At 45.6% G+C, this 142,875-nt stretch overlaps 7 protein-coding genes, 1 long non-coding RNA gene, 2 other non-coding genes and 3 pseudogenes across 22 annotated transcripts in view; 10 read left to right on the top strand and 3 right to left on the bottom strand.

Moving 5' to 3' along the window:
- Positions 1-3,477, top strand: part of LOC109772087 (disease resistance protein RPM1) — a 4,859-nt gene extending 1,382 nt beyond the window's left edge. For 2 of the 6 annotated variants that reach the window (XM_020330785.4, XM_020330786.4), the window contains exons 2-3: positions 115-2,974; positions 3,089-3,477. In XM_020330785.4, the coding sequence (XP_020186374.1) occupies positions 184-2,937 (2,754 nt within the window). In that variant the 5' untranslated portion in view covers positions 115-183 and the 3' untranslated portion in view covers positions 2,938-2,974; positions 3,089-3,477. The remainder of the gene's footprint in view (positions 1-114; positions 2,975-3,088) is intronic. The other 4 variants (XM_020330787.4, XM_073505790.1, XM_073505791.1 and 1 more) reach the window with 3 other exon arrangements.
- A 4,934-nt stretch (positions 3,478-8,411) lies between these two features.
- LOC109772084 (uncharacterized) lies at positions 8,412-11,935 on the top strand. Of its 2 annotated transcripts, none has more exons than XR_002235032.4 (4): positions 8,412-8,536; positions 9,481-9,677; positions 9,798-10,064; positions 11,051-11,243. It is a non-coding gene; the product is annotated as an uncharacterized lncRNA (long non-coding RNA). The 2 variants fall into 2 exon arrangements; XR_002235031.3 differs by lacking the exon at positions 8,412-8,536 and adding an exon at positions 11,580-11,935 and having other exon boundaries at positions 8,550-9,677; positions 11,051-11,483.
- A 4,719-nt stretch (positions 11,936-16,654) lies between these two features.
- On the top strand, positions 16,655-19,409 carry LOC109772081 (disease resistance protein RPM1). Its single transcript, XM_045230651.2, has one exon. The coding sequence runs from the start codon at positions 16,875-16,877 to the stop codon at positions 19,374-19,376; it is 2,502 nt and encodes an 833-aa protein (XP_045086586.1). The 5' UTR covers positions 16,655-16,874; the 3' UTR covers positions 19,377-19,409.
- Positions 19,410-24,378: 4,969 nt separating this feature from the next.
- LOC109772082 (uncharacterized) lies at positions 24,379-29,580 on the top strand. 5 transcript variants are annotated; one of them, XM_073503217.1, is made up of 8 exons: positions 24,379-24,646; positions 25,305-25,570; positions 26,012-26,347; positions 26,518-26,805; positions 27,214-27,307; positions 27,575-28,269; positions 28,382-28,839; positions 28,966-29,580. In XM_073503217.1, exons 4-6 carry the CDS (start codon positions 26,639-26,641, stop codon positions 28,004-28,006), a joined length of 693 nt encoding a protein of 230 aa, XP_073359318.1. In that variant the 5' UTR covers positions 24,379-24,646; positions 25,305-25,570; positions 26,012-26,347; positions 26,518-26,638; the 3' UTR covers positions 28,007-28,269; positions 28,382-28,839; positions 28,966-29,580. The 5 variants fall into 5 exon arrangements, with proteins under 5 accessions (XP_073359318.1, XP_073359319.1, XP_073359317.1 ...); XM_073503218.1 differs by having other exon boundaries at positions 26,045-26,347; XM_073503216.1 differs by having other exon boundaries at positions 25,305-26,347.
- An 8,023-nt stretch (positions 29,581-37,603) lies between these two features.
- On the top strand, positions 37,604-40,579 carry LOC109772080 (disease resistance protein RPM1-like). Its single transcript, XM_073503791.1, has 2 exons — positions 37,604-39,851; positions 39,915-40,579. Exons 1-2 carry the CDS (start codon positions 37,832-37,834, stop codon positions 40,577-40,579), a joined length of 2,685 nt encoding a protein of 894 aa, XP_073359892.1. The 5' UTR covers positions 37,604-37,831.
- Positions 40,580-62,834: 22,255 nt separating this feature from the next.
- On the top strand, positions 62,835-67,567 carry LOC109772078 (disease resistance protein RPM1). 3 transcript variants are annotated; one of them, XM_020330772.3, is made up of 5 exons: positions 62,835-63,127; positions 63,232-63,377; positions 63,697-63,808; positions 64,197-67,039; positions 67,165-67,567. In XM_020330772.3, the coding sequence occupies exon 4, from the start codon at positions 64,275-64,277 to the stop codon at positions 67,023-67,025; it is 2,751 nt and encodes a 916-aa protein (XP_020186361.1). In that variant the 5' UTR covers positions 62,835-63,127; positions 63,232-63,377; positions 63,697-63,808; positions 64,197-64,274; the 3' UTR covers positions 67,026-67,039; positions 67,165-67,567. The 3 variants fall into 3 exon arrangements, with proteins under 3 accessions (XP_020186361.1, XP_020186363.1, XP_073358933.1); XM_020330774.3 differs by lacking the exon at positions 63,697-63,808; XM_073502832.1 differs by lacking the exon at positions 63,697-63,808 and having other exon boundaries at positions 62,835-63,377.
- Positions 67,568-82,648: 15,081 nt separating this feature from the next.
- Positions 82,649-85,858, top strand: LOC109772079 (disease resistance protein RPM1-like; annotated as a pseudogene).
- Positions 85,859-93,441: 7,583 nt separating this feature from the next.
- Positions 93,442-93,580, bottom strand: LOC120970107 (small nucleolar RNA Z247). Its single transcript, XR_005764853.1, has one exon. It is a non-coding gene; the product is annotated as a small nucleolar RNA Z247 (small nucleolar RNA).
- Positions 93,581-103,069: 9,489 nt separating this feature from the next.
- On the top strand, positions 103,070-105,823 carry LOC109772104 (disease resistance protein RPM1-like; annotated as a pseudogene).
- Positions 105,824-106,930: 1,107 nt separating this feature from the next.
- Positions 106,931-108,855, bottom strand: LOC109772103 (uncharacterized). The gene is made up of 3 exons (XM_020330803.3): positions 108,524-108,855; positions 107,616-108,177; positions 106,931-107,352 (listed from the first exon to the last, which is right to left on the bottom strand). Exons 1-3 carry the CDS (start codon positions 108,853-108,855, stop codon positions 107,068-107,070), a joined length of 1,179 nt encoding a protein of 392 aa, XP_020186392.3. The 3' UTR covers positions 106,931-107,067.
- Positions 108,856-117,483: 8,628 nt separating this feature from the next.
- Positions 117,484-117,924, bottom strand: LOC109772102 (prefoldin subunit 2-like). Its single transcript, XM_020330801.3, has one exon. It carries the CDS (start codon positions 117,922-117,924, stop codon positions 117,484-117,486), a length of 441 nt encoding a protein of 146 aa, XP_020186390.1.
- Positions 117,925-123,053: 5,129 nt separating this feature from the next.
- Positions 123,054-125,775, top strand: LOC109772101 (disease resistance protein RPM1-like; annotated as a pseudogene).
- A 1,476-nt stretch (positions 125,776-127,251) lies between these two features.
- Positions 127,252-127,390, top strand: LOC120970122 (small nucleolar RNA Z247). The gene has a single exon (XR_005764868.1). It is a non-coding gene; the product is annotated as a small nucleolar RNA Z247 (small nucleolar RNA).
- The last annotated feature ends 15,485 nt before the right edge of the window (positions 127,391-142,875 follow it).

The raw sequence follows: 142,875 nt of genomic DNA on the forward strand, positions 1-142,875 counted from the left end.
GAACTTTGTACTTTACCATTGTGGTTGGAGAGTTTTCAAGTCTTTCGGTAGGTGCTTACTGCTAGCTGAGTGGACTAACAGTTTAACTAATACATCACTTATTCCATTTTCCAGTGCTCATTCTGACAATATTGAGAAGAGGCCACCATCAAACAGTGAGACATTAGCAATTCTCAGAAAGTAATGGCGGAGATTGTGATTCTTCTAGCCATTAAAAAGATCGGAATCGCCTTGGCAAGTAGAGCGGCAGACCATGTCAGCGTGCACTTTGCAAAGTACAAGACACAACTATTGGAGCTACAGGGCAGTATGGGTCGTGTTGCAAGGGAGCTTCGCATAATGCATGATGTTCTATGTCACATGGACATTCGAAACTGCAACAGTCAAGTATATGACGGCTGGTTGGAGGAGGTACGGAAAGTAGCACATGTGATGGAGGACATGGTGGATGAGTACTTGTATCTAGTAGGACAGAAACATGATACAGGGTCTTGCTTTTACCTCAAAAAGGGGTTCAGAAAACAAAGTTCTCTGCTTTCTATGAACCAGATAGCTGTCAAGGTGAAAGAAATAGAGAAAGACCTTACTCACCTGTCAGAGACAAAAACCCGTTGGGTTCCCATGATAAACAACGGGGATAGTGGCAGCACTAATTACATCGTCAAGAGGTCCCAAGATCTAGCAAAAATTTCACGTTCCCTTGACGAAGAAGATCTAGTGGGGGTTGATAAAAACAGAGAAAAACTTGAGCAGTGGTTGGCAGGCGATGATTTTGGACACTCTGTAATAGCCCTGCTTGGAATGGGAGGTCTTGGTAAAACTGCTTTAGCTGCAAATGTGTACAAGAAGGCAAGGGAGAAATTTCAGTGCCACGCCTGGATCTCCGTCTCCCAAACTTATTCTAGAGAAGATGTCTTGAAGAATATAAGCAAGGAACTTTTCAAAGATAATGTCAGTGTTCTATCTAAAACTCCAGCTATGGACATCACATGCCTTGAAGAGACAATGAAGAGTTTTCTGGAGCAACAAAAGTATTTGATCATATTGGATGATGTTTGGACTCCAGAAACATTTGATGACTTGTCTAGGGTGCTTACTAATAATGATAAAGGTAGTAGAATTATAATGACAACAAGGGAAGGCCATGTTGCTGCACTTGCCTCTCCAGGACACATCTTAACACTAGCACCTTTACCAGAAGATAAGGCATGTGATCTCTTTTGTAAAAAAGCCTTTCCAAGAGATACTGATCATGAATGTCCTGTGGAGTTGAAGCCTTTGTCCGAACAAATAGTTAACAAATGCAAAGGCTTGCCCCTTGTTATTGTATTAGTTGGTAGCCTTTTGTGTGTGCGCGAGAAAACAGTGGAAGAATGGAGAAGAATTAATGATCAATTGAGTTGGGAGCTAAATAACAATTCAAGGTTTGATCACATAAGGAATGTTTTGCATCTGAGCTTCATCTACCTTCCAACACACTTGAAAAGTTGTTTCCTGTACTGCAGCTTATTTCCAGAAGACTATCTTCTCAAAAGGAAACAACTTGTACGGTTATGGATAGCAGAGGGGTTCATCGAGGGAAGGGGTGATAGCACATTAGAAGAAGTGGCAGAAGGCTATCTGAAGGAGTTGATTGATAGAAACATGCTGCAACTTGTTGAAAGGAATAATTTTGGTAGGATGAAAAGATTCAGAATGCATGACATCTTACGTGAATTGGCAGTTGACTTGTGCCAGAAGAACTGTTTTGGTGTTATATACGAGGATAAGTGTGGGGGTTCTCTACAGATGGATGGACGTCGATTGGTAATGCATAGAGTGAAGAAGGATATTCACCAGTCATTTTCTAGCATGCACCACCTTCGAACTGTCATTATACTGGATGGCTGCATGCCATCATTCACTCTACTTCCTCTGCTATGTAAGAAATCAAGATATATGGCAGTGCTAGAATTAAGTGGTCTACCTATCGAGAAGCTTCCAGATGCTATTGGTGATCTTTTTAATCTCCGCCATTTGTGTTTACGTGATACAAAAGTGAAGGTGCTCCCGAAGTCTGTTGAGAAGCTTTCAAATTTGTTGACACTGGACCTTCATGGATCTGACATACATGAGTTGCCTAGTGGGATCGGGAAACTGAAGAAGCTTAGGCACTTATTTGCTGAGAAAACAATTGACCCAGATTGGAGAGAGATTCAATGTTGCAGTGGTATGTGTATCCCCAAAGGTCTTGGAAATCTAACAAACCTACAGACATTACAAGCATTGGAAGCACAAGATGAGTCTGTTAGACATTTATGGGAGCTGACACAAGTGAGAAGTTTGAGGTTATGGAATGTGAAAGGAAACTACTGTGGCCGCATCGGTGAGTCTCTAGTTCGGATGCGCTATTTGTCCTGCCTAGATGTGAATGCAAGTGCTGAGAACGAGGTTCTCTTGTTGAATGTCTACCTGCCAAGCCTGCAAAAGCTGTATTTGAGAGGACGACTAGCGGAAGGGGCTTTCGACGAGTCTCCTCTCTTCCAAGCTGTTGGGGGGCAGAACTTGCATGTATTGAATCTATCTTTATCACAATTGAGAGAAGACCCCCTGCCATCCCTTTCTCGGTTGTCAAATTTGACGCGTCTACAATTCACTAGAGCCTACAACGGAGAGCAGCTGACATTTCGCACAGGGTGGTTTCCCAAGCTAAAGATTCTCGTTCTAAGAGACATGCCTAATCTGAATCGGCTAGAGATACATAAAGGTGCCATGGCGAGCCTGGAAAGATTAGTCTTAGCCAACCTCAGCGGTATGATGGAGGTCCCACCTGGCATTGAGTTTCTCATGCCCCTCCAGCGTCTGGTCTTCCAGGAAATCACCAATGACTTCTTGACATTGTTGCGCGAGTGTTCTGCAATTCAAGGGGCCCATGCGGTGTATTCTCTCCGATATTGAAATGCCCAGACTGGTTTGGAAATGTGTGTGTACATAAGTAAGCAGTAGCTTCTAATTTGCCAACTAGTACCAGTGTACCACTACTTTCTTTCTCCCTTGCCTCTTATTATCTTCTACAATGTGTTGATGTGATCTGATGTTGGTTATGTAGGTCACCGGCGGAAACGAAGATGCTTCGCTATGGAGTTCATTATTGTAGATCAAGGAAAAAGGAGTATCCGATTCCAGTGTTAGTGTACGCTCGTGCTGCTGCTGATTGTGCATACTTTCCGGGTTTCCTCTGCTTTTATTCAAGACGCACCATTTGTTGCTTGTTCCACCTCCGCCACTGTTCGTGCCATGGTGTGCTTTCCCTTGTCAAGTGTGACAATCTTTCGTATTGGTTTGTTCTGGTTGTGGCTAAAGGCGAGTGCTGTTTTCATATTCAGACTAATTTTCACATTACTTGTTTGAACTGTATACTGCTATTTCGTGTGCATTCTTGTTCTGAGCATATTCCAGCTGTGTCTGTTAAATAAAAGACTTAGTTTGCGATTCTTAGTTATTGCTCGGGCATTCATTTTTATTGTCACTATGGTTGTTGCATGTCTGTTTTATTGCTAGCCTTGTTGTGTCCCGTTTTATATCTCTTATTTTGGACATCTGTGAATGTTGTTTCTTTCTTGGATTACGTTCCTTGTTTTCTTGAGAAATATGCAGTGAAAATGTTTTGGAAAGCACGCGGCATGTTTATACATGTCCTTAAGATTTTCCTTTTTAAAATCGTGAACACACGGAGGAGGCGATGGGTGAGCTGATGTAATCAAATTACTTTCTACTCCTAGATGATATGGGGGGTTGCAGTTCAAGCTGTACCAAACCATGTTATGCTTCACAGACAATGCATTCAGCAGCCCGATTTATGTAAGATTGGTTTCTTTAAACTGTCCCTTGGTGCTTATTGTTTCGTTAGATCGCAGGACATGCATGTATCATTAGATCTCAAGCGCTAGCTGGTTAATGATCTCATCACAAAACATACTGTATTTAGTTAGCAACAGTATGCCGCTTTGCTCTTGTTCCTAGTTGTGTACGTCCTGATATTGTTTACCTCTTTGCATATTCCTCAAGCTCCCAGTCAAGAACCAGCAATTAGCATTGTTTTATGTACTGATTAAAGAAAAATCTCTGTTCCCATAGATTTATCTAGAGCTATAAGCTACTCCCTCCGTCGCATAATATAAGAACGTTCTTATATTGTGGGACGGAGGGAGTACTTAATAATGACACTGACCTGCAGAATATCTAGATTCAGACAGAAAAACTGAATCCCATTACAAAATTTCAGATTGGTTTCAGATAGAACCAACCCTAAAATAGTTGTTTCTGAAGATTTACCTACAATTTTAATGTAATTAAGGACACTGACCTGCAAAATATATAGATCCAGAGAGCAAAGCTGAACCCATATAAAATTCTGCTGGGGCCTGTTGTAGCAACCACACTATTATCACCCCTTTGTTGGGGCAACCACCGGTAAGTGGTTTTTCTGTACATTTATTGTTTAGTTCAAAGCATAGTTTTAAATAGCGCGCTAAACATCTTAGCGGCGGACCTCTTTCAAATGCTATAGCGTGCTATAGCGGAGCTATAGCGCGCTATTTAAAATGTTTGCTCATTTGTTTGGACCAAAGTCTCTTAGCGCAAGACCTTTTGTAAACGCTATAGCGTGCTATAGCGGGCTATTTAAAACTATGGTTCAAAGTTAGCTCAAGTACGAAAATTCTGAACAAAAATAGACAAGTTGTATCTTCACTATGGCCACACAGAAGGATATATACTGGAGTTGCAATAGAAGCTGACTCGAAATACTTTCTGACAATATTTGTAATGGTTCTGTTTGGGTCGACTGGAACTGCGCGGACACCAGAGTCGAGAGATACAGCAAGATAAAAAAAAATTCAGCCACAAGAAGGACATCATTGACTTGATCTTGCCTGTTTAGCCAACCCTATCCAATGGAATGTGTGCACCCAATTATTTCAGGCGTTGCTTTCACGAGAAGGATGTGGATGGAGAATTGCCAATTCTGTGGATGGAAGTTGGACCCGATGAGTGGATCCGTATCTTCCTAGAGATTTGTGGAGATAAGCCTCTCTTTGGCTCCATCAGAACTACGTGGCCACCCGAGAAACAGCAATTTCCAAGTAGTTTCATCAGAACTGCGAGGTTTAGGGTCGGAGGGAAAATATTGAAACCCTTCTGTTATTCCTCTCAGGTTGCCAGCAATCATATATATCCTGGGTCAGCACCAATGAGCTTTCCAGTCCAAATTCTCAAGTAAACAATCTGCTTGTGTTGTGGCAAATCAACAGTGAGTTTCAGTCCCTCGAAATTAACTGAATTTGGCTCAGACAAGTGTGAGTACATACTAAACTGAAATTTTCACCATAATTGTTAGTTATTGCAGGTGTTTGGCAGCTAGAATTATTGAAAAGAGGCGGAGAACTGAGAGCTGTCGATCCTTAGTAATAGACGAAAAGAGTTCATGTGGATAGAGATGGACAGGTATTTGTGCTGGTAAATATAGCTGTTCCTTCGGATTGATTGATGTGCAAAGAAACGTCCAATGGTGACACATGGCATGAGCACTTCACTTGGTCGCACGTGGGCTGTTGTAGGCTTTAATCTATTACTATGTACGTTTTTTGACACTAGTGTAGTGACAAAAAATATCTTACATTATGAGACGGAAGGAGTATCGTATCGCCGCAGTACGAACTGCCAGCACAAAGACATATGCCATCACAGTGACTCCAATGCATGGGGTCCATGAAACGTTGTTGGATGTGCACACAGTCACAGTGGTATCAAATAATGCAGCTGTGGGAAAATAATTGAGCCTCAGCCACCACGAGAAGACTTGACTTGGAGCTTCAACAGGACTAGCTTGCATTCTCTACTCTCACCAAGCCATGACTCTGTTAGGAGCTAGGGTTCTGCCAGTTTTAGGGCGGAGATTGTAGGGGAAAGATGGAGGAAGACGAGGTCGAGGGCGCGGCGGCCGGCGGCTGGGCGCCGTCCTTGCGTGGTGGAGAAGAGGCGGCGGCGGCGCAAGAGGCGGCTAGGGTTAGGTCTCCCGGCTCCCTAAGGGAAGCCGAGCAAATACTGATTGTTTCTTGCTTGATTAGATTGATACATCTCCTCTCCTTATATAGAGAGGTTTACTTGACTCCTAAGCAAACGACCCTAATAACGATAAGATAATTGGGCTAAGCGCCTAATAACGATAAGATAACTTGGGCCACAGCCCACTGGGCTAAGCCCCTAATATGCCGGTCATAACACTTCTCCCCGCCTGCACAAACAGCTCGTCCTCGAGCTGTAAGACGGGGAATGACTTGCTGAACTCCTCGAGGTGATCAACCAGCGTCAAACACCTCCGCGACAGCTGGGGCGGCCAGGTCACCGAGCCCCGCGGCGACGGCGTCCTGCTTAATGTAGTCTGCAGCCTCCAGGTAGAAGAGTCGGGGGCAGACGTGGCCGGGCATGTAGGTCTCATCGCAGTTGAAGCACAACCCTCGGCGGCGACGCTCGAGTAGCTCGGCTGAGGTGGGCCGGCGGAACGGGCGCCCCGCGGTCGCGGCAAGGGGTGCCGCGGAAGCCTGAGCAGGCCGACCCTGCGCGGGAACATCCGGCCAGGGTGGCGGCCCAGCAGCCCGGTACGGTGATGTCTGCTGGATGGCCACCGCGCGGCGCTCGAACGCGCGGGCGTAGTACATGGCCGTCTGGAGGTCCTGGGGTCCCTACAGCTCGACGTCCACACGGATATGATCTGGCAGACCGCCGATGAAGAGTTCGGCCCGCTGGTGAGCCATCACGCCGGACGCGTGGCACGCCAGGGCCTCAAAGCGGTCGGTGTAGTCCTGCACCGTAGAGCTAAAGGGAAGGAGGCCCAACTCCGCCAGCCGGCTCCCACGTATCGGCAGTCCGAATCGAAGGAGGCAGAACTCGCGAAAACGCTCCCATGGGGGCATGCCGCCCTTGTCCTGCTCGAGGGCGTAGTACCACGTCTGTGCCGCGCCGCGGAGGTGATAAGGGACGAGCCAGGTGCGGTCCGACGCGAGCGTCCGTTGCCCCCGGAAGAACTGCTCGCACTGGTTGAGCCAGTTGAGGGGGTCATCGGCACCGTCGTAGGTGGCGAAGGCGAGCTTGGCGAAGCGCGGCAGTGTCTGAGCATGACCGCCGTGAGTGTACGGCTCGGCGGTACGGAGCAGCGAAGAGGATGGCGTTGGTCCGGTGTGCACAGGTGGTCCGCAGGAAAGCTGTGGCCCGTCGAAGCCAGCGTGGAAACCCGCGGAGCCGGAGGGCCCGTCGTACGACAGGGAGGCCGCCGGCTGGTCTGCGGCCATGGTGTAGACTAGCGGTGGTGACGTCCCGGCCAACCAGGCCAGAAGCTGGGACGGCGAGGGCGGGAACCGCACTTGCTGAATCGGCACGCCCGCCAGTGCGGTTGTAGTCAGCCCGGTGCTGGGCGGCGGAGGCGCCGGCAGCGGCAGCTGCTGCTGCCTGGAAACGGCGGAGGCGGCGGGCGCGGCGATGGCCGCGGCCGGCCATTGTGGCCACATAGGGGCGGTGGCGGGGGCTGGCTGTAGCTGCAGCGAGGGCTGCAGCGGCCCGACCAACGTCGTTGTGGCCCCGGGGTGCGGTGGCTGCTAGGGCGGTGGCGGCGAGGACCCGGGTGGCGTGGGTGACGCGGCGAGGGCCGGCGCCGGCCACTGCGGCCATTGGGGCGCGGCGGCAGGCGGCGACTGAAGCGGCCAGTGGTGGTGTAGAGGCCCGGTCGGCGCCGCGGGTGCCGAATACCACGGCAGGGCGGCTGGCCCGGTCGCAGCGGCCGGCGGCCCGTAGGGGCCGGCTAGGTAAATCCGTATCCCCTGGACGGCGGTGACAAGATTGTTGAGGACCCCGGTGATCTCCGCCGGGGAGTAGACAGCGGCCGGTGGTGCGGTGGAGGGCGCCGTCATCTGGGTGGTGGCGGCGCCGGAGGATGCGACCAGCAGCGCGGACAGGGAGGGCAGCGGCGCGGTGGAGAAGGCCAGCGGCGCGGTGGTGACGGTCGGCAGCGGAAGCGACGGGATGGGCGGCGGCGAAGACATGATCGGAACTGAGCTACCTGATACCAAGGTGTTAGGAGTTAGGGTTCTGCCGGTTCTAGGGCGGAGATTGTAGGGAAAAGATGGAAGAAGACGAGGTCGAGGGCGCGGCGGCCGGCGGCTGGGCGCCGTCCTTGCGTGGTGGAGAAGCTCCTGGCTCCCTAAGGGAAGCCGAGCAAATACTGATTGCTTCTTGCTTGATTAGATTGATATAACTCCTCTCCTTATATAGAGAGGTTTACTTGACTCCTAAGCAAACGACCCTAATAACGATAAGATAATTGGGCTAAGCCCCTAATAACGATAAGATAACTTGGGCCACAGCCCACTGGGCTAAGCCCCTAATATGCCGGTCATAACAGACTCTGCTTTGGTGATTTCAGATCCTGAAGCAAGAGCACAAGGAGGAGGCCACCAGCACCACAGGTCCGGATCAGGCCAGATCTACATCGATTACAGGCCAGGTGTGTTGCCCTTGATTCGTTTTTGTTCCTAGGTAGCTAGGCCAGATCTACATGTGATTTTGTAGCCTAGGGAGTGGATGCAGCAGCCGCAGCAGCAGCAGCAGAAGCCTCCACAAGCTGCTGCTTCAATTTCGTGACATAGTCCGGTCATCGCTTCCTCCTTGGATTTCCCTGTGGGCCATGTGAAAAGTTTCGGAAATTTATGTCCACACCAGTCTCCCATTTGCCCCAAAAACAGAGATTAATGTGGTTTCATAGATTTGAGAAACTAGAAGGAATTGAGGCCTTCCAAGCATCCCATTTGGCCTTCTCCATGCTGGAAAGCCAAGGAAGGTTCGAGAGATGAGATCAGACTACGTGGTTAGGCGCGATGAGAAACAAAGAGAGGTTCAGCAAGGTGATGCATCTCAGAGAAAGAAGTACAAGAGCAGTATGTATCTCGGTTTGTTCCTTGGAGCTTGAAGGAGATTACACAAAAAGAAAATCATAGGACGTACTTATATCATTAAATCTCAAGTGCTAATGCTTTTACCAGAAAACATGTTCAGATATAAACAGTGTCGTCAATTAGCACCATCTGTAGTGATTTGCCCATTATTAACAGCAGCAGGCCTGACATATATAATGGTGTTGACTGGGCCGACAATGACCAGCTTGAACAACCAATCAGCCATTGTCATCTTGAGTTGCTCAATTTGTATGTATAGCTTCACCTGTTGTTAACAGGTCTCCATCAGTTTTTCCACATCAACCACGTCTGCCGGCACCAACTATCATGAGTGATGACAGATATTACTATACATATAAAACAGGATGGTAACATTTTGTACTAAAGATGCTTCCCGCCTCGGTGCTATAAAGCGGGGCGAAAGCCTTTTTCGGTAAAGATGCTTCCCGCTGCCTTCCTTGAGATGCTCACTTGTCTTTTTTGTCCCAAAGTTCAGATTAATAAATCTCAGGAGTTGGTAAGAGCAATTATTGGTTTGGTAAGAGAAGCAAGAGCGATGCTAACCAGCCAGAAGGTGTGTACGCAAGTCTAAAGGGCATGAGGATTGCAAGAGCTTCTGCCGGTTCTTGTTGGCTTCAACAACGAGACTAGTGTTCCCCAAATCTGGCCGGATCTTCATCGATTACAAGCCAGGTGCGTTGTGCTTAATTTGGTTCTGTCCCTTGTTCTCTTGTCAACATCCCTAGTTGTACTACTCGAACTATCACCCTAACTAGGTAGATGCAAAATAATTAGTTTTGCTTGCCATTACAGACCACTAGGTGGTTGTTCTTTGGTTCTGTCCAAAAAGGAATAACAAGGACATCTCCAGCAACTTGTCATCAACAACAAGTTAGTACACTCTCGGTCATACCTGGGCTCCAGGAGAGTCCAGGATCTGTACGATTAAGCTTCAATTACCACAAGACCAGCCGAGCACCAGGTCTCTTTGTTTTTCTGCGAGGATCTGGGAAACTATTCTGATGGTACCAGACTCAGACCTGCATAAGGAGATCAGCAAGACCGATTGGATCTAGGCAGGTGCGTCGTCCTTCCCTAAGTTTTTGGCTATCTTGCTGTATATTTTCAAGTTTGCAAGCCTATTATACTTTGTGAGTCATGTGTTGGGATTTCTTCCAGCACCATATGCACAGTAAAATTTTATCCTGAAATAAGACGAGTGTGTCTTAATTTGTGACGATGCCAAGGTCTCGTGAGCTAGCCGATTTTAGTTGCCATTCATTGTTTCCTCGGATTAACAAAATATCAGGAACTAGTCTATGCTCTCGTTACAGGCGATATACTTAGCATGTGATGGGCATATGCTCTTGCATTGCAGATTCACTAGTGTGTCAATTTCTAGCTTCCTGAAGTCCAAACATTGTTGTTATCTGAAGATTTCCTAAAGTGAACATGACAGCTTCTTTTAATTAAGGCAGTGTTTGTTATGGTATAATATATTGTTTTCTCCTAATGACGTGTATGACATTATAGCTTTGCTTTCCTTCTTATTAATATTCTTGATTCAGTACATCTTTCTTGCAGCTTAATTAATAACTTTAGCTATTTGTTTCTCCATACATCGAGAGATACTATTAGATAGATGTTGAGAAAACTACGGAAATAAGATACCTGGAACTGTTACATTAGCCGATTTTCATGTTGGCGAGCTGGCAGGTATGCTAGCTTGGCGCCTCGTTGCCTTACTTGGTTAAAATTTCAATATCTGGGGAACTTTAACTTGAGATGTCCCTACAAAAGCAGAGCATGCACGTTCAGTTATTTGGTTCAGTTCCACTCGTTCTTGTCAGTTAATGAACTTAAGTTTGCAGCAGTTGACTATAGCATAGTCCCGAGTGTTTAATTTTTTGTTTTGTTTTGATCAATTATGTGGGTTAGACTTAGATAGGTTAACATAAATGAAATATGAGTTTAGGAGGATTACTTTTGAAATGTTTTGCTTATTTTCACTTTTCTAGCGGAATACTGTTAAGTTTAATTAATACATTCGTTACTTCATTTTGCAGACGGGGTCGTATTTCTATTTTCAGTTATCTACTCCACTAATATTCCTGAGACGAGCCAGTTTTGTTTTCAGACTTGTATTCGCCTGAGCTAGCTGTGAACTATGTACGATTTCACACATTTTAGCTGTGGCTGTTAAACAGAAGAATTATTTTGTGATTCATTTACTTTCCAAAGAATTGGCTTGCGATGCATTAATGCCTAGCTATTCAATTTCATCGTCATATGACTACTGTCTTCAGTCGTTGCTTTTGTATCTCAGTTGAAGTGATATTGCTCAGCGCAGTGTCTGTGTTCCGTTTTATATGTAATTATGTTCCATGTGAGCGTGCGGCCTATGTCTGCCTCTCTACTGGCTGCCGTCGAGAGGGAGAAGGCCCGCCCCTGACATTGTCCTCTGACATGCCTGTTATTCGCAGCTTCCATCGGCCAAATGTAGGTGCACATCTAAGCTAGCTGTACAGTATGCCAAGGCAGTAATAAGTACACATCTTGTATTTTAGCTTCTTCCTGTTTCTGGTCTATTCCCAGATTCGTGTAAGAAAAAGAAGCCTCTACGGCAAAAAGATGAAGAACTGAAGTGCATGATCAAGATGAAGACTGAGCATGAGAAAAGTGCATTTCCCCTCTTTACAACTAACTGCAGAGAGGCTTTTTGCAAACTTCTCCGCGTGATGAATCTTCATCTAGTGAGTTCATTTTGGTGTAGGGATTGGCATGCAGCAGTGGATGGAAATTCTTGATGCAGGATTCCCCTTGGAAAGCTTATTAGTATGTTTCCCATACCAGTACCATACAATGCTACCCTGTAAATACTTGCTATACCTCTGTGCAGGTGTTGAAGGTGCACAGGCAGTTGAGTGGAAATGTTGGCAGCCCATTTTGTAGTACGTTGCCTCTGCATTTTCTCAAAACATCTACAGTATGCTTGCTTGTTTACTGTATTTCTATATGTGGGTGGATGTATGCCTCTTCATATATACTTCAACTGTTCCAGTCATTAGCAGAGGAAGCATTCTTTTTTTTGCGAAAAAGCAGGAAGCATTCTGCAAAGTAAAATAAAACGGGAGCACATCTGAAATACGGAAAAGGGAAAGGTTATATCCAGCTCTATGACGCCAGAACATTTTTTTTAGAAAAGGAGGAATACCCCCGGCCTGTGCATCTGGACGATGCATACGGCCAATTTGTTAATTATTAACACAAGACCTTACAAAGTCGTACAACAGTAAGACCAAAGCCACCATCTTCGCAACCTCTGTCGCTACTCCTATCTAACTGATGAAGGGGCGCTGATGGTCTGGGCCTAATACCAAACAGACCTCGCAGCCAAACCTAACATCTAAGACCTGAGGTCCCAACCAGGACGCCTGCCGGGTATGGGCACCCACCAGTCCGGCGTGCTCCTCAACCAGGACGCCTGCCGGGTATGAGGCCGCCACAGCCACCTGCCACATATCCATCTTCAGAGCTGTACTGTTGCATCGGCCTTGCCCGGTCTCGCTGCCGCCAACGCCACCACGACGCCAGACAGCGTCGACCTCCTGCGCGTGTCCGTCACCACACATCTGTCGCCAAGCCTCCGCTGCTCCATGCCACCAAGAGCCGTCGCCAAGAATATATAGAAAGAAACACCGCTCCACCGAAAGGGAGGCAGCACATCCCCACCCCTCGCAGACCCTTCCATCTGATCCCAATGTCCTTGGCGTCGCCTCCAGGAAGGTTACGGTGCACGGGGCGCGGCCGACGCCCGATCCGCATCGGATCTTGGGCTTTCACCCGGACATGGGTCGGAGTGGAGAGATGGTGCCCTCAGCAGCGCCCCCAAGGAGGAAAGCGGCGCCAAAAAGCGGCGTTGCCGCTGCCGGCCAGCTAAGGCGGCCAAGGTTTCCCCCGGACACCGATCTGCTCCACCAGAACACACCGGAGGTGGATCCGGCAAGATCCAAACCAAACCGGGGACTGGGAAGGGATGCATGGAAGGGAAGGGGGCAATACCTCCAGATCTGGCACGCCTGCGGCTCGCCGTCCTCATGGCCGAACCCTCAGGCACGCTGCACGCCACGCCAGCAGGGGCCGCCGCCCTGGATCCGATGGCCTCCGTGAAGAAGAAGCGCCGAAGACCCCGCCGCCACCTTCCCCGGCGCCCGCGCGGGCTTTCCCGGCGATCGTCTCCGGTGGCGGCGAGGGGGGTGGGGGAGATGGGGGGAGGCGGCGGGGGAAAACCCTAGACTCCCCTGAGTCGCCCTAGGGGCAACGCGAGGGACCATGACGCCAGAACATAGCTGATGCAGAACACTGGTCGCTCACCTGCCTTGCTTCCTCTCTGTCTCTAATTTTACCACTCTGGCATGCGGATGTATTGGTAGTGTTTGGTTATGCAGGTCACCAGCTGGACGGAAGGGAGATGCTTCATTATTTGGAAAATGCCCACAGATTCGATTCCTTAATACACCTGAAGATGCGTATCCAGTGCTATCATACATTCACGCCACATCTGATCTACTCCCTCCGTTCCGAAATAGATGACCCAACTTTGTACTAACTTTGTACTAAAGTTAGTATAAAATTGAGTCATCTATTTCGGAACGGAGGGAGTACTATATACCCACTGGGTCTCCTCTGCTTTATTAAGACGCGCAGCTGGACCGTTTGCTGCTAGTTCGACCTCCACGAATGGCGCTTCACTTATCCTGCTTCTACTGGCTGTGTTTAGCACTGCTGCTACTGTTCCTGTGTTCAAGTGTGATCATGTTGCCTACTGATTATTTCCGGTTGTGGCTTTTAAAATAAGATGGCAGTTATTGTAAGACTGGCACTCTGTCGTCTTTTCATATTAACTAACGTGTCTAAACTATGTACTGCTATTCTTATGTGCTTGTTTCAGCTATGGCTGTTAAATAAAAGACTTGGTTTATGATTTGTAATCTCAAACATTGACTTTCTTTTCAAGGAACTGGTTTGTGATCTGTAACGTGTGGCATTTTAATTACTTTTTGAAGAATCGCCTTGCCATTCATAATGTTTAGGTATTCATTTTCAATGACAGATGGTCAGTGCCTTTAGTTGTTTCAGTTGTAACTGGCCTGCCTTGTCGCTCATTCCATGCTGGATTGCATTACTTACTTTCTTGATCAATGCATTCATGCACTGATAATGTTTGGGATTCCTGCCGTTGGCTACAACATGCAAGTATGTATCCACAAATTCCAGCAACACATAGAGGATACGATGGATGAGCTCAAGTAAGTGCTTCTTGGTGCTTCTGAATACTAGAATTAATCTTATTTGTTCAACATGATCTTCTGGTTCAGTGTGATTTGATTCCTACAACATGATCTGGGTGAGCTCCTCAGCGGAGGGTTTGCCTATGTGTGATTTGGTAGCGATCCTCATCGGGTCCTTGGCCCAAAGTTCATGAGGAAGTTCCAGCTGCCAGGTCTCAACTTTGTGATGTGTTTCGATGGCGTTGGCAGCACACCGGTGTCTGCAGTGTGGTCTCAGCTGACCAGGTACTTCGACAGTCCACCTCCTTAGGCTGCGCCTGCGGGATGTTGTTTCCTCAAGGCTGTGTCTTCCGAGGGGCCAGGTTCGATTTGGCTCTGTTTAGCTAACCTCTTTTCTGCTTTGGTTTTCCACTTTGCTCTTCTTTCAAGTCGGCCATTGTTCTTGCCATGTTTCTCGGTTTTCTCACCCTTGTCAGGCAGTATAGATAAGAAGACATTTGCATGATTCCTGTTGGGGTTGGCAACTTGTGATATTGCTTATAAGTTCCTACTTCCTAGTCTAGTACGGAGTATTTAATAGTGATTGCCGACCCTGAGCAATGAACCAAATTCAGCACCTCGAGTTGCTCATTTTGTATCGCCATCAGGTTGTCCATATCAACCATGTCGTCCAAGAGTGCGCCAGCACCAGCTATTATGATCAATATTTGAAAATATACAGGACGGCAGCATCTGATGTACGAAAGATGCCTCACTCTGCCTTTGCTTAATCCGCACATCAAAGGCTACACCATAATTTTAATAGCTTAGATTAACTTAAACAAATCGTCAGGGTTGGTAAAAGAACTAAGTACAACGATATGTTGTTAACCAGCCAAAAGTGTGTATGGGGATTCCTCGTTTTCTCAGAAATAGACGAGGATGCCAAGGCCCTTGTTGGCTGGTTCTTGTTGGCTTCAATAACTAGCGTTCCCCACTCAATCAAGCCAAGCAATTGCACTGTTTTGTTGAGTCCAGATTCTCCGCCGCAACAAGGAGGTCACCACGGCCAGGGATCCAAATCTGTCCGGATCGATATATATTCATATATTGATTACAAGCCAGGTGTGTTTCCCTTAGTTTTTGTTCCTGATTCTCTTGTTATTATCCTACTAGGGGTTACTACAATTACCCTATCTTGGTCGATGCAAAATTAAGCAGTTTTCGTTGCAATTACAAGCCAGGTACGTGGTTATTCTTTGGTTTATGGGCAAAAGGAACAAGGAGGGCAACTTTGGTTTGAAGATCAAAGCCAACTACTAGTCATAAACAAAGTGCTAGCACTGTCAATCATACCCATGACTCCATGAGAGTTTAGAATCTCCAAGATGTCTTTTTTCTGCCAAGGATCCATGAGTCAATGCGGATGATTTCAGGTTTACAAATCCACAAGGATATCACCAAGGTCAATCGAATGTAAGCCATTACAAGACAGGTGCATCGTCCTCCCCTGGTTTTCTGGCTATATTAGGTTGTACTCGCGATAGTGGCCAGTTATCATTGGGCCATTTATTTTTCTTTTATTTAACAGACAGATGATACTTTTCATTTAATAAATGGTTGTGTGCATCATATGATGCAGAGGCCGGGGGTTTTCCTCCTTTTCCTGGACAATCTTCCTCGGTGCAAACAGTTACCACTCTTGTTGTATCTTCTGATGTTGGCAAGCACAGTATACTTTCTGAGCAATGCCTTGCGATTTCTTAGAGCATCAGAAGCACCGTAAAGGTTCTTCTGGACAAAGGTCTGCTGAGCTGGCAGGCATGTTTAGGTTTTAGTTGCCATCCATTTATTTCCTGGGATTAAATACAATATCCGGAATCAATCTACAACGTTGTTGTTGATAATTCTTCTTAGTCGCGATATACAATATCAACATTTTGGGCATTTTAACTTGAGATTCCCGTGTGGAAGCTGAGCATGCATTGGCAATTGTTAGGTCAAGTGTCACTTGTTTTTGTTCTACGGGAGCATCTCAAGTTATACAGTTGACTATATCCATTCTAGGTGTTTAAAATGCATATGGACTTGCCTGTCGTAGCTGCTGTTTTTTCGGATTATGTGGGTTGGAGCAAGATAGGTTTAACTGTACAAAATAAGACTTTAAAAGGATTAATTTGAAAGGTTTCAATTTTACATCGTGGCTGGAGATTTTAAATTGTTTCTGCAAGTGTGTGCTATTAACAGAATGTGCTGAAAGTCCATTTAATACATCTATTAATTCATTTTGCAGTGGTAATCATACCGAGGAAAATGTACAGCCAGGCCACCGCCAAACAATTAAATATTAATTAGCAATTATTAGAAAGTAATGGCAGAGATTGTGATTATTCTGGCCATTAAAAAGATAGGAAAGGCCTTGGCAAATGGAGTAGCAGATCCAGCCAGTACCCAGTTAGTGAAGTACAAGACACAACTAATAGAGTTACAGAGCAGCATGGGTCGCATTGGGAGGGAGCTTCGTGTAATGCATGGCGTTCTTTGTGAAATGGACATTTGAAACCGCAATGATCAAGTATATAAGGGCTGGTTGGAGGAGGTTCGGAAGGTTGCACATGTAATGGAGGACATGGTAGATGAGTACCTATATCTACTTGGTCAGGACCGTGATATAGGGTGTTGCTTTTACGTGAAGAAAGGGTTAAGAAAACCAAGATCTCTGCTTTCTCTGAACCGGATAGCTTTCAAGGTGAAACAAATAGAGAAAGACCTCACACACCAGTCAGAGACTAAAAACCGTTGGCTTCCCATGATAAACACCGGGGATCCTAGCAGCTCGAATTACATTGTAAAGAGGTCCCAAGATCTAGCGAACACTTCACGATCCCTTGATGAAGAAGATCTAGTCGGGATGGATAAAAGCCGAGAACAACTTGAGCAATTGTTGGCAGGTGATGATTTGGAGCGCGTTGTGATAGCCCTGCTTGGAATGGGAGGACTTGGCAAAACAACTTTGGCTGCAAATGTATATAGGAAGGAGAGACAAAAGTTCCAATGTCACGCCTGGGTCTCCATATCCCAAACTTATTTTACAGAAGATATCTTAAGGAACATAATCAAAGAACTTTTCAAACATGAAGTTGGTGTTCCATCTAACATTGCGACAATGGACATCACATGCCTTGAAGAGACACTGAAGACATTTCTAAAGCAACAAAAGTATTTGATCATATTGGATGATGTTTGGAATCCACAGGCATTTGATGGCTTGTCTAGAGCCCTTATTCATAATGATAAAGGCAGTAGAGTAATAATCACAACAAGGCAAGGGGATGTTGCTGCACTTGCCTCTCGAGGACATATCTTAACACTAGAAGCTTTACCAGAAGAGAAGGCACGTGATCTCTTTTGTAGGAAAGCCTTTCCAAGAGATACAAATTATGAATGTCCTGCCGAGTTGAAGTCTTTGTCAGCAGAAATTGTTTCCAAGTGCAAAGGCTTACCTCTTGTTATTGTTTTAGTCGGCAGCCTCTTGCGTGTGCGTGAGAAAACTGTCGAAGAATGGAGAAGAATAAATGACCAATTGAGTTGGGAGCTAATTAATAATTCGAGGCTTGATCACATAAGGAATATTTTACACCTGAGCTTCATCTACCTTCCAACACACTTGAAAAGTTGCTTCTTGTACTGCAGCTTATTTCCAGAAGACTATCTTTTTAAGAGGAAACATCTTGTACGGTTATGGACAGCAGAGATGTTCATCGAGGAGAGGGGTGAAAGCACATTAGAAGAAGTAGCAGAAGGCTGTCTGAAGGACTTGATTGATAGAAACCTGCTACAACTTGTTAAAAGGAACAGTTTTGGTAGGATGAAGGCATTCAGAATGCACGACATCTTACGTGAATTGGCGGTTGAATTGTGCCATAAGAACTGTTTTGGTGTCACATACAAGGATGATTGTGGGGTGTCTCTTGAGACGGATGGACGTCGATTGGTACTGCATAGACCAAAGAAGGATATTCAGCTGCCTTTTTCCAGTATACACCGACTTCGTACGATCATTACTCTGAATGCATGCATGGTATCATTCACTCTACTACATATGCTATGTAAGAAGTCGAGATATATGACGGTGCTGGAATTAAGTGGTCTGCCCATCGAGAAGATTCCAGATGATATTGGACATCTTTTTAATCTCCGCCATTTAGGTTTGCGTAATTCAAAAGTGAAGATGCTTCCAAAATCCATCGAGAAGCTCTCAAATTTGTTGACACTAGACCTTCATGGATCAGACATACGTGAGTTGCCTAGTTGGATTACCAAACTGAAGAAGCTCCGACACTTATTTGTTGAGAAAAAATTTCAGCCATATAGAGAGATTCAAAGTAACAATGGTGTGCGTATCCCCAATGGTCTTGGAAATCTAACAAACTTACAGACACTACAAGCATTGGAAGCGCAAGCTACATCTGTTAGACAGTTAGGGGAGCTAACACAACTAAGAAGCTTGAGGTTATGGAATGTCAAGGAAATTGACTGTAGATGCATTAGTGATTCTCTAGTTCAGATGCGACATTTGTCCAACCTATATGTGAGTGCAAGTGATGACAACGAGATTCTGTTGCTGAATTTACGCCTGCCAAGCCTGCAAAAGTTATCTTTGATAGGACGGCTAGTGAGAAGAACATTGCACAAGTCTCCTCTCTTCCAAGCTGTCGAAGGGCAAAACTTGTATTCATTGGCTCTATCTTGGTCACAACTGACAGAAGACCCCCTTTCATACTTATCTCCATTGTCCAATTTGACATATCTACAGTTCACCAGAGCATACACTGGAGAGAAGTTGACATTTCTCACTGGATGGTTTCCCAAGCTAAAGTTTCTCCATCTAAGAGACATGCCTAATTTGAATAGGCTAGAGATAGAACAAGGTACCATGGTGAGCCTGGAAAGATTAGCACTAGTCAACCTCGAGAGCATGATGGAGGTTCCACTTGGCATCAAGTTCCTCATGCCCCTCCAATATGTAGGCTTCCACGAAATCACCGGTTACTTCTTGATGTTGCTCCAGCAATGTTCTGCGATTCGAGGGACGCAATGGGGGTATAGTCTCCGACGTTGACCTACCACAATCTGGTGGGCAATATGTACATACGTAAGGTATAGCAACTCACCTCCCAACTAGTACCATCTTTTCGTCGTCCCTAATCTGACCACTTTAACATGTTGATATGATGTTGGTTATGCAGGTCATGGCCGGGCCAGGGGTGGCCTGGTTTGCCCCGCTGCCGTGTCCGGACAGCAACCGCGACTGTGCCGGAGGCGCGGACCTCTCGCACGACGGCGGAGGAGGTGGTTCCCTCCCGCTCGGCCTTGGTGTTGCTGCTCCTGTCGCTTGGCCCTTCTCTCCGGTCTTCTTGGCCTCGTGTTGGTGCTCGTAGTGAGACAGCTTGGGTGGCAGCGCATCCGCGATGGCGCATGGTGTTGGGCGGTGGTTTGGCTGGTCGGCTCCGGTTGGGCGGTGGGGTTGGTGTACGGGAGAAATCCTTGCGGTTCGGCCGGCACCGATGCGGTGACACCGACAGGTGCCACCATTCCTTCTTGGAGGGTGTCGGTGGTAGCCATCCTCCACTTCCCTCTGCGTACCCGGGGAAACCCTAGGACTCGCCCGGGTGGCAGCGTCGTCGGCGTCGCATTCCTTCTTGAAGGTGCCGCTTGGTACGCGGCAGATCGGAGCCTCGGGCGGTGGTGGTTTGTCTCCGGAGGGCGCAGCGGTGGCGGTTCATCCATGCTTTGTCGAGCTGCCGTTGTTGGCATTTCTTTCTTCTTTTCTTTTGGGCTTGATGTGCTGCTCGCCCCAGCAATGCTATGTGTATGGTGTTCGTTTCTTTGGAATACAAAGCGGGGGGAAACCCTTTTTCTGTAAGCATGGGTTGTGTGAACACCTCAAGAATAAAATTTGTTAGTGATTCATAATGCTCAGGTATTGGTTTGTGCTCACCTAAAAAAGCAAAAATGATTTGTGATTCATTACTGCTGAGGTATTCATTCTCTCTCATAACTGATGTATTCAATCTCATTGTCATACGGTTAGTGTCTTCAGTTGTTGCTGTTGTAACTCAGCTGAAGCGGTACGATGAGCGCATTGTTCCATTTTACATGTGCTGTTTCTTTTCCGGGTCACTTTTCTTGCGAGCAACATGCACATTTGGTCCTATTTGTGCCTGGCTGTGGTCCGCGTGAGTGTGAGATCAGATTCACTGGACAGGGATCATGGGGACAATGAGTCACTGACTCCAAAATGCACTTTAAGAAACCGGTTTGTGCTCTCAGTCTGTCATAAGGAGCAGTATATACATAGTAATCGTGACTGCGTTGCTGCTTATCTTGCGGGTTTCCTATCAGTTAGCGGGCAAGGTCGATCGAGACGTGGATGTGTCTGTTTCCTGGCCATAGCAATGCCGTCTTGCGGGTTTCCTTCCTATGAATTAGCTCAACGGATGACAGATAGGTTGCGAACACCAATCCAATTGGCACAACCCAAGAGAGCAGAGCAGCAAATTAAGCAGCCAACGCAACACAACCGGGTGGGTAATTTGGGTGATAATCCCTTCCTTTACTTGGTCCGGTGAAATTCTACCATACCTTACCTTGTAGAGGGGAGGGCGGAGGGGCTGGATGTAGATGGAGCAGTCAAGCAGGTCCAAGTGGATTCGCATGCTCGATCATCCCCACCGCGTCGCCATCCCCGCCGACCTTCCACACCTTCCCCGCCACTGCCGCAGGTGGCAGCCAGTCTACGGGCCTTGGGCCGCGCCGTCGTCAGGGGCAGGGCTGCCGTTGCGCTTCCTCTTCCTCGTCAGCGTCGGCGAATGAAAATGGAGTAACCGTATTTGTTTTGTTTCGATTTTCTTGGGGGGTCTCCTGTCCCGTTCTACAGCAGCGATGGGGGGCCCTCGTTTGGCTTTGACTTGTCACCACCGTGTCACTAACTCGTGCAGTCCAGGGCCACATGTCAGTGGGCCATCAAACAATGCTATTCCGATTGTCCTCGTGAAAACCCTCTGTCCTAAGCCAGCCAGACCGCCTGCCACCTCTACCAAGGCCCCTATGGTCTTCTCTCTAAGGGCCTCTTTGATTCATAGGATTGTAAAAACACAGGAATATTGAAACCGTAGGACTGAAATGGCAATGTCCATTGGATCCCTATAAGATTTGAGTTTGTTTGATTATGTCACGGAAGAAACAAAGGATCTCTTCGAAGAGGTTGGAGTGGATGTTATAATTCCCGTGAAATGTAGCACACGTGAATCCTTAGGAAAAAATCCTACAGTATTCAATCCTACGAATCAATTGACCAACGCAGGAAAAATACCTAAGGATTCTAATCCTTCAAAGATCCTATGCAAATCCTTTGAATCAAAGAGACCCTAAACCTCCCCTCTACCCCGACACCGGCTACCCATCCCGAGCTCGTCAAGCTTAGACTTGGTCCCGCGGGCATCCCCGTCTCTACTCGTTCATGGCAAGGTTTCACTGGGGATGCTGTGGCGCTCCCGTTTTCGCTCATAGCTCTGTTTCTTCTTCTTCAACGATAATCAATCGACGTCGGTTATGTTTTTCAATCGGCTTACAGATAGCAAATGCCTCAAATTTATCTTTGCGACTGCCCATGGACCCATTCCAGAAACAAGAATAGAGAGAACGTGCAACGTTAAATCGTTGATTACGACCGCCTCAATAGTCGAGGTTGATTTTGCGATAAAATTTGTTTACTTGCACCATCCGACAAGCAACCGAATCATTTCCCGAAAGTTTGAGCCGATTGAAATTTTCTACCGAATATATATCGCCCACAATTGTTGAAATAAACTCACATAAGATCTAGTAGGAGGGTGCCGAAAAAACAAGCAAAAACGCACACAAAAAATATTTTCAAAAGGATTTCACCGAAATATGTCCGAGTGGGTGTAGTTTTAACAATTTTGAGGAAAATGACTTGAATGTATGTAGCCTTCTTTGATTATTAGAAGAGGCTCCTGTGCAAAGTCTCATCGACCAGATGCATCCCCGCAAGTAAAATTTCAGAACTGAACAACCGGATAGGCCATAAATAAAGGAGGACCTGCGGCAATAATTGACTTAGGCATAACTATGCAAATCAACCAGAACACACAAATGGCAACCAAAGGATGTAAACAATTCTCACCAGCATCAAGCCTCAGATATTTAAGTAAAAGCGCTGCAATGTAACACCATTGGCATCAGAACACAGCAAGCATGAAACCAAGGTACAGAGGTCCGTGATTGCCAACCAAAGAGCAATCAATTCATGGTTGCAACAGAATGGTAGTCGTACCAACTTCGACAATTGGCTAATCATGTGCTAGCAGGAATAAGAGACGGGCGCAGATATCCCAAAACTGAAAACAAACCTCAAAGGTGTCTTGCATGTTCAGGAACAGGACATCGACAACTTCCTGGGAAATTTGTGTGGCATGCACCCATTGTGGTGACTTCAACACTTTTTTTTGGGCGAGGGTTGACTTCATTACTTCGCAGAATGTCTTACAAATTCTAAAACATGTTCACAAACTAAATAATTTTTTTTTGAATTTAAAAAAGGAAAAATGCGGGACAGGGAGTCTCATGGGAAAGTCTACTTGGGCCGGCCCAATGTCTGCGTGGCGGCCACATGGTGTGTGTTCTCGAACCATTCTAAAAACCGAAGAGTACCCTAAAAAAAACCGAAGAGTGGGTCTAGTGGAAAAGTCTACTTACCCAATATCTGCGTTTAGCGACCACAACCACAACCACAGGGTGCGTGCTTGGTCGATAAACATTGACCTAAGAGCATAATAGGATTTTTTTTTCTTACTTCAGCGTGGCCATGAGACCATATGGATTGACCTCACCATAATGTAGAAGAGCTCGTAAAGATTAACAAACGCAGAAAACTTGGTTTCAGAGAGCTTATACAGGTAATCACGTTTTGTTTCCGCTCCTCATTCCTCGGGCTCCCTCTTCTTCCTTCACAAATCAACTAACGTTGAGACTTGGGTCGTGTTTTATTTTTTGGGCAGGCACGAAGCACAAACAAAAATTTAATAGCTTCTTTTTCAAATTTATGAATATGTCCTGAAATTCCAAACATTTTCGAATCCAAGAACAATTTTCAAATTTTTGATTTGTTTTTTGAAGTTCTGAGCATTGTTCTCAAATTTGTGAATATTTTATTACAATTGCAACATTTTAAAATTCATGATATTTTTTGAAATTGTAAATATTTTCAACATATGGAAATTTAAAAAATTGGAACATTTTTCATATTTAGGGAATTTTTATGAAATATAAGAACTTTTTCATCAAGATATTTTTTACAAAATTGTAATCATATTTTGAAAATTTTGAACTTTTTGAGAAATACCGAACAGTTTTTTGAAATCGGATACATTTTGCAAAAATGAAAAAGAAACAAAAGAAAAGAACATGGGAAACGTTAATACAAAATCATGCCAAGCACAACATCAGCCGGCACAGAAGGCTTCGGTGATCCCAGTTGCAACACTAGCAGCAGCCAGCGGGCTTGCATCACCCTCAAGCAAAACCAGGCTTGTAGCACGACAACTGCAACGCAACAACGGCTCGTCGAGGACTTCATAACACCCCCGCACTTTGCGACAAAAGGCGTTAACAAGGGGGGGGGACTCTTTCTCACGATTAACTTGGGGAAGGGGGCTCATGCCATCTAGTTGGGCAACAACACTTGGGGAAGAAGCATCCATCAACAAGCAATTCGTGGGCGACGAAGGTTAGAAAGAGGAAGACAACAACCTCGAGCGATGGGAACCGAGGGAGGGCAAGACAATGACATACATGGATGAGAAGAGATACCTAGAGATAAGGCCGAATGAGTGGGCTAGTCTCACATTAACATGGACATTCATGCTTCTTGCGTACGACGCATCATAAGTGACCGATCGGGTGAGGGAGAATGATTCCCTATATAAAACTAATGTATTTATTTATATCAATCAAACACAATAAAATATTTAAAACCATGGTTCACAACGAAAAACCAAATTGTGGGGCCAACAAAGTGATGCCGCTGTGAAACTACTAGTACTGTTCCCGGGAACTCCAACTGGACCGGAAGAACTTAAAAAAAAAACTGGGCCGGAGAGGGGAGAGACGGAGCGAGGGGCAAGCAGACGACCTCGCCGCTGGCGAGGGTTAGGGGCAGGAGAATGCTTCTTCTCCGGCCAAGTCCCCCACCCCGTCCCACCGGTACAGCGACTGGACCGCCCTGCCCGGCCAAGCCCCCCCTCGCTCTCCGCGCCCGCCGCGAAGTGGAAGTGGATTCCCACGGCGCGACCCGGCGGCGACGACGAGGTAAGCCAGCCAGCCACCCAAGCATGATTTATTCTCCGGCCGTATCCATGGGCTCCAGCTTAATTACTAAATCTGATCGAGAATTTGCAGTTAGTAAATCTGAACTGAATCTCTGAAGCTTGATCTGTTCTCTGAACCCATGAGCTCAACCTTAAATAAACATCCTCGGTCGTCAGCCAAGGGAAGCTACTTCAGCTTGATTTGATCTTATGCTGCTTCCACTGACAAAACGAGATTTGCGTGATTGCTGCTGCTCAGAGGCTCCTGACATATATGATTGACCGCCGCCCTTCATTAGTCGTGTGCCTACCTTTCACAGATTAACTGCATCTTGTTACTAGTATTAGTGCTGGTAGCTACCTGTGACACATTTGGAATCCCTGAATGAATACATGTTTTTCTGCCGTTCCTTGTCAATAACTGACCTCTGACAGAGAAAAATTTCAACACGAGTAGACCCCTGTATCCCTCCCTTTTATTTTCTTTGATGGACCTGAAAGTGTTCATCATTTTTCATTTTTGAGTTTTCCGTTTGGTTAGGCAACTCATGTTGCGCTCATAGATAGATCTTTGACTAATTATAACCAATAGCCTGGAAATAGTTTCTCATTATTGGTTGCATAATAGGAAGCCTGATGTTGAGCCTGAACCTGCACAGATATGGCAGGGTTTGACGCCCCATCATCACCGATACAAATGACGCGGCTCCATTTGCTGAAGAAAGAGCTTGGATTATGGCTGTTGCTTGCCTCAAGCTGCTCTAGGCAACTGGAACCATGCCGCTGCCGAGCAGCCGGAGATCATCTCATTGACGTCACCCTTGACCCTTGTGTGTAGTAGATTGGCGCCAATGATCGTCACCCTATCGGTGCCACCGACCTGCGACAACGCTTGACCGCCGTGGTCCTCTAATGAAAATCAGAGGTAGTTGCTCGTGTGCTTGTTTTTCTGTTCTTCTATTAATTAGTGTATACATCAGACTGATGATAGTTTAATTTAGAGATGCATTCATGTCATTCCGGAAATTAAGTGCGTAAAAAGATTTAAACCCTTCCCAATTATTGCTCTCGAGTTGCTAGCAATCGTATCGGGGGTCAGTTAGCTTTCAAGTCAAGATTCTGAAGCAAGACTTCCTTGCCAAGAAAAATGATTCTGAAGCAAGCCAGCATTGTGTTTATATTATGGCAAATCGACGCTGAATTTCGGTGTCTCAAAATTAATCAAATTTGGGTCTCAGATTTCCACCATTTCTTATCAAAGTAATTTGCTTTTGGATTCTGTATGTATATAGCTTAGTTTATTGCTCATCAATACTTTTCTGAATATATCCTTATCCTATATACCTAAGAGACTCATCCCCACTAGAGAGTGGCGTTTTGGTGGCCGAGCTGCCTGCAGGCTGGAATCTGGCGCCGTACAGTACAACGCTGCGATGTGTGCACGCCTTTTTGGTCAGAGGTATACGGTAGCTGCTAATCTGAAATACATCCGTGCCGTGGGCTGCTGTGCCAGTGTTGTACGTGGGCCTCGGGTGCGCGCTGGATACGCAAGCACGTCATGTGCTTGCTGGGCTGACTTAAAAGTAGCACACGTTGGTAGTTGGTGGCAGGTAAGGGCTGGTGCGACATTAATCCTGGGCCCATCTGAGCGGCGTTTCGCCATGGATGGCCTCGAGTTCTTCTTCTAGGAAGCAGAATCATGGTAAGATCCAATCTCGCATCTGCCATTTCTCGAGCCGTTGCTTACCCCGAAAAGGGAATCTTTCTTTTGATTTTGGTGCTCTTCTCCTTGATTTCTCCCGGTCCCTTCTTGAGTTCTTCTTCCTGATGTTGGTTGTATCTGAGTAGATGAGAACTGTGTATGTGCTGCAGATTGGTTCCCAAGGCTCATGCGGGTGATATTTTGGGTGGCGGATTTGATGTTGTGGAGTCTTTGGTTGCTTCCATCCATGAAGGTCGCGGGCGCTCCTCTGATGTGATTTCTTCTGAGCCGATGCGTGTGGAGGCAAATGTTGGCTCATACCACAACGGTGGGAGTGAGGTCGTTGGTGACTCGAACGATATGGCGGCACAGAATACGTCCACTGCATCTATGGGAGACGAGGGAGATGCAGAAGGTGTCGTCGTCAACAAATCAAAAGCATCCTGTTGGACTCGACGGTAAGAAACACACACACATTTTTGTCAATCCTTTGCTGTTAGGCCAGAGGTTGTACCTTCCTGTAATCACCTTTGCTGTAAGTTCAGATATTGAATATTCCCGTAAGAACAATTGCTTGTAAGTTCAGAGATTGAATCTTCCTGTAAGTTCAGAGACTGTACCTTGCTGTAAGAAAAAACGCATGTACAGAGTTCATCCCATGTAGAAACAAATCTTTTTTTACCTCTTATAGCATTCTTGCTAGCTTGGAACCATAATTTTTACAATCAGGTGTCATGAAGCTAGATCATATTTATTGATTCTGTATCAAAAAAGATCAACATTATTTTCTCATAAAACCCCTTGTTTATATCAGTCTTGACAAGTAGAGAGTATATTTTAACACCGTTTTGTGTGGGGAAATGCAGTGTTAGGATTGGCAACGCACCAGAAGAGAGGGATGCCAACCCAAGCAGAGTCCCTGCCCTAGAGGCATCGATGCGAGCTTATGCAGACAACAAGGTTGTCACTGTTGTTAACCCGGCGCTCGGAACTAGCTTTGACATAGTTGAAAAAGCATATGAGTTTTACAACCTATACTCCTGGGAGACTGGGTTTGGCGTTAGGTATGCCAAAAGCAGGCTGAACGTCCATCGGGAAAAATGCATGCATGAGTTTGTGTGCGCGTGTGCGGCAAGGATGATTCATTAATTCAAAAAAGATAAATGTTTCCCGTTCCTACTACTTTTTCATTTTGTATGCTCTCATATCTTATGAGAAACTATGCAGGGCAAGCCATTGCAATCGAACAGCCGCTCGACGAGATGTGGATTCCCCGCATTGATGCAGGTTCTTAGATGGGATGATAAAGGATGGTACATATGTGAACACAAAGCAGAGGACAACCATGCAGTCTCAGTTAACTGTATGGAGAAGCTGCACTGGAAATCGCACCGACACATAGATAGATACACCAGAGACTTGGTGAAACAGCTGAGAGAGAACAATATAAGCCTGAGCAAGGTTTACAGTGTGGTTGGCAGTTTTTTTGGATATGTGAAGGAGGTGCCATTCACAAAGAGATCTCTCAAAACTCTTTGTGGAAAACTTAACAGAGAGCAGTCGAAAAACGATGCTACAAAAACAATAGAGGTGTTCAACGCAATGCGGGCTGAAGATCCTGAGTTCAAATACAGTCTGCAGGTTGATAGTGATGGTTGAGTCAAGACTTTGACGTGGACAATAGGGAGAAGCATCGAGCATTTTAAGTGTTTTGGCAATGCTGTCACGTTTGATACGACATGCAAAACTAATCTATACGACATGCAGTTTGGCCTCTTCGTTGGTGTCAACAATCACTTCCAAAGCATTATTTTTGGAGGTGTGCTAATGAGCGATGAGAAAATTGACACACACTTTCAAGTGGTTATTCACATAATTCTTTCAGATGATAGGAGCGCCACAACCACGCACAATCCTCATAGGTATTTTGAAAAAAAATGTTCTCATCTATTTATGAGTGTTGATCTTCCTTTTAAGCTTGCTGTGAAAATGTTTTCCTCCTAGAATGTACTGACAGAAAAATGTTGTTTTCAGACCAAGCTCGTGCAATGGAGGTTGCCATAGAAGATGCCATGCCACATACAACACATCGGTGGTGCAAATGGCATGTGTTGAAGAAAGCAAAAGAGTGCCTTGGGCCACTGCTAGGCAAAGGTAGTGAGTTCAAACAGGAGTTCAACAAGATGGTGCATCACATGGTTAGCGAGAAAGAATTTGAGGATGGTTTGGCATGTATGGTTCAGAAGCACGGTCTACAAAATAATGTATTTCTTACACAAATATATGAGACTCGGATGAAATGGGCTAAGCCTTACTTCATGGATGTTTTTTGTGCCAAGATGACCAGCACGCAACGGAGTGAAAGTGCAAACCATTTGCTGAAAGGATATGTGCCACCAGGATCCCTGATGCACCTTTTCGTCAGGCAATATGAGAAGATGCAATTTGACAGAGATTCGGAGGAGAGCTATCAAGAGAAGAGAACCAAACTGGTAAGGTTAAGAACTTATTGTGTGTTGTACTTTGACGAGCAACTTATATTGACATGAATCAAGTCCTGTTGTTGACGAAAAATCAAAAGGTAAAAACACATCATAATGATATGTCTCCACATGCAGGGTGGTGTTGTGCTCGCTCAGAACCTACCTATTGAGATACATGCATAAAAATTTTACACGAGGGCCATGTTTGAAAATTTTGGTGAGGTGCTATATATATGAATGTGGGTCATATGTTCTGATCGAAGTTGTGCCTCGTCGTTGGGCACTTGCAAAGTCAAAAGGGATGAATCTAAAAATGAAAGTGAAGCTTACACTGTCGATTGGGCACTTGTAGAAGCGCTTGCCCAGGTTGGGTCCATCTATGTTGGTCTCCACCTGAACCTCGCCGCAGTCCGGGCACATGATGAGCGGCAAGTGTTGACGCCTTTCCGTGGAATGAACTGAGGATGAAGACGAAGCCATCTCGATCTTGTTTGAGCTGGGTGCGGCTGCGATGGAGAGCCATCTCTCCTATAAATAGCCGACGAGACGAAGGCAACGGCAGGATCCTCAGCGTTCGACCCAAACGGCTACATGCACATGAGTCTGATATGATGCTGTACTGCACATGTTGACGAAGTCAAAGTCCCGTGCCATGTACATGAGTCTGATATGATGCTGTGCTGCACTGCTGTACCTGCTCGTGTAGGTGTGCCCGCAAGGTTTATTTAATAAAGCAGATACAGTGCGGCAGCAGACTCTCCTACGAATACGGTAAAAATACGGTAGTGTCTTAATGGCTTGGCACCGATCGCAACGAGCAGGGACGGGGCTGATTCCGGCCTGCAGGTAGCTCGGCCACCAAATGCCATTTTTGACCCCATTACCATATTTATCTTGACATGCAGCCTGCCCACGTCAGCATTTTTCTCCAATTAACACACCAAAGCACGTCTGTCTCTCCCTTTTTTGAGAATCCACGTCCTTCTCTCTTCTCTCCCTGAAAGAAATAAAAGAGAATAATTTCTTTTCCTGGCACTGACCGAAGAATTAGTACTACTGAAACTCTCTGTATCCCCGTTGTTAAGGATTAATTAAATCCTAATAATCAATGCTTAGGTCGGTTGTTTAGCTTAGCAACCGCCAGTTACCGACTATGTAATTACCGCCTCTGTAGATGGGTATAAATACCCTATTCTTCAGTCAATGCAATCACTGTTCAATCATTTGTTCCCCTCTCTCGTTTTACTTTTACACCCGTCTCTTCATTACTCCAATCTCATCCCTTCCCCTTCTCTCGACCCTTCGCTCCATCTCTTTTAAAACGAAGTTCCTCCTGTTTTCTTAGCTCACCCGCCATGGAGTTTGTCCTCACCGCACGGCGCCTCCATCCCCGCTGTCCGCCGCCATTCAGGATCCAAGCAGCGGTCCCTGGAGAGAAGGTTGTTATATCATCATCGGCCCGTTAGGATCACCGCCACCACACAAGGCGGTCCCCATTGTCTGCCTCATTCAGATGGGTTCAAGATCCACTCACGAGCTTAACCACTACTGCATACAGTGACAGACAAATCTTTCTGCCAGCGCCTTTGCCTACTCAACGTACTTTCCGCAGGTCATACCTCTCTCTCTCTCCTCTCTTGATCTGTTAATAGTTTTTTATGCTGGAAATTATTGATGGTAATTTCATTACCTTGGAATATTATATGCAGGCAAAATCCCCTCTCAATTTGTCAACAGTTTATTTGTGTGTGATGTCTTCCATGTATGTGCCGCAAATTATTGATGGGAATTTCATTAACTTGGAACATTATGTGCAGGTAAATAGTAGTTAGGGCCTGGAAGGTTAATTACTCCATCCATGGATGTAGTTTGGCGTCTACAAACCATGATGTCATCCTTTTCCATATATTTTCCATGGTTGTGCAGACTTGTTGTCTTCTTCAAAGCCGTATGATTTTTATTTGTTCAATCACGCCCCGTCGATTGGTTTAGTTGCTATTGACCAATTGGTTTCCCTCTTGATCTTCTTCCCTTGCAGCAAAATCCCTTCTTCTTCATTCTCTTCATTACTTTGCAAAAGAAAATGAATAAATTTCCTTCTCCTTTCTGTCCTTGCCCTGTGTATATAAGCTCCTTTTTCTCTCCTGTTCAGTATACATATATCTTCATCTGCCTCCTCCACTTTCGTCCCTGCCTTCCGTGACACGACAGCCTCACCTCCCGATAAGCTTGCTGAAGTTGGCCCAGCCACACATGAGGTGCAGGTGCAGCAATCACGTAATGTCAACATTGGAGCCGGAGCTGTGCATGCTTGCGCTGTGAGTTATTCATGCACATCCAGGTATGTGCCTCGGCCTTGCTGCTGCTGCTTGATGTGATTCCTGCATAGGCAGTGTTGATGATGCCCATGGTGATTGCCATTTGTTCCATACACCTTTTCTGACTGCTTTCTCCCATATGTTTGGCGTGCTTGGTTATGGCGGTGCGATTCCACATTAAAAAAGCCTTAATCATCACGAGGTAGAGCATAGGGTGAATGAATACATGCATTGTTGTGTTCTGCTGCAGGAAGTTGCTCATTGATATAGATTAGAGGTTCACGTTCCAGCTAAGGTCAACTGCATCTGAATTTGGTGTGGTATTCAAGCTGTCAAGCTAGGATTGAGGCTGCATGTAGAAGGGTCATCAACAAGATTACGTCAATTATGTTGATTATAGGTGAGTTTGTACATCATCTTAGTGGCAATGGTTCTTCTCTAATAAAAAAACTAGCTGGCGATATCACCTTATCCTGCCTGTGCTGCTACTGCTGTTTGTACGTATTTTGTCACTATTTTGTACTCCCTACGTCCCAAAATAACTGTCTCAACTTTAGTACAACACTTATTTTGAGACAAAGCGAGTAGGAAGCAATTTATGCGACTTGATTTTTCCTTTGTATTAGCAGACTTATGTTGCAGGCCTGGATCTGGTGGGGTTCATCAAATCATTTTGTTGATAGTTCAGAACGCAAGAGAAGTTTATTTGTTTAGTACGAAAAATACTTTTGAATTAAGCGCATGTTCGGCTATGTCTGTGTGAGTGCCATCACACCTATGATGTGATTAGCCAGGTTTGTCTATTGCCTAAGGAGAAAAAACTACAGTGATTGTCCTACCGTGGAACTGGTGTACTACAAGAAAAAAGACCAATGCGGGAGAGAAGCAAAACTCTGCCGAGGAGGTCTGCAGGTTCATAAATAAACATCTGGTAGAGTTTGCAAGCCTGCGACCACTTCCTGCTCCACAGGTCAAACAACAATGCAAAACTCACATGCCAGTGTAAGTGGTAGGGCATAGGTTTAGTCTTTCACTCATAATAAATTATGGCATATCCGCATATATGTCTTTTTATGAGATTATCATGCTTTGTCACTCATGTAATGTTGCTACTACTACTACTGCCTGCGTTTCCACATTGTGATAACAAGACAACACTTTTCATGAGACTGCGAGCGAGTTGTGTTTCCACATTAATTCAAACTACTTTACGTACTGCTATTCGTGTGTGCTTATTGTAAGACTGACTGAGTCGTGTTTCCATTTTCAGACCTTTTTCCTTTTCTTTGCATTACCTGTGTACTTTTATTCGTGTGTGCTGGCTGAGAACCAAGTACGATTTCACATATTTCAGCCGTGGCTCGTAAATAAAAGCCTTTGTTAGCGATTCTTAATGTTCACGTATTCGTTTACTTTTCCAAAAATAAAAAATTGCTTGTGATTCATTACTGCCCAGGTATCCATTCTCACTGCCGTATGGTTACTGTCAGTAAACCCTTGATGCTATGGTCTGAATGCTACACCGCGTGCCATGAAAAGAAAGGATTGTGATGATGTTACAGCAAGCTTCAAGTTCTTGGGATTGTCATGTAGCACCGACTGGAAATTCTTGATGCAGGATGTTTACCATACGACGCTACCTCTGCATATAGGCTGTTGATCTGCCAACTAGTGCTGCTTTTGTCAATTTGTTGTTCTAGCTCTAGCTCTACAATTTGTTGTTTTAGTTATCGGCAGGAAGCATTCTGCAAGCGTACATCTTGATTGTGTTCTTTAGCACCCTGGTGAGGGGGAGCAGATTCTTAACTTGCTTGAGCCAAAGTCAGGGGGCTAACTTGCCACTCCTATCCACCATCCATTCTACTGTAGATCCAAAGGCTTGAAATTTTTTCCCATGCAAATTTACACAAGCACTGCATACAAGTGTGTACTGTCCATGAACTAGCTTAAGAATTCAATGTAAAAGATGGAGACATTCCAAATTCGCAGTGAAATCAATTCGTGAACTGGCGGGTTGACTCCGAAAATACAAAGGTGAACATGAACAATAACTTAAAAAACAAAACATGATTAAAGATGGCATGTAGCAGCGATCGGAAATTCGTGATGCAGAATGGATTCCCCTTCGGAAGCTTATTAGCATGTTACCGTACCATTCGATGCTGCCCTGCAAGTACTTGCTCTGGTGGTCTCGGTGTCAAAAACTTGAGACTTCAGGCGTTGGCTCTCAGGGTTCGCTGGGAATGGTTGAGAAGTACTGATATGGACAGACCATGGCAAGGCTTGGCGCTCATGGTTGACATCGACGCTAGATTGGTCTTTGACAGCTTGGTCGACATTCAGGTGGGCAAGGGTGATAGAGTTCTATTTAGAGGGATCGATGGTTCCACGGTTTCTCGGTTGAAGTCATCGCCCTTTTGATCTTCGCGTTGGTGCACTCGCACCATCAATCGGAGAATTGTGCAGTAGGCCATTGTTGATGAGCGCTGGATTGAGGATGTCGAGGCCACTACCCCCTTCACGTCGCAGATACAGCTCATGCATCTTAGGCATGCCATAGTTACAGTCCAACATGATCACACTGCTCCGGATGGGCTCACTTGGCCTTGTGCGGCCTCGGAGGTTTACTCTTCTCGATCGACACACTCTCGCCTCTGGCTGGGCTTGACTCTCTTTCTGCAGGCTCCGGCGATCCGGAGAAGTTGGGCTCTGTTGAAATGCAAGATCTTCTACTGGTTTGCTACGCACTACACAGGTTGTGGACCTCGGATCGTCGCGCTCGCCACGGCCTTCAAGACAAACCATCGGCTTGCTTCACGTGCCTTAAAGACGAGGACAATATTGATCATATACTTGCGCATGCTCAAGAGACTTGGCATTGTTGCCTAGACATGCTACACCTCCCTATTCAAAGGCCAGCTAGGATGGAAAACCTTCTTGGAGTGGTGGCTCCTACATTGTCAGCGGTTCAGAAAGGACGACAGGAGGGGCTTTGACTCGTTCGTTATCTGCCCGGCTTGGTCCTTATGGAAGCAACCCAACGTTTGCGTCTTCAATCCAGTGGAGCGACAAAGTGGGCCACGGCCCAAAATTACGCCAGCTCACTTTTGCCCCGATCGATCCATGCACTGGTAATAAATGGGCCCATCCACCATTTATAGACCGGGCACCTACATTGTCAGCAAAAAGTATTTGGATTTGAAAGAAAATAAAGAAGAAAGAAAAAGGAAAAAAGGAAAAAGCGATTAAAAACAAAAAAAACCGTCCGGAAGCTTCCCAAAACCGGCTGGTAATCTTCTGGAAGCTTCACACAAATCTTGAGCGAAGGGAGGCGTGGCTATGTGCTGCTTATTATGACGCCCTAGCCATGGGTCGCCTGCAGTGAGCCCGAATTTATGGGTGACATTTTCAAAAAATGTTCGTACAATTTACAAAAATGTTTGCATAGTTCAAAAGAACATCGAGCGCAGCCACGCGTGTCCAACGAAGCCGAGGGATGCAGCCGAGAGATGCATCAGTTATGGGGACACATAGCTGTCGCGAGCGGATGGAGCTTGTCGCTCGTCTTAGTTGGGCTGGCCTATTTAAAGAATATCGACGGGGAAGTGGTGTGCGTTGGTTTGTGAATAATATATTATCGGGCGCAAAAGGTGCGAAATAGGAGTTGCGTGGTTCTAGTATTCCACATATGGGGTCTGATGCGATCGTAGATTTTAGGAGCGATCTCCTAGATACGCATCTCCTATTTTATGTTTTCAAAAATCAACGGTTTACCGGTCAACTGTTTGACCAATGAACTAAATGCGCCTGGCGAGGGGACTGCACCGCTAGCGGTTAACGGGGTGACCCAGTGTTGTAGCTTAGTATGTGCCAGTCTCCTAGCTGGTGCATAAGGAGCTCCCTCTTGGATCCTCATGCCAAAAAACCACATGTCCTCCGAGAAGAATGATGATTTTTTATATTTTTATCATCCAAGAAGAATGACGATCTCCCGTGGCCCTCGCAGGTCTACGAAAACTGCAGTTCGGTACATCTTACAGATTGTGGCGGTGAAATTCCTATTTGCCGCTCGTTGCGGCAAGTAGTCGGGAAAAACACACAGGGGCAGATCGCCAAGCATTCGGATGGTCCAGCCCTGTTCAAACGTTTGAGCGATTCCAGTTTTGGGAATCTTCTAGGTGGTTCCCAGCTGGTTTTTCTGGTTTTGGGAACCTTCTAGGAGGTTCATGAACTGGTTTTTCTATTTTCCCTTTTTCCTTTTTTGTTTCTTTTCTTTTTCTTTTTTTCTTTTTGGTTTTAATTTTTTTTCCGTTTTCTTTGCTCTTCCGTTTTTCTTTTTCAAGTTTCTTTTGTTTTTGAAAATTTGAAATATTTATTCGGATATTTATAACGTGTTCCAGTTTACAAATTTGCTGCCAATATCAAAAAATGTTCTCCCATTCAAATTTTATTCACAATTTCAGAAAATGTTTGTGTTTCAGAATGCCTTTCAGGAATTTGAAAAAATGTTCTCGTTTTCAAATTTTGTTCACAGTTTCAAAAAATATTCATGTTTCAAAAAGTCTTATATAGGAGGTCCCTTGTGGCAAATGCCTGATATAGGAGGTCCCTTGTGGCGGCACATTGATCTGGAACTCGATCCATCAACCCGTTTCAACTACAGGCAGCATGTTCACTGCGCACTGTCAACCATTTGCATCAGAGCTGCCGGCCCAAAGAAAGCCTCGACAATCTTCGTTATACTCACCAGCACCATAGGGGGCACGCCAGGCTGTCTATATCAACCATGCCGGCCAGGCGTGCCGGCACCAACTGCCATGATTATAACTATATAGTATAAAAGGTTATAGGACGGCAGCATCTCTGATACTAAAGATGCTACCGGCTGCCTTGCTTAATCCGCACACTGATAGCCACGCCATATTTTCAAAGCTCAGATTAAACAAATCTTAAGGGTACTAACCAGCCATAAGGTGTGTATGTATGTCTAAAGAACATGAGGATTCCTCGTTTTCTCGGACACACATGAGGATCACAAGAGTTTTGGCTGCTGGTGGCTTGAACAAGAGTTCCATTAGAGTGTTTTGATGAGTTCAGATTCTGAAGCGCAGAAGGAGGAGGTCACCACAGGTCGAAATCTGGCCGGATCTACATCGATTACGAGCCAGGTCTGTTGCCCTTCAATTTTTTAACCTAATTGTTTTTGTGAGTACCCTAGGTTGTACTACTCTAGCTAGGTCGATGCAAAAATAAGTAGTTTACCTTCCAATTACAAGCCAGGTACGTGGTGGTTCTTCGGTTTAATGGATAAAAGGAACAAGGAAGACACCTCAGGTTGAAGGTCAAATCGAGCTATTTGTCATCGACACCACGCTAGCACACTCAGTCATACCCATTGCTCCACGTGAGTACAGGATTTTCACGATAAAGCTTCAATGACCACAACACCAACCAAGCCATGAGGTCTCTTTTTTTTGCGGGGATCAATGATGCCATTCGGATGGTTTCAGATTCAGAAATGCACAACGATGTCACCAAGATCGATTGAATCTTAGCCATTCCGATGCAGGTGTGTCATCCTTCCCTACTGGCTATCTCAGTTTGTACTCCCTCCGTGTCATAAATACATGTCTTTTTGGATACTGACATAGTGTTCAAGATTAACCTTTGACCACTAACTTTTACAATAGTGTAAGTTGAATGATTTTCTTTTTGGCTTCTCTCAGTTTTTTTCTTCAGAATTGCTATTTTTCATTTGAATGATTGCTATATATTACACAAGGAAATTATTATATTATGAACATGCTTTCGAGACAAATCTGATATTGGCCAACCGCGAAGAAGGTAAACGCCTTTGGAACATGCTTTTTAAGAAAATTATTGTATTGAACATGGCTTTGACATGGTTTACAAGTTCTCAATCAAAATTTTGAAACAATATTTATAGTCTTAAGTTCTACAGCTTGACATAAGACGTATCCAAAACCACATGTATTTTTGATAAGGAGAGAGTACTTAAAACAATCTCCCTCGGTGATAACAAGAGTTACTTCTGATCTATCTTTTGAAGTTCTCAAGCCTAGTATACATTTTTTGCATAATGCATTGTGATTTCTCCCTGCACGATAAGCACAATAAAGATTAGTTCAAGAGAACCAACGAGCTTCTTTTTTTGTGAAGTGGCAAGGACTCACGTGCTTCTTAATGTGCGGCGTTCCCTCTTTGTCTTGGTTAAAATGTGATCATGTGAGCCATTTTAACATGAGGCGTCCCTATATGGAAGCGGAGTATGATGGTTAGTTATTTGATCAGATGTCATTCTCTTGTCAATTATCAACATTAATTGCCGCAATTAACTATAAAACAGTGCAAAGTTTTAAAAGTTCTCATGGACTGTCTGTCATGACTCGTAAATAGCGTTTTGTTTGATTATGTGGGAAGGTTAAGAGTACAAAATAAGAGTTATAGGGGTATTACTTTGAAAGGTTTTTCTTTTATTTCACTTTTCCACTGTGGTTGCAGAGTGTAAATGCGTTTTGTCAAGTGCTTGTTACTAGCAGAATGCACTAATAGTTTGATTGATACATCACCTACTTCATTTTGCAGTGGTCATTTTGATAATCAGGAAAATATACAAGTAGAACATCACCAAACAGTGAGACAGTAGCAAATCTCAGAAGGCAATGGCGGAAATTGTGATTCTTCTAACCATTAAAAAGATTGGAAGTGCCTTGGCAAGTGGAGCGGCTGACCAGGCAAGCGCTCAATTTGCAAAGTACGGGACACGACTAATAGAGCTACAGGGCAGCATGGGTCGGGTAGCGAGGGAGCTACGTGTAATTCATGATGTTCTCTGTCAAATGGACATTAGAAACCAGAACAATCAAGTGTACGAGGGCTGGTTGGAGGAGGTACGGAAGGTAGCACATGTGATGGAGGACATGGTGGACGAATACTTGTATCTAGTTGGTGGAAAACATGATATAGGGTGTTGCTTTTACATGAAAAAAGGGTTCAGAAAACCAAGATCTCTGCTTTCTTTGAAACGGATAGCTTTCAAGGTGAAGGAAATAGAGAAAGACCTTACACACTTGTCAGAGACAAAAAAACGTTGGGTTTGCATGATAAACAATGAGGATACTAGCAGCTCAAGTTACATTGTCAAGAGGTCCCAAGATCTAGCAAACATTTCACGTTCTCTCGATGAAGAAGATCTAGTGGGGGTGGATAAGAACAGAGAAAAACTCGAGCAGTGGTTGGCAGATGGTGATTTGGAACACTCCGTGATAGCACTGCTTGGAATGGGAGGGCTTGGTAAAACAGCTTTAGCTGCAAATGTGTATAGGAAAGAGAGAGCGAAATTCCAGTGCCATGCTTGGGTATCCATCTCGCAAACCTATTCTAGAGAAGATGTCTTCAGGCATATAATCAAGGAGCTTTTCAAAGACAAAGTCAGTGCTCTATTTAATGCTGCAGCGATGGACATCACATCCCTTGAAGAGACACTGAAGGGATATCTAGAGCAAAAGAAGTATCTGATCATATTGGATGATGTTTGGACTCCAGAAGCATTTGATGACTTGTGTAGGGTGCTTATTCATAATGATAAGGGTAGTAAACTGATAATCACAACGAGAGAAGGCAATGTTGCTGCACTTGCCTCTCGAGGACATGTCTTAACACTAGAAGCTTTACCAGAAGACAAAGCATGGGATCTCTTTTGTAAGAAAGCCTTTCCCAGAGATATAAATCATGAGTGTCCTGCACAGTTGAATCCTTTGTGTGGAGAAATAGTTAGCAAGTGCAAAGGCTTGCCTCTTGTTATTGTGTTAGTTGGTGGCCTTTTGCGTGAGAAAACTATTGAAGAATGGAGAAGAATAAATGTACAATTGAGTTGGGAGTTAATAAATAATTCAAGGTTTGATCACATAAGGAATGTTTTGCATCTGAGCTACATATACCTTCCAACACAGTTGAAAAGTTGTTTCCTGTACTGCAGCTTGTTCCCAGAAGACTATATTTTCAAAAGGAAACAACTTGTAAGGTTATGGACAGCAGAGGGGTTTAGTGAGGAGAGGGGTGAAAGCACATTAGAAGAAGTTGCAGAGGGCTATCTGAAGGAGTTGATTGATAGAAACCTGCTACAACTTTTTAAAAGGAACTCATTTGGTAGGATGAAGAAATTCAGAATGCATGATATCTTACGTGAATTGGCACTTGATTTGTGCCAGAAGGACTGTTTTGGTGTTACATATGAGGATAAATATGGTGAGTCTCTTCAGATGGATGGACGTCGATTGGTGTTGCACAAACTACAGAGGGATATTCAGCAGCCAATTTCTAGTATACACCGATTTCGAACTGTCATTACACTGGACGATAGCATGCCATCATTTACTCTACTACCTCTGCTGTGTAATAAGTCAAGATATATGGCAGTGCTAGAATTAAGTGGTCTACCCATAAAGAAGATTCCAGATGCTATTGGAGATCTTTTTAATCTCCGCCATTTGGGCTTGCGTAATTCAGAAGTGAAGATGCTCCCGAAGACTGTTGAGAAGCTTTCTAATTTGTTGACACTTGACCTTCATGGATGTGACATACAGGAGTTGCCTAGTGGGATTGTGAAACTGAAGAAGCTTAGGCATTTATTTGTTGAGAATTTCTTTTATGTTGATAGGAGAGAGATTCAGTGTTGCACTGGTATGCGTATCCCTAATGGTCTTGGAAATCTAACACATCTGCAAACACTACAAGCATTGGAAGCACAGGATGAGTCTATTAGACATTTAGGGGAACTGAGGCAACTGAGAAGCTTAAGGTTGTGGAATGTGAAGGGAATTTACTGTGGAAGAATCAGTGAATCTCTAATTCGGATGCAGTATTTGTCGTACCTTGATGTGAATGCATGTGATGAGAACGAGGTTCTATTGTTGAATGTTCTCAACCCGGATCTGCAAAAGCTATGTTTGACTGGACGATTAGCAGAAGGGGCGTTAGACGAATCTCCCATCTTCCAAGCTTTTGGGGGGCAGAACTTGTGTTCATTGGCGCTATCATGGTCACACCTCAGAGAAGACCCCCTTCCATCCCTTTCTCGGTTGTCAAACTTGACGCGTCTACAATTCACCAGAGCATACAACGGACAACAGTTGGCATTTCTTACGGGGTGGTTTCCCAAGCTAAAGATTCTCTCGCTAAGAGACCTGACTAATCTGAGTCGGCTAGAGATACAGCAAGGTGCCACGGCGAGCCTAGAAAAATTAGCACTAGTCAATCTCAATAGCATGACGGAGGTCCCACCTGGCATTGAGTTCCTCACGCCTCTCCGGTTTTTAGGCTTCCTTGAAATCACTGGTGATTTCTTGATGCTGTTGCGCCAATGTTCTGCAATTCAAGGGACGCAGTGGCAGTATTCTCTCCGAGACTGACCTGTCACATTGGTCTAGAAATTTGTTCGCAGTAAGCTATAGCCACTCAGCTGCCAACTAGTGCCACTAAATTTCCCCCCGACTCTAATGTTGCTACTACGTGTTGATCCGATGCTGGTTATGTAGGTCACAGACGGAAGGAAGATGCTTCATTATATTGGTGCGCTTGCAGATTCAATGGTTATAAGGCGTCAATGCATCTCAAAATGCATCCAGTGGTGGCATACGCTTCGTGTTGCAGCTGATATTGGTCACCGCTAGCTGGAAGAACCATGCTTCATTGTCTGGACTCCATGCAGATCATTGATGTACTACATATCGCCAGGTTTCCTCTGCTTTCTCAAGCACCGTTTGCTGCTACTTCCACCTCCACCTCCACCATGGTGTTTGATGTGCATGATCATCCATGCTTACTCCTACTACTGTTTGTGCGCATTTGCTTATCAAGTGTGATAATGTTGCCTATTGATTAACTCTGGCTGTGGCTTTTAAATAGCACGGAACTTACTGTGTGCTTGTTGCGAACTACAGTATGTGCTACTGTTCGTGTGTATGCTTGTTGTGAACAAAATATACTATATCGCCTATTTCAGTTGTGCCTATCTATTTTCTAGCTTGCCTTGCTCATACATTGATTGATACACATATGTGACCAAAATGAGCTCATGTAACAAGCTGTCAGTTTACCAGGGTCGATGATCTCAAGTAACCATCTCTGACCAAAATACCTTTCTAGATGATATATGGAGAGATGCTAGCATTCGAGCTTAAATGAGTTTTTATTCAGAGAAATCATGTGGTTGGGCAAGATAAATGTACGATGAGAAAGAAAGCAAGATCCAGCAGTGCGATGCATCTAAGAGAAAGAAGTACAAGAGCAGTATGACACACACAAAATCACACGAGGACATGCCATTGAATCTCAAGCGCTAGCTAGCTCTCGAAACAAGCTTTCGTCCCGCTTTATATATAAAGCAACACACCAAAGTACATGGCCGAACGATACAACAAGCGTATAACTGGCCTAGCACCTCGACGAGGCCCAATCGAAGACGCCCGAGCTTCACGACAATGCCCCCAAGAGGGTGACGGTGCGAAGCATTGCCACTATCAAGCTTGAACAGACAAACAAGGGTTTTCACCCGGAGCCCTGGTACAAGGACGAAACCCACGACGACGTCTTCAAGAAGAAAGCGGCACCCACGGGTGTTGCAGTCGATGGCACCAAAGCGCAAATCTTTCGCTCGGAAACTCGTTTGCACCGCCAAGAGACGCCCCTACAGCCAAGTCACACCAGATCTAGACATCGTCACTTCCAAAGGAAGAAGACAGGCCAGGACCTACCACCACTACACCCATCGTCGCCCACACAACAAAGAGGTGAAGTCACCACTACCACCATGGAGCGTACGGGAAAGCCACCCATGTAGCCCACCTCCTGGGGCCGCTACCTCGGCATCCACGTCCCAAGCCACAGCCACCCATCCTCATCTCACCACACCAGCTATGGTAGGTAGAGTGGAAGACCTCCTTCCACTCCTAGCCTGGCATCAGCCCTCGAGGTTGGGTCAACACTTCCACCATAGGAAGCCTCCGCACCTGTGTCCCCAGCCAGTCCTGGTGGACCGGGGGAGACAAACCCTAGAGGCTCCCGGCGGCCGCCGTCGAACAAGGCTTCTCCCTAGTACACTGACCTAGGCCAAGCCCGTAGCCATCGGCGCCGATCTGACCGATGGTACAACAGCGTCAAGGGCGACAAACACGGACCGACGCCACCAGCGAGTAGCCGGGATAAGGGCCTAGCATGCAGGCTTCACCTGTGCGGACTAGGTCAGCCCCCATCACCAGCACGCTGACGGCTGTGATCCACCACCACGCGCACCGCCATGCTGCGAGAACGGCCGATGGGCCCGCCATCTCCTGCCTGGAGCCCCCTAACTGTTGGGAATCGTAGCATAATTTCAAAATTTTCCTACGTTCACCAAGATGCATCTATGAAGTATACTAGCAACGAGGGGAAAGGAGTGCATCTACATACCCTTGTAGATCGCAAGCGGAAGCGTTCCAATGAACGTGGATGACGGAGTCGTACTCGTCGTGATTCAAATCACCGATGACCGAGTGCCGAACGGACGGCACCTCCGCGTTCAACACACGTACGGTGCAGCAACGTCTCCTCCTTCTTGATCCAGCAAGGGGGAAGGAGAGGTTGATGGAGATCCAGCAACACGACGGCGTGGTGGTGGATGTAGCGGGATGCCGGCAGGGCTTCGCCGAGCTTCTACGAGAGAGAGAGAGGTGTAGCAGGGGAGGAGGGAGGCGCCCAAGGCTGTAGTTGCTGCCCTCCCTCCCCCCCTTTATATAGGCCCCCTGGGGGGGCGCCGGCCCTGGAGATGGGATCCCAAGGGGGGGCGGCGGCCAAAGGGGGGAAGGGGGTGGCTTCCCCCCCCCCCACCCCTAGGGTTTCCAACCCTAGGCGTAGGGGGAGGCCCAAGGGGGGCGCCCCAGCCCACTAAGGGCTGGTTCCCTTCCACTTTCAGCCCATGGGGACCTCCGGGATAGGTGGCCCCACCCGGTGGACCCCCGGGACCCTTCCGGTGGTCCCGGTACAATACCGGTAACCCTCGAAACATTCCCGGTGGCCGAAACTGGACTTCCCATATATAATTCTTCACCTCCGGACCATTCCGGAACTCCTCGTGACGTCCGGGATCTCATCCGGGACTCCGAACAACTTTCGGGTTTCCGCATACATATATCTCTACAACCCTAGCGTCACCGAACCTTAAGTGTGTAGACCCTACGGGTTCGGGAGACATGCAGACATGACCGAGACGCCTCTCCGGTCAATAACCAACAGCGGGATCTGGATACCCATGTTGGCTCCCACATGTTCCACGATGATCTCATCGGATGAACCACGATGTGGAGGATTCAATCAATCCCTTATGCAATTCCCTTTGTCAATCGGTATGTTACTTGCCCGAGATTCGATCGTCGGTATCCCAATACCTTGTTCAATCTCGTCACCGGCAAGTCTCTTTACTCGTACCGCAATGCATGATCCCGCGACTAACGCCTTAGTCACATTGAGCTCATTATGATGATGCATTACCGAGTGGGCCCAGAGATACCTCTCCGTCACACGGAGTGACAAATCCCAGTCTCGATCCGTGCCAACCCAACAGACACTTTCGGAGATACCCGTAGTGCACCTTTATAGTCACCCAGTTACGTTGTGACGTTTGGCACACCCAAAGCACTCCTACGATATCCGGGAGTTGCACGATCTCATGGTCTAAGGAAAAGATACTTGACATTGGAAAAGCTCTAGCAAACGAAACTACACGATCTTTATGCTATGCTTAGGATTGGGTCTTGTCCATCACATCATTCACCTAATGATGTGATCCCGTTATCAATGACATCCAATGTCCATTGTCAGGAAACCATGACTATCTATTGATCAACGAGCTAGTCAACTAGAGGCTTACTAGGGACACGTTGTGGTCTATATATTCACACATGTATTACGATTTCCGGACAATACAATTATAGCATGAACAATAGACAATTACCATGAACAAAGAAATATAATAATAACCATTTATTATTGCCTCTAGGGCATATTTCCAACAGTCTCCCACTTGCACTAGAGTCAATAATCTAGTTACATTGTGATGAATCGAACACCCATTGCGTCCTGGTGTTGATCATGTTTTGCTCTAGGGAGAGGTTTAGTCAACGGATCTGCTACATTCAGGTCCGTATGTACTTTACAAATATCTATGTCTCCATTTTGAACACTTTCACGAATGGAGTTGAAGCGACGCTTGATATGCCTGGTCTTCCTGTGAAACCTGGGCTCCTTTGCAAGGGCAATAGCTCCAGTGTTGTCACAGAAGAGAGTCATCGGGCCCGACGCATTGGGAATCACCCCTAGGTCGATGATAAACTCCTTCATCCAGAGTGCTTCCTGTGCTGCCTCCGAGGCTGCCATGTACTCCGCTTCACAAGTAGATCCCACCACGACGCTTTGCTTACAACTGCACCAGCTTACTGCTCCTCCATTCAAAATATACACGTATCCGGTTTGTGACTTCGAGTCATCCAGATCTGTGTCGAAGCTAGCGTCGACGTAACCCTTTACGACGAGCTCTTCGTCACCTCCATAAATGAGAAACATATCCTTAGTCCTTTTTAGGTACTTCAGGATATTCTTGACCGCTGTCCAGTGTTCCATGCCGGGATTACTTTGGTACCTTCCTACCAAACTTACGGCAAGGTTTACATCAGGTCTGGTACACAGCATGGCATACATAATAGACCCTATGGCCGAGGCATAGGGGATGACACTCATCTTTTCTCTATCTTCTGCCGTGGTCGGGCATTGAGCCGTGCTCAATTGCACACCTTGCAATACAGGCAAGAACCCCTTCTTGGACTGATCCATATTGAACTTCTTCAATATCTTGTCAAGGTATGTACTCTGTGAAAGACCAATGAGGCGTCTTGATCTATCTCTATAGATCTTGATGCCTAATATATAAGCAGCTTCTCCAAGGTCCTTCATTGAAAAACACTTATTCAAATAGGCCTTTATACTTTCCAAGAATTCTATATCATTTCCCATCAACAATATGTCATCCACATATAATAAGAGAAATGCTACAGAGCTCCCACTCACTTTCTTGTAAACACAGGCTTCTCCATAAGTCTGTGTAAACCCAAACGCTTTGATCATCTCATCAAAGCGAATGTTCCAACTCCGAGATGCTTGCACCAGCCCATAGATTGAGCGCTGGAGCTTGCATACTTTGTTAGCATTCTTAGGATCGACAAACCCTTTTGGCTGCATCATATACAACTCTTCCTTAAGGAAACCGTTAAGGAATGCCGTTTTGACGTCCATCTGCCATATCTCATAATCATAGTATGCGGCAATTGCTAACATGATTCGGACGGACTTCAGCTTCGCTACGGGTGAGAAAGTCTCATTGTAGTCAACCCCTTGAACTTGTCGATAACCCTTAGCGACAAGTCGAGCTTTGTAGATGGTCACATTACCATCCGCGTCCGTCTTTTTCTTAAAGATCCATTTGTTTTCTATGGCTCGCCGATCATCGGGCAAGTCAGTCAAAGTCCATACATCGTTTTCATACATGGATCCTATCTCGGATTTCATGGCTTCTAGCCATTTGTCGAAATCCGGGCCCGCCATCGCTTCTTCATAGTTCGAAGGTTCACCGTTGTCTAACAACATGATTTCTAGGACAGGGTTGCCGTACCACTCTAGTGCGGAACGTGTCCTTGTGGACCTACGAGGTTCAGTAGTAACTTGATCCGAAGCTTCATGATCATCATCATTAACTTCCTCTCCAGTCGGTGTAGGCACCACAGGAACATCTTCCCGCGTAGTGCTACTTTCCGGTTCGGAAGGGGTGACTATCACCTCATCAAGTTCCACTTTCCTCCCACTCAATTCTTTCGAGAGAAACTCCTTCTCCAGAAAGGACCCGTTCTTGGCAACGAAGATCTTTCCTTCGGATCTGAGGTAGAAAGTATACCCAATAGTTTCCTTAGGGTATCCTATGAAGACGCATTTCTCCGACTTGGGTTAGAGCTTTTCAGGTTGAAGTTTCTTGACATAAGCATCGCATCCCCAAACTTTTAGAAACGACAGCTTAGGTTTCTTCCCAAACCATAATTCATACGGTGTCGTCTCAACGGATTTCGACGGAGCCCTATTTAAAGTGAATGCGGCAGTCTCTAAAGCATAGCCCCAAAATGAGAGCGGTAAATCGGTAAGAGACATCATAGATCGCACCATATCCAATAGAGTGCGATTACGACGTTCGGACACACCGTTTCTCTGAGGTGTTCCAGGCGGCGTGAGTTGTGAAACTATTCCACATTTCCTTAAGTGTGCACCAAACTCGTGACTTAAATATTCTCCACCACGGTCTGATCGTAAGAATTTTATTTTCCTGTCACGTTGGTTCTCAACCTCACTCTGAAATTCCTTGAAATTTTCAAAGGTTTCAGACTTGTGTTTCATTAGGTAGACATACCCATATCTACTTAAGTCATCAGTGAGAGTGAGAACATAACGATATCCTCCGCGAGCCTCAACACTCATTGGACCGCACACATCGGTATGTATGATTTCCAATAAGTTGGTCGCTCGCTCCATTGTTCCGGAGAACGGAGTCTTGGTCATCTTACCCATGAGGCATTGTTCGCACGTGTCAAATGATTCGTAATCAAGAGACTCCAAAAGTCCATCTGCATGGAGCTTCTTCATACGCTTGACACCAATGTGACCAAGGCGGCAGTGCCACAAGTATGTGGGACTATCGTTATCAACTTTACATCTTTTGGTATTCACACTATGAATATGTGTAACATCACGTTCGAGATTCATCAAGAATAAACCATTGACCATCGGGGCATGACCATAAAACATATCTCTCAAATAAATAGAACAACCATTATTCTCAGATTTAAATGAGTAGCCATCTCGAATTAAACGAGATCCAGATACAATGTTCATGCTCAAAGCTGGCACTAAATAACAATTATTGAGGTTTAAAACTAATCCCGTAGGTAGATGCAGAGGTAGCGTGCCGACAGCGATCACATCGACCTTGGAACCATTCCCGACGCGCATCGTCACCTCGTCCTTCGCCAGTCTCCGTTTATTCCGTAGTTCCTGTTTTGAGTTACAAATATGAGCAACCGCACCGGTATCAAATACCCAGGAGCTACTACGAGTACTGGTAAGGTACACATCAATTACATGTATATCACATATACCTTTGGTGTTGCCGGCCTTCTTGTCCGCTAAGTATTTGGGGCAGTTCCGCTTCCAGTGACCACTTCCCTTGCAATAAAAGCACTCAGTTTCAGGCTTGGGTCCATTCTTCGACTTTTTCCCAGTAACTGGCTTACCGGGCGCGGCAACTCCCTTGCCGTCCTTCTTGAAGTTCTTCTTACCCTTGCCCTTTTTGAACTTAGTGGTTTTATTCAACATCAACACTTGATGTTCTTTTCTGATCTCCACCTCCGCTGACCTCCGCTGATTTCAGCATTGAATATACCTCAGGGATGGTCCTTTCCATCCCCTGCATATTGAAGTTCATCACAAAGCTCTTGTAGCTTGGTGGAAGCGACTGGAGGATTCTGTCAATGACCGCGTCATCCGGGAGATTAACTCCCAGCTGAGTCAAGCGGTTGTGCAAACCAGCCATTCTGAGTATGTGCTCACTAACAGAACTGTTCTCCTCCATCTTACAGCTGAAGAACTTGTCGGAGACATCATATCTCTCGACCCGGGCATGAGCTTGGAAAACCATTTTCAGCTCCTCGAACATCTCATATGCTCCATGTTTCTCAAAACGCTTTTGGAGACCCGGTTCTAAGCTGTAAAGCATGCCGCACTGAACGAGGGAGTAATCATCAGCACGTGTTTGCCAAGCGTTCATAACGTCTTGGTTCTCTGGGATTGGTGCTTCACCTAGCGGTGCTTCTAAGACATAATCTTTCTTGGCTACTATGAGGATGAGCCTCAGGTTCCGGACCCAGTCCGTATAGTTGCTGCCATCATCTTTCAGCTTGGTTTTCTCTAGGAACGCGTTGAAATTGAGGACAACGTTGACCATTTGATCTACAAGACATAGTGTAAAGATTTTAGACTAAGTTCATGATAATTAAGTTCATCTAATCAAATTATTTAATGAACTCCCACTCAGATAGACATCCCTCTAGTCATCTAAGTGAAAACATGATCCGAGTTTAACTAGGCCGTGTCCGATCATCACGTGAGACGGACTAGTCAAGATCGGTGAACATCTCCATGTTGATCGTATCTTCTATACGACTCATGCTCGACCTTTCGGTCCTCCGTGTTCCGAGGCCATGTCTGTACATGCTAGGCTCGTCAAGTCAACCTAAGTGTATTGCGTGTGTTCCGAGGCCATGTCTGTACATGCTAGGCTCGTGAACACCCGTTGTATTCGAACATTAGAATCTATCACACCCGATCATCACGTGGTGCTTCGAGACAACGGACCTTCGCAACGGTGCACAGTTAGGGTGAACACTTTCTTGAAATTATTATAAGGGATCATCTTACTTACTACCGTCGTTCTAAGCAAATAAGATGCAAAAACATGATAAACATCACATGCAATCAAATAGTGACATGATATGGCCAATATCATTTTGCTCCTTTGATCTCCATCTTCGGGGCACCATGATCATCTTCGTCACCGGCATGACACCATGATCTCCATCATCATGATCTCCATCATTGTGTCTTCATGAAGTCGTCACGCCAACGATTACTTCTACTTCTATGGCTAACGCGTTTAGCAACAAAGTAAGGTAATTTACATGGCGTTATTCAATGACACGCAGGTCATGCAAAATAATAAAGACAACTCCTATGGCTCCTGCCAGTTGTCATACTCATCGACATTCAAGTCATGATTCCTATTACAAGAATATGATCAATCTCATACATCACATATATCATTCATCACATCTTCTGGCCATATCACATCACATAGCACTTGCTGCAAAAACAAGTTAGACGTCCTCTAATTGTTGTTGCAAATTTTTACGTGGTTTGTAGGTTTCTATCAAGAACGTTTCTTACCTACGTATGACCACAACGTGATTTGCCAATTTCTATTTACCCTTCATAAGGACCCTTTTCATCGAATCCGTTCCGACTAAAGTAGGAGAGACAGACACCCGCTAGCCACCTTATGCAACTAGTGCATGTTAGTCGGTGGAACCAGTCTCACGTAGGCGTACGTGTAAGGTCGGTCCGGGCCGCTTCATCCTACAATGCCGCCGAAACAAGATAAGACTAGTAGCGGCAAGAAGAATTGGCAAACTCAACGCCCACAACTGCTTTGTGTTCTACTCGTGCATAGTAACTACGCATAGGCCTGGCTCATGATGCCACTGTTGGGAGTCGTAGCATAATTTTAAAATTTTCCTACGTTCACCAAGATGCATCTATGAAGTATACTAGCAACGAGGGGAAAGGAGTGCATCTACATACCCTTGTAGATCGCGAGCGGAAGCGTTCCAATGAACGTGGATGACGGAGTCGTACTCGTCGTGATTCAAATCACCGATGACCGAGTGCCGAACGGACGGCACCTCCGCGTTCAACACACGTACGGTGCAGCAACGTCTCCTCCTTCTTGATCCAGCAAGGGGGAAGGAGAGGTTGATGGAGATCCAGCAGCACGACGGCGTGGTGGTGGATGTAGCGGGATGCCGGCAGGGCTTCGCCGAGCTTCTACGAGAGAGAGAGAGAGGTGTAGCAGGGGAGGAGGGAGGCGCCCAAGGCTGTAGTTGCTGCCCTCCCTCCCCTCCTTTATATAGGCCCCCTGGGGGGGGCGCCGGCCTTGGAGATGGGATCCCAAGGGGGGGGGGCGGCGGCCAAAGGGGGGAAGGGGGTGGCTTCCCCCACAAGCCAAGGGGGGGCGCCCCCCACCCCTAGGGTTTCCAACCCTAGGCGCAGGGGGAGGCCCAAGGGGGGCGCCCCAGCCCACTAAGGGCTGGTTCCCTTCCACTTTCAGCCCATGGGGCCCTCCGGGATAGGTGGCCCCACCCGGTGGACCCCCGGGACCCTTCCGGTGGTCCCGGTACAATACCGGTAACCCCCGAAACTTTCCCGGTGGCCGAAACTGGACTTCCCATATATAATTCTTCACCTCCGGACCATTCCGGAACTCCTCGTGACGTCCGGGATCTCATCCGAGACTCCGAACAACTTTCGGGTTTCCGCATACATATATCTCTACAACCCTAGCGTCACCGAACCTTAAGTGTGTAGACCCTACGGGTTCGGGAGACATGCAGACATGACCGAGACGCCTCTCCGGTCAATAACCAACAGCGGGATCTGGATACCCATGTTGGCTCCCACATGTTCCACGATGATCTCATCGGATGAACCACGATGTGGAGGATTCAATCAATCCCGTATGCAATTCCCTTTGTCAATCGGTATGTTACTTGCCCGAGATTCGATCGTCGGTATCCCAATACCTTGTTCAATCTCGTCACCGGCAAGTCTCTTTACTCGTACCGCAATGCATGATCCCGCGACTAACGCCTTAGTCACATTGAGCTCATTATGATGATGCATTACCGAGTGGGCCCAGAGATACCTCTCCGTCACACGGAGTGACAAATCCCAGTCTCGATCCGTGCCAACCCAACAGACACTTTCGGAGATACCCGTAGTGCACCTTTATAGTCACCCAGTTACGTTGTGACGTTTGGCACACCCAAAGCACTCCTACGATATCCGGGAGTTGCACGATCTCATGGTCTAAGGAAAAGATACTTGACATTGGAAAAGCTCTAGCAAACGAAACTACACGATCTTTATGCTATGCTTAGGATTGGGTCTTGTCCATCACATCATTCACCTAATGATGTGATCCCGTTATCAATGACATCCAATGTCCATAGTCAGGAAACCATGACTATCTATTGATCAACGAGCTAGTCAACTAGAGGCTTACTAGGGACACATTGTGGTCTATGTATTCACACATGTATTACGATTTCCGGACAATACAATTATAGCATGAACAATAGACAATTACCATGAACAAAGAAATATAATAATAACCATTTATTATTGCCTCTAGGGCATATTTCCAACACTAACACCATCATCCCGGAGCAAGGGCAACACCATGACTACGTCGCCAGCTCCCGCGCGATCGTGCAACCGACCACAACACCGGTGCACCGCCGGGGCGCCATCCATCACCACCACATCACCCTGCGCCCCCACGCCCTGGCCAGATCCGCCTAGAACACCCGCCACACCTCACAGAGCAGTTAGGCCGCCAGACACACCACCACCACCCAACAAAGTCGCCGGCCGCCCGAAAGCCATCACCCGCTGCCACCGACCGGATCTGGGCAGGGGCTCCCAGATCCGCTGCCAGCACAAATCCCCGCCCCTAGGAACGTAGCCGCCACGCCATAAGAAGGAGCTGGCTTGGGTGCCATGGGAGGGGAGCTGCTCCGACGAGACCACCAGGACACCGGTGAGGCGCCAGGCTTGGGGAAGACACGACATCCCTCACCGCCGACGAAGGAGGGAGCGCCCCGCGACGCCCCGACTCCAGCGCGGGGGAAGGAGCCTCCCTGCCGCCGCCTACGCCATGACCTTTGGCCGGCGACGACACCAGTGGTGGCGAGGGGAGAGATGCCGGGGTGGGGGTGGGGTGGGGGTGGGGGGGGGGCGAGTAGTGGCGGCGCTAGAGTTGCCTCCCGAGGTCGCCCACGGGAGCGACTCAGGAGTGACGAGCTCAACAATGGAAGGTGGCCAAGCGCTAGCTAGCTGATGATTTCATTTGAAAGCATATTTAATTAGCAACATTACGCGCGTGTGTGTGTGTGTGTGTATGCCGGTGGTTACGTGTCAGTCAATGAACGTCTTGTCCTTCTTTGCATCCTAGTGGCTGGGGCGCGCCTCCTGTGGGTTCCTGTGCGCACTTGCCTTGGTTGTGCAGTTGTGCATGTGCATATGCAGGCCAGACTACTGATAACAGAAACTTAGGAGAAAAGTGTTCATTCAAGAGACATATCAAGGTACTAAGTGCATATTATAAGATAGGTTAGAATCTTACAAGGTGGATGATAGAGCACAACATTGAATTGAAATCAAAGGCTACCATGCTCCAAAAGATAAACAATCTTCAAAGGAGAAGTAGAGTTCATCGGACCATCACAACATAGGATTATGAAGCCTTAGAGATTAGCTAAATATGATGTAGATAGTTCATATATAGAGATAGCAGGTGCTGCCGACGACGTTTTTTCTAGAGACGATGAACGGTGAGGGAGAGGAGGCGCCCTTCCTTGAATATCATCTTCTCTTAACTTTAAGTTTGCAATGAACTTAATATATACTTCAAGACCAGCAAAACTTGTGGATTCTCGAAAAAAAATCTGACCATAGTATTCGAACCTGTAGAAGTAGAAGGAACTAAATCAGCACCATATTTATTTGAACCGATTCAAGAACAATCAGACCTATGCAGATAAGGGATGTAGGTGTGTTGCATGCATTAGGAACAAAATATTCAAGAAGCACCACCGAGTTGCTAGTAAAAGGGGGTAGAGCAAAAGTGAATAGACCAAAAGTTTCGGTGGGCTGGGAATTAAAGACCACACTTTGCAGGCCATTGCACTGAGGGTTCGGTGGGAATGGCTTCGGAGAACTGATCTTACTCGCCCATGGCAGGGCATACCCATGGCCGAGGACAGCGAGGCCAAGCTGATCTTCAATAGCCTCATATCACACTAGGGCATGGCGAGAGGGTCATGCTCTGGAAGGATAGATGGATTCATGGGTTCGCTGTTGGAGAGATAGCACCCTTGATCCTGGAGATGGTTAGCACGCGAGAGCGTAATGTCAGGACGGTGCGGCAGGCGTCGATTGACAACGCGTGGTCGACGGACGTGCAGGTGGCCCACTTGTGCCTTGTCATAGCAACGGTACCGTGGGATGAACAACAGCCGAATCAGTTCAGTTGGCCGGTAGACATGTATGGTGGCTACACGGCTAAGTCGACCTACCAAAGGTTGCGCTTGGGCCTTGTGCGTTCGCCGAGTGCACATGCCATTTGGAGGAGTTGGGCCCCTCTTACGATGCAAGATTTTTGCTTGGCTATCGGTACAATATCGGTTGTGGACTTCTGACAGGCGTGCCCGTCATGGGCTTCAGGACGAGCCATCCCCATGCTTCGCATGCTTGCAGGATCAGGACAATATGGACCATATACTTATGCAATGCGTGTATGCTAGAGAGGTCTGGCACCGTTGCTTCGTCGCCTACCTAGATTACCACTTTCGCCGAATGGTGGCTTCAGCAGAGAGGGAGGTTTAGTGGCAGAACACGCCGAGGTTTTGATTCATTTGTGCTTGGGACGGCTTGGGCGTTGTTGAAGCAGAGAAATGCAAGGTGTTCAACAGAGTTCATGATCAACGGACGCCGGTACAATTGGTGACGCAAATTCTCTTGGAGATTAAGGTAGGAGGTTTAGATCCATTCATGAGACGGTGACCATTGTACTTGGGCTGGTGTAGGTGTTCGTGGCTGCCAAGTAGGATGTACGCATCCCCACTTGACTTCTTATTAATCAACTTTCTACCTTATACACTTCAAAAATATAGTACGTCACTGTCTGTTCTCCGGCACCGACAGGACACGGAGGCAGGCCCCCGGTAACAAGCAGACGGCTCCACCGCCGCCGACGAAGATTTGGATCGGAGGGAGAATGCCGCGTCTCGCCTCCGGCCACGCTCAACCCCGCCCTCCCCCCCTGTGCGGCAACAGGGCGTCCTTGCCCGGCCAATTCTCCCCTCCCAGCTTGACTGCGTTACAACTTGTTAACTCTCTCAGCATGATGTTCCAGTGGGGATGGGAGTGGCAGGCTAAGCCTTATCTCAGAGATAGCTTTTTGGTCAAATTCCCTTCCGTGAATAAAATCGATGAAATAAAGGCGTACAATTTCTTTGGTCTGACTGGAACAACAGCTAATATCAAAGTAGATAGATGGACCAACTCTTCAACTGCAGCTTTCAAACTGTATGTTTGCTGGGTCAGAATAACAGGGGTTCCCGAGACGCTGGAGCACTATCAAGGTTTTTGTGAAGCTGGTTCTCTCATTGGTTCAGTTTTGGAACTGGACATGGAGCTCTATAGGCAATGTGGAGTTCTCAGGGCTAAGATTGGAGTTATGGATCCTAGGAAAATACCCTCTAGCGCTCCCCTGAATGAAAGTGGTTTTATCTTCAACATATACTTTGAACTGGAAGACATAGTGGAGGAGGGTGGTCCTATGGAGGGCGGTATCTTGGTTAGCTATCCTAGTGGTCCTAATTCATCTCATAACGCTACATAGAAAAGACCGAGAGAGCAAAGTAACAGTGAGGAGGTGGGATGCAGCAAATCTCCCAAACATGGTACTGGGGCTGGAAAGTCGGATAAAGGAAACACTTCAGTTTCATCAGAGGTTGTGATTCCGAGTCAATACGAACTTGATAAGAACATGGTTGCGGAAAATGAGGTGAGGCAAAAGTTACTTGACAAAAAGCGGGATGCTGAAAGAGTTCTCTCTGGTGTGGAACAGGTTAATGCTGAGTTTGCTAATAGCGCTGCTATGTTGGAGGATTTCACAGAAGTGCCTGACAGCCAAAAGGAAGAAGAGTTTGATTGCACTCAAGACCCAGATGACTTTGCTAGGAGGCTTGGGATTAGCACTCAAAAAGTTAAAGAAATCAATGCCAATGTTGAGAGTGAGATGATTGCAGAGGAAAATGAGAATCTGCTACTAGCACAAGATAAGGAAAATAGGAGCCCTTCTCTCATTAGCTCCACTCAGGCCGTGACCGCTCCCGGGAGAGAAGTGAATCAGAACCCCTTGCAAGACCTGTGTGGTGCCGATGCAGTCAAAAAGCAGAAAATGAGGGAGGCTGAAGCCAGAGTTCAGAAAGCAAAAGACAAGGCGGCGCTTGATGAAGCTGCTAGGAGAAGGAGTGACAGGCATAAGAATAAAGATGAGGGGCAGACTATGGACAAGGCTACTGAGATGGCAAAGAAGAAAAATCTGGAAATGGCACCAGGTAATAATACGCCTACTGTTTTAAATACAATGCCTAGTTTCATTTCTCACATCACGCGATGTATTGGTGTTAGTCTAGGTAAAACTCCTGAGGAAATAGATGGTACTATTTCTATGATCAAGAGTTTAGAGAAAAGTAGAAGTGACTTATTCTTTGCTAATAAGAGAAAAGAAAATGCTAGAAATGTAGATTTAGAATCAAAACTAGAGAGTTTTGATCCAGATGATATTAGAAATTTATTATCCGACTCAGATTCTGATGCTGAGGAGGATGAGGAGCTTAGAGATGAATTAGTGTTGTTATCTTCGCTGTATAAATCAAGAAATAGAAAGACTGGCACTAGGGGATTCAGTGTTAAGCCTAAGGTTAGATGTGATGCAACAAATGTTACACAAAATTGATCGTTTTTTATGGCGGGCCTATTTTGGAATGCAAGAGGGCTGGGTGAACCTGAAAAGAGAAGATTTCTGAGGGAATCTATCTCGGAGCATAGTTTAGAGTTTATATGTGTGCAAGAAACAAAAAAGAAGGACTTTGATGACTCTTGGTTGGCTGGAGTGAGTGGTAGATTTACTTATATTTGGCTATGGCAACCCTCTGAAGGTGCTTCTGGAGGGCTGCTTATGGGGGTTCGGGAGGATCTGTTTGAGGTAGACGTCTGTATTGCAAGTACATACATGACCAGAATGGTTATTATGGATAAAATATCAGGATTCAAGTGGAATCTGATCAATGTCTATGGAGCTGCTCATGTGAGGAATAAGGAGGAGTTCCTGGTGGAGCTAGTTCAAGCTCTGGGGTACAATAAATTGCCCTGTGTTTTTGGGGGCGATTTTAACTTAATTAGGAGAATTAAGCGAGAGAAACAAAATTAAAAAACTTCCTAAATGGTCTTCTTATTTTAATTCTATTATTGAACATTGGGGCTTAAAAGAATTAGATTTGTCGGGGAGGAGCTATACTTGGTCGAATAATCAGGAGGATCCACTTTTTGCTAAGTTGGACAGAATTTTAGTTAGCTCTCTTTGGGAGCAGCAATTTCCTTTAGTAACTGTCAGAACCTTGGTGAGAGGGGTTTCTGACCATGCAGCGCTTCTGTTACATACAGGGATTAAGCCTACTATTAATCGCAAGCCTTTTAAATTTGAGCTATGTTGGCTGTCTAGAGAAGAGCTCCCTGTTATTGTTAATAAAGTCTGGAGTTCCACTGTTCGTAGAGGTAGTAGTCTTGATTGGTGGCAGGATTTCATGCGTAATTTAAGAAGAACCCTCAAAGGGTGGAACCTTAATGTAGAGGGTAGATATAGGAGAGAGAGAGAGATGAGATTGCCAATAAGCTTGACTTTTTGGATAAGAAAAGCGAGCTCTCTGGAGTTTCAGAAGCTGACTATGTTCTGAGAAATCAGTTACAGAATGATTTGAATAAGATCCTTAGAGAAGAGGAGATTAAGTGGTACCAGAGGTCTAAAGAAAAAGACATTAAGGAGGGTGATGGCAACACGAAATACTTCATGATTAAAGCTAGCGGTAGGAAGCGTAGGAGTAAAATTTTCAGATTCATCCAAGATGAGGGAATCATCCAAGGGGATGAGCAGCTCCTTAAATATGCGACCGATTTTTATAAGAAGCTCTTTGGGCCTGTTGAATTACTTCCCGTCTCCTTAAACATTCCTCTAACTGATGTGCTTTCCGATGAGGACAAAAGTAAGTTGGCTGGTAAATTTACTTTGGATGAGATAAAAACAGCAGTTTTTTCTATGAGGCATAATAGAGCAGCCGGCCCCGATGGTATGCCTATTGAATTCTTCCAAACCTTTTGGCACCTCATTTGCAATGATTTGCTGAGTCTCTATCAAGATTTCTATGATGATATGATTGATATTTCTAGGCTAAACTATGGGGTAGTTACATTGCTAGCTAAGGGGCAAGGGGCGGATAGGATTCAGATGTATAGACCTATATGCATGCTCAATGTCCCGTTTAAAATCTTTACCAAATTCTTAAACAATGGAGCTATGGTTACTACTCACAAGACGATTTCTAAGGTACAATCTGCGTTTATCAAAGGGCGTTATATTTTAGATAATGTCGCTGTTCTCCATGAGACGCTTCACTCACTACATAAGTCTAAATGCGCTGCTGTTATTTTTAAGGTTGATTTTGAGAAAGCTTATGATAAAATTAATTGGGACTTTATGCTTAGTACGCTGAAAATGAAAGGGTTTCCTGATAAATTTATTCATTGGACGAAAGCGGTTATTCAAAATGGTAAAGTAGCTATTACTTTAAATGACTTGATTGGCCCCTATTTTGTTACAAGGAAAGGACTGAGGCAGGGGGACCCATTCTCCCCCCTGTTGTTTAACCTTGCTGCTGATGTTCTTGCTACCCTGGTTCAAAGGGCGCAAGAACAAGGGTTTATTAAAGGAGTTCTGCCTAGATTGTACAAGGGTGGTCTTACTGTCTTACAATACGCTGATGATACGATTTTTGCTTTGAAGATGACTTAGAAGGGGCTAGAAACCTTAAAGTCATTCTATGCGTGTTTGAGCACTTGACGGGTTTGAAAATCAATTTCTTAAAAAGTGACATCCATTGCTTTGGTGCCGCTTTGTTGAAACAAGAAGAATATGCTCAGATTTTCACTTGTGCGGTGGGGGACTTCCCCTTTACTTATTTAGGCCTTCCTTTACATTTTAAAAAGTTGCATAATGCGCATTGGAAACCAGCTGAAGAAAAAATTGAGAAGAAGGCAGCAACCTAGCAAGGGGGTTTGCTTTCAATGGGTGATGGGATTACCCTCGCTGAGACTTGTATGAGTAATGTCCCTAGCCATTTGCTTTCTTTTTTTAAACTACCTAAAGGTGTAGGCAAGAGAATGGACTTTGTCCGTGCTCGTATGGTTTGGCAAGAGAGGGATGGAGTGAGAAAGTATCACTTAGTCAAGTGGGTGGACGTTTGCCAACCTAGAGACCAGGGGGGTCTGGGGATTACTAATTTGGAGATTAAAAACATCAGCCTCTTATGTAAGTGGTTATGGAGATTAGAGAATGAGGAAGGGGATTGGCAGGAAATGATTAGAGCCAAATATTTGAGTAGGAAAACTTTGGTTCAATGTGAAGCATCTCGAGGTAATTCCCATTTTTGGAATGGGTTGTTGAGTATAAAGGATATCTTCTATTCTTGCTGTCAAAGGGTGGTGGGTGATGGTTGTAAGACGAGATTTTGGGAGGACACATGGCTGGGGAGAAAGCCACTTTGTCAACTTTTCCACCGCTTGTATAATTTAACTTTCTGTCAACATGTTAGTGTTGCTAAAGTCTTTAACCAGGATTTTGATTGTATTAGATTTAGGAGATGTCTTTATGGAGAAACTCTTACAATGTGGAATGAATTGCTTGATATGTGTAGTCAGGCTACTTTGTCGGAGGAGCCTGACAAAGTTAAATGGCTTTTAACTAAATCTGGATCCTTCTCGGTTAAGTCGCTTTATCATTACCTTATAGCTAGAGTTGTTTTTTTTTCCTTTTAAACTTCTTTGGAGGTTGAGAATACCTCTAAAAGTAAAAGCGTTTATATGGTTAGTGATCAAAGGGAGGATCCTAACCAAGGATAACTTATCTAGACGAGGGTGGAAAGGACCAAATTTCTGCGAGTTTTGCGGTGTCCCTGAGAGCATTGATCATCTATTCTTTTCGTGTTCTTTTGCTAGGTTTTTATGGAATGTGATATGTGGTACACTAGGTAACCCGAAATTACCTTTATCTTTCTTTGATCTTTGTCAAAACTGGATACCATCCTATTCTGGAAAGGATAGGGATGTTGTTTCTATTGGTGCTGCTGCTTTGATATGGACAATTTGGAAAACAAGGAACAAATCCTGTTTTCAACGTGTTTTCCTTTCAAATCCTATCAATGTAATATTTACCCTGTGTTCTTTGTTGGATTCATGGATGATTCTACAGAGAAAAGGAGTGCAAAAAATGCTTAGGGAGGTTTCCAAGAGGTTATCTCGGGTAGCAAATGAAGTCTACAGAAGGGCATATGGGTGGAATCCTTCTGCTCAAAGACTGAGTTTTGTGTCTACCTGAAGTGGGGCGGCTCTGTAGTATGTTCTGATTTTAGATCTGCCTATTGTTTTGGCTGATGTGCATTTTGTAAGAAGATGTTTAAAAGTCTACTCTCTCTCCGGCAATGGGTGAATTGGCATCCTATAGATATGGTTATATGTCTAGGATGTAGGTTGCTTATTAATTGATGAGGTGTTGCATCAGGTCTGATGAAAAAAGTGGTGTGGTGGTTGTATCCAGACTCCTATTTTCTTAATGAAAATGGGGGCCATGTGGCCCCTTTTATCGAAAAAAAAGAATTTTGATGAGGACGTGTATATACTAATGACGTAGTACCTGATAGTCGCTGCACACTATAACGGTTGCTCGAAGCAAATCATAATTAAAATTGACGATCGTGAACGGTTAAAACGGCCACGACCATACACGCCACGCTCTGCCAAAAATTACCGTCCCAATGAGCAGAAGACGTGTAGTCATATCGCTGCATGTGACATGCTGAACGGCTCAGTGGCGCTCTACATTTATCACCAACCAGGTCGGGTGCATCTCTTTTCTTAATAGCAGCCTGACATGTCAATCCGGATGTAAACAGGCGAGATAGATTCTCATCTATGATAAACAGTGCGAGCAGCTCCCTGTTTGCTTTATCTCCGGCGGCTTAATGAAATCTTAGACCTGCTAATACAACTAGTCGTACAGAGCCTGGTCCAGATCTCGAGGAGATGTTTTCTGAATGGACGCTGGTGATAACCGGGTGCCTAGACACACGGGTGTCAAAAATCCACTCTCTGAATGCTACGCTTTGTGGCATGAAAAGAAAGGGATTTGATGATCTCAACTAAGCTTCAAGCTTCAAGCAGCGATTGGACCTTCTTAATGCAGTTATCATACATAGTTCAATTATTGTTTCAGTTATTGGTAGGACGCATTCTGTAAGCATAGATCTTGAATTTGTGTTTTTAGCACCCACGTAAGGGGGCGCGGATTCTGAACTTGCTGGTGCCAAAGTCAGGGGCGCCGACTTAGCCACTCCTGGGGACAACCCACATAGGCTGGCTGCATCACTCTGCCACGGCCCATGAAAACAAAGTTGTTTGGATTGGAGGCCGGCTTGCCCAGCTCAAATGCAGTCTGAAAGATGAGAGCAGACCGAGAAAGAAAGCAAGATTCACCAATGCAATGCATCTCAGAGAAACAAGTACAAGAACAGTGAGTATGCAAGGGCTCTCCACCGTTTGCTGCTACCTCCACTACAATGCTTCACTTCTGCTACTATGTTCGTGTCATTGTGTGCTTATCATGTTTGATAATCAGACGACACTTATCATGACACTGACTGCGAGCGATTTGTGTTTCCACATTCAAACTACTCTATGTATTTATTTTTTTAAAAGGAGGATAACCCCCGGCCTCTCTGCATCAGAGTGACGCATGCAGCCATTTTATTAATCATAAGTTGTCCAACAAAGTACAACTACTCTACATATGTACTGCTATTTGTGTGTGATTCAATAATGCAGCGTCTAGGGACGAGTGGTTTGTCTATGCTCTGTGGTGGTGTGGATGCCCTGCTTCTTCTCTGTTGCTGCCGTCTCCTGGTTTGGTCTGGAGGTACCGGAGTTTCCTTTCTGTGATGGGAAATTTTGTTTTTGCCAGTCTAGATTTTGCCAATTTTTCTTATGCCACTCTAGATTTTGACATTTCACTTATAATTTTCAAAAACTAAGAGTGGCAAAAGTGAAATGTCAAAATCTAGAATGGCATAAGAAAAATTGGCAAAATCTAGAGTGGCAAAAACAAAATTTTCCTGTCTATGATCACGATGGTGGGCGTGGTCAGCGAAGCGATCTGGGTGTGGAGTAAGCTCCTTGCCACCCTTGCGACCGGTGGTGTCGTTGTTGTGTTGTAGCCTCACTGCATATGGTCCTTCGTTCGGGTGTTGGACTCGGTGTTCGTTGCCCTTCGACTGCACCAATAGCTTTGGTTTTTTCATAATTTTGTGAGATGGAGACCCATGCATGGCATATGGTCCTTCGTTCGGGTGTTGGACTCGGTGTTCGTTGCCCTTCGACTGCAACAATAGCTTTGGTTTGGTCTCGGCTGATCTCTTCGTCTAAGTGGTGATGTTTCTCGTGCAGCCCCCCAGTGTAGAGGACGGTAAAAAATGATTATCCTTCATTTCGGTGGTTGCACTGTTGTCGCCTCACCAAAATATTCTCTTTGCTCTTTTTCCCTTGTACTCCCTTGTAGTTTCCTAGCTCTGCCGGTTCCTCCTCTTAATCAATGAGCTGCTACATTTCATCAAAAAAATAATCAATAATGCTCAGGTATTCCTTCTCACTGTCATATGGTTGCTGTCTTTGGTTGCTGCTGTTGTAACTTCTTTGTTGCTGCTGTTTCCTTTCCGGAATACGTTCTTTAATTGGACACATTGATTGAGACAAAAATTGTGGAGCCTACAGTATGCATCATTATAGCTTAGCCTCTGCTTTCTTTTTTCGCAAAGGGTGATCCTCCAATTTCGTTAATGAAATCCAGAGTTTCTAAAGAGGAGTTATCTGAAAGCCTGAAAAAGGGGGACATACTACTGAATATCTCCGAACATTCCCAGGCTGCTCTAACAAGCAGCAAACACAAAAATCATGTATAGCAGACCAAAAGGCTTCTCATACAGACCAGCGCTACAGCATCAGGATCTTAGCCTCTCCTTTCTTCTTGTTCATTTTTCTTTCCGTTTTGTTAGGATGTACAGTTTCAGTGCTTCTGTACATAATTTGTTCCCAAGTTACCAGCAATCATATCTCGTGTCAGCATGAATTAAACTAGCTGTCCAGATGGAATTTTGAAGTAGACATCATGTTTCTGCTATATGGAAAATCAACACTGAATTTCATTCTCTCGAAATGAACTGAGGTCGGGCCATACGTGCTAAACTGAGATTTCCACTATATTTGTCACGTATCGCAGGTGCTTTGTAGCTGGAATTATTCCCACCATACTTGTCAACTATCGCACGTGCTTCGTAGCTGCAATTACTGAAAGTAAATGGACAAGAATATATGCTGTGGTAGTATATATAGTAAGTTCCACCGGGTTGACGGATGTTCTTCTGTCAAAGTAACTTTCTTTAGCTCTCTGTATGCATATAGTAGCTTAATTTGCTGCTGGTAGGTTAGCTATTGTACTGCGCAGGCTTATCTGAATATATCTTTATTGTTACTTGTTAATAGCGGGTGTTTGGAAAATCCTTGAAAGTTTTAAGGCTTCCGACACAATACACCACTGTATGCAGTGTTCCAAAAACCCATGTAAGCTTTTCACCAACATATGTTTAAATTGGAAAACAAATTGCCATCCATATCATTTTCCATGTTTCAGAATTTCTGAATGCAGAGTCACTGGTCCCCAAAGGACACGTCGAACCGCGTATGGCTATGCTTCGAGCAGAATACTGAAGCATGAGTACCGAGCACAAAGACCACAAGAAGATTGTGGTAGTGGTTGGGTGTGGGGTCCTTGAACATGAGGCGATTGAATAGTCACACAGGCACATTGCTTTCAGATACTGCAGCATGTCGGAAAATAATTGGAACTTCGAGCTCAACCACAACCACAGGAAGACTAGCACTGACTTGACTTGCAGGTTCTCTGGCTGGTTCGCAATGGCTTCAACAACAAGACTGGCATGCACCCACTCTCACAAAACCATGACACTGTTCTGATGGTTTCATATTCTGAAGGACACAAGGAGGTCACCACATGTCCAAATCTGGCTGGCTCTACATCGATTACAAGCAAGGTGTGTTCCCCTTGAATGTGTTTTGTTCCTAGTTCTCCTATCAACATCCTAGCTAGTTTCATGCAGAAGTGAGCAGTTTTCCTTGCCATTACAAGCCCATGTAGGTGGTTGTTCTCTGGTTTTATTGGGTAAAAGGAACAAGGCAGATACCTCAAGTTGAAGATCAAATCGAGCTACTTGTTATCAACAACAGGATAGCACGTTAAAAAGATTCTTCGAAGAATGAGCTTCTTAATGCGACGGTACCAAGGTATGGTGAGCTATCAATTATGCTCAGGTTTTAGTAGCCATTCATTGTCTTTCTTTGATTCACAAATAATCTGGACTAGCGTAGTTATTGATAATGCTTGTTACTGGGGACATACTTAGCACATGATGGGAATTTATAGGAATTTCTAGCCTCCTAGGTTCAGTATTAATGTGGATTTACTAAAGTGAACATGACGTCTCCTTTAATTTTGGTCGTTTAAATTATGGTTTTGAGATTTTGATTTCTCCCAAGGACTGCTATGGCATAATAACCCTGTTTTCTTATTCACTTTCATGATTGTAATGCATCTTTCTGGCAGCTTATTCAACAACTTTAGCTAGTTGTTTCTCCATGCCTCTGGAGATACAATAGATATTGAGGATAAAAATGGAGCTAAGTTTCCAGGAACTGTTAAATTGGCGAGTTGGCAGGTATTCAGATTGGCGCCCCCTTTCTTTTACTTGATTAAAATTGCAACATCCGAGGCATGTTAACCTGACATGTCCCAATAAGAAAATAGATCATGCTTGGTCAGTTATTGGTCAAATGTCACTCGTTCTTGCTTGACTATAGCACAGTCCCAAGCATTTAAAAATTCTCATGGACCTGCCTCCAATAAGTACTCTTTTGCTTATTATGTGCGCTAGGGTTAGAAAGATTATCAGTATGAAATAAGAGTTTAGTAGGATTACTTTGAAATGTTTTGCTTATTTTGCTTTTCTGCTGCGAGTGGAGAGTTTTAAAGTGTTTTCTGCAAGTGTGTGCTACTAGGAGAATGCATTGATAGTTTAATTCATAGTACATCACTTCATTTTGCAGTGTCATTCTGATGATATCGAGGAAAATACACAACTAGGCCACCACCCAACAGTGAGACACTAGCAATTTCTGTAAGTAATGGCAGAGATCGTGATTCTTCTAGCCATTAAAAAGATCGGAAATGCCTTGGCAAATGGAGCGGCAGACCAGGCCAGCACTCAGTTTGCGAAGTACCGCATGCAACTAAAAGAGTTACAGGGCAACATGGGTCGTGCTGCGAGAGAGCTTCGTGTAATGCATGATGTTCTTTATCAAATGGATATTCGAAACTGTGATGATCAAGTATATGAGGGCTGGTTGGAGGAGGTAAGGAAGGTAGCACATGTGATGGAGGACATGGTGGATGAGTACTTGTATCTAGTCGGTCGGCAACAGGATACAATGTGTTGCTTTTACCTGAAGAAAGGGTTCAGAAAACCAAGATCTCTGCTTTCTTTGAACCAAATAGCTTTCAAGGTGAAGGAAATAGAGAAAGACCTTGCACACCTGTCAGAGACAAAAAAAAGATGGGTTCCCATGATAAACAACCCGGATACTAGCAGCTCAAAATACATCGTCAAGAGATCCCAAGATCTAGCAAATATTTCACGTTCCCTTGACGATGAAGATCTAGTGGGGGTGGACAAAAACAGAGAAAAACTAGAGCAGTGGTTGGCATCTGATGATTTGGAATGCTCTGTCATAGCCTTGCTTGGAATGGGAGGGCTTGGTAAAACATCTCTAGCTGCAAATGTCTACAGGAAGGAGAGAGATAAATTCCAGTGTCATGCATGGGTCTCCATCTCACAAACTTATTCCAGAGAAGATGTCTTGAGGAATATAATCAAGGAACTTTTTAGAGATAAAGTCAATGTCATATCTAACACTGCGGCCATGGACATCGCATGTCTTGAAGTGACGATGAAGAGATTTTTGGAGCAACAGAGGTATCTGATCATATTGGATGACGTTTGGACTCCCGAAGCATTTGATGACTTGTCTAGGGCGCTTATTCATAATGACAAGGGTAGTAGATTGATAATCACAACAAGGGAAGGCGATGTTGCTGCACTTGCCTCCCGAGGACATATCTTAACACTAGAAGCTTTACCAGAAGAACTGGCTTGGGATCTCTTTTGTAAGAAAGCCTATCCAAGAGATACAAATCATGAATGTCCAGCAGAGTTGAAGCCATTGTCCAAGGAAATAGTTAACAAGTGCAAAGGCTTGCCTCTGGTTACTGTGTCAGTTGGTAGCCTCTTGCGTGTGCGTGAGAAAACTATAGATGAATGGAGAAGGATAAATGACCAATTGAGCTGGGAGTTAATTAATAATTCGAGGCTCGGTCACATAAGGAATGTTTTGCATTTGAGCTTCATCTACCTTCCAACACACTTGAAAAGTTGTTTCCTATATTGCAGCTTATTTCCAGAAGACTATCTTTTCAAACGGAAAAGGCTCATACGGTTATGGATAGCAGAGGGGTTCATCGAGGAGAGGGGTGAAAGCACTCTGGAAGAAGTGGCTGAAGGCTATCTGAAGGAATTGATTGATAGAAACATGATACAACTTGTTGAGAGAAACTCATTTGGCAGGATAAAAGAATTCAAAATGCATGATATCTTACGTGAATTGGCAGTTCATCTATGCCAGAAGGACTGCTTTGGTGTTACATATGAGGATAAATGTGGGAAATCACCTGAGATGGATGTACGTCGACTGGTACTGCATAATGTAACAAAGGATATTTATCAGACATTATCTGGTATGCACCGATTTAGAACTGTCATTACAGTGGACAATAGCATGCCAACGTTCACTATACTACCTCTGCTATGTAAGAAGTCAAGATATATGACAGTGTTAGAATTAAGTGGTCTACCCATTGAGAAGATCCCAGATGCTATCGGAGATCTTTTCAACCTCCGCCATTTGGGCCTACGTAATTCAAAAGTGAAGATGCTTCCAATGTCTGTTGACAAGCTTTCAAATTTGTTGACACTGGACCTTGCTAGATCTGACATACATGAGGTGCCTAGTGGGATTGTGAAATTGAAGAAGCTTAGGCACTTATTTGTCGAGAAAAAAATTGATCCAAATTGGAGAGCATTTAAGTGTTCCAGTGGTGTGCATATCGCCAGTGGTCTTGGAAATCTGACAAACCTGCAGACGCTCCGAGCATTGGAAGCACATGACGGATCTATTAGACATTTAGGTGAGCTGAGGCAACTGAGAAGCTTGAGGTTGTGGAATGTGAAGGGACTCTACTGTGGGCGCATTAGGGACTCTCTAGTTCAGATGCGGTATTTGTCCAACCTTTCTGTGAGCGCAAGTGATGAGAATGAGGTTCTCTTGTTGAATGTCCTGCCAAACCTGCGAAAGCTAGTTTTGAGAGGACGACTGGCGGAAGGGGCGTTGAACGACTCTCTTCTCTTCCAACCTGTTGGGGGGCACAACTTGTATAGACTTTCTCTATCTTGGTCACAACTGAGGGGAGACCCCTTGCCATCGCTTTCTCGGTTGTCTAATTTGACGCAAATACATTTCACCAGAGCATACAACGGAGAGCATCTAGCATTTCTCACGGGGTGGTTTCCAAAGCTGAAGACTCTTCAGTTGAGAGACCTGCCTAATCTGAAGCAGCTAGAGATACAACAAGGTGCCATGGCAAGCCTGGAAAGATTATTCTTAATCAACCTCAACAGCATGATGGAGGTCCCACCTGGCATTGAGTTCCTCATGCCCCTCCAGCGTCTCGGCTTCCACGAAATCACAAGTGATTTCTTGCTGCTGTTGCGCCAATGTTATGCAATTCAAGGGACACAGTGGCAGCATTCTCTCCGAGAATGACCTACCAGAAATGTGTACGTTTGTAAGCAATAGCTACTTACTTGCCAACTATAGTACTAGCTTCCTCACCCGTCTCTTATTATCTTATTAATGCAACAACAAAAAAACATGCTGATGTGACATGATGTTGGTTATGTAGATGAAGGAATGAAGAGGCTTCGCTATGATGTTCATTATTGCAGATCAAGGAAAAGGACAGATTCGATCCTGTTCTTGCTTCTGCTGATTGCGCATAGTGTCTCGGACTCCTCTGCTTTTTCAAGACACCATTTGCTGCTTGTTCCACCTCCACTACGGTGATGCTACTGCTACTCCTGTTGGTGTCATCGTGTGCTTTTTCTTGGCATATGTGACAATATTTTCTACTGTTGTTGTGGCTTATTATCAGATCGAAAGCGAGTTCTGTTTTCGTGTTCAGACTTTATTATTTTCGTGTTACTTGTAGTTGTTTCAACTGTGTACTGCTATTTCGCGTGTGTGCTTGTTATTAAACCTATTTCAGCTGTGGCTGGCTGTTCATAGAAGATCTGGTTTGTGATTCATAATTATCATTATGTGAATGTTGATGATGCCTGGCTGTTTTGTATTGCAAGTCAACTTGCTCTGTTCTGTTTTGTATCTCTTATTTTGGGCATATGTGAATGTTGTTTCTTTCTAGGACTTGAATTCTTGAGCCATACATTTGATGCAGTGATGAGATACACGTATGAATCATCATGGCAATGTTTTGGAAGGCTACATCATATTTAGATATTAGTTGTCTTTTCTAGGTGTCGATGAGCTCAAGTAACCATGATCTGGTCGGACGAGAGATTCGGTCAATTCGTTTAGTTGGCCCATTAGCGCGTCGATCCATCATCTCTGATGCCTAAATGATAAGCTTCGGTCAATGGTGGGCAAGGGAGGCGATGGGCAAGGGAGGCGATCGTGGTGGCGACCACGGGGTCGACCGCGGAGCCGATCGCGTGGTGGCGCTTCGGCCGTCGGCACCCTCCCTTCGCAGTGGGAGTCGGTACTGTGCCCTAGCGGGCTCGGACTCCGACGGCTCCGACGAGGAGGAGGCTCCCGGCAGCGGATCTGGGCGGCGGCATACTCTCTGACGCCTAGCGACAAGGTGTGCGAGGTTTTGGCGGCCGGTTACTCGGAGGAGGTGGCCGGCTTCATAGACGGGATCGTTCCGACGAATGATCCAGCTTGGGACGGGTTGGGCAAACCAGATGCGGTGGAGGTTCTCTGGCGAGTGGTGCATCGCCGGATGGCTCCGACGGCGATTCGTCCTTGGAAGGGACCATTACCCAAGGTAAGTCTTCCCTCCCTTACTCTTGGCGATTTTTTCGGTTCTTGGAAGGTAGTGAAGGATCGCCGGAGAAGATCTCGGCCGACGGCAGCGGTGTCGTCGGCGTGCAATTGGAATGAGATCCAGGCGGTGCGTGCTTCTCGTTTGAAATCGTTGTTGGGCCAAGATGGGCCTGACTCGGTTTGTGTGGACTTGGGCGCAACAGATACTGGGCAAGTGGCCCATGTAGCCACCCCATCCACTGGTTCGAGCCCCTCGGGCGATACGATACGTGATATTGCCGAGGAGGTTCCTCACGTACGTGGTCTCCCTAGGGTTCTGGTGATCGCTCGGCCGGGCTTCCTCTCGATCCGGTCCGGTCGTGCTCGACGCGTTTCTCCAGCGGGCACTGCTCCTACAACCTCTTCCGGCGCGGCAGGTATGGCGGGACGAGGCCAACCGCCGCCGGCCAAGCCACCCCCGACCCCAGCTCCTGCGGCGCAGAAGGAGGTGCCGCCTGCGGGCCAAGTCGCCGGGCAGGGCGGCGCTCTTGCTGCCGGGCGGGGCGGTGCCCATATTGCCAGGCGAACGGGCAACCAAGCGGCTGGGCGAGGCGGTGCCCCTATTGCTGGCCGCGGGGCGCCCATGGCACCGGGCGGGCGGAGGCACTAGTCGGGATGGACACGGCGGTGGTGCTGCTAGGGACAACAGTAATGGCGGCTACAGATACAACCGCTATGGCCAATGGGGTGACGATGGATACGATGCATACGGCGAGGGTCAGCACTGTGGTTCTTCATCTGGTGGTGGTCGTGGCTCTGGTTGGAACAATGGCAATGGACCGAGCCGCGGCTTCCAAGGATCTCTTGGCAATTTCGTCGTGGGGGTCGCCGGCCCAACCAACCGGCCTAACCGAGGAGCTCACCGTGCTTTCCGTGGCGGGAGAGGAGGTGGGCGCCGCCGGCCTCCTCCGCCGCCGGCTGATACGACCGTGGTGGCTAATGCCATGCCTGCTGTGACTGGGCCGGCACCCTCTCCTGCGCTTCCCGAGGTGCCTGTAGACACAGTCCAGGCTTTGGCTGCAGTCAGCATTCCGACTGCTAAGGTTGATGACGTTGTTTTTGAAAAGGCTCCGAATAAACGTAATGGTGAAAATCTATCTAAGTGGGCTATTAAGAAGAAGAAGTTACCGTGCTATAAATGTGGAGAGCCAGGACATTTTGTGGCAGAGTGTACCACAGAATTGTGTGATTGCTGCTGTAGATCGCAGCATAAGACCGGTGACTGCCCTCTTCTTTCTGGCCCCAAGCCGGTGGTCACCATTTATGGAGTTTGTTGTCAGGAACTTATGTTTTTTGGATCACCTGATGTGGCACCTTCGACGCATGTGCAAGATAGTTCCTTTCCCGCAGTCGTTAAGGTGACTAATGGGAGTTTGACAGAGGCACAGATTGTGCGTCAGCTGCAGGATCTTGTTCCAGGTAATCACCAATGGGACCTTGTCAAGTTGGAGACCCAGACTTACAAGGTTGATTTTCCCACTAAGGAGGACCAGCGACATATCCTCAAATGGGGCATTTGCAGAGTACAGAGTATGAACATTGTCCTTACATTTGATGAGTGGAAGGAGAAGGAGCCTGAGGGTACACCTTTGGAGAAGGTTTGGGTTCGTTTCTATGGCGCACCACGCAAATATATTAATCACTTCTTGGTAGCTTGGATCATGGGTTCTCTCATTGGGAAGACGGAACAGGTGGACATGCCTTTCACTCGGGCACATGGTGCGGCGAGATTACTTGTCAGTGTTGTCAGCTTGAAGTTTGTTCTGGATGTGGTCAAGTGGACACATGCCGGCGTCACATATGTGCTAGAGCTTGAGATTGAGGATACTCCGACCCCTCAGGAGGGCGAGGGGGATGACACCCAGGACATGGATACGACCGAGGGGGATGGGGCCCCGGAGATCAGAGTAAGGAGCCAGAGAGCACATCACGGGAGACGGCTAAGGGGCCGGATTCGCTCTCTGATAAGGTGGATAAGTCTGCTACGGGGCTGTCTGGCTCCTCGACCCCGATGAACTCTCTTCGTTTTGGGTCTTTGGATGCGCATTCTGCGCCTAGTCGTCTATGGAGTATCCGCGTGGAGATGGACGAGCCGGCGGAACTTGAGTTACCGCCGATGTTGGCTTCTGGCAGTGTGTCTCCGACGATACCTGAATCTTCGGGGACGGACTCCGGGACGTTGGTTTGTCCAGAGATGGAGTATGGTCGGACTATTGAGCTTCGCTGCGAGGGCGGGGAGGATCATGGGCAGGAGGCCCTCCGATCCCCGCTGCCCTTGATCGGGATGGTGCTTCTCTGTGGATGAGGAGTCCGGCGACGCCGGGCGGCGCTGCGGACGTTCTTCACGCACCTGAGGTCACGGTCCGGGATGGGGGTGTGGGCAGGAGGCCCCCGCCCCTACCTCTCCCTTGGTGGCCGCGCCACGCGCTGGAGGAGCTGCTGGATCGGGAGGGGGCGCGGGCAGGTGGCCCCCGCCCCTTCCTCTCCCCGTCCGTCCCTAGAGGGGGCGGCCCTTGCTCAGGTCCCGGGTGGTGGTCTTGGACAGAGCTCACCGGGCGTGCCGAGACCGGTGGCGGTGATGGCTGGGGGGCTTCGTCGGTGATGCTGACGCAGGGCGGCTCTCCGGCTGGCTCAGCTCAATTGAGCCCTGTTGGGGGTCGGGCAGGAGGCCTTACCCAGAATGTGGTCACTCGGGACAACATCATCGCTTTTGGAGGGATTCCGGACCCTTTCTCTGATGGTCGACGGATGAGCTGTCGTCTCTAGGATCGGCCGAATGTTGATGACATGTAGCTACGGTGCGCCATGCTTCTATAGATCACAAATTGGATTTTATTGCCCTGTCAGAAACTAGTAGGGACAATTTCACCCCTCAGTTCCTTAGTACTCTGTCAGGAGGGGTTGACTTTGATTGGCATTGTCTACCTCCAAGAGGAAGATCCGGTGGGATCTTACTTGGGGTTAAATGCGACTCGTTGGAAGTTAGGAATGTGGTTATAGGAGACTTTGCGGTTAAGTTTCGGGTTCGGTCAAAGGCCTATGGGTTTAATTGGGCTTTGGTGGCGGTATATGGTACCACGCAACCAGAACTCAAACCAGACTTTTTGGCGGATTTAGTCAGTATTTGTGGTAACGAGCAGCTCCCAATCCTGATTGGGGGGGGGGGGATTTTAACATTATCCGTAGACGGGACAAAAAAACAATGATAACTTTGACGGCAGATGGTCGTTTATGTTTAATACAATTATTGAAAGTTTAGACCTTCGAGAGATTGAGCTTTCTGGTAGAAAGTTCACGTGGGCCAACACATTACCAGTCCCGACCTTTGAGAAGCTGGACCGGGTCCTAGCGAGCGTCGAGTGGGAACAAAAGTTTCCCCTTGTGACAGTCCAAACGCGCTCTCGCTCAATCTCTGATCATACCCCATTGTTGGTTGACTCGGGAGAGGCAACGCATATGGGGAACAAGAGTACGTTTTCTTTCGAATCGGCGTGGTTTGAAAGAGAAGGGTTTCTGGATCTAATAGCAAGAGAATGGGCTAAAGATTCAGGAGGGAGAACGAATGTTGAGTGATGGCAAAATAAGATCAGACATTTAAGGCAATTCTTGTGGGGTTGGGCTAAGCATCTAGGTGGGATATATAAGGCTGAGAAGGAAAGACTCCTTTTGCTTATTCAATCCCTAGATTTAAAAGTTGAGTCCTCCATATTAGATACTAGAGAACTGGAAACTAAAGTGGAGGCGGAGTTAAGATTGAAAGAACTGCTCCTTGAGGAGGAATTGAAGTGGGAACTGCGAGCTAAAGTTCGCAAAATCGTCCAAGGGAATGATAACGCACAATTCTTCCACATGATTGCGAATGGCAAGCACCGAAAGAAGAGAATCTTTCAGCTTGAGCAAGATGAGGGAACGATTTTAGGGCAGGAAAACCTAAAGGCATATATCACCAATTACTACAAGCAGCTGTTTGGGCCTCCTGAGGAAAATTTTGTTTCTTTGGATGAGTCGAGGGTTGAGGATGTTCCTCGGCTCGCAGTTGATGAGAACGATATTTTGACAGCCCCATTTTCGGAGAAAGAGGTGTTTGAAGCAATTTCCCAAATGAAAAATAATAAAGCTCCAGGACCGGATGGTTTTCCGACAGAGTTTTATAAGAAGTGCTGGCACATTATTAAGGGGGACTTGCTCCCGATGTTCCAGGATCTTTTCTTGGGACAGTTGCAGTTGTTTCACTTGAACTTCGGTACTATAACGCTTCTTCCTAAGAAAACATAGGCTGTGAAGATTGAGCAATTTAGGCCGACCTGTCTTCTTAATGTTAGCTTTAAAATCTTTATCAAAGTTGGGACTAATAGGCTTACACAGATTGCACATTCTGTGGTGGAGCCGTCCCAAACTGCTTTCATGCCGGACAGAAACATTCTAGAAGGGGTTGTGGTTCTGCATGAAACGCTCCATGAAATCCAGACGAAAAAACTAGACGGGGTGGTTTTCAAAGTGGATTTTGAGAAGGCGTACGACAAGGTAAAATGGCCATTTCTTCAGCAGGCTTTGCGTATGAAAGGATTCGATCAGTCCTGGAGAGACCAGGTAGATTCGTTCACACAAAAAGGGAGTGTTGGAATCACGGTTAATGATGGCATAGGTCATTATTTCCAGACACACAAGGGCCTGCGACAAGGAGATCCGATGTCGCCGATTCTGTTTCACATTGTGGTTGACATGTTGACAATCTTAATAGGAAGGGCCAAGGATGATGGTCAGGTAGGTGGCCTCGTCCCGCATTTAGTTGACGGGGGAGGGTCTATCGTACAGTACGCTGATGATACTATCATTTTTATTGAGCATGATTTGGCTAAAGCTAGAAATATGAAGCTTGTTATATGCTTGTTCGAACAATTATCGGGGTTGAAGATTAACTTCAACAAAAGTGAATTGTTCTGCTTTGGAAGAGCTAAAGAAGAACAACAAGCTTACAAAGAATTGTACGGGTGTGAATTGGGATCTTTACCCTTCACGTATTTGGGTATACTAATTCACCATCACAAGCTCTCTAACAAAGAGTGAAAGAGCATTGAAGATCGATTTGAGAAAAAACTGAGCTGTTGGAAGGGCAAGCTTATGTCATACGGAGAACGATTGATTTTGATTAATTCGTTTATCACGAGTATGCCTATGTTTTTATTGTCTTTTCTCGAAGTACCAGTTGGAGTATGGAAAAGGCTAGACTTCTATCGATCGCGCTTCTTCTGGCAGAGCGATGAATTAAAAAGAAAATACAGACTCGCTAAGTGGGATATCATTTGTAGGCCGAAAGACCAGGGGGGTCTAGGCATTGAAAATTTAGAGGTAAAGAACATATGTCTTCTCAGCAAATGGTTGTATAAGTTATCTGTAGAGACGGATGCCACTTGGGCACAGATTCTTCGTACTAAGTACCTCCAGTCCAAAACTTTGTCCCAGGTGAAGGTAAGACCGACTGATTCGCCTTTTTGGAAGGGACTCATGTGAGTGAAATCAGCCTTCTTCAATAGGACAAAATTCGTAGTTGGAAATGGTACTTCCACAAGATTCTGAGAGGATACATGGCTAGGGAAGGCACCCCTTGCGATCCAATATCCTTCTCTCTGTAATATTGTTCAGCGAAGAGACGCTTACGTTGCAATAGTACTACAGTCAAATCCTCGTAATATTCAATTCAGGAGGACGCTAGTAGGAAATCGTTGGGAAGCTTGGCTCCATCTTGTGAGACGAATGATGGATGTCCAGCTCTCTCAACAGCCAGATCAGATTTGCTAGAAACTAGCTAAGAATAGGGAGTTTTCAGTTAAATCCATGTATTTGGATATTATCAACGCTAGCGTTATTCCTAGTTCGAAGCATGTTCGGAAAGTCAAAGTGCCTTTAAAAAACAAAGTGTTTATGTGGTTTGTCCATAAACAGGTCATCTTAACTAAAGACAATTTGGCGAAGCGCAACTGGACGGGTTCTAAAAGATGTAGTTTTTGTGATAGTGATGAATCAATCAGACACCTCTTTCTTGATTGCCCTTTGGCAAAGATTTTGTGGAGGTCCATCCACATAGCTTTTAATATAACTCCTCCGAATTCCATCAACACGTTATTTGGGACGTGGCTAGATGGGATTGACGTAGTAACAGTGAGACATATCCGTGTAGGAGTAGTGATTTACTATGGGCAATCTGGAACTGCAGAAATGATTTGGTTTTTAACAGAACAACAAATATTGATTTCTTGCAGGTTATCTTGAGGGCCACTACACTCATCCGTATGTGGTCACTACTCACTCCGACGGAGGCCAGGGAGCATTTGGTTACTGGATCTAGCCGACCGGAGACGGTAGCTCGGGCTATTTTCAATCGGTTTGGATGGCGGTCATGTAATAGGATAGGTGTTTAGTTTCCTATCTGTTTTTTGCCTGCCGGTTGTGGCTGTCCTTTTTTTGCTTTCGTGCTCTCTGTTGAGCACCTGTTCCGTTGTTTGAGGCTACGAGACTTCTGTTGAACCTTTTGCTTATTAATAATATGGCCGTATGCATCTTTCTGATGCAGAGGCCGGGGCAACCCCCTTTTTGAAGAAAAAAAAGTAACCATGACCTGTGACCAAAGTACTTTCTACATGAAATCCTGTTTTCTCTTGAAATCCTTGATCATTTTCCTAAAATGAAAAAAAAAACAAAAAAAGGGGAAACGCTAAGAAAAACGTAGCGTCAGAATTGGGCCGGCCCATTAGTGGTCGCTTCAGGTCTCCCTTCCCTCCGGCACCAAAAAACAATTCTCAAAAAAAAAAACAAAAAAAAAAGAAGCTGGGCACTCTGAACTGGAGGAGAGCGGACAGGGAGCACACGGGCGGCGAGGGATAGGAAGGAGAATACTGCGCCTCCTCTCCGGCCAACCCCGCCCTCTGCCAATGGTGTGGAGAGAGGGCCTCCCTGCCCGGCCAAGGTCACCCCTCTCGTCGCGGTGGCCGCCGCGAAGTAGACTCCCGGCCGGCGGCGGCGACGCCGAGGTAAACCAGCCAACCGACCTTGCATACATCCATGCCTTCTTTATGCTGTCCGCAGGACGTGGGTGACAATTTGAGGAACTTGCTACTAAATCTTGAGCTGTGGGCTTGGATTGCCAGCATTAGCCAAGGGGAAATGCCATATTTATCTGATTGATTTGATCCTGCTTCAACACTGGCAAATCGAGATGTCAAGTGTGCCATATATTGCCCATATATTCAGGTTGTGCCTAGTAGTACTAGATTTGCCGATTTGCATCATTTTCTGTTGCCTCCCTTTGTGCTACCTTTACAGATTTAGTGTTCATATATGGTCCCTGCCTGGCTGCATCTTGTGGCATTGTTTTTCCCTGTCACACCATTGGAATCTATAAAGGGGCCCTCTCGAGATTACATGTTTTTTTCTGGCAACTATCTGAAGAAGCTTAGGTCAACAGATGCGGGCTTATACATAAATCTTCGACTTAATAAGAATCCTGAATGGCTCATGCCCAGATAATGAGCCTGCGCCAATACAGATGGTAGTTGTTGACGCCATCTTTGGCCAGGGCAAAATGATGTGGCACCATTTCTGAAGGAAGAGCTTGGATTGCGGCTGTTTGCTCGCCTCAGGCTGCTGCAGGCGACAGGCACCATGCTGCTGCCAAGCAGTTGGAGTTGATCTCGTTGGCTGTCACCTTCGACCGTGGTGCATATATAGACTGGTGCCCTCGATGGAAATCAGAGATAGTTACCGATGCACTTTTTTTTCCTCTTCTTCTCTTTTTCAGTCTATATGATTGATGATTGATTTATACATAGCACACTCTTAATTAATTAATTTAGAGATGCATTCATGTCATTTAGAAAAGGAAGTGTGTACAAGTCTTTGAACCCTTCCCTCTTATTCCTCTAAAGTTGACAGCGACCAACCATATCTCGGGCCAGCAAAATTCTGATGTAGCAAACATTTTGTTTGTGTCATGGCAAATCAACACTGAATTTCAGTCTCTCAAAATAGATTTCCACCATGCCTGCAATATAGCTGTTCCATCATGTTGATGGATGTTCTGTCGTCAAAAGTAATTAACTTTAGCTCTCGGCATTCATACAGCTTAGTTTGCTTCTAATTGGTTAGCTACTGTACTGCTCAGGCTTATCTGAATATAGCCTTATTATTAAGTGGGTGTTTCAGAAAGCCTTGCAAGCTTCAATGCTACTGCTTCTCATGATTAAAAAATTTAAAATACAGGATGTGAACTATATGTGCATCAGTGCATATGCTTAAATTCAAGAAAATGTTACTATCCATACCATTTTAAAAGTTTCAGAATGTATAAACTTTCTCCCAGAGGATACCTTGGCAAAAGAGAACAAAAAAAAACAGAGTCATGTTCAACAAGAACGCAGGGGCTCATAAAGAACGTCCAACATCATGTGGCCAGGCCCGCAACGGGCCCGCTAAGCCCCGCCGACCATGCTGCAGCAAGCTGGCGCCGGCGCCGCCAGCACCTCGCCGCTCAGCGCTGTTCCCCCGCCTCCCGGAAGTCTCGCCACGGATCCGCCCCGCCGCCGGCCCGCCCAGTCCCAGATGGGGCCCGTAGGGCCCAGATCTGGGCCGAGCGCCGCCGCTAGGACCCACCGCTGCGCCACCCCGTCGCCAACGACGCCGCCGTCGTCCAGCCGCCCGCCCGCGCCGCGCCAGGGAACCCCGCCGCCACCCGGTCCGTCGCCGCCTAGGAGCACCCCCCGGTGCAGCTCCGCCCCGCGCCGGAGAGCCAGCGGGAGGGGAAGGTCAGGAGGCCGCCGCCACCAGCAACCCCGGGGCCAGGGCGGCCGCGGGTGCCAGCGACGGCGGCAGGACGAAGGGGAGGGGTGGGAACTCGAGGAGGGAGGCGGCGATGCGCGGCCGGTCGCCCGCGGGGGCTACGCGGTCGCGAGAGCTCCTCCAGTTCCTTTTCAAGAGCAGCAAGGTCTCTCAAGGTCGAAAGAGTCTTTCATTATTTGTTTGCATAATAAATAAGAATCCTGAATCGCTCATGCCCTGATAATGAGCTTGCACCAATACAGATGGTAGTGTCTGACGCCATCCTCGGCCGGGGCAAGATGATATGGCACCAACTGCTCAAGGAAGAGCTCGGATTATGGCTGTTGCTTGGCTCAGGCAGCTGCAGGCGACAGGCACCATGCTGCTGCCGAGCTGTTGCAGTTAATCTCGTTGGCTGTCGCCCTCGACCGTGGCCGGCCATGGTGCGTAGACTGGTGCCCTCGATGGAAATCAGAGGTAGTTACTGATGCACTTAGTTTTCCTCTTCTTTTTACTAGTCTGTATGTTTGATTATTGATTTGTACATAGCACACTCTTAATCAATTAATTTAGAGATGCATTCATGCCATTCAGAAAAGGAAGCGAGTAAAGATTTTTGAACACCCTTCCCTGTTATTCCCCTAAAGTTGCCAGCAATCATATCTCTAGTCAGCATGAACTAGCTGTCCACTCAAAATTCTGATATAAGCAAACATATAGCTGGCAAATCAACACTGAATTTGGGGCTCCCGAAACAGATTTTCACCATACCTGTAATATAGTTGTTCCATTGTGTTTGTGGATGTTCTGTCAAAGTAATTTTCTTTAGCTCTCGGTATGCATATAGCTTAGTTTGCTGCTGCTGCTAGTGGGTTTAGCTACTGTACTGCTCAGGCTTATCTGAATATAGACTTATTACTCCCTCCATTCCAAAATAAGTATCTCAACTTTGTACTAACTCTAGTACAAAGTTGTACTAAGCTTGAGACACTTATTTTGGGACGGAGGGAGTATTACTTAATGGTGGGTGTTTGAAAAACCTTGTAAGCTTCTGTACCACTGCTTCTCATGATCAAAATACAAGACATGCATGTATGTGCATCAGTGCTTATAAACACAAGAAATGTTACAATCCATATCATTTTAAAGGTTTCAGAATGTCTAAATCTTCTCCCATAAGATACATTGGTGAAAAGAAAAGACCCATGTTCAGCATGAAAGCAGGGCCCCATATGGAAAGGAACATCCATAACATCATGTGGCTGTGCTACGTGCAGAATACTGAAGTAGGAATATTGCTTTTAATACAGTATGTGTTAAAGTACGGTATAGCCTGTTAGTCTGAGGGTTAATTAGAGATAAGGGTCGCTTGCTTAGGGGTCAAGTAAGGCTTGCTTGGGAGTCAAGTAAACCTCTCTATATAAAGAGAGGAGATGTATCAATCTAATCAAGCAAGAATTAAGAAGGAAATTTTTTCCCTCTTGCCCGGCCGTGGGCAAAAAAGCTCCCGGCCGGCCCTCTCGCGCCCTCCTTCTAGCTAGCAGCACCATAACAATTTGGTATCAGCTAGTTTCGGTTCGATCATGTCTTCACCACCGCCAAGCCCGTCTCTTCCGCTGTCGGTCACCTCGTCGCCTCCGGCGACCACCACGAACGTCGCCCCGCTCCTGCCCGCGCCGGGATCCTCCATGGCGCCCACCCCCGCCGTCCTCACCCCGTAGGAGGTGTCCGGGGTGCTGCGGGACCTAACCCAGGCGGTCCAGGAGATCCACCTGTTCTTAGCCGGGTCCTACGGGCCGCACCCGGCTGCGCCGCCCATCGCCGCCCCCGCGCCGTCGTGGATGCCGCCGCACCAGGCGGCCTTCGCCGCGCTCGCCGGGCCGCTGCAGTTGCCATCCATTGCCACCACCGCCCAGCCCTGGCTGCAGTGGCTGCCGCCGCTCCGGGCTGCCTCCGCCGCGCCAGGCGCTGCGCCACAGCAGCCGCTGCCGTTGCCCAGCGTGACACCGCAGCAGCCGCTGCAGCTGCAGCAGCCACCGCCGGTCAGCTCCACCGCCCAGTATGGGATGCCCTACGACGGGACTGCGACGACCTCGTTCTCATCAGCGCCGCCGCCATCCCAGGGCATCCACATCCAGCAGATCAAGTCCCCGCCGTCGTCGTCACCGCTTCCGGCTTGGATCGCTACCCGCCACATGTCGGCGGCAGCGAGGCTGCGGGCTGCTGCGCGCGGCCTCCTAGCACATCGGCGTGTGCGGGACATGCGTGGTCTGCAGCTGCCGCTCCTCCAAGTTGCCCTTCGCTGCGCAAAGGACCTCGATCTCGTCCGCTGCGTCGGGGATCTTGGGCATGCGGTTTCCCCATGGGCGGCGGGCATGCTGTTTTCCCCGCGGGTAGTGACCTCAAGTCTGCGACATCGGCGGTTGGGGGGGCGCGCCCCTCCTCGTCATTCTCCATCGCAAGCCATCCACTCTTCCCTATGCGGTGCAGACCAACAGCCGTCCGGCGGGGAGAAGGCAGGGTGTCACCGACAGGAGCGCACCGCGTAGCACCACTGCTTTCCGCCCGCCGGCCGCCGCGAGGGCGCCTCTGCTGGTCGCTCTTGCGACCACTTCTAGGTGGCCATACACATGCACTCCTTTGGTCCAGGTGGTGTCCATGGGATCCAGGTGGCTGTACACGTGCACGTCCGACGTGCGGATGGTGTCCACTTTTTGTTGAGGGGTCCAAAATAAAGCGTCCCAGTCCATTTTAGGTCGAGAGTAATAAAACAAGCCGAGATGTAAAAGGCATATTTTTAGGTGTTAGGTTTGTGTTGCGTCGAGTCATGGTTATAAGTTGGCTAGGCTGCAGCTCGAGGACAAGATACATGTCCAGGTGGGGTGTAGTGTTAGAGTACGTAATGGGCTTACTGGACCTGGGCTGGCGGTATAGCCCGTTAGTCTTAGGGTTAATTAGAGATAAGGGTCGCTTGCTTAGGGGTCAAGTAAGCCTAGTTTGGGAGTCAAGTAAACCTCTCTATATAAAGAGAGGAGATGTATCAATCTAATCAAGCAAGAATTAAGAAGGAAATCCCTTCCTCTTGCCCGGCCGTGGGTAAAAAAAGCCCCCGGCCGGCCCTCTCGCGCCCTCCTTCTAGCAGCACCATAACAGTATGGAACATGGACAACCAAGCATAGCATAGGGACCCATCATGACAGTACCATAAAGCACCTTTAATTCATCAAATTGCTAGAAGTTATTGGATTTGCACACAGACGCAGTGCTCTGTTTTCAAGTAATGCAGCATGTCAGAAAATGATTGAGCTTCAACCACAAGAAGATTAGCATTTGCTTGACATCGAGGCTCTCTTTCTGGTTCTTGATGGCTTTAGTCACAAGTTAGCATTCCCCATTCACGAAGTCAAGCATATGCTTGACTTGGAGGTTCTCTGCCTGGTTCTTGATGGGTTTAACAAGGCTAGCATACCTCACTCACCACGCCATGACAGTGCTCTCTGTTTTCAGATTCTGAAGCGCACAAGAAGGACATCACAAGTCAAGCATATACGCATAAGGAAAGTCCAACAGCAGAATACATTAGCAGGAATCCTTGGTTGCACATTAGCTGGGCTGTTAAAGCTCTTGCTCTGTGTTGTATGCAATACGCACGCCGTAAAGCAACCTTATGCATGGGGACCATAGGGAACTTTGAAGTGTCTATTGCTTTCTAATAATGCAGCATGTCCGAGAACAATTGAGCTTTTTTAGATTCTCTGGAAAAAGTAAAGTTGAAATGCAATCACAAGAAGACTAGCATCAACTTGACTTTACTTGCAGGTTCTCTGGCTAGTCCTTTGTTGGCTTCAGCGACGAGACTAGCATTACCCACTCACCAAGCCATGACAGATGACACAAGTAGGTTGCCATAGGTCCAAATCTAGCCGGATTTACGCCGATTACCATCAAGGTGCGTTGCCCTTAATTTGCTTTGTTCGTAGTCTCTTGTTAATATCTTAACTGGGTTGATACAAAAATTGAGCAGTTTTCCTGCCAGGTTGCTCTCTAGTTTTGCTGGGTAAAAGAAACAAGAAGGAAGATCAGATCCAGCAACTTGTCATCAGCAACAAGCTTGCATACTCTCGATCATGCCAATGACTGCATGACAGTTCAGAATCGCTACGATCAAGCTGCAATGACAACAAGACCAGCTGAGCCATGATGTCTCTTTTTCTTTTTTCGAGAAGATTGTTCTGGTGGTTTCAGATTCAAAAGTGCACAAGGAGGTTACCAAGACCGAGCAGATCTAAGCTATAACAAGGCAGGTGCATCATCCTTCACTACTTTCCTTCCTATCGTAGGTTGCACTCAAAGCATTCTTCCTCTGTGCAAATAAAACTAACTTCTGTTGTATCTTTTGAACTTGACAAACCTAGTATATGGTGCATTTCGATTTCGATTTCTTCCAACAACATAAACAGAATAAGATTTCTTCTGGAAAAGGACGAGCTTAATTTGTCGGTGCCAAGATCTGGCGAGCTGGCATATATGTATGTTCAGGTTGTAGTTGTCATCCTTTCTCCTGGATAGCCAAAATATCTGGAATTAATCTCTAACATCGCTGTTGATAATGCTTGTTGGTAATGGGAAATTGGGCCAGGCATATGCTTTGCATTGAAGATACAATATATTGGCAAATTTCTTGTGCCAATATATTAGCAAATTTCATATGCTCGTGGGAAATTCTACCCTCATAAAGCGAACATTCTTGTTGTGCGAGGATTTCCTGAAGTGAAAATTGATGACTCCTTTTAATCGGAGTCACTGTAATCATGGGAGTACATATTGATTTGCCTAATGACATCTATGATACTGTAGTTTTGCTTTATTGTTCATTTATTGATTGCGCTACAACTTTCTTTCTTATATCTTAACCAACAACATTATCTATTAGTCTCTCCATATATCTGTGGATGTTACTTACATAGATAACAAGGAAATATTGAACTAAGTTAGTTGGAAGTAGACCATGCATATTGGCAGGCCGGCAGGTATGCCAGATTGGTTTCCTCTTTGACTTGGTTCAGATTTCAACATTTGGGGTGTTTAACCTAATATATATTTATAGGGAAGAGGAACATACATGAGCGGTTATTTGGTGAAGTGTCACTGGTTCTTGTTGCTAGTTAATAACATTCTGTTTGCCATACTTGACTATAGAACAATCTCAAGTGTTCTAAAATTCATGGACATGCCTATCGAAAGAGCTAATTTTGTTTGGCTATCTCGGTTAGTTAGAGAAGCTACCAATATGAATTAAGACATTAGTAGTATTTCTTGGGAAAGTTCTACTTATTTTACTTTTCCATTGTGGTTGGAGAGTTTTTAAGTGTTATGGCAAGTGCAAGTGTTTGGTGAGTTTTGAAGTGTTTTTGCAGGTGCTTCGTAGTTGCTAGTAGTATAATTTCACTATTTTTTTGTAATTAACGTATCACTTCATTTTACAGTGGTCATTCTGATCATACAGAGGAGAATACACAACTAGGCCACGACGTAACACCGAGACATTAGCAATTCTCAAAGTAATGGCAGAGATTGTGATTCTTCTAGCCATTAGAAAGATTGGAATTGCTTTGGCAAAGGCAGCTGTAGACCAGGCCAGTGTACAGTTTGGAAAGTATGGCACACAACTACTAGAACTACAGGGCAGTATGGGCCGTGTTGGTAGGGAGCTTCGCATAATGCATGAGGTTCTATGTCAGATGGACATTCGTAGTCGCAACAATCAGGTATATGAGGTCTGGTTGGAGGAGGTACGCTTAGTAGCACATGTGATGGAGGACATGGTGGATGAGTACTTGTATCTTGTTGGGCAGGAACAAGATATAGGTTGTTGTTTTGTTTTCTGAAGAAGGGTTTCAAGAAGCCCAGATCTTTGCTTTCTTTGAACAGGATAGCTTCCAAGGTGAAGGAAATAGAGAAAGAACTTTCACACTTGTCAGAGACAAACAATCGTCGGGTTGGAATGATAAACAACGGGGGTACTAGCAACTCAAATTACATTGTCAAGAGATCCCAAGATCTAGCAAACATTTCACGCTCCCTTGATGAAGAAGATCTAGTGGGGGTGGATAAAAACAGAGAAGAACTCCAGCAATGGTTGGCAGGTGATGATCTGGAATGCTCTGTGATAAGTCTGCTTGGAATGGGAGGTCTTGGTAAAACTGCTTTAGCTGCAAATGTCTACAAGAAGGAGAGGGAAAAATTCCAGTTCTACGCCTGGGTCTCCATTTCTTAGACTTATTCTAGAGAAGATGTCTTGAGAAATATGATTAAAGAACTTTTTAAGGATAATGCCAGTGTTCTATCTAGCATTCTGGCTATGGACATAATGAGCCTTGAAGAGACATTAAAGAAATATCTGGAGCAAAGGAAGTACTTTATCATATTGGATGATGTTTGGGATCCGGAAGCATTTAATGATTTGTCAAGGATGTTTATTCATAATGATAAGGGCAGTAGAGTGATGCTCACAACAAGGGAAGCCTGCGTTGCCGCACATGCCTCTCCAGGACGTATCTTAACACTGGAAGCTTTACCAGAATACAAGGCATGGGATCTCTTTTGTAAGAAAGCCTTTCCAAGAGATACAAATCATGAATGTCCCACAGAATTGAAGCCATTGTGCAAGGAAATAGTTAGCAAGTGCAAAGGCTTGCCTCTTGCTATCGTGTCAGTTGGTAGCCTCTTGCGTGTGCGTGATAAAACCGTGGAAGAATGGAGAAGAATAAACGAACAACTGAGCTGGGAGATAATTAACAATTCAAGGCTGGACCACATAAGGAATGTTCTGCATCTAAGCTTCATCTACCTCCCAACATACTTAAAAAGTTGTTTCCTATACAGCAGCTTATTTCCAGGAGACTATCATTTTAAAAGGAAACAACTTGTACGGTTATGGACAACAGAGGGATTCATCGAGGAGAGGGGTGAAAGCACACTAGAAGTAGTGGCAGAATGCTATCTAAAAGAGTTGGTTGACAGAAACATGCTGCAACTTGTTGAGAGAAACTCATTTGGTCGGATGAAGAAATTCAAAATGCACGATCTCGTACGTGAACTCGCAGTTGATTTGTGCAAGAAGAATTGTTTTGGTGTTAGTTATGAGGATCAGTGTGGGGGGTCTCTTGAGATGAATGGACTTCGGTTGGTGCTTCACAAACTAAAGAAGGATATTCAACAGCCATTTTCAAATATGCACCAACTTCGGACTATCATTGCACCGGGCGGTAGCAAGTCATCATTCACTTTACTACCTCTGCTATGCACGGAGTCAAGATATATGACAGTGTTAGAATTAAGTGGGCTGCCTATCGAGGAGATTCCAGATGCTATTGGAGATCTTTTTAATCTCCGTCATTTGGGTTTGCGTAATTCAAAAGTGAAGAAGCTCCCTAAGTCTGTGCAGAAGCTTTCAAATTTGTTGATACTCGACCTTTATGAATCTGATATACATGAGCTCCCTAGTGGGATTGTGAAACTGAAGAAGCTTAGGCACTTATTTGCTCGGAAAACAATTGATACAGATTGGAGAGAGCTTGCAAGTTGCGGTAGTGTGCATATCCCCAATGGACTTGGAAATCTAATAAACCTTCAGACGCTACAAGCATTGGAATTAGAGGATGATTCTGTTGGACATTTAGGGGAGCTGAGGCAAGTGAGAAGCTTGAGGTTACTGAATGTGAAGGCAATCTACTGTAGAAGTATCAGCGAGTCTCTAGTTCAGATGCAGTATTTGTCCTTCCTAGATGTGAATGCAAGTGATGAAAACGAGATTCTCGGATTGAATGTCTGCCTGCCAAACCTGCAGAAGCTAAGTTTGAGAGGGCGACTAGCGGAAGGGGCGCTGGACGAGTCTTCTCTCCTCCAAGCCATTAAGGGGCAGAACTTGTATTCATTGGTTCTATCTTGGTCACAGCTGAGAGAAGACCCCTTGCCATCCCTTTCTCGGTTGTCAAACTTTACGCGTCTACAGCTCAGCAGAGCATACAACGGAGAGCAGCTGACATTTCTCATGGGATGGTTTCCCAAGCTGAAGATTCTCGTTCTAAGAGACCTGCCTAATCTGAGTCGGCTAGGGATAGCAGAAGGCGCCATGGCTAGCCTGGAGGAATTATTCTTAGTCAACCTCAGCAGCATGACGGAGGTCCCATCTGGCGTTGAGTTCCTCCTGCCCCTCCAGCGTCTACCCTTCCGGGAAATCACCAGCGACTTCTTGGCGTTGCTGCGCCGTTCTGCAATTCGAGGGGATCGGTGGTGGTATACTCTCCGAGATTGACCTGCCACACCGGTCGTGAAATGCGTAGGTATGTGTGCAAGCTATTACTAACTACTTGTACCACTACTTGATTCCTCCCTCGTATTTCATCTTACTACTTTAAGAAATGGTGTTGGTTATGCAGATTCGATTCAGTGAGTTATAAGTTCGTGCCGCTGCCGATATATATATACTACAATACGGTCTGGGTTTCCTCTGCGTTTACAAGACGTACTACTGCCTGTGTTTGCTGCTGCTACTCTGAGCTTACAAGATGAACCTTCAGCGCTTCCTCTGCTTTTTCAGACTATTTCCCCCTTTGCGTTACCTGTTTGAACTGCTTGCTTCTATTCGCAAATGCTGGACTGCTGGTTGTGAACTACTCCATGTATGATATCGCCTGCTTCAACTGTGGCTTTTAAATAAAATACTTTGTTTGTAATTCATATGCTCAGATGTTCATTGTGAGCAGTGCCATGGCCCCCGGAAGCACATGATCCCACCACGTGTGCGCTATGTCTGCCTCGATACTGGCTACCATTGAGAGGGAGAAGGCCACCGCTGACAGTCTGAAACTGTCTTCTGCCATGCCTGCTGTTTGCTGTCATGTCAACCAAGGTAAGTGGACACCGGACAGGATGCAGCCGCACAGTATGCTAAGTCAGGAAGTGCCCATCTTGTATTTTAGCGGCTTCCTGATATATGCCCAGATTCGATCTTTTTTATATTTTTTTGTGTGATAGAGCAAGTTACAACATTTAAGAGTACCCCAGGTCTGTAAATACTTGATGCTATGGTCTGAATGCTACGCTTTGTGTCATGAAAAGAAAGGAATTTGATGATATTGGACACCAAGCTTCAAGTTCTTTCGGTGAATTGACTTCACGTACATATGTTATCGCTACTCATTGTCGGCACAAAATAGATAGCTCGTCTGTGCAAACATTAGATGGATCAGAATTTTGATGTACGCTCCTCTGGCGACACGGGGGCGCCCCTATCGCGCCGCCGCTCCCCTCCCTTCCTCACACCCGGTCTCGCCGCCACATGAGGAGGCCGCCGGCAAAGGCCGCGCGCGCTCCGGGGAAGGTGGCGGCGAGGCGCTTCTCCTGCTCCGCGCGTCCTCCCTTTCGTCAGAGGAAGGGCGACGGGATGCGTCAGATTGGATCGGGAGGCCGGCCTCGGAGGCGGGCGGAGGCGGCGCTCGTCGGCGTTGTCCCGGTGTCCCTGCCGGCCAGTCCCGGCCCCATGTGTGCAGCGGCTCGTCGCTGCTTGCTCGGGCGCTGACTGGTCAGGGGCGGGGGCGGATCTCGGGCGCGAGGTTGGGTCAGCCGGTGGTTTCTGCGGGCGGTGGTGGCGGGCGGCAGGTGTGGTTGGGTGCGTGCGATTGTGGTCGTGGTGGAGCGGCGCACGGCGGTGCTGGCCTGATGCTCGTCTGGCTGCGTAGTTAGGGCGTCCAGGTCTGGCGCTGTCCAGATCTGCCATCCTCGGCCGCTGGGTCGGCAAGGACTCTGCTCCTGCCGATGAGTTACATGCGTGGAGGTGTCTCCGTCCGGTGTCGTGGTGGCGGCTCGCTGCTGGCTGCATGGCGGTGTGTGGCTGGGAGATGGAGGTTGCTGCCGGTGGCGGTGCTTGGTGGGGCGCTCATGGCGCCCAGTGCATCCTGTGGCTGCTGGTGCTGCCATGAGGCGCGGGCGGTGGTGCGGTGTGCCCTGAATAATCAGTTCACAGGGTGTGTGAATGCTCAACTCGGCGAAAGCCATGCTCTGTTCAGAGCCGACGACGGTGACGCCCGTGGGCGCCACTACCCTTCCTGGAGGCGTCGTCAAAATGTTGATTTGACCACCCTTTGCTCGACTTCGGAGGAAACTCTGCTTCCAGGACTACCTGGAACCGATGATGGCGGCGCAACCGTGCGTCGCACCCCTTCTTGAAGGTATCATCAAGAAGTTGGCTAGGTTGTTTTGTTGGTTAGCTGCAAGCAGTGGGGTTGTCGGTGGTGGTGGTGGTGGTGTGACTGGTTTGGGTAAAGGTGGTGCGTGTCGGGGTCTGGCAACAGCACTCCTCCGTGCTGTGGAGCAGCCATCTCTACCCCGTATGCATGTCCTTGGTGGTGTTCTGTAGGGGTTCGGCGGCGGTGCCTTTGTGTCGTCCCTCTTGCTGTGCAAGCTCAAGACCCTCTCATGGCTGCCGTTGTGTTGCGGCGAGCTTCGTGCTCTTGGTGTTGCCTCGGTCATCTTTGCTCAATGACGCGCAAGTAGACTCCCCAACTTGCTAATCGTCCCGAACTTCACTGGCGGAGCTCGTAGTCAAGGTTCGTGCGTGGCACTCGTTGACTGTGGTGCTCCTGTGTTGCGCCGTGGGTTCGGTATGCATGCCAGTGCGGTGTGTTAGGTTCCTTGCAAAGTCTTGGTATTGTGTCCCTCGACATCACCCCACAACTACTTGTGTCTTTTATGGTGTTGGTCTTGTTAGTCTGCTAGCTATGTCCTGCCTTTGGTGGGCGCCCTACTCTTCTCATATTCTTGTAACCTTGTTACTTGTACGGTTTTCGGCCCGGTTTTCCTTATAAACGGGGTCAAATTGTTTAGGTTTTCAATCTGCTTTCCCTTATAAACCGGATCACTCTCTGGCATAATGGCCACTTTGAGTAATATATTCAGGTGGAGGGACTCCTCCCCCGGTGATTCTAAAAAAAAAGAATTTTGATGTACGTATGCTCTACATACCTGCACCATGTATGTGTGGAGGAGAATAATACCTTGATAGCCCCATGGCTCTGGGCTATGATACAATGTTGTATTAGGCCTCGTTCGGTTCTAAAGGATTTCAAGGGGGTTGAAGGGGATCGGAAGGGATTAAATCCCCAACAAGTCAAAATCCATCTCAATGACCGCTAGTCATCTCCAATCCCCTCGCGCAGAGCAAGGTTACTTGTTGATGCTAGAATATGTTCTCAGACCCCGATTTTGTAGGTAAACTCACTGTTCATATTGATTGTTTGATGGCCCAGATGTTACCTGTTATAAGAAGAGGAAGCATCTGCCACTGCGACCACAAAGAAGATGAAGTACCAGCAGAGATCAACATGAAGACTGAATATGAACCAAGTGCCATTTTCCCCTTCACAACTAACTGCAGACAGGCTCTCTGTGAACTGCTTCCCTGTAAATACTTTGCTCTTGATCTTCTAAGTCAGGATGCAGAGGATTGTACGCAGCTTAGCGGAAACGTTGGCATCGAATTTTGTAGCATCTTCCCATGCTCCAAGTACGTTGGCACAGATTCTCTCATGGAAACATATACAGTCTGCCTGCTTGTGTACTGTATTTCTTTTATACTTGGTGGATGTATGCCTCTTGATATATAGTTCAATTGTCTCTGTCATCAGCAGGAAACATTCTGCAAAGTAAAATAAAAGGGGAGCACATCCGAAATACAGAAGGGAAAGATTATATCCAGCCTTGTGATGCGAGAAGACGACGGAGGGTTTGCAAAATTACAGTAAAAGATTCTTTGGAGACAGAATTTCAGAGTGGCAAAGTTTAAAGAAAATCCTGATTGGAATGCTCGGAAGAAAAGTAAAGCATACGGATGAAAGGCCATAACCACACGCTGCAACACCCAAAAATCAAAATTCAAAAAACAAGCACACTGTCATAAACAGACCCAGTGACTGGTTCATGTTTGAGACCCGACACCCGAGCAGAGGACAAGTAGCAGATACTTGGTCGAAATCAATTTTTTTGGAAATGGAGGCTGTAAACGAGCGTAGAACGTCGTACCTCGTTAGAGGCGACGGTTGCGTGTTATATAGACAGGGGCATCTCCCTGATAAGCATACAAAGTTGTTGGGATTACATCTTGAGAAACAAGGAAGATCTAGAGAGATAGAGAGATAAGAAGTTACAACAAGATGGACTCTATCTATCTAGCCAGGCCAGGTTCGGCCGGTGCGCCTCTATGGCCTATTGCACTATGTTTAACACCCTCCCATAATCACAACTTGGACATGTTGAGATTACGCTTAAATTCCTCAAAACTTCTTGTAGGCAAGGCCTTGGTAAATCCATCAGCAACTTGATCTTGAGAATGAATAAACCGAACATCCAATTTCTTGGCAGCAACCCTTTCTCTGACAAAGTGAAAGTCTATTTCGATATGTTTAGTTCGTGCATGAAAAACTGGATTAGCAGAAAGGTATGTAGCACCAAGGTTATCACACCATAAGCATGGAGCTTGTTTGCAGCGTATGCCAAGTTCCTTAAGCAGAGACTGAACCCAGATAATTTCAGCAGTAGCATTTGCTAGTGCCTTGTATTCTGCTTCTGTGCTGGATCTAGACACAGTAGCTTGCTTTTTAGCACACCAAGAAATCAGATTTGGACCAAAGAACACTGCAAAGCCACCAGTTGATCGTCCGTCATCTAGACAGCCTGCCCAATCAGAGTCAGAGAATGCACTGACAAGTGTTGATGGTGACTTGCTGAAAGTTAGTCCAATGCTCAAAGTATTTTTAACATATCTAAGTATGCGTTTTGCAGCTGTCAAATGTACTGTAGTAGGTGCATGAAGGAACTGACATACTTTGTTCACAGCAAAAGAAATATCAGGCCTAGTCAAGGTTAAATATTGTAATGCACCAACCATACTTCTGTACCTGGTGCTATCCTCTTGGTTCAAGAGTTCTCCCTTTGACAAGGACAATTTTTCTGAGCTGGACAAAGGTGTCAATGCTGGCTTGCAACCTTTCAACCCTGATTTGGCTACAAGATCAGTTGCATACTTTTCTTGGGTAAGATAGAGGTCATTTCCTGCTCTCTTTACTTCAATGCCAAGAAAATAATGCAGGTCTCCCAGATCCTTGAGAGCAAATTCAGAATTTAAATCTTTTAACAATCCTGTGACAGCCTCATCTGATGAACTTGTGACTATAATATCATCAACATATATAAGTACAAATATGGAGGTATTTGACTTATTATAAATGAATAATGAGGTGTCAGATTTGGAAGGAGCAAAACCAAGTGCCTGAAGTTTTGAGCTCAACCTGGAATACCATGCTCTGGGGGCTTGTTTTAATCCATACAAAGCCTTATCAAGCTTGCAAATGTGAAGGGGTTTACTTTTGTCCTCAAACCCAGGAGGTTGTCGCATGAACACTTCCTCTTCCAGAACACCATGGAGAAACGCGTTCTGTATATCTAGCCGACGGAGACTCCATCCCCTAGACATGGCAATAGACAAAACAAGGCGAATAGTGGCAGCCTTTACAACAGGACTAAATGTGTCCTCATAGTCTAAGCCATACCTTTGCTTAAAACCTTTTGCAACTAGTCTGGCTTTGTAGCGATCAATGGTTCCATCAGACTTCTTCTTTACTCTGAAAACCCATTTACAATCTATCACATTTTTACCTTTTCCTTGATGTACAGAGACTAAATGCCAGGTTTTATTTTAGTCAAGCGCCTTGCACTCTTCTTCCATGGCCCTTTTCCATCATGGATCATTCAAAGCTTCTGCTACAGTACGTGGAACAGTATCTGCATCATGTGTATTACAAGCATAGCCAAATTTTGCTATATGTTTGTAGTTTTTTTGGTTGGATTACTCCCCTTTGAAGTCTGGTCCGAGATGGCGAAGAGGCAGGCACAGAAGATCCAGCGCCTGGATCAGCTGCAGATCCCGAAGACGATCTGTCGGGTGCGTCAGGCGCGGGTGACGAGGCGGGATCTTCTGCGGCCAAAGGGCGTGACGTACTGGAGGATGGCGGCACAGAAGATCCCGCAGCTGCGCCAGCCGCAGCGTCCGGCTCATGATGGGGCGATGATGAGTGGGCCCCCGCAGATGCGGCGCGGGACTCCACGCCCGGATCCTGCCGAGGCGCGCGCCGCGTGTAGTGACGCGGTTCGGGGCCGAACCGACCGGACGCAGGCGGCGCGTGGTCCACCCGCGCGGGCGCGCCGTGATTGGACGGACCGCGGCTGTCGTGGCGTGGCGCGGGGCTCGGTGCAGATTCGTCTGTCCCGTCACGCTCGGATCCCGCGGCTGATGCGCCCTGATCCCGAGGCGTATCTGCCTTGATGGCGCTGCTGCTGCATCCAGGAGGCATAAAATGACAGTTTTGTGCCGATTTCTTCATCATTTTCTGTCCCATTTTTTTCTGCTTCATCACAAAACTCATCACCACCATTAGTAGGAGGATTAGTCAATAATTGATCATTAGTAGTAAAACCATCCCCATTATCAGAACCGGTGAGATGAGATGGAAGAAGAAGAATTTCCTTTTGAAGGAGAGCGCCGGCGTTTGGGTGGAGATGTGCAAAAGGAAAAACTCGAACACAACATCACGGGATATATAGACACGACCCGTGGATACATCAAGGCACTTAACACCTTTATGTTGTGGACTATAGCCAATGAAGACACATTGTTTTGACCGGAAAAGGAGCTTGCGATTGTTGTAGGGACGAAGATTTGGCCAGCACGCACAACCAAACACTCGGAGGGATTTGTAATCGGGTTTGGTGTGAAGAAGGCGTTCTACCGGAGTTTCATTGTTGATGACTCTACTAGGAAGAATATTAATAAGATGAACTGCGGTGAGAAAGGCTTCATCCCAGAATTTTAATGGCATAGAGGCAGCTGCAAGAAGAGCTAGACCTACTTCGACGATATGCCTATGCTTACGCTCAGCGGACCCGTTCTGTTGGTGAGCATGAGGGCACGATATGTGGTGAGATATGCCAATCTGTTGGAAGAAGGAATTGAGGTTTCTGTATTCCCCTCCCCAATCAGATTGGATAGCTAGAATTTTGCAGTTGAACTTTCTTTCTACAAGTGCTTGAAAGTTGTGAAAAACTTGAAACACATCAGATCTCTTTTTGAGGAGATAAATCCACGTGTACTTACTAAAATCATCGATGAAGCTTACATAATAAGTGTGGCGCCCAACTGAAGTAGGCGCGGGACCCCAAACATCAGAGAAAATGAGTTCAAGAGGCTTGGTAGAAACACTTGTAGATATAGGATAAGCTAACTGATGACTTTTAGCACGCTGGCATGAGTCACAAATAATTTCACAATCACGCTCACCAACAAACAGGAGCTTATTCTTTCTAAGTAATTTCTCAATCAAAGGAAATGATGCATGCCCTAATCTATGGTGCCATCGTGTTGAAGACACTTTGGTGACACCACAGGCTTGTTTATTCAATCTCCTAAGCTCCAGAATCAACGGGTAGAGCCCTCGAACGCATCTACCTCAATAGAGGATTTTCCTCGTGACCTGATCCTTGATCAAAAAGAAAAATGGATGAAACTCAAGGAATAAATGATTATCGAGAGCAATGCGATGAACGGAAAGGAGATTCTTTGATGCACTAGGGACATGCAAAAATTTTCTGAGACCAATATTTTTGTGGGGAGTTTTTATTACTGAATGACCAATATGACTAATGCTCATACCTTCTCCATTGGCGGTATGGACTTGGTCTTGCCCACGATACTTTTCGCGCATGGTCACCTTCTCCAACTCCCCTGTGATGTGATCTGTCGCGCCGCTGTCCACGTACCAGTTCGTGTCGACGCCGTAGGAGCCGTCGGCTGCCCCCGCAACCTTCTCATCTTGGGAAGATTCTTCATCTTCCTCGTAGCGGTACCAGCAGTCCCGCGCGGTGTGGCCTGGCTTGCCACAGATTTGGCAGCGCGGCACGTCAGGAGCAGCTCGTGGGCGGCCTCCGCGGCGACCCTTGTTGCTGTTGTTGTAGGGCCGACCGCCGCCGCCGTTGCCGCTGCGTGGAGGAGGGTTGCCATCGCCGCCTGATGGCTTGCCCTTGGTGCGCTGCGGCCCACGGTAGCGAGATGAGCTGCCACCGCCGCGTCCACCGCCACCGCGGCCGCGAGCAGCCGCGTTAGCAGAGGATTTGAAACCTCCACCGGACCCCGCCGAGCTGTAAAGGGCGAGACGCTGATCGAAGTTACTCATCTGGGTGTAGACATCGTCGATGCTGATGGGCTCGGTGCAGGCGTCGTTGGCGGAGACGAGAGGTTGGTACTCCATGTCGAGGCCGGAGGTGATGTAGGAGATCAGCTCATCATCATCGATGGGCTTGCCGGCAGCTGCGAGCTCATCCGCCAGGGACCTCATGTGGGCGAAGTAGGGGGCTACCGACTGCGTCTCCTTCTGCGCCGTGGAGAGCGCGACTCTGATGTTGTTGACGCGCGCCCTGGACTGCGACGAGAACATGTGGGCAAGGGCTGCCCGGAGCTCGTGCGGCGTGGCTATAGATGTGACCTGCACGAGGACTTCCTTGGTGAGGTTATTGAGCAAGTATCCAAGTACGTGCTGCCCTTCTCTGAACCAGATCGGATAGAGAGGGTTGGGTGTTTTCTCCTCCTTCCCGTCTTTGTCCTTCGTGATGATGAACTGGGCGGGCTCCGGCATCGTCCCGTCGACGTAGCCGAAGTAACCAGCACCTCTCAGCTGCGGCGTCACCTGGGCACGCCACAGAACATAGTTGGTGCAGGTAAGCTTCTCGGCGACCTGCCCCATGGAGGCGATCTGAGCGGAGCTTGAGGAGGACGACATGGCTGGTGGTAGGTTTTGCTAGATGTAGTGGATAGAGGAGGCTCTGATTACCATGTAAACGAGCGGAGAACGTCGTACCTCGTTAGAGGCGACGGTTGCGTGTTATATAGGCAGGGGCATCTCCCTGATAAGCACACAAAGTTGTTGGGATTACATCTTGAGAAACAAGGAAGATCTAGAGAGATAGAGAGATAAGAAGTTACAACAAGATGGACTCTATCTATCTAGCCAGGCCAGGTTCGGCCGGTGCGCCTCTATGGGCCTATTTCACTATGTTTAACAGAGGCGTACCCCCGACCTCTTCATCATAGAGATGCATGCAGCCATCTTATTAAAAAGTCTCAAAGTATCACAAAGTCATAAAGGTATTATAGCTCGCAAGCGGAGCAAAACAAAGAAAAAGAGGTACATGCTCAAAATCACAACCGGGAAGGCAAAATAAAGGATAAGCTCCCTAGACTCCTATCCTATTATGCGACCGCCATCCGAACCGATTGAATATAGCACGTGCTACCATCTCCCACTAGGTGCACCCAGTAACCAAAGGCTCCCTGGAGTCCATAGGAGTGAGTAAGGACCACGTACGGATCCATGTGGTAGCTCTGAAGATAACCTGCAAGAAAGTTAAGTTATGTTGTCTGTTATCAAATCATTCCTACAATTCCATATAGCCCACAGAAGCGCACAGATTCCAATCCGAATACAAGATGCAGTAGAATGTTCAACCCCAGCTAACCACGTTCCAAACAACGATTCAATGTCAACTAGAGGATTAATGTTGAAGGCTATACGAATGGTTCTCCAAAGCAATTTGGCGAGTGGGCATTCAAGGAATAGGTGTTGTATTGTTTCATCATGATCACAAAAACAACAACATGAACTACCTACCCATCGCCTCTTGATTAAGTTGTTCTTGGTGAGTATTACTTGCTTGCGGACATACCACATAAAACTTTTAATACGCAAGGGCACCTTAATCTTTCAAATATGTAACGATCTTGAGATTGGGCCAGAACTAAACAAATCCATATAAGAAGTTTTCACCGTAAACACCCCATTCTTAGCTAGCGTCCATTGCGTCAAATCCGGCTGGTCAGAAAGTTGAACATCTATCAATCTCCGAACCAAGTGCAACCAGGCAGTCCATCGCTGACCAACTAACGCACGTCTGAACTGAATATTCAAGGGGGTCGTTTGGAACACTGTACCTACGTAATCCTTCTTGCGTTGCACAATGTTATATAAGGGTGGGATATTGTACGGCCAGGGGTGACTCTCCTAACCACGTGTCCTCCCAAAATCTTGTTGACATCCCGTTGCCAATTAAGAATTTGACCCTACGAAAGAACAAATCCTTCGTTCTCATAAGCCCTTTCCAGAATGGCGTGTCAGTTGGTCTCATGGTAACCTGGGCTAGCGTTTTGGACTGCAAATATATATTGCGCAAAATCTGTGCCCACATGTCCTCCGGCTTAGTCTCCAACCTGTAGAGCCATTTGCTCATAAGGCATTTATTCTTGATTTCTAAGTTCTCAATACCAAGACCTCCTTGGTCTTTTGGCCGGCAAAGGATGTCCTATCGTGCCGGTCGGTATTTCCTTTTGTCCTCATCTGACTGCCAGAAGAAACGAGACCTAAAGAAATCAAGTCACTTTCGTACCCCTTTCGGAATTTCGAAGAAAGATAGTAGAAACATCGGCATACTGGTCAGTACCGAATTAATCAGCACTAGCCGACCTCCATAAGACATAAGCTTGCCCTTCTAGCAGCTCAGCTTTTTCTCAATTCAATCTTCGATACACTTCCATTCTTTATTAGACAACTTACGGTGGTGAATTGGTATGCCCAAATAACTAAATGGTAAAGACCCTAATTCGCACCCGAAAAGTTGTCTAAGTGTCTTGCTTGTCTTTGGCCTTCCCAAAACAAAACAACTCACTCTTGTGAAAGTTTATCTTTAAACCAGACAATCATGACTGCCGTAAAATCTGAAACTGACTACAACATATCATACCCCAGTCACACATCCGGGCTTACAAGTCAATGATTACATAATTTTCCTATATAGATTTTGAAACATTCTCATGCATTCTTATAGAATAAGATGCTCCAGCTAGCAAATACTAGTAGGCATACATAAAAAGAATGCACAGCCATCACAGACACGGAGAGAACATGTTGTGGATCACCACATAGGGTCCATCACTCTGCCATGCCGCATGAAAATAATGGTGTTTGGATTGGAGGCGGGCTTGCCCAGCTCAAATGCAGCCCAATGTTCAAACTCATGGGAATAGCAGTGCACGCAGTTGCTCCTACATACCCACCTCTGGGTTCATGAAAGATAACGGTTGGCTTCTCTTGTCAGTGCTGATGAAGATCGCCCAGTTCCCCGACTCCTTCATGAAAGATAACAGCATGCTCTATACACGTTGCGACCATGTCGTAGTATTTCTGTTTGTATGCTAAGTTCATGTATCAGGTCAACTGACACCTTCACGTGGGATGGTGCGTGCTTTTGGTGGATCGCCAGAGTTTTCGCTAAATATTTTGCTAGACTTAACAAAAGAAAAAGCGAAAAGGACGCAATAATTACGCGTCGCAAAAACCTCTTTTTCTCTCTGTTGAGGTCATTCATTCTCTGGGCTTTCTTCCACCTTGCACGTGCGTTGATTTTATCAGAGAAATTAGGCAGAGAGAGAGAGAGAGAGAGAGAGAGGATTACACTGTAGAACTAATAATTGGTACCAAAGCCATTGATTTTTTTTGGATCATGTGGAGTGTGACGGTGGTGATCAGAGGCATTTGGCGGCGGTGATGGGAGATACATCTCTGAAGAAGAGCGACGGCAAGAGCAGCGATGGCGATGGTGGAAAGTACGCGCCCCCGACAGCCAGGAAGGTGCCATGGTGCTTGCAGCTTCGTCAAGAGTCACCAACGTGTCGGTCAAGTATCCGATGTTGACGGACTCAAATTACTCCCTGTGGGTAGTCAAGATGAGAGTGCTGATACAGGCGCCCCGCGTTTGGTCGGTGATCGATGACTCCAGCGAGTACGATCAACGGTGGATGAGGGGGAGTATAATGTTGCAGGTTGCACACTGCAGTACCGCGTAGGAGGCATAATCAAGTGAAGAAGGCGCGCACGTGGCATCTGAAGAGGCAGTTCGACTGCCTTGGCGTGGTAGACTGCAGTATCGTATTCCAGTATGCTAGATTTGATGGTAACGTAATACCATTGTTTAATTATGAAATGAAGTAGTCTACTCTATGCGTTTCAAATGAATTTGCGTTGAAGTGTTTTTACGAGATTAAGTTTTAGGGGATCTGTTAGATGAAGAAAATGTTAATCTCTTAAATAATTTGGGATTTTATTTTGAAACGGCAGCTCCCACTGACTTTAAAACAAATAAGAAAGTTCAGTATCAGTACATATGTACATACAAAGGAGTAATAATTTCGGATTGAGTTTTAAGATATCTGCTGGATGAAAAAAAATCTTTTTTTTACCTTTTGGAGAGAAGTTTTGGACTAGATCTTCTAGTTCTCGAAATGCTCTCATCAACTAAGTCACCTAATCCATTTTTTTTCTGAAGACCATTGAAATTGTCGACCCAGTTTGGTGAGTGGTTCTCGACGAGGATATCAAAGCTTTGTAAATCAAAGTAGGGGCTTTTTTTTTGCATTGGAGTTGTTCGAACCTTTGAAAAAGAAAAGGAACACACACTAAATATGTATTAGTATTTTTTCAAAATAAATATGTATTAGTGTTTTGCGTGCCAAGTAAGTTAAAACTTATTCATGACACAATTTATGTTTCCTATATTTCAGAAATTTAACCAGACGAGGTACCAGGGTCGCTGATCCAACCTGAGAAGAGGACCGCCGTGGCAAGCGCAAGGTCTCCACATTAGGACAAGGGATCAATCACCGCCAAAGCTACCACAACACCATGAGCACCCACCACCCCCTCCTCTGGCTACCTGTTGAATATATTGTGCATGTATATTGTGTTGTAGGTCCACCTTCTAGTTTTCCTGTATAGTTGACGTTATGGCTCCGTCTTGTACATCTTATATACGTGTCTAGTGCACCCGATCAATGCATTGTGTGTTGCACGGCCTAAACCTAGTCTTCCACAGGGTATCAGTTTCCCCCACGATCTTACCCTAGCCTAGCCGTCGCCGCGCCTCCTCTCGCGCCGCCGCCACCCGCCGCTGCTGCCGCTCCCTCCAGCCGCGCGTTGCCGCCGCCACCCTTCCTCTTCCGCTTTCGCCACCCCTCTCCTACCTGCAACCCTAGCAGCCGCACGCCCCGACCCGCCCCTCCTTCCCAGCCGCCGCTCTTCCCCTAGCTGCCGCCGCTTTTCCGCGTCCCTCTCCACCCAACAGCCGCCACCATGAGCTCCCCGGGCTCCTCCACCGCCACCAATCCCTTTGCCGGTCCGGATGTCACCCTCGTTCGCGATCTCAACATTCACGAGCGCGTCCCGGTGGTTCTTGATCAATCCACCGCCTCCTACTCCGCTTGGAAGCGGTATTTCTCCTTGGTGTTTCGCGAGTACTTGCTCCATTGCCACGTCGATGGCACCGTGGAATCCAGCCTCATGGTGAACGACGAGAAGTGGATGATCCTCGACGCCACCATCATCCGCTGGTTCTACCTCACCATCTCCAAGGACCTCTTCCACACGGTGGTGGACGACGACGATGATGCTTACGCCGTCTGGACCAAGCTCAACGGCTTCTTCACCGACAACAAGCTGCAAGGCAAGGTCCTCCTCCACGGTGAATTTTATGGGTGCCAGCAGCTTGACTCGCCCATCGACGATTTTTGCATGCGCCTCAAAGAGCTCGCCGATGAGCTCCATGATCTCGGCGAGACGATCGACGAGGAGCTCCTCATCAGCACCCTCACCACTGGTCTCAACGAGGAATTTGGAAACGCCGCCTCCAACCTTACTCTCATCTCGGAGCCAACCTTTGCCAAAGTGGTGGCGTACCTCAAGCTGGAGGAGAGGCGGATGAAGATGTCCCGGACCCGGGGGACCCACATCATCCTCACCGTCGGCACTCATGGAGGCTCGGCGTCGCCTCAGCCGCGCCCCATGCCGGCCCGCCCGCCCCCTCCGGCCTTCCCACCGGTGCCGGCCCCATTCCTGCCGTAGCAGCCGGCCGCTAACAGGGGTCGCCACGGTGGGCGCAAGCAGCAGTAGGCCAACAGGGCTCAGGGAGGGAGCCGCCCGTCCTCAGCAGCAATTTCAGTCGGCCTCGTGGTACGCCGACCAGAATCCGTGGATCGGTATTGTGCATGCCTTTTCCATCCTGGTTCCTCGTGCTCCTGCTCCAGGCATCCTCGGCACGCGGCCTCCCTCGCATAAGGCGTTTTACGCTGCGCCACAGCCCTACGTGGCGTCCCACGGACCTCTCTCCTACGGACAGCCGCCGCAGCCAGGAGGGCTGCCGCTGCTGCCCCTGACAGCCCCGCCACAGTCGTCGGTTACCGCGCTTCCCCCCCCCCCCCCCCCAACGCCTTGGGATTTGGCATTGCTGGCGGCCCTGCACTCCGCTCCCACTCTATCCATCTACACCGGCGGCTGCGACTGGTACATGGACACCGGCGCTACTGCGCATATGGCCGCTTATCCCGGTAACCTCCACACCTCCTATATCGTCCAAATTTCCACTCGCATCACCGTCGACATGCATCTTTTCCGTCTACATCTACTTCACTGTCATTATCTAACATCTTAGTCTCTCCTGATCTTATTCAAAATCTTGTTTCCTTCGTTCTTTTATATATGAAAATCCTGTTACCGTTGAGTTTGACGAGTGTGGTTTTTCTGTTAAGGATGCTCGTACCCGGATGGTCCTCCGCCTATGTGACAGCCCCGACGAGCTCTACCGGTCCACTCCATCGCCTCCACCACCTCCGCCGCTCCTGTTGCCCTCGCCACCGGTGTGGACCTTTGGCATGCTCGCTTGGGTCAGCCCCGACGATCACTCTTGTCATGCTTGTCGCCTCATCAAACATGCTCGTCTTCCTTTTAGGGCTTCTTCTCATGTTGCATCATACCCGTTTGAGTTAATTCATAGTGATGTATGGACCTCTCCAGTTGCAAATAATACGGGCTATCTACTACCTTGTCATTCTCGATTATTTTTGCACTATGTGTGGACCTTCCCGTTGCGGCGTAAGTACAATGTTATCTCTACTCGCCGCATTCTACTCCTATGTTTTCACGCAGTTTGGCCGTCCCATCCTCGCGTTACAAACGGATAACGGGAAGGAGTTCGACAACTTAGCTGTTCGCACTCTCCTCACCACACATGGCACGACTTTTCGTCTCACTTGCCCGTACACTTCGCAACAGAACGATCGCGTTGAGCGCGTTCTTCGCACTCTTAAAGACTGTATTCGTGCGCTTCTCTTTCATGCCAATGTGCCTCCGCGCTTTTGGCCTAAAGCTCTCGCCACTACATCACTCCTCATTAACCTTCGCCCCTGTTGTACTCGCGTGAACTTTGCACCCCCATCATCTTCTCTTCGGTGCACCACCCTCTTATGATGAGATTCGCATTTTCGGTTGTCTCTGCTACCCTAGCATCGCTGCTACTGCGCCTCATAAGCTTGCACCTCGCTCCGTTGCATGCATCTTCCTCGGCTACCCACCTAACACCAAATGATACCACTGCTACGATCCCGTCTCCCATCGTGTATTCACCTCACGGCACGTTTACTTTGATGAGAAGGTGTTTCCGTTTCAGCAGGTACCCTCCTTCGTCTCGTCGCCGCCGGCCACCGGCGGCCCTCCGGCGACCCCGTCTGGTGGACAGCCCCGCTCGGTCCTCGGACTGCCCCCGGGCTTTGGTGCTCCTCGCGCCGTGGGACGAGCTGCGCCTCCTGCCTCAGGCCACACCCCTCGACGCCCTCGGAGTCCCCCGCACCCTCCTCGTTCTCTGTTATGGAAGTGGCGACGCCCAAATCTGAACCTGGAGGACCGTACTTGTCGCGAGTGTCCTGGGTGCCTTGTGGTGGTATGTGTGAGCTGCCGAGCGAAAGCTCCCCGCTTTGGTGACGACGACAGTGATGCCCATGGGGGTGGCTCTCCTTTGAGGACGTCGTTGTGGTTTTTTTTCTCTGTGCCACAGTTACGGGTGAAGTTCTTTGTCTGTCTCAGACTTTGCAATGGCGACGCTTTTGCTGTAGCCGTTGTAGCTTGCCTTGTTGATATCCATGCCTTTTTTTATGTTTGTGTGTTTCCTTTTAGTGTTGTTTGTGGTAGGACCAACTTGTGATGTCTCTCTAAATCTGCATGGAATTAAGCTCTGAACGACCAGATACAGCATCACATTTGACACCTGAGGAAGGGAAGCCCGACGGACTTCATCAAGTTGTCCGTATCAACCATGTTTGTAGTGATCGCCCACCCGGAACAATGATCCAAATTCAGCATCTTGAGTTCCTCATTTTGTATCGCTTTACCTGTTGACAGCTCTCCATGAGGTCAGATTGACCATATCAACCATGCCGGCCAAGCACCAACTATCATGGCAAGGATCCCCAGTTGTTTATTTAGCAATATTTTTTGTGGTGGACAGGTGACTGGTGCGAAGATATGTTATACTATCATAGGACGGCAACATTTGATAATGAAGATTCTTCCCGCTGCCTTGCTTAATCCACACACTAATAGCGACACCTTGTTTTTTCAAAGCTTAGATTGGCAAGCTCGAGGTTTAGTAGAGCTACTAGGTTGATAGATTAGAGAAGCAAGAGCAATGTTAAGTTGTCGTGAGCACATGGGGACTGCAACAACTTCAGTTGGTTCATATTGGCTTCAACAAGGCTAGCATTCCCCAGTCACCAGGTCATCACAATGTTTGGTTAGATCCTGAACTGCACAAGGAGGTCGCTGCAGATGCAAATCTGGCTGGGTCATCATCAGTTTCAAACCAGGTGTGTTGCTCTTAATTTGGTTTTCTTTCTAGTTCTCTTGTCAATATCCTAGGCTGCACCATTAGAACTGTCACCCTAGCCAGGCAGATGCAAAATAAGCAAAAAAAAAATTGCCATTAAAAGTGAGGTACGTGGTAGTTTCTTTGATTTTAGTGGGTAAAAGGAGTGAGGTCCTCAAGTTGAAGATCAAATCCATCTGCTTGTCATCAACAACAAAAGCTACTAGAACTCTCTCAGTCAGTTAGATGGCTTCATGATAGTTCAGGATCTCTACGACTAAGCTTCAATGATAATAGTGCAAGCCAGGCCATAAGGTCTGTTATTTTGCTGAGAAGTGCACAATCAGGCTACCAAGATAGATCGGGTCTAACTTAGGTTGTACTCAGGACGATCTCCTTCAGTTCAAATACAAACTATGCTGTTTTTCTTGCAGCATAAATAACAGCTCTAGTTATTTTTGTCTTCATACATCTGAGATATTATTAGATAGACATTCAGGAAAATAGTGAACTAAGTTACTTCGAATGATCACATTAGCCAACTATCGAAAATAGAGTATTATATTTGGTGAGCTTGCTGGTATATCAAAGTGGTTCCCTCCTTGTTTTACTTGGTTAAATTTTCAAACACCATGGAATTTTAAGTGGCATATCCCTATAGGGAAGTGGAGCATGTATGGATGGTTTATTTAGTCATGTGTCACTTGTTCTTGTCAATAAAAATAAGTTTGCTACAGTTGACAATAGCACAACCCTATATGCTAGTTTGTTTAATTTTGTGGGTTAGAGTTATATATGACTATAGGTTAACAATATGAAGTAAGTGTTTAGCATGATTATTTTGAGGTATTCTTCTTATTAGACTTTTCAAGTGTGTACATTGTGGTTGGAAGTTTTGAAGTATCTACGCAACGTTTTTGCTCTTAGCAGAAGGCATTGATAGTTTCATTAATTAATTGATCACTTTATTTTACAGTGGCAATTATATTAGTATTGGGGAGACTATACAACTAGAACCTGACAAAGACATCTGCACTTCCTAGGAGGAAGTAATGGCGGAGATTGTTATTCTTCTAGCCATTAAAAAAATAGGAATTGCCTTGGCCCGTGGAGCAGCAGACCAGGCTAGCGCACCATTTGTAAAGTACGGGACACAACTACTAGAGTTACATGGAAGTATGGGACGTGTCACTAGGGAGCTTCATGTAATGCATGGTGCTCTCTGTCAAATGGATATTCAAAGCCACAATAATATAGCATATGAGGGCTGGTTGGAAGAGGTACGTAAAGTAGCACACTTGATGGAGGACATGGTGGATGAGTACTTGTATTTAGTTGGTCTGGAAAATGATATAGGGTGTTGCTTTTACCTGAAGAAAGGATTCGGAAAACCAAGATCTCTGCTTTCTTTGAACCAGATAGCCTCCATGGTGAAGCAAATAGAGAGAGACCTTACACATCTATCAGAGACAAAAAACCGTTGGGTTACCATAATAAACAATGGGGATACTAACAACTCGAACTACCCTGTTAGGAGGGCACAAGATCAAACAATCATGGCACGCTCACTTGATGATGAAGACCTTGTGGGGGTGGATGAAAACCGAGAGAAACTTTAACAGTGGTTGGCAGGTGATGATTTGGGACGCTCCGTGATAGCACTGCTTGGAATGGGAGGGCTTGGTAAAACAACTTTAGCTGCAAATGTATACAAGAAGGAGAGAGAGAAATTTCAGTGCCATGCATGGGTATCTATCTCTCAAATTTATTCTAGAGAAAATGTCTTGAGGAATATAAGCAAGGAACTTTTCAAAGATAATGTCAGTGTTCTATCTAAAACTGCAGCTATGGACATCACATGCCTTGAAGAGACGCTAAAGAGTTTCCTGGAGAAACACAAGTATTTGATCATATTGGATGATATTTGGACTCCAGAGGCATTTGATGACTTGTCTAGAGTACTTATACATAATAATAAAGGAAGTAGACTCATAATCACAACAAGGGAATGCGATGTTGCTTCACTTGCCACTCAGGGGCACATCTTAAAGCTTAAAGCTTTGCTAGAAGACAAGGCATGGGATCTGTTTTGTAGGAAAGCCTTTCCAAGTGATACAAATCATGCATGTCCTATGGAGTTGAAGCCTTTGTCCAGGGAACTAGCTAACAAGTGCAAAGGTTTGCCTCTTGTTATTGTGTTAGTTGGTAGCCTCTTGCGTGTCCGTGACACAACTATGGAAGAATGGAGAAGAGTGCATGACCAGTTGAGTTGGGAGGTAAATAATAATTCGAGGCTGGATCACATACGGAATGTGTTTCATCTAAGCTTTATCTACCTGCCAACACACTTGAAAAGTTGTTTCCTGTACTGCAGCCTATTTCCAGAAGACTATGTTTTCAAAAGGAAACAACTTGTACGGCTATGGACGGCGGAGGGGTTCATTGAGGAGAGGGGTGAAAGCACATTAGAAGAAGTTGCAGAAGGCAATCTAAAGGAGTTGGTCAACAGAAACATGCTACAACTTGTGGAGAGGAACTCTTTTGGTAGGATGAAAGGATTCAGAATGCATGACATCTTGCGTGAATTGGCAGTTGACTTGTGTCAAAAGACCTGTTTTGGTGTTATATACAAGGATAGGTGTGGTGGTCCTTTTGACACTGTTGGACGTCGATTGGTACTGCACAAACTAAACAAGGATATTCAACGGTCATTTTCTAGTGTAAATCGACATCGAACTGTCATTGTACTGGAACATAGCATGCCATCATTCAATCTTCTACCTCTTCTATGTAAGGAAGCTAGATATATGGCAGTCCTAGAATTAAGTGGTCTACCCATCAAGAAGATTCCAGATGCTATTGGTGATCTTTTTAATCTGTGTCATTTGGGTCTGCGTGATACAAAAGTGAAGACGCTCCCCAAGTCTGTTGTGAAGCTTTCAAATTTGTTGACACTGGACCTTCATGGGTCTGACATACAAGAGTTACCTAGTGGGATTGGGAAACTCAAGAAGCTTAGGCACCTATTTGCTGAGAGACCAATTGATCCATCTTGGAGGGAATTTAAGTGTCGCAGTGGTATGTGTATCCCCAATGGTCTTGGAAATCTAACAAACCTTCAGACGCTACAAGCATTGGAAATAGATGATAAGTCGCTTAGAGATTTAGGAGATCTGACACAACTTAGAAGCTTGAGGTTATGGAATGTGAAGGGAATCTATTGTGCACGCATCGCTGAGTCTTTAGTTCAGATGCGGTATTTGTCCTTATTAGATGTGAGTGCAAGTGATGAGAATGAGGTTCTCTTGTTGAATGTCTACCTGCCGAACCTGCAAAGGATATTTTTGAGAGGAAGACTAGCGGAAGGGGCATTGGATGAGTCTCCTCTCTTCCAGTCCACTGATGGGCAGAACTTGTATACGTTGTCTCTATATTGGTCACAGCTGAGAGAAGACCCCCTGCCATCTCTCTCTCGGTTGTCAAATTTGACGGAAATATATTTTACTAGAGCATACCATGGAAAGTATCTTGCATTTCTCACGGGGTGGTTTCCCAATCTGAAGGTTCTTCTGTTGAGAGACCTGCCTAATCTGAATCAGCTAGAGATACAACAAGGTTCCATGGCGAACCTGGAATGCTTAGTATTAATCAACCTTAGCAGCATGACTGAGGTCCCACCTGGCATTGCGTTTCTCATGCCCCTCCAACGTCTAGCCTTCTACGAAATCACCAGTGATTTCTTGACATTGCTGCACCAATGTTCGGCAATTCAAGGGACACAGTGGCAGCATTTTATCCGAGATTGACCTGCTACACTGCTGGGAAGCACGCAGGTACGTAAGCTATAGGCCCGGACTCAGCGGCCAACTACTAGTACCCTTACTTGTCTCTAATTTTACTACTTTAACATGTTCATGTGATGCGGTGTTGGTTATGTAGGCCACCGCCTGGCCGGCTGGAAGGGAGATGCTTCACAATTTGAACGCATGCAGATTCGATTCGTCAATACATCTCAAGATGCATATCCAGTGCTATCATACATTCGTGCTGCAGCTGATCTGCTACATACGTTCTGGGGTTTCATCTGCTTTATCAAGATGTACTACTGCACCTGCCGTTTGTTGCTGGTTCCACCTCCACTACGGAGCTCTTCCCTTATGCTAGCTGCTACTACTGCTGTGCCTATGCTTGTCAAGTATAACAATATTGCCTATTAACTGTTTCTCGTTGTGGCCTTTAAATAAGACGACACTTGTTGTGAGACGGAGATTGAGTCGTGTTCTCATTTCCAGACTATGTTTCTTTTTGCATTACCTTCCTATTCGCCTATTATAGCTGCAGCTGTTTAATACTAGAAGACTTGGTATGTGATTCATAATTATCAGATATTATTATTTCTTTTTCAGATGATTGGCTTGTGCTTCATAATGCTCAGTATTCACTCACATTGTCATATGGTTACTGTCTTTGGTCGTTTCTTTGTAACTTTGTTGCTACTTTTTTTAGAACGAAGGCTCACGGAGAGCCTGGATTTGAACTAGCAAAGCCATTAACCAGCTAGGAGTTACAACAAAAGACCCAAATTACAACGGCTAGACTGATACAATGGGGGATAGCTGGAAAGCAGATACCAACTACAACCTCCACAAGTAACTAATGAAAAAAAAAGAGATTACAGCTTGCTAGAGGCAAAGCACCCTACAGTCCAAGTGAGGGTTCGGCTCCTCTGCAGTTACGTTCATACTGTATGGCGCCGGCCAACCGGCCAGGAAGCCAAATCAGTCGCTTCCCACGCCGTTTTCTAATTGGACTCCCATCCTGCATACTGCCTTTCTCTCTCTGTCTCACAATTCCCTTGCCGAGGCTGCTACAACGCACGCGTCTCTCCCCTCGCATTCATAGAAGCCGCCCACCTCCTTCGCAGCACTGGCGAAATCATTAATTAACACAAATGTATTATATATATATAGATATATACACAAACTATCCCCCTTGTTACTCTCCAGGATGAAGAATTCTTCAGCAAGTCCAACGAATCGATGTAAGTAGCTCACCATCTTGGCCGGATCACAGAATTTGCATTGAGGGCCTCAACAACAGCCTCACAGTCTGTCTCAGACATCGGCGGACCAATATATACTTCTTCCAATGTTTGCATGCCTAAAAGCATCGCCTGCCCTCGAGCCTCTTCAGCATCACTAGAATCAGGAAGGGTCCAGCCCGCATTAAACAAAACCTCGCCGTCCACATTTCTTGCAACGACTCCAGCTGCTGCCAAACCCGTATTATAAATTTTCTGGGCGTAGCCCATCCAAGCATACAACAGTCGATAAAGCTATTAATTCACAACACATTCTTGGGAAACTATCTTGCAGCCGATCATGCATTTTTCCACGAAATAAAGTTACAGTTGATCCCAGGTTCACGAAAATATATTACGACTGGACCAAGATTACAAGCAGATGGGTCTAGCTAAGCTAGTTGAGATTCCAGGAACAGGTTGATACAAGTTTCTGTGACTTTATTGGCCACGTTTGGCAACGACATGTACTGCCTACAGTATTCCTCCAGCTCCGGGCAGTTGTGACGTCGTGCTACCTTCACCGTGGCTAGCGCGCTCAGCACCGTCACGACATTCTCGGCCAGCAAGTTTATGCACAGCCGCTTCATCCTCTCTAGTCGGAACCGGCACGCCGCCGCAAGCATTTCTCCAGCCATCATTGTAGAATCTCCGTCCGCAGGGACTAGGTCGTCGACATGAGGCAACTCGTCGGTGTAGATGAAGTGGAGCATGGCCTTGAAAGCCATGGCTCTTATTCCGTCGATCCTTACATGGTCAGTGCCGCTAGCCGATTCCACTGCCTCATGTAGCACCGGCGACCGCGTGGCTATCACAAGCCCGTGCGCACGGATCTCACTGTCCTCGACCAGGAACTTCACGTCCGAGCCTTCCTCCATCACCAACAACTGCTCAAGATGCCATGCGAAATTCGACGGTGGCACAACAATGATTGTGCCTACGCCCATGGTGCTACTAGTGCAGGACTCTGTGTGTACCTTGACTTGGCACTGTATCGTGAATGAGCCGTCATGTCCAACGTAATGTGAGTTGGCAGATTTTGCGCTGATGAAATTCCCCCACCCCCAGCCATCGCAGTTCCTGCCAACATAGACGTGTGTAAAACTATGGGGAGGAAACGGCGCCAACTCACCGGTGGGGTCAACGGGCTTTAAAGTCACCGTTGCTTCTACCTTGATATCATCGCCATCAATTGAGGGTCTGATGAAGACACCAATCATGTCCGCGGTGTCCTTTTTATGTCCCGAAGGGTACACCTCTATGGCCCACTGATAACCCCCCACTTAAAAACTACCCGATCGTATGTATTGGCCGACACCATGCGTCTTTCTCATAGCACTCAAGTATTGGATGGTGAACTCGTGTGTGCCGCTCACCATAACCGACGAGGTATACTTGGACGCGCTTCTTGTCATCCTACTGGTACCACCGCGGGTGGAAGAAGAAGGATAGAGATCTGTCACGAGAAACTACACTCTTGGCTATTTTCTTGGTGATCTCATTTATAAAAGAGGGGCATGTCTTTTCAAGTTCCTTGTACTCCTCAGTGGCCTCCACGGTGTCATACACGTCTGGGTCAGATGCCAAGAACTCGATGCAGGATGCCTCAAGCTGCTGGCAGCTACGTCGGTCGTGGGCCAGCATCAGCGTTGTCATGACATTGCCGATGTCGATGCTCTCGGAGAGTAGCTTCTCGCACATAAGCCTCAGCCTCTCGAGGTCGTAGAGATCTGCAGCCACGAGCAGCTCGTGCGCCATGGCCACCGGGCATCTTTGTGTGTTGGGTGTAGGCTCCTCATCGGTGTAGATGAGTAGAGCATGGCACTGAAAGCTGAGGCGGTCACGCCGCTGATCTTGAGACGCCGCGCGCTCCGCTCCTTCATGTCCCCACGCAGGAACTGGGCGCGGAACACCGGCGATCGCGTGGCCAGCACCAACTTGTGCGCCTGGACCTCGGTCTTGGTGCCGTCGTCATCGAGGATGAAGGTCACGTCCGGCTCTGGCGACCGCTCTCCCTGAGAAGGTTGTGGAAGTCCCGACAGATGCTCGGCGCCGGCGACATGATGACGAGGCAGTTTTTGGTGGCGGTGGAGTCCTGCTGCTGCGGCCGCTACTGGAGGACGTCTACGGTGCAATGTATGGTGAGGCAGTCGTCGATGATGTAGCGTGACTCGTGGTCCCGGAACGCGTCCGGGACAGTGAGCTCCCAGGCGACGGCGCTCATGGACCGAGCACCGAAGGTCTTGGCCTGGTCACTCCGCCACACGGCAGCCGGGAACTGGCCGGTCCCGTTGGGTTCGTCGATCCGGAGGCTGGCCATGGCGACCACGTCCTTGGACGTGTCGTTCTTGGAGAGCTCCAGCGAGATTGAAGCGAGGCAGCATTGCCCGGCCGCCGGAGTGGGGGCTTGGAAGCGGCAGACGATGGCCCAGAGGAAGCCGCCGGCGCCGAAGCTGCCAGACCGGACGGAGCCGCCGAGGGCCTCCCGTGCGGCGCTGTAGCCGACTATGTCGAACCTGTGCGTGCCCTGGGCGAACGCCGACCTGTGCGCGGACCATGTTTTGGGCGTTGTCCCGGCCATGATCGATCGATCACACAAGGAGCCAGATCGATCCCCTTTATTATTATTATTTTTTGCACGATCGAGAACTTCCATGGTCAGCTCCGGACGATCAACCAATATCGAGTGCGTACGTGTCGTGATCATCGAGGGCACTGCACCGACTTCGTGTCCGCATATAACTTGATCAGATTTGCTATTTCTAGATACCTCGATACATAACTGAGGCCGATTCAATTTTTTGTCTTAGTTGTAAATGCACCCTCTCGACAAACAACTGGGGTCTGATTCTTTTGTCCCATTGGCAACTCCACGCCCAACATGCAACTGCGAGCTCATCTTTTTTTCTATCCTAATTGCAGGTCCTCACCCTCAACACGCAACATTTTTTGGTGGGGCAACCATTTTTATCCATAGTTGCAGGTTCATCAAGAAAGCAAAGGAACGTCATCACATTGTACGTGTGCAGAATTTGGAGGTGCCGTACGTTCGGTACTTGATCGGTCGGAGCTAGAAGAAGTTCGACTACATCAACCGCATTGTCAAACGCTTTCGCTTTCGGTCTACGAGGGTACGTAGACACACTCTCCCCCTCTCGTTGCTATGCATCTCTTAGATAGATCTTGCGTGAGCGTAGGAATTTTTTTGAAATTGCATGCTACGTTCCCCAACACAGGCCTCTACCACGGCCTCCTCCCATCAACTATGGGCATGCTGCCCTCACGTGTCCTATTAGACCACACTCGAAGCACGCCCGACTATATGTATTTGTCCCGGTTATTGGATAATTCCCGCTCTCTGCAGTAAGGAGAGCTCAACGTCTATGAACCACACCCTCTGGGATAACCCCTCCAGCCTCTCCAGTCTCAACCGAGTTTCCTCACTTATAATAGCAGAGATGGCTTGTTCTAGACTAGGCAACTTTCCAGTACCATAGAGTGTTGCTCTCCTATTTTCGAACTTAGAATGAAGACTATTTAAGAAATCCCTAACGCGCCTTCTTTCAGTCCACTTGCTGTATTTTTCAACACATTTCCTACATTCCATCTCAACCGGATCGTAGTAGTCCAGGTCACTCCACAACCTTTTCAATTCTGACACATACTCCACCACAGTCTTCTCAACTTGACTCAGCTAATGTAGTTCTTTTTGAATCCTACATGCCAACATTTCATTTCCCACTCTTGAATATGTACCCTTCAATAGCCTCCAAATCTCCGAAGCGTCCTTAATCTGCTCCACCTATTTTGCAATCTGAGATGACAATGAGCTTAGAAGCCATGCCCTCACAAAAGCATTCATCACCTTCCACTTCTGTCCCTCCTTCGAATTTTCCTCTATGGGTTTCTCCACTGTTCCAAGTATATATCCTTCCAAATTCCTTGAAACCAAGATTGTTTCGGCATGCTTTGCCCAGCTGGAATAGCTTTCTGGACCTTCAAGCTTCACATGTGGCATCTACAAAGGCTGAATGTCCCCTTGACTTCAGCCTCTGGCCTAGGACTTCTAGCTTGCCTACTGATTGCGTTTAACAAAGCCTGGTATCTCTCGTCCATCGCTTGTAACACGGCTACGAGTTCTCCGACTGTAACAGCCGCCGGAGCATCACTCTTATCTCCCATTCCACAGTTATTTTGGGCTTAACCAACAAACCTCACAACAAGCAGACCTCCCTTTTCTTCTCTGCTCTCCAGCCGAACAACAGCAGTAGCAGCAGCGCCCCCTTCTTCTTGAGACTCTTTCTTCTTCGCCCCAGCCAAATAGCAGCAGTAGCGCCCCCTTCTTCTCTCCTCTAGCCAAACAGCAGCGGCGGCGGCAGCAATGTCACCTTCTTCTCCGCTCCAAGCTACTAGCAGCAGCACCACCCCCTTCTTCTTGAGACTCTTTCTTCTTTGCCCCAGCCAAATAGCAGCAGTAGCGCCCCCTTATTCTCTCCTCTAGCCAAACAGCAGCAGCGGCGGCAGCATTGTCACCTTCTTCTCCGCTCCAAGCTACCAGCAGCAGCACCACCCCCTTCTTTCTCCACTCTAATCCACTCGTGCTCCTTGAACTTGCTCTGCCCCAGCCTAGGGCACGCCCCCTTCTGCACTCCACCTCACAGTAAGCACCACTGCGAGCAGCTGATTCACCATCGGCGAGGGCCCATCGCCGTCACCCGCTCTGATGCCATGTTGATTTTTTTGGGTGGAAGTGAGGTCTCCGACGAGAGAGAAGAGGCAGATTTTTCTGGAGAACTCTCCCTTATCCATTCCCCTTCCACACAATGTATGCACCTGCCCTTTTTACAGTGTCCACCCTCTACTATCCTATCCATACAAGTAAGTACTACCAACACTAACCCCCACCCCCCTTACTTTCTCTCTAAAAAGTAGCTTGCCCCCCCCCCCCCCCCCCCCACATCTTTCGCTTGTAACTTCCCCTGCCTCTGATACTCTTTCGAAAATCAATAAAAAGAGAAAATGAATCAGGTGGGGGGCTTTGCCCCCCCCCCCCCCCCGGTGACCTTAAAAAAATCAATCGCTAGAAGCATCCCCTACTATATACAGATGTACAATCTTGTAAACCACATCTTTCCGTTTACGCCTGTCAATTTTGTAGCATAATCGTCGATCCAAGCTTTGTTTTTATCATTTTTGTTGAGCCTCCATTTTCAAAGTTCTCTTCTATTGGTTTCACCATGAAATCTCATTTTGTACTATTTTCAATACACCACCTCTTGTATACTATATTCAATTCATGAAAACAAGAGTTCATTTGATTGTAGGTTGATGCACATTTCATTTTATATCCTTGCATTTATATTAACGATTTGCAAGGATATAGCCAGTCAATGGTCCTTTTTCTTATTAGCATATAGCGTTGCTGCCAAAGATTCTACTACCCCTGGTGCAATTAGAACTTTGCGACTTCTGCTAATACATCTAGCAGCTGAACTGACAGTACCTGTTGAAGGACGCAGGTACAGACACATAACAAAGGAACTAATGCTGCCGCGAACTCAACCCCTACAGTATTCTTGTAACAATAGCTGAATTCCTTTGACGAGACTAAATGTGTCAACAGACTGCCTTGTGTAATTTGTCACACAGATTAATTACAGTATTTATTTTATTTTAGTGGTACATGAGGCCACGATTGATGTTGTGTACTATAGTTTACTAGTGGTGTAATTCTTATGTATTGTTGGTAGCAAGAATACTTATGTTAAACCTAAGTTATGTTATACGTAGTACATTGCTACCATGAATTCGAACCTTGTCAAGCAATGTACTACACACTGCTGCTGCTACACAATTCCCACATATGTGAGGGTGAGGAATAACGGGAGACAAAAAAATTATACGCTAACCAAATAAGTATGACTTAATACCCTCACATATGAGCATCCTCTATTTTAATGCTCACCATGTTGCCCTTATTTTTCTTCCCACCCTCGTTGATGATGGTCGTGATGTCCACATTATCACAATGCAATCGACGTGGTAAATCCCAAGGCTATGAGTTTGTCACTGCACGCCACACTTATCATTATGTTGCGCAGGGGAAAGTTTTAAATTTTAAAACAAATCTCATTGGCCACGAACTACACCCAACGCCTAGACATATAAAGACTTACGAAAACCTAATCAAATCCTAGACATAAAACACAAACTAATCAAATCCCAGACATAAAACACTTTTGAATCGGTGAACTGTTTTTGAAACGACAAACATTATTTTTGAAATTTTGGATTTTCTCAAAACAAATCACGAACATTAATTTGGTTACGATCATTTTTTGAAATGCATGCAAAGTTTTCGAATTTATGAACATTTTTTAACTCAAAAAAATTCTTTGAATCAATGAACTTTTAAAAAAATTGGGGAACAAATTTGAAAATTTTGTGTTTTTTATTTATGTGAACATTTTCTAAAATATCATGGTCATTTGTTTCCAGATTCCCGAACAAGTTTTGAATACTCAATCATTTTTTTCAAAATCAAATCTCATCGACCACGAACTACACCCAACGCCTAGACATATAAAGACTTATGGAAAACTAATCAAATCGTAGACATAAAACACAAACTAATCAAATCGTAGACATAAAACACTTTTGAATCAGTGAACTGTTTTTGAAACGACAAACATTATTTTTGAAATTTTGGATTTTCTCAAAACAAATCACGAACATTAATTTTGTTTACGAACATTTTTTGAAATGCATGCAAAGTTTTCGAATTTATGAACATTTTGTAACTCAATAAACATTCTTTGAATCAATGAACTTTTAAAAAAAATTGGGGAACAAATTTGAAAATTTGTGTTTTTTTATTTATGTGAACATTTTCTAAAATTTCATGGTCATTTTTCTCCAGATTCCCGAACAAGTTTTGGATACTCAATCATTTTTTTCAAAATCATGAAAATGGTTTTACTTTCCTACCATTTTTTCCAAACCGTGATTTTTTATATAATTTGCAAACAGTTTTGCAAAACCACCAACATTTCTTGAATGCGCGATTTTTTTATTTCGTAAACATTTTTTGATTTCACATACATTTTATGATTTCTCAAACTTTATTTCAAAAACTAACAACTTTTAAAATTTGGAACCCCAAATTAGTTTAAAGAAGGAAGAAAACAGAATGAGAAAAGAAAAGACAAAAAAGGAAATAAGAAAACAGGGGAATCAAGCCCCGCATAATGGGCCAGCCCATGAACGCATACGTGAAGGGAGGGCGCGTGTCTGTTGGCTAGAAGAAATGGGCCTTAGGCACAGTGATGCTTGTGCACCTGTGGTTTGTATCAATATCACATTTATAAAACAACGAATCACGACATGACTTTGGAAAGAAAATCGAATCGTTTTCTTTACTTATGGGTGGCATAGTGGGTAAATTATAGTTTCGGGGGTATTTTTTTGAACGGATGACCAGAAGCAATAGCCCCTCTATTATTAGGGAAAGATATATATGGATGGACAGATGGGGTTCCAAACAACGCGCAGCTACGGACGCGGACTTTCACGTGGCACATTACACGCTAATGTTCATGTGTTTTTTTTCTCGTAAAAAGTTACATGTATTCATTAGCATATTTTTATCTTTTTTAATAGATTTTTTAATCTTTCTGTGGTGGGAACTGTATCCACACATCAAAGAACCGTCAAATTTACACTTGAAACTGGAATATTCCCTTGCGAGGAACCGACGTCCCACTATCGGGGAGCCGTTGCTCAACCTACCCGGGGACATCTTACAAGGCGCGGGGTAGCCATGAAGAACCATCAAATTTACACTTAGAACTGGAATATTCCTTTGCGGGGAACCAACTCCCCACTATTTGGGAGTCGTCGCTCAACCTATTCGGGGGACATCCGACAAGGTGCGAGGGATCACCATGAAGAACCGTCAAATTTACACTTGGAACTGGAATATTCCTTTGTGAGGAACCGACGTCCCACTATCGGGGTGCCATCGCTCAACCTACTCGGGGACATCCTACAAGGCGTGAGGGATCGCCATGAAGAACCGTCACATTTTCTTTGCTAGGAACCGACGCCCCATTATGGTGGAGCCGTCTCTCAACCTAGTCGGAAGAACCGATGTTCCATCTTCACGCCCCATTAAAAGAATTCTTATATTGTTTGGAGCAAACTGCTTTATTAAATCATGAAAACGGTATTTTGATAATTAGCCTTTCAAAACAGATTTTCATTGTGAGTAACATACTCAAAATAATCACTTCTGAACGCTAAATGCAATTACAAAATAATTAATGTTAGAATTGGAAACGAGTACTACTTTTTATTTGACCTTTTCTTAGGTTTGGTTTTCATACATCAATTTTTCAATTCAATTTTGGTTTAACTCAATTGAGAAATAAAAAGGAGCAGGCAAATACATATCTATCCATATGTCCACCAGTGGTACACAGCTAGAGGTACTCATGTTAAGGGCATCTCACGAAACTGAAACGCAAGGTACTCTCTATACCGAGGAGCATTTTCGAACGGGATCTTCCTTGCGTGAGGTACAAGAAGGTGGCCAAGCACAACACGACGCGAAACACTCGTTCAAAAGAAAGGGAAAACGAGCTGCACCAGGCTGCTCTAGGTTCGATCGGTCAGATCCGTCACGATGGCTGTACAGAACCTGCATCCACAAGCCGACAGGTGTCACGTGAGGATGAAACAGCCCGTAACGTGGTTAGTACCTCGAAAGAACCGGCGCGTATGCTTTTCATGATAAACTGCACGCGAACACAGTCACTCAGGTTGGTACACAACAATCTGGCTTTGATAAACAACTATGCAAAAGTCTCCTTCCACTAGTAGAAAACAAGGCTTTGATTCGGTTAGAAAAGAGCATTAATCCCGGTTGCATTACGAACCGGGACTAATGTGAGCATTAATCCCGGTTCGAGCGGCTAGGGCACCGTGCAGGCATTAGTCCCGGTTCAAATGGGACCTTTAGTCCCGGTTGATGCCACGAACCGGGACTAAAGGGTGCGATGCCCATTAGTACCGGTTCGTGGCACCAACCGGTACTAAAGGTTCCTTTAGTCCCGGTTCGAGCCACCAACCGGTACTAATGGGGTTTGAGGCATTAGTACCGGTTCATGGCACGAACCGGTACTAAAGGTCCCATTTTCAAACTCTACCCCCCCGTGGATCGCCTTTTCAGTTCTGTAAAAAGCAAAAGAAAATGATAAAAACTTCAAAAATTAAAATCCTTCTAGTTATGTTACTACATGTACTACTAGTTAGGAAAATTTAAAAACGTAAATTTAAACATGTTTTGCAAAAAGTGTAGGGAAAATGTAAAACGGCTATAACTTTTGCATACGATGTCAAAAAAAAGTATAATATATAAAATATTTAGCACGAAAATCCGCATCCGATTTTGACAGCCTACGACCTGTTTGCAAATTTTTAGAATCCTCAAAATCCAAAAGGAAAAAAAGTTATGCTCAAATTTCATTTTTTTTGAATTTTCGTTAAATCAGGTCAAACTACTTATTCAAGAAGTATTAGTGTTACTAAATAATTATTCAATAATATTATTGTTACTAAATAATTATTATAGTTTTTTAAAATTTTGGTCAAATCTGGTCAAACTCTAATCAAATCTGGTCAAACTGTGGTCAAACTATGGTCAAACTACTTATTGAAGAAATATTAGTGTTACTACATAATTATTGAAGAATATTAGTGTTACTAAATAATTATTTCAATTTTTTGAATTTTGGTCAAATCTGGTCAAACTGTGGTCAAACTACTTATTGAAGAAATATTAGTGTTACTAAATAATTATTGTTTTTTAGAATAAAAGTTTCAAACTCAAACAGTGAAACGTGTGACTTCATGCTCAAGCTAAACTCCTGAGGGTTAATAGGATTGACATCTTACTATTGTCAGGAAAACAACAAGTGCAGACTTGGAAACGAGGGGGTATAGAACCCGAAAGTTAAGCGTGCTTAGGCTGCAGTAGTGAGAGGATGGGTAACCGGCCGGGAAGTTAGATGATTTGAAATGATGATGAAAGATTAGAGGTTAAATTGAGCAGTAATGAGGGGTGATTAGAGATTAAATTGGAAAATAATTCAGAAATTTAAAAATTGAAAAAAAATTCAATTTTTTTTCGTAAAAATACCTTTAGTCCCGGTTGATGTTACCAACCAGGACTAAAGGTGGAGCTCCAGACAGCGGCCACGTGGACGGCCTTTAGTCCCGGTTCGTGTAAGAACCGGGACTAAAGGGTGAGGCTTTAATATCGACCCTTTAGTCCCGGTTCTGGAACCGGGACTAAAGGCCCTTTTTCTACTAGTGTTCCTTGTCCCGTCACTCTGCTCTACTGCCAGCAGGGCCAACAAGAACACCCTGAGCAGAGGCTTCCTTCATGTTGCCATCCTCGGCACCGCTGTCGCCCCCCTTCCGGATCCTGATCTTGTACTTGAGCTCAAACTCGGTCATCTCTTTCTTTTTGGTCTCCAGAGCCTCCTTCACGCGAGCCACCACCTCTTCCAGGCCCTCCTTGTTCCGGTGCACGGCGGGCAACACCTCCTTGATGGTCCTCTCAACCAAGACTCCACCGATCATTCTGTAGCACCGCCTAGTGGGGTCCAGGGGCTCTATGGCGACAATCACAAGAGAGTGCTCACTCACTTCCATTTCCAGCTCTGTGATCTTGGTGTAGAGCTGGTTCATTTCAGTTCGCATGTTCGCATAAGTGTTTGCAACCACTTGCTCGTTTATGGGTTCACCACCTGCTCTACTTGCCATTTTCCTTGTGATGCACTAACAGCAAACAAAGAAACCTGCAGAGAGAAAATGAATACTCTTTCTATAATTAAAACCAGGTTAAAAAGTACTCCCTCTGTAAACTAATATAAGAGCGTCTAGCTCACTACTTTAGTATTCTAAACGCTCTTATATTAGTTTACGGAGGGAGTATAAAAGTGTCTAGATCATCACTTACTTTATTGATCTAAATGCTCTTATATTTCTTTACGGAGCAAGTATATTGCAGCGTCAAACTAGCCGAGTGATAATGTCTCAGAATATAATTGTTCAGGTAGAAAAGAGAAAACAAATAATAGTCCTAACACAAAGAGATGGCAATAATCACTAAGACTTGACACTCAAAAGACAAATATACTGTTTAAAAAAAATTGCCGAGGAAAATCAAAGCCAAACATATTGCTGAAGCATACCAACAGCGAGCAATCTTGTGACAAGTATATTGAAGCAAACAACCAAAATGGAGTGTTTTCAGAAATATCATTAGCAATGTTCATAAATCCATACTGGTTTCTCAGCTAATTAATGCAGCATGAACTGATCATATGCCCCAGAGAGCGATTCATCCAAGCTATGCTGGTAACTCTAACATGATTAAATCTTTAACTTGGCCTACACAAACAAGTATTGCTCTGGCATATAACTGCTACCAGAACCCATGCAAAAGATAATTCACTGATATTTCGAGTTTATGGGCAGAATTGATGGGCCTCAAAGGTCCTGTTTGTTTGAGCCCACTAATCAGCCAACCAGCAAAGGAAAAAATGTTTGAGCTAAGCAATCCCACGATGACTTTCTTGGAATCACATAACTATCTAGAACAAAAGCAAAACACCCAGCCATACATGACTATTATGACATAAGCATTGTTCTCCTATGTGTCTTGCTTGATGGACAATCTACACAAGACGTACGTGTGCTCATCCCGAGTTATGACTCACAACGGCGGAGTTATGTACAAACCTGAGGGGGCCGTGCCCCCCCCCCCCCCCCCCCCCCCCGGCCCCCAGCCCAAATGACATTTAGAGCCATTTCGGGACAGCTCCGCTCCTTTAAATTTAGCTCTGCGCCAGAAAACACAAGCCAAACGGGGTAGCTCCACGATATGCTGCTTCACAAAAAAACAAGAATATGGGGTACAACTCCTAGTTTTTTATGAAGCTCTTTAGAAGGTGCTTCAAAAAAACTCTAGAAGTTGAAGTTGAGGGGAAATTACCCACCACTGCCACCAGCAAGTGGATACCCCTTCGTTTCTCCACCCTCATCCAATCAAATAGATCCTTTCCACCAAATTTCTCATTCTTGAAACTGAAGCTAGATGCAAGCCAAACATTCTCTTTGTTAGTGCTACAACTTCTGTATTAAACTACTCCAAAGTGGATTTGGTGGAGTGAAACTGATTTTGGTGAAGCAGAGCAGTCCCAAACATGCCCTACATCTACAAGTCACATGTGCTTTGATCTTAATTTGGTTTTTCTCCTAGTTCTCTTGTCAATACCTTAGCTAGGTCATTGCAGATATATGTGCCCATTTTGTGTTGTCCGTAGGACAAGGGTGATAATTTGAACTTTTAAAGTCACTAACTCTGAACCAAATTGTCTTCTGTATCCATGGCATCGGTCTTAATTAAGCGTCATCCAACGTGTTGACATCTTGAGCTGCTTAGTTTCAATTGCCAGCGTTGGCCAAGTAAAATTGTTTTATTTGTTTGATCTAATGTTGCTTCCACTAACGAAACAAGATGTGAAATGGGTATTGCCTGTATGTTTTGGCTGTGCCTCAAAGTTAATAACAAGACATTTGCATGATCGCTACTGGGGTTTGAAACTTGTGATGTTGCTCAGATACTCATGCTTGGTGGTTGCTACTCTCCGTTATCAGTATGACTTTCGCTAGTTAGCTATCTACCTTTGACAGATTTATGGTTGCTGCATGTTGTTAGTAGTATTAGTTATGACGATATTAATTATCCCAGTGCATTCACCACCATACACTTGGAATCTTACGGCTCATCCCTGAACACATGTTTTCCTGCGTCTTCTCATCAATAACAGACTTCTGACAAAGAAAAAATGGCACACCTTTCCATTAACTGATTTAGTGACGCATTCATGTCATTCAAAGAATATGGGAGGGAAAATCTTGAGACCCTTCCATATAATTCATCTCAAGTTGCCAGCAATCATATTTCGGGTCAGCATGAACATGGTATTTGTGTTATGGAAAATCAAGAGCGAGTTCCGGGTGAGGATGTGTTGTATCTGAATATAGCCTTAATGCTTAATAGTGTTTGCTTTAGAAACCCTTGTAATTATTCATGCTACTCATCCCCATGTTCAAAATACAACACATGCACCGTATGTGCATATGCTTAAATTCTTAAATTGTTGCCATCCATAAAACACCTTTAATTCATCACAGTGCTAGAAGTGATGTGCACATAGGTGCAATTCTTCTTTCAAAAATGGAAAACAGTTGAGCTTCAACCACAAGAATATTGGCATATACCTTACTTGCAGGTTCTCTGTTTCGTTCTTGATCGCTTTACAAACAAGTTAGCATTCCCCACTCACCAAGCGAAGCATATGCTTGACTTGCAGGTTCTCTTTCTTGTTTGTGACGGCTTCAACAAGACTAGCATACCCCATTCACCATGCCATGACACTGCTTTGATGTCTTAATCTTGACGCGTACCACAAGTCCAAATCTGTGCGGCTCTACATCTACAAGTCAGTTGCATTGTCCTTAATTTGTTATCCTTCCTAGTTCTCTTGTCAATGCAAATAACCAGGCCCATTTTGCACTGTTCGTAGGATATTGGTGAGAATTTGAACTTTTAATGTCACTAAATCTGAACTGAATTGTCTTCAGTATCCATGGCCTCAATCTTAATTAAGCGTCACCCATCGTTAGATAAGTAAATTTATTTATTTTGATCTCATGTTGCTTCCACCAATGAGACAAGATGTGAAGTGTGGTATTGCCTATATGTTCCAGTTGTATTTTTTGAGGTTGGCAACACATGCAATGTATGTTCATATGCTTAAATTCTTAAAATGTTGCCATCCATCACATCATTTTGAGGTTTCATAATTTCTAAATATTCTCCCAGAGACTGCCACCTTGGTAAAAACATAACAAAAAGAGAGCCCATAGGGAAGGTCCAATAGCAGAATAGTGAAGTAGGAATCTTTGGTCGCACATCAGCTAGGTTGTTAAAGCTATTGCTCTATGTTGTCCTAATGCATGCCATAAAGCATCCTTATGCATGGGGACCATAGGGAACATTGTTTTTTTTAATTCTATGGAAAATAAAAAGTTGAGATGCAATCACAAGAAGACTACCATCAACTTGATTACAAGCCTAGCATCAACTTGATTACAAGCCTATCATCAACTTGACTTTACTTGCATGTTCTCTGGCTTGAACAACAAGACTAGCATTACCCACTTACCAAGCCATGACATATGACAGAAGTAGGTTGCTATAGGTCCAAATCTAGCCGCATCTACACCGATTACAATCCAGGTGGGTTGCCCTTAATTTGGTTTGTTTCTAGCTCTCTTGTTAATATCTTAACTAGGTTGATACAAAAATTGAGCATCTTTCCTTGCCAGGTTGCTCTCTAGTTTTGCCAGGTAAAAGGAACAAGGAGGAACATCAGATCTAGCTACTTGTCATCAGCAACAAGCTTGCACGCTCTCTGATCATGCCAATGACTCCATGAGAGTTCAAAATGTCTATAATCAAGTTACATTGACAACAAGACCAACTAAGCCATGAGGTCTCTTCTTTTTCTTTTTATGAGAAGATTGTTCTGGTGGTTTCAGATTCAAAAGTGCAGAAGGAGGTTACCAAGATCGATTAGATCTAAGACATAACAAGGCAGGTGCATCATCCTTCACTACTTTCCTTCCTATCTTAGGTTGCACTCAGAGCAATCTTCCTCGGTGGAAATAAAGTTCACTTATGTTGTATATTTCGAACTTGGCAAACCTAGTATAGCTTGTGGGTGACACATTTTGATTTCTTACGACAACATAAACAAAATAAGATTTCTTCTGGAAAAGGACGAGCTTAATTTGTCAGTGCCAAGGTCTGGTGAGCTGGCATGTATGTATGTTCAGGTTGTAGCTGCCATCCATTGTTTTCCTAGGTAGCCAAAATATCTGGAATTAATCTCTAACGTCGCTGTTGATAATGCTTGTTGGTATGGGAAATTGGGCCAGACATATGCTCTTGCATTGAAGATACAATATATTGGAAATTTTCATATGCTCTTGTGGAAAATTCTACCTCATAAAACGAACATTCGTTTTGTGTGAGGATTTCCCGAAGTGAAAATTGATGGTTCCTTTTAATTGGAGTAACTGTAATCATGGGAGTACATATTGATTTGCCTAACGACATTTATGACACTACAATTTTGCTTTATTATACATTTCTTGATTGCGCTACAAGTTTCTTTCTTGTATCTTAATCAAAAACTTTAGCTATTAGTTTCTCCATATATCTGGGGATATTAATTACATAGATACCAAGGAAATACTGAGCCAAGTTACTTGGAAGTAGAATATGCATATTAGCAAGCTGGCAGGTATGCCAGATTTGTTTCCTCTTTGACTTGGTTCAAATTTCAACATTTGGGCTGTTTCAACCTAATATATCCCTATAGGGAAGATGAACATACATGAGCGGTTATTTGGTGAAGTGCCACTAGTCCTTGTTGCTAGTTAATAACATTCTGTTTGCCATAGTTGACTATAGCACAGTCTCAATTGTTTTAAAATTCATGGACATGCCTATCGAAAGAGCTAACTTTGCTTGGCTATCTCGGTTAGAATTAGATAACTTAACAATATGAATTAAGACTTTAGTAGTATTTCATGGGAAAGTTCTACTTATTTTACTTTTCCATTGTGGTTGGAGAGTTTTTAAGTGTTATGGCAACCGTTTGGTGAGTTTTGAAGTGTTTTTGCAGGTGCTTCGTAGTTGGTAGTAGTAGAACTTCACTATTTTTTTATAATTAACGTATCACTTCATTTTACAGTGGTCACTCTAATAATACAGAGGACAATATATAACTAGGCCACCACCTAACACAAGACATTAGCAATTCTCAAAGTAATGGCGGAGATTGTGATTCTTCTAGCCATTAGAAAGATTGGAATTGCCTTGACAATGGCAGCGGAAGACCAGGCCCGCGTACAGTTTGGAAAGTATGGCACACAACTACTAGAACTACAGGGTAGTATGGGCCGTGTTGGTAGGGAGCTTCACATAATGCATGATATTCTATGTCAGATGGACATTCGTAGTCGCAAGAATCAAGTATATGAGGGCTGGTTGGAGGAGGTACATAAAGTAGCATATGTGATGGAGGACATGGTGGATGAGTACTTGTATCTTGTTGGTCGGGAACATGATATTGGTTCTTGTTTATTTCTGAAGAAGGGTTTCAAGAAGCCAAGATCTTTGCTTTCTTTGAACAGGATAGCTTCCTAGGTGAAGAAAATAGAGAAAGACCTTTCACACCTGTCAGATGCAAAAAACCGTTGGGTTCCCATAATAAACAACAGGGAAGACAGCTCAAATTACATTGTCAAGAGATCCCAAGATCTAGCTAACATTTCACGCTGTCTTGATGAAGATCTATTGGGGGTAGATAGAAACAGAGAAAAACTCGAGCAATGGTTAGCAGGTGATGATCTCGATGCTCTGTTATAAGCCTGCTTGGAATGGGTTGTCTTGGTAAAACTGCTTTAGCTGCAAATGTCTACAAGAAGGAGAGGGAGAAATTCCAGTGCTACGCCTGGGTCTCCATCTCTCAAACTTATTCTAGAGAAGATGTCTTGAGAAATATAATCCAGGAACTTTTTAAAGATAATGTCAGTGTTCTTGCTAGCACTCTGGCTATGGACATCATGAGCCTTGAAGAGTCACTAAAGAAATATCTGAAGCAACGGAAGTATTTCATCATATTGGTTGACTTTTGGACTCCAGAAGCATTTAATGATTCGTCTAGGGTGCCTATTCATAATGATAAGGGCAGTTGATTGAGAATCACAACTAGGGAAGGAGATGTTGCTGCACTTGCCTCTCAGGGATATATCTTAACACTTGAAGCTTTACAAAAAGACAAGGCATGGGATCTCTTTTGTAAGAAAGCCTTTCCAAAATATACAAACCATGAATGTTCTACAAAATTGAAGCCATTGTCCGAGGAAATAGCTATCAAGTGCAAAGGCTTGCCTCTTGCTATTGTGTCAATTGGTAGCCTCTTGCGTGTGCGTGAGAAAAACCATGGAAGGATGGAGAAGGATAAATGACCAACTGAGTGGGAGATAATCAATAATTCAAGGCTCGACCATATAAGGAATGTTTCGTATCTAAGATTCGACTACCTTCCAACATACTTGAAAAGTTGTTTCTTGTACTGCAGTCTATTTCCAGAAGACTATGTTTTACACAGGAAACAACTTGCACGGTTATGGGCAGCAGAGGGGTTTGTCGAGGAGAGGGGTGACATCACATTAGAAGAAGTGGTGGAGGGCTATTTAAAGGAGTTGGTTGACAGAAACATGCTACAACTTGTCGAGAGGAACACATTTGGTTGGACTTGTGCCAAAAGAACTGCTTTCGTGTTACTTATGACAATAAATGTGAGGGGTCTCTTGAGATGGTTGGACGACGGTTGGTAGTCCACAAACTAAAGAAGAAGAAGAAGAATCAGCCAATTTCTGGTATATACCAACTTTGTACAGTGATTACATTGGACAATAGCATGCCATCATCCACTATACCTTTTCTATTCACAGAGTCAAGATATATGACAGTGCTAGAATTGAGTGGTCTGCCCATTGAGAAGATTCCAGATGCTATTGGCGATCTTTTTAATCTCCGCCATTTGAGTTTGCATGGTTCAAAGGTGAAGATGCTCCCGAAGTCTATTGGGAAGCTTTCAAATTTGTTGACACTTGACCTTTATGAATCTGATATACATGAGTTGCCTAGTGGGATTGTGAAACTGAAGAAGCTCAGGCACTTATTTGCTGAGAGAGTAATTGATTCAAATTGGAGAGAGCTTGCAAGTTGCAGTGGTGTGCATATCCCCAATGGACTTGGAAATCTAATAAACCTTCAGACGCTACAAGCATTAGAATTAGAGGATGATTCTGTTGGACATTTAGGGGAGCTGAGGCAAGTTAGAAGCTTGAGGTTACTGAATGTGAAGGGAATCTACTGTAGAAGTATCGGTGAGTCTCTAGTTAAGATGCAGTATTTGTCCTTCCTAGATGTGATTGCAAGTGATGAGAACGAGGTGCTCCTGTTGAATGTCCATCAGCCAAACCTGCAAAAGCTAAGTTTGAGAGAGCGGCTAGTGGAAGGGGTGCTGGATGAGTCTCCTATCTTCCAAGTTGTTGGGGGGGGGGGGGGGGGGGGGGGGGGCAGAACTTATATAAATTGTCAAGCTGAGAGAAGACCCCCTGCCATCCCTTTCTCGGTTGTCAAACTTGACACATCTAGATTTGACTAGGGCATACAACGGAGAGCATTTGGCATTTCTCATGGGGTGGTTTCCCAAGCTAAAGGTTCTCTGTCTATATGAAATGCCTAATCTGAGTCGGCTAGAGATAGCAGAAGGTGCCGTGGTGAGCCTGGAGAAATTAACCTTAGTTAACCTCAGCAGCATGACGGAGGTCCCAGCTGGCATTGAGTTCCTCGTGCCCCTCCAGCATCTAGGCTTCTACGAGATCAGCAGTGACTTCTTGACGTTGCTTCGCCACTCTGCAATTCGAGGGGATCAGTGGTGGTATACACTCCGAGATTGACCTGCCACACTGGTCGTGAAATGCGGAGGTACACGTGTAAGCTATTACCAACTAGTACCACTACTTGATTCCTCCCTCGTCTTTAATCTTACTAGTTTAAGATATGGTGATGGTTATGCAGATTCAATTCAGTGAGTTATAAGTTCGTGCCGCTGCCGATGTACTACAATACGGCCTGTGTTTGTTTGCTGCTCCTACTTTGAGATTACAAGATGAACCTTCAGCGTTTCCTCTGCTTTTTCAAGACGCGCACGGTCTTCTTCACTTATGCTGCTGCCTGTGTTTACCACTGCTCCTGCTACTTCGGGTGCTGCTTGTCAAGCATGATAATTAGCTGCAAATAGGATGACACTAATTGTATGTCGTGTTTTCATTTTCGGACTATTTTTTCCCCTTTGCGTTACCTGTTTGAACTACTTCCTTCTATTCCTCTGCGCTGGTTGTGAACTATGTATGATATAACCTGCTTCAGCTGTGGCTGTTAAATAAAACTTTGTTTGTGATTCATATGCTCAGATGTTCACTGTAAGCAGCCCCATGGCCCCTGGCAGTACATGATCCCACTGCATACACGCTATGTCTGCCTTGATACTGGCTACCATCGAGTGGGAGAAGGCCACCGCTGACATTGTTCTCAGCCATGCCTGCTGTTCGCCGCTTCTGTCAATCAAGGTAAGTGTGTTAAACAACATGTGTATCAACGTGACAGGAGCAACCCTCATTATGTGCGCCAAGGGATATGACGACCGAAGCTGTGTAGCGTAGGATAGAATAGGAGTTTGTTATGATTTATATTCTTGTTAACTTGGATATCTATCTCTAGTCTATCTCTTGTTCTCCAAGATTGTAATCCCAACAACTTGTACGCTATCAGGGAGGTCGCGACCCTGCATATAAACACGAAGCCGTCGGCCCTGGCAAAGGCACGACGTTCCCAGCCTTTTCACATGGTATCAGAGCCTAACTCTTCCATTCATCTAGCCCTAACTCGCTTCCGCCATGGCCTCCTCCAGCTCATCCAACTCCACCATCATCGGCCAAATTACCGAAAAGCTCACCCACACAAACTCCATCCTCTAGCGCACGCAGATCACCCCGCAGCTCAGAGGCGCGGGCGTCTATGGCTACGTTGACGGCACCACGCCGGAACCAGCCAAGACCGTCGTCACCAAGGACAAGGACGTGAAGGAGATGGCTACACCAAACCCCCTTCATTCGATCTGGTTCCGAGAAGATCAGCAGGTACTTGGTTATCTTCTGAACATTCTTTCCAAGGAGGTGCTCGTGTAGGTGACTTTGATCTGCCATGCACACAAGCTCTGGACAGTGCTGGCGAACATGTTTTCGTCCCAGTCGCTGTCTCACATCAACAACATCCGCGTCTCCCTTGCGAACGCACAGAAAGGCAACCAGTCCGTCGCGGCCTTCTTCGCGCACATGCGCTCCCTCGCCGACGAGCTTGCTGCTGCTGGCAAGACACTCGACGACGACGAGCTCATCTCCTACATCACGGCCGGCCTCGACATGGAGTATCAACCCCTCGTCTCTGCCCTTCACGCCCGCACTTAGCATGTCACCCTTGACGAACTGTATGATCAGATGAGCAACTTCAATCAAAGGGTGGCACTGTTCCAGGGGGCGAACTCCGGCGGTGGCGTCTTCAAGTCCTCTGCCAACGCCGCCATGCGCGGTCGAGGTGGTGGCTCACGCTACCGCGGGCTAACCCCTGGCAAGGGAAACAATAGCAACAACACCCGTGGCGACCGCGGTGATCGCGGCGACTCTCGCGGCAATGGTGGCCGACCCTCCTACACCAACAAGAGGGCGGCCGCCGTAAGTCTTCCAATAAGCGCCCCGATGCCGTACGATGCCAGATCTTTGGCAAACCCGGCCACATAGAAAAAGACTGTTGGTACCGGTTTGATGATGATGGTGACTCGTCCTCGGATGAGAAGGTGGTCGAAGCTGCTGATGGCTCATATGGAGTGGATACAAACTGGTATGTGGACAGCGGTGCAACCAACCACATCACCGGTGAACTCGAGAAGGTGACCATGCGTGAGAAATACCGCGGCAAACACCACATCCACACTGCCAGTGGAGAAGGTATGAAGATTCGTTACGTTGGTCACTCAATTATTAATACCCCTCATAGGAAAATTCATCTCAGAAAAATTCTGCATGTCCCTAGTGCTTACAAAAATCTTCTCTCCGTTCATCGTATTGCTATTGATAATCATGTCTTCCTTGAGTTTCACCCCTTCTATTTTTTAATCAAGGATCAGACAACGAAGAAGGTGCTTTATCGAGGTAGATGCGTTCGTGGGCTTTACCCCTTGATTCCGGAAATTAGAAGATTCAATAAACAAGTTTTCAGTGCCACCAAGTTATCTTCAACACGGTGGCACGATCGATTAGGGCATGCAACTTTTCCTTTAGTTGAACGTTTGCTTATGAAGAATAAACTCTCATATGTTGGAGAGCGTGATGTCGAAACAATTTGTGATTCATGTCAGAAAGCTAAAAGTCATGAGTTACCTTATCCAATTTCTATTAGTATTTCTACCAAACCATTGCAAGTCATTTTTCCGATGTTTGGGGGCCTGCCCCTACTTCTGTTGGTAGACATACATACTACGTTAGTTTCATCGATGACTCTAGCAAATTTTCTTGGATCTATCTTCTTAAGAAAAGATCCGACGTGTTTCAAGTTTGTCTTAACTTCCAAGCTCTCGTCGAACGAAAATTTGACACCAAAATCATCGCCCTCCAATCTGATTGGGGAGGTGAGTATGAGAAGCTAAACTCATTTTTCCAAAAACATGGCATGTCTCATCATGTGTCGTGTCCGCATGCCCATCAACAGAATGGGTCTGCCGAATGCAAACACATGCACATAGTAGAAGTTGGCCTTGCTCTTTTGGCTCGAGTATCCATGCCGCTTAAGTTTTGGGACGAAGCGTTCCTTACGGCAGTTCACCTCATAAACATGCTGCCGAGTCGTGTTATTAATAATGACATGCCCACCGAAAGACTCCTTCATACAAAACCAGACTACAATTCCCTTCGAGTGTTTGGCTGCGCTTGTTGGCCCAATCTTAGACCATACAACAATCACAAGCTCATGTATCGATCAAAACAGTGTGTATTTATTGCATACAGTGCACAACACAAAGGAGTCAAGTATCTCGATGTCTCCACCGGTCGCGTCTACATCTCACGTGATGTTGTTTTTGATGAAACCAAATTCCCATTTGCTGATCTTCATCCTAATGCCGGCGCACTCCTTAGGAAAGAAATTCTTCTCCTACCAACACATCTCTCCGGTACTAATCATGGGGGGGGGGGAATACTTGTGATGATCATACGTTGACTAATCCTCATAACCCTTTGCATGAGTCTTATGATGATGCAGATACAGCAGACGCTTTAAACGGTGAAGAAATCGTGGAAAATGATGCAGAAATCAGTCAAAACAGGCAACATTTTATGTGTCAAACCCTGGGAGACATATCCTCCTCAGGATCGGATCAGCGGCAGTTTGGCAGCGGATCCACCCCGGGATCCATGCGGCTGCAGGGCGGAGGCAACCCAGAAAATGCGTCGCTTGCACCCGCACCTACCAGGAGCCGCGGCAACGACTCCGCAGCCGCCACGCGGTCGCCACCGACCGGTGCAGACGCTCTGTCGGGTCCGCGCCAATCTGGCTCTCCCACACGGCAGGCCGAGGGACGCTGGCCCGCGAGTGGGCCTCGCTGCTACGCACGCCGCCAAACTAGCACAAGGACCGGCGCTGATTCGGCCAGGGGACCGGGCGCGCGACCCAGGGCTGATCTTGTCGCCGCCACAGGGGCTCGCGCGGGATCCTCTGTGCGGCCTGCGCCTACTCCGTCGTCTACAGCAGCCACAGAAGATCCTACCGAGCCTGAAGCTGCTGCGACGCCAGAAGAGTCCGCCTCAGGATCGGCTGGTGCAGACGCACCTGGATCTTCTGCGCCCGTTTCTTCTCCGCGTCTTCCAAGCACGCGTCTACAAAAGGGAGTGCTTCAGCCTATAAATTATAAAACCAAATTTGGTCTTGCATGTTCTATAGGTGAACCACACACCCTTGATGAGGCCCTAGGAGATGCACGGTGGAGAAAAGCTATGGAAGAAGAACACGTGGCACTCCAGAAAACAAAACTTGGCATTTGGTTCCTCCACGACGAGGTAAAAACTTAATTGATTGCAAGTGGGTTTACAGAATTAAAAGGAAATTTGATGGAACCATAGACCGTTACAAGGCCAGACTTGTCGCGAAAGGTTATAAACAGCAATATGGCATCGACTATGAAGACACCTTTAGCCCTGTTGGCAAGGCTTCTACTATTCGTCTTATGCTATCTATTGATGTTTCTGGGGGTTGGGGCCTTAGACAGCTAGATGTACAGAACGCGTTCCTTCATGGTGTTCTGGAAGAGGAAGTATACATGAAACAACCTCCCGGGTTCGTCGATAAAAACTCACCCTCTTATGTTTGTAAACTTGATAAAGCTCTGTATGGACTGAAGCAGGCACCCCGAGCATGGTATTCACGTCTTGGTCAAAAATTACAAGCACTTAGCTTTCACTACTAGAAAAATGGCTATAGCTAATATGGACATTAATGGCGCACCATGTATGTGTATAGGTGCGCCATTAATGGCCATATTACTAATGGCGCACCTGGTGAAAAGTGCGTTATTACTAAGTTTGACCAAGGTTTGACCCAGTCATACACATAGTAATGGCGCACTTTGTATAGGTGCGCCATTACTATGTGTATGACTGGGTGAAACCTTGGTCAAACTTAGTAATGGCGCACTTTGCATAGGTGCGCCATTACTATGTCAAACTTAGTAATGGCGCACCTATACAAAGTGCGCCATTACTAACTTTGACCAAGGTTTGACCAAGTCATACACATAGTAATGGCACACTTTGTGAAGGTGCGCCATTACTATGACCGGGAAGTTTGAAAATTTTCACCAAATGCACCCCCCCCCCGGACCGCCTTTTCGGTTTAAAAAAATAAAAGAAAATGATGGAAATGTAAAAAAAAATAAGTTTCCCATGTGATATGTGGTCTAGTTGTTGGGAAAATTTACAAATATGAATTTCAACTTTATTTGCAAAATCTCTCTCGAATTTAGTAAAATGGGCGTAACTTTTGCATACGAACTCAGATTAAAAAGTTTTTTATATGAAAATTATCTACTCGAAAAGTTACATCCGAATTCAACGGGGGATCCCCGTTGAAGATTTTTAGAATCCCCAAAAACCTAACAGAATAAAAGATACGGGTATTTTAAGATCTAGAAGGGGAAAAATGGGGAAAAAATTCAAACTTAGTAATGGCGCACCATTTGCTAGGTGCGCCACTAGTAACCAAAAAAAATTTGGTGTCGATTTTTTTTTGGAAAAAATGTTCAAAATATGATACATAATATGACCGGGAAGTTTTAAATATTTTTTCAAAATTTCATCACACTCATGAACATGAACAAAGTCCTAGACATCCACAAGGTTTAATAGGATTGATATGATAGATATATCAACAAGTGCTTGCTAAGTGAACTGGTGCTGGCGTTGCGCCACTAGTATCTGGGATACTAATGGCGCACCAGAGGTGCGCCATTACTATTTGTTACTAGTGGCGTGTTAATAGTGGCGCACCTATAGTGCGCCATTAGTAGCAAAAACAGGTGCGCCAGTAACAACCTTTTTTCTAGTAGTGTTTGTTCCATCAAAATCAGATACCTCACTGTTTATTTATAGAAAGGCAAATACATCTATATTTGTACTTATCTATGTTGATGATATTATTGTCACTAGTTCATCTGATGAGGCAGTGGCAGGACTGTTGAAGGATCTGAGTGCTGAATTTGCTCTTAAGGATTTGGAAGATTTGCATTTCTTCCTAGGAATTGAAGTAAGAAAGCTTGGGGATGGTCTTCATCTCTCCCAAGAAAAATATGCTAATGATCTGGTAAGAAGAGTTGGTTTGCAAGGATGTAAGCCTATACCAACTCCCCTATCTAGTACATAAAAACTGTCTCTTATAGAAGGTGATTTCTTGAATCAAGAGGACAGTACCAGATATATGAGTCTAGTAGGAGCACTTCAATATCTTACTCTGACAAGACCTGATATTTCCTTTGCTGTTAACAAAGTATGCCAGTTTCTTCATGCACCTACCACAGTTCATTGGACTGCTGCAAAACGTATTGTAAGATATGTGAAGCATACTGTGAATCTTGGTCTCACTTTCAGCAAGTCCTCATCTACACTTGTCAGTGCTTTCTCGGACTCAGAGTGGGCAGGATGTCTAGATGACAGACGCTCTACTGGTGGGTTTGCAGTGTTCTTTGGACCCAACCTCATATCATGGTGTGCAAGGAAACAAGCAACTGTATCGAGGTCAAGTACAGAGGCTGAGTATAAGGCATTGGCAAATGCCACAACAGAAATCAGGTTCAGTCCATGCTGAAAGAGCTTGGTGTGAAACACATCCAGGCTCCATGTTTATGGTGTGATAATCTTGGTTCCACCTATTTGTCTGCTAATCCCGTCTTCCATGCAAGAACAAAACACATTGAAATAGATTTCCACTTTGTGAGAGAACGTATTGCTAACAAACAGTTGGAAATTCGTTTTGTGCATTCAAGGGACCAAGTTGCAGATGGCTTCACCAAGGCATTACCCATAAGAAATCTTGAAGAGTTTAAACTTAATCTCAACTTGCGAAGTTGTGCCTAAGGAAGGGTGTTAAACAACATGTGTATCAACGTGACAGGAGCAACCCTCATTATGTGCGCCAAGGGATATGACGACCGAAGCTGTGTAGCGTAGGATAGACTGGGAGTTTGTTATGATTTATATTCTTGTTAACTTGGATATCTATCTCTAGTCTATCTCTTATTCTCCAAGATTGTAATCCCAACAACTTGTACGCTATCAGGGAGGTCGCGACCCTGCATATAAACACGAAGCCGTCGGCCCTGGCAAAGGCACGACGTTCCCAGCCTTTTCACAAAGTGGACACAGGACAGGATGCATGAGATAGATGAACAGTATGCTAAGTCAGTTAGTGCCCATCTTGTATTGTATTTTACCGGCTTCGTGATCTATGCCCATATTCAAACTTTTTTATTTTCGTGTGTGATATAGCAAGTTACGACCTTTGAGATTACCCAGTCTGTAAATATTTGATGCTATGGTTTGAATGCTAAGCTTTGTATCATGAAAAGAAAGGAATTTGATGACGTTAGATACCAAGTTTCAAGTTCTTTCGGTGAGTTTGACTTCATGTACGTACGTTATCACTACTCATTGTCTGCAAAAAATAGATAGCTGGTCTATGCAAACATTAGATGGATCAGAATTTTGATGTACGTATGCTCTACGTGCCTGTGCTACGTCTTGAGCTTGCGTTGCTTTTCCTTGAAGAGAAAAGGGTGATGCAGCAATAGTAGTGTAAGTATTTCCCTCAGTTTTTGAGAACCAAGGTATCAATCCAGTAGGAGGCTCCTCAAAAGTCCCACGCACCTACACAAACAAACAAAGAACTCGCAACCAACGCAATAAAGGGGTTGTTAATCCCTTCACGGCCACTTGCGAAAGTGAGATCTGATAGAGATAATATGATAAGATAAATATATTTTTGGTATTTTATAATATAGATTGGAAAAGTAAAGATGCAAATAAAAGTAGATGGCAAACTTATATGATAAAAGATAGACCTGGGGGCCATAGGTTTCACTAGTGGCTTCTCTCAAGATAGCATAAGTATTACGGTGGGTGAACAAATTACTATCGAGCAATTGATAGAAAAGCGAATAATTATGAGATTATCTAGGCATGATCATGTATATAGGCATCACGTCCGTGACAAGTAGACCGAAATGATTCTGCATTTACTACTATTACTCCACTTATTGACCGCTATCCAGCATGCATCTAGAGTATTAAGTTCATAAAGAACAGAGTAACGCATTAAGAAAGATGACATGATGTAGAGGGATAAACTCATGCAATATGATATAAAACCCATCTTTTTATCCTCGATGGCAACAATACAATACGTGCCTTGCTGCCCCTGCTGTCACTGGGAAAGGACACCGCAAGATTGAACCCAAAGCTAAGCACTTCTCCCATTGCAAGAAAGATCAATCTAGTAGGCCAAACCAAACTGATAATTCGAAGAGACTTGCAAAGATAACTTAATCACACATAAAAGAATTCAGAGGAGATTCAAATATTTCTCATAGATAAACTTGATCATAAACCCACAATTCATCGGATCTCGACAAACACACCGCAAAAAGAGTTACATCAAATAGATCTCCAAGAAGATCGAGGAGAACTTTGTATTGAGATTCAAAGAGAGAGAAGAAGCCATCTAGCTAATAACTATGGACCCGAAGGTCTGTAAACTACTCACAACTCATCGGAGGGGCTATGGTGTTGATGTAGAAGCCCTCCGTGGCCGATTCCCCCTCCGGCGGAGCGCCGGCGAAGGCTCCAAGATGGGATCTCGCGGATACAAAAGGTTACGGTGGTGGAAATAGTTTTTCGTGCTCGCCTCTGATGTTTTCGGGGTACGTGGGTATATATAGGAGGAAGAAGTAGGTCGGTGGACGCCCGAGGGGCCCACGAGACAGGGGGCGCGCCCACCAGGGAAGGGCGCGCCCTCCACCCTCGTGGCCTCCTCGATTGCTTCTTGACATGCACTCCAAGTCCTCTGGATCGCGTTCGTTCCAAAAATCACGCTCCCGAAGGTTTCATTCCGTTTGGACTCCGTTTGATATTCCTTTTCTTCGAAATACTGAAATAGGCAAAAAAACAGCAATACGGGCTGGGCCTCCGGTTAGTAGGTTAGTCCCAAAACCGATATAAATGTGTAAAGTAAAGCCCATAAACATCCAAAACAGGTAATATAATAGCATGGAACAATCAAAAATTATAGATACGTTGGAGACGTATCAAGCATCCCCAAGCTTAATTCCTGCTCGTCCTCGAGTAGGTAAATGATAAAAACAGAATTTTTGATGTGGAATGCTACCTAGCATAATTCTCGATGTAATTTTCTTTATTGTGGCATGAATGTTCAGATCCAAATGATTCAAAATAAAAGTTCATATTGACATAAGAAATAGTAATACTTCAAGCATACTAATCAAAGTAATCATGTCTTCTCAAAATAGCATGGCTAAAGAAAGTTATCCCTACAAAATCATGTAGTCTGGCTATGCTCTATCTTCATCACACAAAGTATTTAATCATGCACAACCCCGATGACAAGCCAAGCAATTGTTTCATACTTTAGTAATCTCAAACCTTTTCAATATTTCATGCAATACATGAGCGTGAGCCATGGACATAGCACTTTATGTGGAATAGAATGGTGGTTGTGGAGAAGACAAAAAAGAAGATAGTCTCACATCAACTAGGTGTATCAAAGGGCTATGGAGATGCCCATTAATAGATATCAATGTGAGTGAGTAGGGATTGCCATGCAACGGATGCACTAGAGCTAGAAATGTATGGAAGCTCAACAAAAGAAACTAAGTGGGTGTGCATCCAAGTCGCTTGCTCATGAAGACCTAGGGCATTTTGAGGAAGCCCATCATTGGAATATACAAGCCAAGTTCTATAATGAAAATTCCCACTAGTATATGGAGGTGACAACATAGGAGACTCTCTATCAAGAAGATCATGGTGCTACTTTGAAGCACAAGTGTGGTAAAAAGGATAGTAGCATTGTCCCTTCTCTCTTTTCTCTCATTTTTTTTATTTTTTTTATTTGGCCTTCCCTTTTTTTATTTGGCCTTTCTCTCTTTTTTTTAAGTCCGAAGTCTCATCCCGACTTGTGGGGGAATCATAGTCTCCATCATCCTTTCCTCACTGGGACAATGCTCTAATAATGAAGATCATCACACTTTTATTTATTTACAACTCAATACTTAGAACAAGATATGACTCTATATGAATGCCTCCGGCGGTGTATCGGATATGCAATGAATCAAGAGTGACATGTATGAAAATTATGGAGGTGGCTTTGCCACAAATACGATGCCAACTACATGATCATGCAAAGAGCAATATGACAATGATGATGCGTCTCATATAAACGGAACGGTGGAAAGTTGCATGGCAATATATCTCGGAATGGCTATGGAAATGCCATAATAGGTAGGTATGGTGGCTGTTTTGAGGAAGGTATATGGTGGGTGTATGGTACCGGCGAAAGTTGCACGGCACAAGAGAGGCTAGCAATGGTGGAAGGGTGAGAGTGCGTATAATCCATGGACTCAACATTAGTCAAAAGAACTCATATACTTATTGCAAAAAATCTACAAGTCATCAAAAAACAGTCTGTAGTAATTTGTAACTAAAGCAAACTTCTGGAACTCAAAAAATTCTACCAAAATAGGAAGACCTAGATAATTTGTTTATTGATCTACTGCAATTGGAATCAATATTTTATCACGTTCTGCTGATTTTAAACAATTGTTTTCGTGAACAGAAAGTTTCTGGAATTTTCAGCAAGATCAAATAGTTATCATCCAAGAAAATCCTATAGGTTCTACTTGGCACAAACACTAATTAAAACATAAAAACACATCTAAACAGAAGGTAGATGATAAATTTATTACTAAACAGAAACAAAAATAAACACAAAGATAATTGGGTTGCCTCCCAACTAGCGCTATCGTTTAACGCCCCTAGCTAGGCATAAAAGCGAGGATAGATCTAAGTGGTGCCATCTTTGGCACTCAATTCATAAGTAGCTCGCATGATAGATTCATAAGGTAATTTGACTTTCTTTATTTGAAAGTGTTCCATGCCTTTCCTGAATGGAAATTGAAATCTAATATTCCCTTCCTTCATATCAATAATCGCACCAATCGTTCTAAGGAAAGGTCTACCAAGAATAATATGACAAGAAAGATTGCAATCTATGTCAAGCACAATAAAATCTACGGGCACATAATTCCTATTTGCAACAATAAGAACATCATTGATTCTTCCCATAGGATTTTTAATGGTGGAGTCCGCAAGGTGCAAATTTAAAGAGCGATCATCAAGATCATGGAAACCTAGAATATCACATAAAGTTTTCGGAATCGTGGAAACACTAGCACCCAAATCACACAAAGCATAACACTCATGATATTTAATTCTAATCTTTATAGTAGGTTCCCATTCATCATAAAGTTTTCTAGGTATAGAAACTTCCAAATTAAGCTTTTCATCATAAGTTTGCATCAAGGCATCAACAATATGTTTGGTAAAAGCTTTATTTTGAATATAAGCATGAAGAGAATTCACAATGGATTGCAACAAGGAAATACAATCTTTTAAAGATCAATTATCATAATTAAACTCCTTGAAATCCAAGATAGTGGGTTCAACGTTATTTAAAGTCTTGACCTCTCCAATCCCACTTTTACCAAATTTAGCATCAAGATCTAAAAACTCCGAATCATTGGGACGCCTTTTAACTAAAGTTGACTCATCTCCAGTCCCATAATTATTAAGATTAATATTGCAAAACAAAGATCTAATAGGGGACACATCAATAACTTTAAGATCTTCATCATTATTATCATGGAAATTAGAAGAACACGCCTTTATAAAGCAATCTTTCTTAGCACGCAATCTAGCGGTTCTTTCTTTGCACTCATCAATGGAAGTCCTCATAGCCTTGAGGGACTCATTGATATCATGCTTAGGAGGAGTAGATCTAAGTTGCAAAGAATCAACATCAAGCGAAAGTCTATCAACGTTCCTAGCCAAATCATCAACTTTAAGCAATTTTTCTTCAAGCAAGGCATTAAAATTCTTTTGAGAGATCATAAATTCTTCCACGCTATTCTCAAAATCAGAGGGTATCTTATTAAAATTACCATAAGAATTATTGTAGGAATTTCCATAATTATTAGAGGAATTACTAGGGAACGGTCTAGGATTAAAGTTTCCTCTATAAGCATTGTTACCAAAATTATTCCTACCAACATAATTAACATCCATAGATTCATTATTATTCTCAATCAAAGTAGACAAAGGCATATCATTGGGATCAATAGAAACACTCTTAGTAGCAAACAATTTCATGAGTTCATCCATCTTTCCACTCAAAACATTAATTTCTTCTATAGCATGCACTTTTTTACTAGTAGATCTTTCGGTGTGCCATTGAGAATAATTAGCCATAATATTATCAAGGAGTTTGGTAGCTTCTCCTAAGGTGATTTCCATAAACGTGCCTCCCGCGGCCGAATCTAAAAGATTTGTAGAAGCAAAATTCAAGCCGGCAAAAAAAATTGTATGATCATTCATAATTCAAACCATGACTAGGGCAATTGCGAATCATCAATTTCATTCTTTCCCAAGATTGGGCAACATGCTCATGATCAAGTTGTTTAAAATTCATAATATCGTTCCTAAGAGAGATGATCTTAGTGGGAGGAAAATACTTAGAGATAAAAGCATCTTTGCACTTATTCCATGAATCAATACTATTCTTAGGCAAAGACGAAAACCAAACTTTAGCGCGATCTCTAAGTGAAAACGGAAATAACTTCAATTTAACAATATCATTATCCGTATCTTTCTTCTTTTGCATCTCACACAAATCAACAAAGTTGTTTAGATGGGTAGCGGCATCTTCACTAGGAAGGCCAGAGAATTGATCTTTCATAACAAGATTCAGCAAAGCAGCATTGATTTCACAAGATTCAGCATCATTAAGAGGAGCAATTGGAGTGCTAAGGAAATCATTATTATTGGTATTGGAAAAATCACACAACTTGGTATTATCTTGCACCATGGCGACAAGCAATCCAACACACAAGCAAACAAAAGGCAAGCGAAAGAGAGAGGAGATTGGGAAAGAGAGGGCGAATAAAACGGCAAGGGTGAAGTGGGGGAGAGGAAAATGAGAGGCAAATGGCAAATAATGTAAATGCGAGGGAGATGAGTTTGTGATGGGTACTTGGTATGTCTTGACTTGAGCGAAGACTTCCCCGGCAACGGCGCCAGAAATCGCACGTTGGCGGGAGGTCGAATCTTGACTTGACTTGGTGGAAGCCTCCCGGCAACGGCGCCGGAAATCCTTCTTGCTACGTCTTGAGCTTGCGTTGGTTTTCCTTGAAGAGGAAAGGGTGATGCAGCAATAGTAGCGTAAGTATTTCCCTCAGTTTTTGAGAACCAAGGTATCAATCCAGTAGGAGGCTCCTCAAAAGTCCCACGCACCTACACAAACAAACAAAGAACTCGCAACCAACGCAATAAAGGGGTTGTCAATCCCTTCCGGCCACTTGCGAAAGTGAGATCTGATAGAGATAATATGATAAGATAAATATATTTTTGGTATTTTATAATATAGATTGGAAAAGTAAAGATGCAAATAAAAGTAGATGGCAAACTTATATGATAAAAGATAGACCTAGGGGCCATAGGTTTCACTAGTGGATTCTCTCAAGATAGCATAAGTATTACAGTGGGTGAACAAATTACTATCGAGCAATTGATAGAAAAGCGAATAATTATGAGATTATCTAGGCATGATCATGTATATAGGCATCACGTCCGTGATAAGTAGACCGAAACGATTCTGCATCTACTACTATTACTCCACACATCGATCGCTATCCAGCATGCATCTAGAGTATTAAGTTCATAAAGGATAGAGTAACGCATTAAGAAAAATGACATGATGTAGAGGGATAAACTCATGCAATATGATATAAACCCCGTCTTTTTATCCTCGATGGCAACAATACAATACGTGCCTTGCTGCCCCTGTTGTCACTGGGAAAGGACACCGCAAGATTGAACCCAAAGCTAAGCACTTCTCCCATTGCAAGAAAGATCAATCTAGTAGGCCAAACCAAACTGATAATTCGAAGAGACTTGCAAAGATAACTTAATCACACATAAAAGAATTCAGAGGAGATTCAAATATTTGTCATAGATAAACTTGATCATAAACCCACAATTCATCGGATCTCGACAAACACACCGCAAAAAGAGTTACATCAAATAGATCTCCAAGAAGATCGAGGAGAACTTTGTATTGAGATTCAAAGAGAGAGAAGAAGCCATCTAGCTAATAACTATGGACCCGAAGGTCTGTGGTAAACTACTCACAACTCATCGGAGGGGCTATGGTGTTGATGTAGAAGCCCTCCGTGGTCGATTCCCCCTCCGGCGGAGCGCCGGCGAAAGCTCCAAGATGGGATCTCGCGGATACAAAAGGTTACGGTGGTGGAAATAGTTTTTCGTGGTCGCCTCTGATGTTTTCGGGGTACGTGGGTATATATAGGAGGAAGAAGTAGGTCGGTGGACGCCCGAGGGGCCCACGAGACAAGGGGGCGCGCCCACCAGGGAAGGGCGCGCCCTCCACCCTCGTGGCCTCCTCGATTTCTTCTTGACGTGCACTCCAAGTCCTCTGGATCGCATTCGTTCCAAAAATCACGCTTCCGAAGGTTTCATTCCGTTTGGACTCCGTTTGATATTCCTTTTCTTCGAAATACTGAAATAGGCAAAAAAAACAGCAATACGGGCTGGGCCTCCGGTTAGTAGGTTAGTCCCAAAAATTATATAAGTGTGTAAAGTAAAGCCCATAAACATCCAAAACAGGTAATATAATAGCATGGAACAATCAAAAGTTATAGATACGTTGGAGACGTATCAGCCTGCAACATGTATGTATGGAGGAGAATAATACCTTGATAGTCCCATGGCTCTGGGCTATGGTAAGATGTTGTATTAGGCTTCGTTCGGTTCTAAAGGATTTCAAGGGGGATTACATCCCCAATCCCCTCAAGTCAAAATGGTAAGAGTCTCATGGCTCTGGGCTATGGTAAGAGTCCCATGGCTCTGGGCTATGAATGAAAGGCATTACATCCCCAACAAGTCAAAATCCACCTCAATACCCGCCAATCATGTCCAATCCCCTCGTGTTGATGCTAGAATATGTTCTCATACTCGGATTTTGTATATGTACACTCACTGTTCATATTGATTGTTTGATGGCCTAGATGTTACCTGTTATAAGAGAGGAAGCATCTGCCACTGCGACCGTAAAGAAGATGATGAAGTACCAGAGATCAACATGAAGACTGAATATGAACCAAGTGCCTTTTTCCTCTTTACAACTGACTGCAGAGAGGCTCTCTATGAAGTTCTTCCCTTGGAAAGCATAGCATGTGCAGTACCCTGTAAATACCTTGTTCTTGATCTTCTAAGTCAGGATGCCCTCCGCCCCCCTCCTCCCCTGCCGCCCCGCTTCCGCTTCGAAACCTTCTGGTTGCGTCAGCCTGGATTTACTGCCGCGGTGGTCGCCAGGTGGCGCGAGGCGTGTGATGCCCCCCATCATGCCCTCTCGGCCGTTGATTCCTGGCATTTCTGCGCGAAACGGTCACGGCAATTCATGAAAGGGTGGGGTGCAAAAGTGGGTCGGGACAGCCGTGAGCGGAAGAAAGCCCTTCTTGAGGGCATACAGGCCCTCGATATACGGGCTAACGACGCTAGCCTCTCGGCAGATGATTGGATGCTTAGGTACGACTTGGAAGACCAGCTCACGGTCATCTACACTGACGAGGAGGCATACTGGCGCTTGCGGGGTACGCAGAATTGGGTCCTCAAGGGGGACGCCAATACTGCCTACTTCCAGGCCATCGCTAACGGCCGCAGATGCCGTAACTCCATCCCCCTCCTGTGGGACGGAGCGACCCTCCTGCAACGGCCGGAGGACATCCGGGCCCATGTAGACGGCTTTTACAGAGACCTATTCTCTGCCTCCCCTCGGGGAGGTCTTGCCCTTGCGCAAGACATTTGGCACTCCCAATGTTGTGTCTCGCCTGCGGATAACGCGGCTCTCACGGCCCCGTTCTCTAAGGCTGAAGTATGGGTGGTGATTAAGGGCATGAACCCATCCTCGGCTCCCGGCCCGGATGGCCTCCCAGTGAAGTTCTTCCATACTTTCTGGGAGGTGATCAAACCGGAGGTGATGGCCCTATTTGACGAGTTCTTTGTTGGGTCCATTGACCTCGCCCGGCTGAACTATGGGGTAATCACCCTCATCCCCAAAGTGACTGGGGCATCCGACATCCGACAATTTCGACCGATTACGGTGATTAATGTCATCTTGCGCATCCTCACCAAGGGGTACGCCATTAGGGCGGCCCCTATAACCGACCGGATCACCCACCCTGACCAGTCGGCCTTCATCCAGGGACGATATATCCTTGAGGAGTCTTGGTGTTTCACGAAGCTCTCCATGAGGTGCACTCCAAACACCTCAAGGCAGTCTTCCTGAAGCTAGATTTCCACAAGGCCTATGACACGGTCAGTTGGGCCTTCCTTCGGGAATGCCTGCTCCATAAGGGCTTCGACGACCGGTGGGTGACCAGGGTGATGCAGATGGTTTCCTCGGGTCGCACCGCGGTGAACATTAATGGGGAGATCGGCCCATTCTTCCCCACATTCTGCGGGGTGCGTCAGGGCGACCCCTTCTCCTCGTTCCTGTTTAACATGGTTGTCGATGCTTTGGCGGCCATCCTCGATAAGGCCAAGGTGGTGGGTCACATTAAGGGGATGGTGCCGCATCTGGTTGGGGGGGACGGGATTTCCCTGCTCCAATATGCGGATGACACCATTATCATGGTGGAGGGTTCGGAGAGTGATATCTCGAACCTCAAGTTCCTCCTATTGTGCTTCCAGCAAATGTCAGGCCTTAGGATCAACTTCGACAAGAGTGAGGTGATGGTCTTGGGCTACACCCAAGAAGAGCGCCAAAGCATAGCGGATCGGCTTAACTGCCAGCTCAGGTGCTTCCCCACGACATATCTGGGGGTACCCATTAGCGACTCCAGGCTCACGGTGGCCGAGCTGCGCCCCTTAGTGGGAAAGCTTCAGCATCGAGCCCTGGCAGGGTAGGTGGCTCTCGAAAGCGGCCCGTACGGTGCTCATTAACTCGTCCCTCTCCAGCCTGCTATTATTCATCATGAGCTTCTACAGCCTTCCCGAGACTCTACATCATGAGATTGCCACCGTTCAGGGGTGTTTCTT

The sequence above is a fragment of the Aegilops tauschii genome, chromosome 7 (assembly GCF_002575655.3).
Source record: "Aegilops tauschii subsp. strangulata cultivar AL8/78 chromosome 7, Aet v6.0, whole genome shotgun sequence".
Taxonomy (NCBI): Eukaryota; Viridiplantae; Streptophyta; class Magnoliopsida; order Poales; family Poaceae; genus Aegilops; species Aegilops tauschii.

Coding starts and splice junctions, on each gene's coding strand:
- LOC109772081 (XM_045230651.2), top strand. CDS start 16,875: ATGGAGGACATGGTAGATGAGTACCTATATCTACTTGGTCAGGACCGT.
- LOC109772082 (XM_020330777.3), top strand. CDS start 26,507: ATGTGCTGCAGATTGGTTCCCAAGGCTCATGCGGGTGATATTTTGGGT. Junction 26,806..27,213: donor GCATCCTGTTGGACTCGACG/GTAAGAAACACA, acceptor GGGGAAATGCAG/TGTTAGGATTGGCAACGCAC. Junction 27,308..27,574: donor GAGCTTATGCAGACAACAAG/GTTGTCACTGTT, acceptor GAAACTATGCAG/GGCAAGCCATTGCAATCGAA.
- LOC109772080 (XM_073503791.1), top strand. CDS start 37,832: ATGGCGGAAATTGTGATTCTTCTAACCATTAAAAAGATTGGAAGTGCC. Junction 39,852..39,914: donor AGAGATTCAGTGTTGCACTG/GTATGCGTATCC, acceptor AAGCATTGGAAG/CACAGGATGAGTCTATTAGA.
- LOC109772078 (XM_073502832.1), top strand. CDS start 64,275: ATGGCAGAGATCGTGATTCTTCTAGCCATTAAAAAGATCGGAAATGCC.
- LOC109772103 (XM_020330803.3), bottom strand. CDS start 108,855: ATGGCGCACGAGCTGCTCGTGGCTGCAGATCTCTACGACCTCGAGAGG. Junction 108,178..108,523: donor TTCTTCTTCCACCCGCGGTG/GTACCAGTAGGA, acceptor CTATGTTGGCAG/GAACTGCGATGGCTGGGGGT. Junction 107,353..107,615: donor GCGCGCTAGCCACGGTGAAG/GTAGCACGACGT, acceptor GTGAATTAATAG/CTTTATCGACTGTTGTATGC.
- LOC109772102 (XM_020330801.3), bottom strand. CDS start 117,924: ATGGCAAGTAGAGCAGGTGGTGAACCCATAAACGAGCAAGTGGTTGCA.